Source organism: Scophthalmus maximus, chromosome 17, assembly GCF_022379125.1.
Source record: "Scophthalmus maximus strain ysfricsl-2021 chromosome 17, ASM2237912v1, whole genome shotgun sequence".
Taxonomy (NCBI): Eukaryota; Metazoa; Chordata; class Actinopteri; order Pleuronectiformes; family Scophthalmidae; genus Scophthalmus; species Scophthalmus maximus.
In genome coordinates, this window is record NC_061531.1 from 3,463,865 (window position 1) to 3,589,780 (window position 125,916).

Below are 125,916 nucleotides of genomic sequence, written 5' to 3' on the forward strand. Positions count from 1 at the left end.
TAATAATAATATTAATAATAATAATAATAATAATAATAATAATAATAATAATAATAATAATAATAATAATAATAAAGGCACAAACAGGGAAAGAAATTTGTGTGTATGGCAATGTCATGGTCCACATGTGCCCAAGAAGATCACACATGGAGACAGGAAGAGGACAAGGAAAAAAGGGAAGCAGGAGGAAAAAGAGGGAAAAGATTGAGAGCGATAGAAAAAAATAGGTCAGAAATACAGAAACACAAGTCTGAAAGGCTATTAGAGACTAAATATGTCTAGAACAAGACATAAGCAAAGGAAATGTTTGCATTAACTTTCACGAACTGAATCAAAGGCCAAATTTTTAACTTGTACATGGTAGCTACGCATTAAAGCAGGGGTGGGGACCCTACGGCCTTCACATCCCACCCTCGGTGTGTTTGACGTGGACTTCCTCACGGGTCAACTTTTCAATTTTGGGATCAGTTTTATTTTCCTTGTACAAGCTTCTCCTGAGGAACATCATCGGTGTCACTTTTCATTGTTTTGCTGAAAACACCCAGATGGGCCTCACTGTTCGGCTCTCGGGGAGTATCTGTATTCAGGGTCTGACATAATAAGTTGACACAAATTTTCTTGTATTTTTTGATGTATATTTTCAGTCTTGTTTTACTGTAAAAATTTTTTTATAATTGCTTGATTTTAATTTGCTTTGTCTTAACTTGAGCATTGGAATGATTAAATAAAGCCTGTTTTTAAATTCATGGATCACTGAATACATAAATATATGAAAGCTTACATTAAATATTCATTACCCTATTTGTCCTATAAAAGCCTTATTATCCAGTTCAGAGTTAACCTCTCCTTCTCTGTCTGTGGACCTGATGCTTTATCCAGTACCGTCCACTAGAGGTCATCACAATATAGGTTTTTATTAAATTGCAAAGTCCACCTTACCATACAGTACCTACAGTGCTCCAATAACAGGATGTTTTTTCTCTTCTTTTTTTCCAGGCACAGTGACTGCATCACAAGCAAGTGTTTTCGGGATCAGCTTCAAGTAAAGCAGCATTTACAGTATGTCTGTACAACGTCATGTGCAAGTGTTCCTTCTTGTTATCCAATTTATTTTCTCCCTGATTCAATCAAGCTCGAAATGTTTATAATCTTCTGCGATATTCAACATTCTGCCTGTGCAGCAAAGAAACATGACAAAGCTATCCTGAGATAAATAGAATTTTCTGTCCCTGATAAGTAACAATGTCTTGGGTAAATTCACCTGCTTTGTTTAAACCTTCTACCCGGTTCCATCTCAGAACACAGGCCGGTTTCGAAGCTCCCATGACGCAGACGGAGCACACACTCAAATGTGCACACGGAGCGATAGTGAGCCTCATTGCGTGAGAAGGCTGAGGAAGTGATGGGTGTGAGAACAGTGCCACCGCAGCAGCTCAGCCTGAAGCCTGCGGTATAGTCTCCACTTGCCCTCCGGTCCTGTGAACCTGATTTCAGTTTCCCCTGTGTTTGTTCTCAGACGTTGGTTGAGCTGTCAGCCTCAGAGCACAGAATACAATTCTCTATTATTATTGTTGTAAATGTGAAATCATCATTATAATTACTAGTTCTATCCTACAACTTCGTTATTGACATATTTCATGTTGTTTCTTTTTTTTTTCATGCAACATTCTGGCAAAATTGCCATGATTATATTGTGTCATTTGTATCGTGGGATTCACTGTAATGTTCATGGAGTGTAAATGCGCTAGGGGTGTGTAAGGGAGTGCAATGCTCACTGACCAAGTAGCTGCTGGAGCTCTAAAACACACACACACACACACACACACACACACACACAAAACACATTTTTTCCAGGATTTGATGATATAAAAATGTATTTGTAATGTGGTTTGTCTGTGAAATCTATTTAGTTTCCCCTTGCATGTTGCCATGATCTTTTTCTCAATCTATACATACAAACACACACACACACACACACACACACGGACACAGACACACACACACACACAGAGGCAGACCACAAAGGTTACCAGGGGTCATGTCTGAGCAGCAGAACAGAAAACAGGAAGAGATTTGAGGTGTAAGGGTGGCAGTGAAGTGTGTCCTGTGTGTGCATGTGTGTGTGTTCCTTCAGACTAGTGAGTAGGTGGTTAAATGTATCTTTTGTAATGACGAGAACCCATGAGATACGGATGGTGTGTGTGTGTGTGTGTGTGTGTGTGTGTGTGTGTGTGTGTGTGTGTTTGTGTCTGTTTTAAAGGTGATTAAGAGGCAGCAGCGACAGTAGAAATAGACAGAGATCCCTTCATTTCGTTTTAGAGCGTTGGGGCTGTTTTCCTAGACACACACACACACACACACACACACACACACACACACAGAGTGCCCAACAACTGAATGTAATTCGGACTGACAGCTAGCCTTCACGCTCTGACGCACCTCTCCTCCCAAAATGGACGCAGAAGGGCCGTTACACACTCACAGGCGCACGCACACACACACACACACACACACACACACACACACACACACACACACACACACACACACACAAACACACACACACAAACACACACACACACACACACACACAAACGAACAGTGTCTAAATGGGCTTTCTGTCCTGAGCAGCTGAAAACCCAAAACATTAAGTGGCAGAGGGAGGAGGGGTGGGGATGAATAGTTGGGGGGTGGGGGTGGGTGGCTTGGTGACTACAGTCACAGAGTGTGGAGCATACAGTCCATGGTGTGGAGTTAGCAGTGATCTTGCAAGAGCGCTGAAGCCCACTCCTCATGTCTCGGCTTGAGGCGAGGCTTTGGGCTACATAAACTGTAACATGGAATAATAACATTGTCAGTGGTTGAGTTGCATTGTGGTTAATGTATTTTTTCATTCAAAGAGGAATTTTAGGAACAAAGGTAAACAATATCCCTGCTTCTGTTGCATTAATATTGATCCTTTTTTATAATTTTTACCGTCCATCACAAGTCCAAAGATGTGATAAGAGGGGCAATGCTAAATCTGTGTCGGCCACTCTTTTGTCAGACCCTCCCTGTCAGGCGTGGTGCACAGCCTACTGTGTATTTGTAGCCTACAAGGCCAAGCTGAGATAATCCCGATAGCAGCACCAGGATTACTGTGTCAGGACCTCAGAAAGCTGCCCCACAGCTAGAGGCTGTTCAAGTCTCCCATCCCGATGTAGAGCACCATTTCATCGAATGTCCAGACGATTGGCGAAAGAAAATGCAAATGAATGGGCATTTCCCTTCCACCGCTGTTATAGGAGTAGTGGTAAATCAAGATGAGCAGTCGGTGGTGCAAATTCTGCTCTTGGGGGCCACTAGACCAGTTGCAGGAGATGAGGGTGCAACAAGATGACAACAGTGTCAAAACTGAACAGCAGGAAAACAAAGTGGAAAATTTCATGAAAATATGACATTTTGTTAATGTTTGTTCAGTGTTGTCATCAGACATCAAGTGTTACTTGTCCACACCTAAAAGGGATGCTTTGGTAAATGCACATTCTCCTCCACATTCCGTCCTCTCATCCGCATGCCAACGCCGTCGAACGTGCGCATTTTCTTTTTTTGTGTATATGCATGCAGACATGTATAACCCATACCAGGCTTTTTACAGTTGGTTTGCACTTACAATTACACATTTTTTCCAACGTATCTTGTTATTGCTGCACCACTTCAGTGTGACATAACAGCCTATGGATCAGCTGCACCTATACAGTCATTTTTCTCGGTCCACAGCATCAGCGGCTTCAGTAACGGTGGTTTTGAATCAGGCTACTGGCCCCGTATGCTCGTTTGAGCTCATAAAGATGTTGTTGTGTAGCAGCGTGTGCGTTGGTAGACATATTTTGTTTTTTAAATTAATTTGTCAATGCCCATTATCTTACAACTGCTTCATTACTTTATTATTACAGTCATATTTCCGTGACCCTTGTGACCCTCCATATACCTGAAGATAAAATGGTAAAGTGGGGTTTCATAGTACAGATGAGTGCATCATCCTCACCATCTTCATCATTATCATCATCAGTGTGGTCATCACACTGCAGTATCGGGGAGAAATTGCGATTTGAGCTCAACATTGCATCATACTGTACGTTTATTTTTTCAATTTCAATTTAAAGAGTCAAATAACCAAATACAATAAGGTATTTTTTAATATTTAAAAGGTTTAAGCTGTTTAAAATGTAAGCTAATAACCGTCTTGCCAAAAGGGTAGAGAATGCAATAACAGTATACACATTATTATCCAAGGGAACGTCGTCTGCTCTCAAGTCAAATATTGCCACGAGTGGATTTGGGTCAATGTTTGCTACTGCTCTGTACATACTATTCCTATATTTTATATATTTAATGTTATCATTTAGTTATATTTTCTATATACTATGGCTTTTAAAAATTTCTATATTCTTCTGTCCACTTTGCTGCTGTAATGCCCAAATTTCCCCGTTGTGGTACGAATAAAGCTAAATCTTATGATATCTTATCTTATGCTGAGACTGGAAATTTCATCAGAGGATTTTTAAGATTTCTGGTCCAGTTCCAAATATATTCTAAAACTGGACCAGAGTTCATGGTTAATGTTGGCATCTTCTGCAAGCAGGGTTAACCTCTGCATTCAATTTAGAATTGCCAATGTGGCGTCGGTGAGTGTGTTAAAAATGAATATGCACATGGAGACAATTGTGTGCACTTAAGAATTCCATCCTCTGAGAAGAGTATTGGCGGTTCTCTGGCTTGTGTGACGCAAGACAATGCTCAGAGTCTAAACATGTCGCCGTGGAGCTATTTTTAACAACAGATAACAGATGGAAAGACAATAGACCCGATCGTGAAACAAAGATAATGCGGCAACTGACGGCACTGTTTGAGGGTAAAAATGGAAACACAGCATGATCCTATTCGATTTAAATGTTCAGTCTTCTTATTTCAAACAATGAAAACCTATTTAATCGTTAATCACAACTTGCTATGTGATATACATTTATACGGATGAAGAGGAGAACAATTAGGTACGCTTATCCTCTGACTTCATCGCCCCACGTCTCTGTTGACAACACTGTCACCGAAGCACCTATCTGATCTTCCATACGCTCCCGTTTCAACGACCTTCAGCCTCACGCCGCTGTCATTGTCAAACCACGGCGGCGGCTGACTTTCAAAGTGCCAATGAAGAGGAAAAAAAGTTACCGGGGTGTTTATGATACGCAAGAGAGGAGCGGGACGCCATGATGCAGAGGAGAGGAGAGACGCGGCGGGGAAAGTGATTCAGAGGGCGCTTGACGTGTGTAATAGAGACAGTGAGGTGTGATTTAGGGCCGAGGGGAAAATGGAGAAGTGGGGGCGCGTTCTTGGCAAAGACTGAGTGTCATTTAATACAGGAGGGAGAGGAGAAATTATTGCATGGCTGCTACACTCGCTGACTATAGATGTGACACATCGCTCATAAGGCCGCTATCCCAGCAGAATGGGAATTACCCCATTAACGCAAGCTGAATGCTAACCGCCAGAGCACATATTGGGCCGGCAGCAAAGAGCTGAGCTGGCTAATGACTGCACGTCAATGTAATGGCGCGTCTCTATCAAGCGGCCGGGGCCTCTGCGGGGCGCTCAGATCTTCATCGCTCTCCGCCTGGCCCCCGAGTCTTCCTCATTTTCCGCCGCGGGGTGACCTTCCGACGGCGCGCCTGGGAGGGGGGGTAAAAAGTCCCTTCTGCAGGAGCATCCTCACACATTCATCCGCCGCATCACACGCACGTTTCATAAATCATCATCTCCTGCTTTTAAGTTACCCGTCTTGTGGAGAGATGAGGGGGGGGGGGTTGTTTCAAAACTACAGCAACAGTCGCATCTAAGTAAGGAGAGATTCACTTTGAAGCAATTTGCCGTGATGCCGTGAAGCTGCTTTTTTCTAAGGCAATTCTGTCCGGGCATCCTTCACCGAAGTGGCCTTTAGGGTGTCGCGGTATAGAAAAGCGAACGTGTCAATATTCCGGTGTTCCACAGCCCCGCGAAGCTCCGCACGTGAATTTTTCACGCCATGCTATGGCAGAATTCGATCCAGCCTCTCAGTGCCGATCTTGATTGGGGTCATTTTTGCAGGGTCAGCGTACACAGGGGGGAACGTTCACACTGACGCCTGCCCTCGGATCACTAGCTACTGAATGTGTGAAAAGGGATATTAAACTCAAAATGCGAAATAAACGGCCTCTGATAGCAGTTGCCGGGGGAGGGAGGGCAGAGCCGGATGCTTTTTCCGGCGCGCACACAGAACCGACAGCTGACGGATGGCGAGGAGCTATTCCTACAGTGTATTTTTACAAAACTTGTATTGCGTTAGAATCCCTTACTGCCCCTTTTTAGTTTTGAGGTCTTGAAATGCTGAAATGTACTTGACCACAGGCTGCCTCGAGGTTAGGAAATCAGCCTAAATAATAATATATGGTCAACAGTAATGTTAATGTTATGTAACATATATTTAATAATTCTTTTTTATAAGGTTCGCAACCCCGAGCACTGTGATGGGGTGAACATGTTCTCCAATGCCGTGGCTGGCCGGCGTCTGTGCAAATTCTTGTGGCACCCTCACCGTAAGTGATTTTTTATCTGTCCATTTTACCCAGTTACATTACATCCATCTCTATTCAGGCGGTCTGGCCTACCGAGTTGTTCCTCTGAGACTGTCTATCTATCCTTGATACAGAGTAGGAGTCTGAGAGCACTATAGGCTATCTTTCATTCGTGCTATTAGTTCACGGTTATCATCAGCGGTGGCCAAGGCCATTAGCCCAGATCCATTAGCGGCAGCCATCAGCAAAGCCATTAACTCCTCTCGCTGCTAAAACTCTACTGTCCCTCACAAGGACTCATTAAGGAGAGGCAGGGAGAGATGGGCATGGTGAAAGATGGAGAGACAGAGGGGTGAGGGAGAAGGAAAGAGAGGGATCAAAGGTGCGAGGGGGATAAAAAAGAAATGCAGAAAGGCCGAAAGAGAGGAAGTGCAAAAAAAAAAAAAAAAAAAGGAGGAGAAGGAAAGACTTGGATCATTGAATTTGTTCACCGTGCCATTTTTTCCGCGTGTACACGCTCGGTGTAACTATATATTCCCGATGGCCCGGGCCTGGAGTCGGCATGGTTGGAAAGGCGGAAAAAAAACCTGTTCAGAAATGTATCGATGACTGCCGCCCGACGACTGATGACTATTGATTTGAAAGAGCGCACGGCAAAATTCTCCGCACTGCTCAGTCTGCAACATTTGAAAGCACACTCGCGTGCATTCTCAGATCGCGGCGTGCAGACGCCCCCTCGCCTGTGAGTCGGCTGCCCGCGCTTTCTCCCGCTTTCCCCCCCTGTCCAGGGAGTTTGTGTCAATTAGCGTGCGGTGGAATCATATTCATACACTCCTACTTCCTCTACTTCTACTTCAGATTTAATCGTTTGCGTTCATGCGTGTCACGCCACGTTAAATGTCGCCGCCGCAGTGACTTGTGGGGCGTCTGTTTCTCCTTTCCTTTCGCATAGAAGCTCCAGTGTACCCGGTGCTAAAGGAGATAGGAAAGGAAGCATTGAAGCAACCTTTCCTTAGCAGCTAGAGAATCTGAACAGCTCTCATCATGGCTGCCGATGAAATAGTTCGGGGTCACGTCAAGATTTAGGAAACTTCCTTAGCCACTTTGACAATTCCCCCTGCACCCTTAGAATTGGCTCCGGTCGCCATGCGACCCCCCCCTCACATTTGCCACGTTACTTTTGAACCTCCTGCTCAGAGCCTCATTGTCCCTAAATGCTTTTTTTTTTTTTATAATGACACATTGTGTCTATTCAATTTATTTCAAGAATTCTTAGGTCTAGTTAAAAATTCACACTAAGAATAGAAGTTAACAAGATGTTGACTCGTTCTAAATTTCACAAACCAATTGGCTCCCGTGTTCGCGAGGCAAGAGATGATTTACCAAATGATCCTGGTTCCATCAGCCTCGATCACTGCACGGCTTCTCGGAATCACCAAGCCCGGTAATGCTTGGTGGAGCGCCCGTCTCCCATGCGGAGGTCGGGGGGTTAGAAGCCAACCCGTGACACCTGATAGAGTCACCCCCCCCCCCTCTGCTTTTTTCCCAAATGGCACCCGGCCCATGGCCATTAATCTATTACAGCAGTGGCTGCAGTGAGGATCTCGAGGCACCGACTTGGGCTCAATCCCATTTCACCCCTTGCCCCCAGCCCTTAGCCCTCCCCCCTCGGCTGAAAAAATGTCCAAGGCGACCAAAGAAACTCACAGATTTGTATTTTTTCTCCCTTAATGATTTTCGACAACCTTTTTTCGTCGTTTCAATGTATTATGGTGAAACAACCCCCCCCCCACCCCCACCCCCCCACCCCCCAGTCCCAAAGCTGCATTATGCGTTATGTTATTACCACATATATTACGTCATCAACGAGCGTGATGTGCTGTTTCTGGGTATTTTTCAGTGTGATTCACCTGTCCTGCCACGCCCAACATACTGTAATTAGCCTGTTTGCTATTTGAATATTCTGGTCATGTCACCATAGTAACTGCATCCGCGACTTTGCAATAATATCGCCGTCATTCCAGGCATGTCGAATCTCCGGGTGAAAAACACGTGGCGTCTGCAATGACCTATTTCGTAGGGGGCGATTTTCAACCTGTCCTGGGCAAGAGGTAGGGGAAGGGGTAGGGGTGAAAACGAGAAATGGGACTGGGCCTTCATGTCCCTGCAATCACTTGGTCAACGCTCGGCCAATCACACGAGTCCCAATCAGTTCAGCTCTCGCTCCTTGTTTTTTCACCTGCTTAACGTCCACATATGTCGACGTGAGGGGGGACAAGAGGATGTCACCATCAACACCTATTAACAAAGCTTCACTTAAATATCCGCCGGCACTCTCTCCGACGCGCAGGGTTCGGCAAATTCAGGCTTCGTGTAATTGGTTGATGACGTTTGGATATCCGATGCCGCACGGGCACGGTTCATCATTTGATCTAATTCATATGTTTCTTTTCATTTGGGATCCTGAGCGGGGCAACACAATTTGCGGTGAGCCTGTTTTCCCCATGTGACCAGTGTGTAAGGGCCAAGTCGGCCGTGCATCAAAGAGTGTACCAGGCTGCACACAGCCCCCTTTATCTCCTCCGCGCGTCAGCGAGCACTGGACTTTCATTTGGCGACGGTATTAAAGTGTGTCCTGATGAACAGCTGTCTTCAACACCCCTGGACATGTGACTTGATGTTTTTGTCCAATGCCATGGGGAGGGTCTTATAAAAATGACATACAAGATTCAGTCCTCCTCTCCACCCCAATTTTTGTCTCGTCTACGTCGTCTGGTGGATATATGTAGTCATTTCATTTGGTGGCGTTTTTGGCAGGTTTGATGTACAAACACCTTTTAACGATAACTCATAAGAATATGCCTGATAAAATAAGACTACTCACATTTTGCTCTTGGTGCTACTGTATTTTGCCTCCGCTTTATTTCTCTTGAATCTGGTTCAAATAATGTTCTTTTGACCAATTGTGAAACACAAAAAGAGGCAACGATCCATAGAAGGGAGAGGAGGGGGGGGAAAAAAGGGAGGGCGGAGAAAGAAAGAAAAATGAGGGAGGTGAGCTTACCCTTTGCCCCGACGTTCCATTCCATCCCAGAATACTTTGGGGCCCCCTGACAGACGCCTAATGCCTCACATGGATGCACATGAACGTATATTAGCTTGTGTTCACACACGCGCACGCGCACACACACACACACACGCACACGCACACACACACACACACACACACACAGCACATCGCTGATGTGTTTATGGGGGTGGTTGGTTTCATTAGCAGAAAGATCAGGGCACTAAACCATTAGCACTCATCTCTGCCTCTGTACCTTTTCTTCTTCTGTCTCATTCTGGCTCCTTGTGAGCGTGTTGACACATGTGAATGCATCCTTTCACTTGCACACACACACACACACACACACACACATGCGCGCGTGCGCACACACACACACACACACACACGCACAAGCAGATAGATAGCAGACTTGATGTCAGTACCTTTGTTTTGCAGCCAGGATCGGGTCGTTCTCTATGTAGGTCAGAGAGGGAGAATAAAAGAAGAGAGAAGACATGTGTTGGTATCTTCAATAATTAATCAGTCATCCTCTTTTCTTTTCTTTTTTTTTCTCTGCCTCCCATCTCTCACATGCGTGTGGATGAACGGATAAGCTTGGAGAGAGTCAGGCAGACAAACACTGACAGGAGAAAAGACAGACAAGCTGCAGAGTTGGTTTTGCCCTCCGGCAGCCTTAAATCTCCGATGATCAAAATTCAGACGACACGTTCGTATTTTTCAATAAGAAGAGAACGAAATTCACGACGCCGTTGAGGAGCGATGCCGCGCGCCGGCATTTTAGACGCGCACTGTCTACCCTGGTGATCTCGGAGAGAAAAGGAGGGAGCTGCGAGGTTGGTGGGTTTCAGGCGAGAGGTGGCACCGCCGAGTGACTGACGTCCGCACCCGCAGCACATGACGAGATGACCTCACGCACGCACACACACACACACACACACACACACAGGCTGGTGACACAGGATATCCTGCCGTTGGCTTCAGCCCGAGGAGAGAAGAGGAAGTGCAATCTGCCGAGGCTCATGCGGGAGAGAGGCTCCAGTCTGCACTTCCCCACTTCAGGACAAAAGTATGAATATGGAAGCACCACAAACACAACGACGATGCCGACCTGAGTATTACTCCGCTGTCGCCAAACAACTGTATGAAGAACTTGCACCTTTGGTTATTTGTGTGCTGGGGAACATGACGTTTGTGACGAGCCGATTTCGGCTCATCGCGTAAGAAGAAGAAAAATAGAACCTGCAGTGCTCGGCGCAGTCTGACGCCTGAGCTCTCGTTTCCCAGGGATTTCTTTGAAATGTTGTGTTTCCTTTTATCGTTTCAAACTTTGGTCACATTTATTGTAATGTGGACATTTGACGTACAAGGAGTGTTGATGAACGTAGCTTCGAGCTCAGTTTAACTCTGCCTGAATATGTTGCACAAATTTAAAACCAATGGAAGGAATATTTGACTTTGAAGAAGTATTTTACACTTCTCTATACACGTTAACATAACTATGGAAATGTACGATACTTCAACGGGCAGTAACAATGTCACTGATGGGGACTGATTAATCATTGGATGAATTATTCAAGTATTTCTGATGCTTGTCTTTCTCGAAACCCCCAGGCATTGATGACAGTTGGATCGATCTGATTGATCGGATATCGTCTGGACTGTGTGTGTGTGTGTGTGTGTGTGTGTGTGTGTGTGTGTGTGAAGTGTTGGGTGAGGGAATAGAAGAAAAAGAACAACAAGTCTGCGAGCCCATGACAAAGCAGGTCATGTTTCCTTGCCTTCCAAAACTGTTTCCAGATCTGCCACCAGGTTGAGGTTAGGTCAGGTTCGGGCACACAAGCTGCTTGGTTGAGATCACGGTAGGGTCAGTGTCATTTGTCACGGAAACAGACATTGACTGCCGGTCGGGAGGGGGATTCAAACAGCGATCTCGCACCAAGTCGCACACTTTGTGGACTCGTCCCTCTTTTTGCTTAAGGTAGGAAGCGTTCGAATCGTAACCTTTTTCTTTGATAGTGTTAGATCTGACTTTTGTTTTTTCTCCTCAGGGTTGCGTTGTTTGTTATGTTGGCCTTTGCTCTCTCTGAATTTGAGTTGCTCTTTGTCCTGGCAATGAATATTTGAACTTTCCCACCCACAAAGACTCCTCATATTTGTCACCTTGGATTACGTTCCCTCCCTTTGCCCTAGACCAGCTTGGGGACGTAACAGTCAAGACAAGGGAAACAGAGAAACGTGCGAGTAAGAACAGCTTTGTTGGTTTGGCTCTATTAAAGTACTGTATATGCGAGCCCCAGAGATAAGGACAAAAGCAAACAGATGAAGGACTGGAAACGGCTATCACTAGGCAGAAAGGAAATATGACGCAATTATGTCGTGAATATGCTAAGTTTAAAAAAAATAAATAAACTGAACCCAGCGACATTTTGCAACTTCCGCTACGTTTAATTACTTCCTCAATTTGACCATACACAGTCCAGCCTCATACTAGGTTTTAGAACGTAGAATGTATATAAAGACGGACGAATTGACGGCTGCCAAAAAAGTGATGCCAAAACATCTTGATCGCCACCTGTTGGCTGGCTGCAATAGGGACGTGGACCCAACTAGAAGTTTAAAGCTAGTGTGTAATATTTACAAGAACCTATTCACAGAAATTGAATATTTTGTCCATACTGGTGTGTTCATATATGTATATTCACCTGCAACAAAGAACCGATGTTTTTTCGTAAAATATAGTAACATTAGGGGGACCCGACCCCCCGTGTAAATCGCCATGTTTGCCACGTCGCGTTGTGCTGCGTGCCGGTTCCACTGCGACTCGGGAGGTCGGAAAAAAATGACCACCTCGACCTTCCGTTCTCCGAGTTCCGAGGTATAATGGAGCGCAGCATTAAATACGGTTGCAGAAAACGGTCCGGGATACAGTACGTCGGTTGGAAATGGAATTAGCGGTGCACCACAATAAAGTGTCCCCTGCCGGATGCTCAGTTGGTTGCGGTTTGCGACTTTACCACCAGATACCGCCAGAAAAGTTAAAAAAAATTACACACTGGGGCTTTAAGTACACATTAAATATATTTCGTCTGTCATTTTAGGCAATTCTTATCACACTGGTGTTTGTTCAAGGTTTCATTTCTTCTTCATTTCTGTTTCGTCGTTCATCTTCAATCACAGTCTGTGGTTTGGAAAGAGTCTTGTTCTTTGTGAGTACAGTCTTGCAGAAACAGGTAGGAAGCAAGAAGGGGGGGGGTGGGGGGGGGGGGGGACACAGGAAGTAAAGAGATGAAAGGGAAGCTCGACGCCTGAAGCAAATGGGGAATAAAACAATAGGGGAGCTGTGATGTGATGGGATTCCCCTACATTCCCCTGGTTGTCTGGGGCCAGCAGTGACAACAGCCTGTTTGTCATGTGCAGGGATGGGAACCGAGTGGCACACATGTATGTGCGCGCACACACAGAGCACATTGTCATAGGGCGGCCACGATAATAACAGTGGAGGGGAAAAAAAATCTCCTGTAAAAGGAGGATTAACAGCGCACCGGCCTTTTCTCTGGATTAAAGAAACCGAAGAGAATCTTTGCCTCCGTGGTTCTGAATGGATTGGGAACACTGCTGAGTGCAGAGCAGACTGAACTTACACAACAGACCCAAATCCGCACACACACACACACACACACACACACACAAACACACATGCACACACATGCACACGGGTATGTTTTCACCCATATTACTCCCACTGAAGTAATGGGGTCAAAGAAAGTTAGCCGAGAGCTTTGTCACTCCTTTGTTTGCTTTCAGGCCTGTTGGTCTCTTTACTTTTTATGTTGCCTCAGGCGTCCGGCATATCTGACTACGTTCTTTTCTCCCCCACCTTTTTCAATCTAATATATCTCATCCAGCCATTTTTGAATTCTTATTATTGATCTCACTGGTCAGCTTTTGTTTTTTTTTTATCCTAATCTGAAATGGCTCTCCATCGAAATTCAGGGCGAAGATGTTCCAAACAGACACATGCACACATGCAGCTCGGATGTTTTCATCTGTATCGCCATTGTTTTGTTCTCTTCAGTGGAGTCACATGCTTCACGTACGTCATCATATGTTCCCTTGAGGTCTGTTTCCAGCGCATATTTCCATCGTTTGTCTGCATCGATAAACCAACATTTCACACCTCAGCCAAGTGTCGAGCTGCAATTGGCTTTTCCAACGAGCAACGTTTCCATAAATTCACGCGCAATTGAAAATGCACATACAAACAGGTGGATGGAAATACACTTAGAGGAACACATAACTGCGTCGTACTGGCTTGCACTTGTGCTGCTGGTGCAGAGGGCCGCGCTCTTGTTATCCACAGTGGGACAACAGTTGTGAAGGTGGCGCCCGGCTGAGGTCCAAATGTATCTGCGAGAATTGAAATTGGGCGACTTCAAATTTGACGATACACGATTCCACTGTGTAAAACGCACGGGGAAGAGTGGGGACAAACAAAAAGAACTGATGTCGTCCAGTTGTACAGAGACAGACTCTATTTGCACAGAGTCTGCTGAAATAGCCTGGAGGTCAAAATTTGTTTAAAAAAGCGAGCCAAAGATTTGCATCGTGTGTCTATGTACTGTCTAAAAACAGGAAAGAAAGAAAAGTAATTTCACCCCAAACATTCTTTTCTTTTAATCACTGTAATGAAGAAACATTTTAGTGAACATATCTGCCAAGATGCAAAATGACGATGCTGACCTACAATAGTAGCTCTCACAATACATTATCTGCTTTTAGCGACTAAAGCATGATCCATCTTTCTCAGCACTTGGTCCTGGTTTGACGCTAAAAAAGTGTCTCAAAGGATGAGAAGCAAGGTTCTGACTTTATTCATATATTCAACCGAAAACAAGTCTCTTTCACTTAGGTTGCACGCAGTGCTTTTTAAAACGAACCAAGTGGGGTGCAAACGCACGTCTGCACTGTCCCACGACTTCTGAGGCCACCGACCACCCCCACCAGCGCCCCTGTGACCTCTGTGCCCTCCAACGATTTAACACTTCATCGGCTGGATGAAATGTTGCCACTGAACATGATCCAGGAAAATTTTTACATGGAGGCTGTCTCTCTCTCTCTCTCTCTCTCTCTCTCTGTCTCTCTCTCGCTCTCTCTCTCGCTCTCTGTCTCTCGCATAAACAGCACTGTGTCGCCATTATTTCAGAAGACATTAAACTTGCTTACATTCATTTCCTGGAGAAATTCTGGTGTGTGTGTGTGTGTGTGTGTGTGTGTGTGTGTGTGTGTTTGTGTGTGTGTGAGGGAAAGAGAGGGAAATATCTCATATGCTTGTCATGCTTTATTAATTAATTCAGCTTGATCTGTTATTCTACAGTACTCACGCAAGGGATGAGTGTGTGCACACACACACACATACACACACACACACACACACACAGAAATAAAGAGGAGATCCATGTTTTCTAGATTTACTCCTTACAACATGCGCACACGTGTGTGTGTGTGTGTGTGTGTGAGTGTGTGCGTGCGTGCGTGCGTGTGTGTGTGACAGCGAGAGAGTCAAAAGAATACATTCATGAATAATATGAAAATGGAAGGCAGAGTTTACTGTGACTGGTACAGTTATATACAGCACAGTGTGGGTAGAAAACTCTTGTGTCTTGTGTCAACAGATGCTAACCTTTATTTATCTGTCCAGGTCAATTCAACTTTAAAGCTCAGTTGTAGCCCTGCTGTGTTGAACAATGCACTTTTGGCATCTGGGATCTTTTGCCTCTCCCTGACATGTAAATAATGACAATAAAGTTACATCGTCATGTGCATGGCCAGCAGGGTTTTGAGTATGTATATAAGGTACTGTATAGATATTTGTACACTGTATAGTACATGTGGTGCCGTGCTCTCCTCCGACATGCGCCCTCCTGTTGTTTCCAGCAGCACGGCGACAGAAGAGCCCTTCCTTCAACAACTAATGCACCGCTGAATAGAGCAATGACAGCACACAGCCCTTCAAACACGTGTGATAAGTGTCTTGTACATGTGTTTATGTAATGAAAAAGATATATCAGACACGTTTGCAGTCTGGTGCAGTTCTGTGATGCATTTCTGGGACTGCTTTTCGTAATTTGTTGTTCACTTTCAGGTGACATCGGGGGCAGCTGCCAACTTCTGGCTGTGTGCATGGGCGTAGCACTGGGGGGGCAGGGCCCAAGGGATGGGGGGGGGGGGGGGGGGGGGGGGGGGGGGGGCTGGAAAGCATTGAATTAAAAGTTTTTTTGTTTGGAATTAGTGTTTTCTAAGTAATTAGTGTCATTACATCAATTCAAAATTGGCTGAAAGGTTGAGAGACTGAGCTATGTATTTCAAAAACACGGGGACTGCTTATGTATAGGGCGCAGAATTTGATGCTACACACCTGGCTGTGTGTTAAATGTCAGAGAGGCACCCCAGAGAGTGCTGCTTCGATGGCCGGGGGTGTCTGTGTTTTCTCCAAACAGTGGATTATGGCAGTGCAGAGTTATTCAGTCACTGATTGTGCACGTGTGCACCTATCAGTGGGGTGCACCTGCATCGAGGTGCCCCAAACAAACCGCTCGTGACAGCCGGAGCATCGTCCAACAATCGTACTGCCCTGCTGGCTCTCCTTCAGCCAAGTTGGAAGTACCACCACTGGGAATTCACCACAGTCCACAAAACAACCATAAATTGCGTAGAGGTTATATACATGGTATGAAACATTAATAAAGCAGCAAACAGCAACTTTCTATGTAGAGATATAACGTTCATGCTGGTGCATGTGACTCCTTCCCTGTTAAAGGGCCCATATTGTCGACATGGAGATTTCCTGGCTTTTTTCATCATAAATGAGGTCTAGTACCGTAAAAGTGTCAAAGCGGTCAATAAACAGACACATTTTTATTTTATTTATTTGACCTTTATTTCACCAGGTAAGATCAATTGAGAACAGCTTCTCCTTTACAATGATGACCTGGCAAGTGGCCCCAGCAGAAGTAATACACACAAATACACACAGCCTGCATTCAGCAGCTGCTTTATTTTTACGACGCCCCAGGACTTGCGTAGAAATGTGATGTCGCAGCGCCGCAGTCACTGCCTTCAGCCTTGCCATCAGCGGTCACCCGTCGTTCCATTGCCGAGATACCAAGTACACGAGAAAAATCAGGAAGCTACATCATTGCACGGGCTCCCTAAGGATATTAATACAAAAGACCAGAACTAACTCAGAATTATTATTTCTTTTAATTCATCATGCAGCCCTGCGGGGTGGAACTGCTGCCAGGATACAAACACCGGCCGTTCTGGACGGTGAGGGAGCAGGCGGACCTCCGCTGTGTATATATACACAGAAAAAGAAAACATCCTCACTTTACTACTACCAACTTATTGTTTTTTTTTCTTCTTTTTGCTGGTTTGAATTTATTTGTCCCATTGCGCCCATACAGGAACTTGGTGGGTGGTATCCAGACTCAGATGAAGACAGGACACAGTATAGACAAAGGTTTGATATGAAATCTTTCCTCATAGTCTAGTAAAACATACATGAAAAGTCAGCACTCAATGTATTGATTATTTCTAGTTAATTCTAATTAGAATTATCTTACATTAGCAGAGGCCAGTAACATTAACGTCACCCTATACAAAAGTTGCCCTCCAAATGTCTTAAAAATGTGCATATTTAGATGGAGGACGACAGAGATCTGGAGAAGCTCGTCGCTGGGTATATCGTAGATAAGAGGTTTGAGAAGCTTCTGCTAATGTATCATTGTTTCACTTATGAACATTAGGACCTTGTTTAATATGTCAGGGCAGAAATAACGAAAGACGAAGCTGGACACAATATCAGCTTAAACGTGGTGTTATGCAATGTTTTATGTTCTGTAAAACCATAGTCATTGCTGCTCTAATGACTGAATATGCAGAACCCACAAAAGTAATTTTGTAATATAACGAGTAACGTATCAAATTATTTTAAAAATCAAGTAATGAGTAGTGTGATCAAATTACTTTTTCAAAGAGTAATAAGTAATCAGTAACTTATTACCCTTCCTGAGTTACCTGCCCTACACTGAACATGACTTATAGGGATGTTTGTTAAAACTCAGAGGAGAAATTGATGGGTGTTTGTGGATAGCCGTCCCGCTACATGTGAAAGGATCCTGCGCTTCTCATACACGTGGACCGTTCTCATGATCACACTGACTGGACAGTCACGCTGCTGGCACGATAGCCGGCTGCATTCTGAATTCCAAGGATTTGTGTGTATTGATGGAACAGTATTCATGTGACATGGTGTAACACCATTTCCTCACCGTCCGTTAGCTGTCGCTTTTCTGTGTGGAAAAACCGGCGCGCACACTAAAGCAAAAAGTAGCGCAGGCTCTGTAAATCGGGAAACAAAAAAAATGGTGCGGACCGCACCACACAATAACGCGAGTGCAGTTTGTAAAAATATCACTCGTCGACACCTTACGACACGTGCTAGCGGGTGCCGCTGAAATGCTGCAGTGTTGGCCGAGTGGTTAGTGCGTCAGACTCCCATACCCATTCCAGAAAATTCACAACAACAGCAAAGTGAGAAACAAGCTCTCTCCAGAATCGCTTACTGCCCCTTTAAATCGTTGCCGAGTAAATAATACAGATTGTCGTTTCCAGATTCCCCCCCCCCGTAGCGCTAATGCCGATCTGAACATGACCTTACAGTCACACCCTGTCGGACGGCATCTATAATATAGTACCTCTCCAACCTTTCTGAACCCGCCTCTGGTGCAGCAGGGTTCAGCTAACACCGGACCCCGGGAGACTTTCGAAAACACGAAGAGAACAAAAACCACTGCAAGTGCACAAGCGCCGCGTGTGCATCTGCGTGTGAGCATGTGGGCCATGAACGTCCTGACCCCTTTCCAACCTTGCGTGATTCCTGCCTGTGCAGTGAATTATGTGTGATGACAACCATAAAAGCCCTCTATACATGTGTACATGTGTATGCATACATTATCATTATTTTATTTATACTTTTTTTTTTTACCCCGAGGCACACTGTGTCGCCTAATGGTTTTTGTTTTGCCCTCTCCTCGCCCTGTTTTCCCTCTCCGTCCGTTTCAGCTTCCATCTCTATTTTTACCCTTCTCATCCATCTACACCTCTTTTCCTCTGCCTCTCTCTCTCACTTCATATCTGTCTCTCTGTGCGTCAACTCGCCCCCCCGTTCTCGTCACCGCAGTTTTCTTCTCCTTCAATCCTCACCCGCTTCCTCTCTATTTTTCTCATCATTCCTCTGCTCCAACCTCTGTCTCCTTTACCTCATCCCCCTCTCTCTCTGTCTCTCTGTCTCTCTCCCTGCCTCTCTGAGAAGTTTAACCTACTTACACCACAGCTGTCTGATGAATAATGAAAGAGAGACGGTTACTATCAGTGTCTCCATCAGCAGGATCCTGCCTTTGATCTCCGCTCCTCTCCCCTTCCCTCCTGACTTTTTCCGCCAACTTTCTCTCTTCTCCTCGCCTCCTTTTTTGTTCCGGCTCCTCTCATCTGTTTTACTCTCCTCGTGTCGGGGTTTGTAACAAAAGAATACATTTATCAATAGCACCACTCACGACCACGATTCCTGATATTTGGACTATGGGGAAATAAGAAGTGAAATATACATTTCACCGCATTCATAACAAGCACATACTTACAAAAAGGTATTTCATTTTTCAAACCGCTTGATCTTGACTTCTTTCTTGTTTTGTGTCACTGGAGTCTTTGTTCCTGAGCTAACAGACACCTGTGGCCAAGGCAGGCAGCTCCCAGGAACAGGTTCCATCGGAAGACAATGTCTCAGCTGTAATTCATGGCGGCCCCTCCCTCACTTACAGTATAAGAATCACACACAAAGGATTTGTATTTTTGCTGTAGGGACCTTCGATCTCGTTAGGCTCTGTATGAGTCCCTTTGACAAACGCTCTGGAATAACATTTACGAAACATAGATGTTTTGTCTTATTGATACAGATTTCCACCAGTCATACCACGGATCGACCATTTTATTGGTAGCACCACTCCCACTCTTTCTTCTCTTTCTCTCTGCCCCATTTTTTCCCCTCCCTTACCCAACCGCTCGAGGTTCTGTCGCAGGTTTTGTCCTGTTAAAGGGGTTTTCTCCCCCCCCGGGTTTTCGCACATCCTGGGATCTGTTGGGTTTCTCTCCATGACAACATAAGTGCCGCATGAATAAAAAATATTTTCACCAGTAAGAGAAAGACTGTGTCTTAGTTTCACTCTTAGTTGTGAACTCTATATGATTAAAGCATATTGTAAATTATGAACTAAAAGCTAAATTTGAAAGCGCAGTTTCCATTCTGTTTGGGGTTAGATCAATATTTATTTCTTTATTTATAGAAATGGCATATTTTATCCATAATAGTTTCAAAATATAAAAGATTAGAAGTAAAACGAAACCATGCAAATAAGAAAGTCTTCATCATAAGTATTTTTTTGTGTGTGTCGCTTTCACGACCTCTGAGGGAAGCATCAGCAGGTCAATTCACAGCACCTCGGGAAACATGTCAAATGTGCACGGGGGGGATTTTATATGAACTAGCTCAAATCAATATTTTTATGCTACAGCTGCCTGGGTGGGCCATGGAGGGGGTTGCAAGTCTCTGGCACCATTTTTTTAGGGGTCAGGGGTCAAATTGTTTGAGTATACCGCTGACGCACATTTTACAGCAAAAGCAAGGCCTTTGCCACTGGCTCTTACTGCAGGTCCATCAGCACACCCAAAATGATAAAGCTGGCACTAGTTCTACATTTTGGTTCCAATTTAAAATCTCTGAAATATACCAAAAACAAGTAGCATATTAATGAATCTGTCTTTACTTTCTGACTTCCCTTCCCTGTGGTACCAAGCTCTTTCTCTCTATTTTGACTTTAGTTTTAGTCCATTTATCTAACGTACAACATCACATCTTAGATCCCTGGTGTGGTGTGGCCTGCAAACGTGGTGCTCGTCTGTCCATAAACATTTCTATTTTAAGTATAAGCCTCTTCACAACAACATCCCAACCCCTTTTTCTCCGTTGCGCTAATGCCTGCCAGTCATGGCATTAAGCGGGAGACTGTAATCATTCTTATTCTTTGTTACGAAGAGCAAAATCCTTAATAAGTAGGTCAGACTATTTTCTGGTATATTTTTAGGGAGAATACCCAGAATAAAAAAAGTGCTGGAGAATTTGCGATTTGCATGTAAGCTGCGTTCGAAAAAAAAAAAACGCTTTAGTGAAACAAGGCAAGGGATGGTGTGTACGAGACTGAGTCATATGTGTTCATGAAGGAACATATTATACATCCAGTGAAACATTGTGGCTTACTGATGTGTTTTAATATTTCTGGACAGCAATGAGCATTGAACATCCATTGGTGCTTTTGATAATTTTTTGGGGGTTTGTCTGACAATAAGAAAACTATAACCCATTGCCTATGTAAAAACCAGGTAAGTAGGGACCACGCAAAGATTTTTTTTGTTTGTTCCTCTTTTTTCCCACATACTTAGTGTGTAATGTAGTTGGCGTAAAGGTGGTGACTTAGCTCTGTTATGAAATATGTTTTTTTTCCTGCCAGGCTGTTGACAGCATTGTCAACCTTGTGTTGACTCAGTATAACATCGGCAGTTTCCTCTTCAGCTGTGCGCGGTCCCGCGGTGGGCATGAGGTTCTCAGCAGGCAGGTCCGAGCAAGACGACCTGCACGAGCTGCGTGTCCTGATGACGATCGATGATGCCCCAAAGTCGGGGACTCGGCCGGCGTCGCTGCTAACTGGTAACAACCAAAGCTGGGTTGTGGGAGGCACATGGCTGCATTAAGCTGCTCGGGTGCCCCAGGACAAAAAGGAGCTGCTAAACCCCCACAAACCCCCGTTAGAAACATGCACCGAGCTAGCACAACGTCATCATTATTAATAATGGTCTTCAATTGATATTTTACAGGACCTCAAGATCAGGTGATGAATGGGGGGCTTGTCTTAAGGCTTGCATCGTGTCAGCTGATGATGTGCTTTAGCATATACTCCTACAGTCCGGGGGGAAATTAAATAGCCACAAATAACTGCCAAACAGTACAATGGCAATCTCTCCGATGACCTTTAAAATCAAAAGTCAGACTGAAATCTGAAGTTTCAGGCCTGTGGGTGGTCACTTCCCATTTAAGTGGTTGACTTATATTTGAGGGCCACTGTTACAAGAAAAGGTGCTGCCATTTTTTTTCCCGGTGCTCTGCTGCTTTTATCACATCACAGGCCCACATACAGATGCAATGATGATTCCAGAATTCTTAACATTTGCCGATAGTGCCCGTAATGTGGTGTTAGTGATTCAACATTAGCAGTCAACATTTGGAAGCACTGGCTGTCTTCTTGGGACATGTTGCATCAGCCCCTGCCGAATCTTTGGAGGAGACGGGGGATGGGAGGAGGTTAATCATTATATAAACTAAGCTGACCTATATTTCACTTAACACCACTTGAATGTTGCTATTATTTGATAAAAACCTTTTTTTTCGGATTCTGAGAGGGAACACGCAAGGAAAAGTTTGAGAACCACTGGTTTGGCATGTTTGGATTCTAACATTTCGATGTACACACACTGAACAGATGTTTGTGCAAAGAGCAATTAGTGCTGATGGTTGTTTTTGCATTTTTTTATGCTCAAATTTAAATCTTGACCCGAAGATTGCACTGCACATGAAATGAAAGGATCACCAAAGCTATTGGGATTCATCCTGAGGGGATACGTGCACGTCTCTCGAGATGTTTTACAGATATCAACCTCAGCGTGAGCCTGGGGAACAAAGTCTTTAGAATAAACTGTCTGGAAACCATGAATATCTGGACCACATGTCATGGCATTCCATCGAATAAGTTGTTGTCGTGATATTTTGGTCCAGAGCAAAGAGGTGGACAGACTGATTGAACCACATCCACGTCTTGGAAGGGCACCTGTGCGCTTCCCTGTTCCACCAGCGGGCAGATCGGTGGAGTGGATTAAATTTTAACTACATTAAATACAGCATATGACATGTGTTGTTGGTTACTGCAGAACAGTTTCCAGGTTCTTTAATTTCACCAACTCTCGCCACGGTCTGCTTTCTGCCCCTTGTAAGGAAAGTTCTGCTTTTAATGGAGAATGTGTTGTGTTTCTGCCCTAAATCCCATTGTGTAATTTTTCTTTGTCTTCTCTGTCTACAGTATGTGCAATGCTAATGCTTTCACTGAAAAATAAACTGCCCCCACCCCCAAACCCAGTTTTAACAGTTTTACCTCACCCCTGCCTCTGTGGTTTCCATAGATTTCATGTCTTGTATCAGTTAACTGGTATGAATGTAACATGCTTCCCCTTTTTTGACACTCATATTTTGAGCTGCAGCCAATCAATACAGGGAGGGGTTCAGGGTGTGTGTGTGTGTGTGTGTGTGTTACGAGACATTTCTGGTAGGGGGTAGGACAGGACTACTTGACATGTTAGAATCAATAAATTCATTCCTTCAGCATGTGCAAAAATACATGCAATACCTATTTGGAGTGCACATACGAACACTCTGCAAGCTTCAAGCACTCAAGTTACAGGAAACCAGGCAGATGAGGAAAGATTTTGAAATAATGAAATTTTTTTTAATAAACAAAAAACATTATTTAACATTTTAGTCCAGATTTTCTTATTTAATTCTATGTGGGTTTTTTTCCTTGTAATATGGGCCAATCGTTTTTCAGGGTAGATTGTTTTTGGTGTGAAAAAAAATGGTAAAAGTTTTTTTTGTACACAGGAAGTTATATTTTTAATTAATGTGCAATAATGTGCAGTTCTTTAATAAATATTACATATGTCAAACATCATTCAATATAATGCAGTGTCATGATTATTTCATCAATATGTGTTTATTTTGGATTCAATCTGGGAATATGTATGTATATATATAGATGCATTTATGTATACAAACTTTCACACAAACCCACTTTTACAAAGTTTGTGACCTCAAATAGCTAAACACGGACACGAATGGTTTGTTATTCTTCTAGTCTTTTAAATACATTTTTGCAAAATAGGGACACTTACTTATATTTTGCATTAATTTTTTCCCACCTCCCCAAGAAACAATGGATGCAATACAGTATTTTACTCCCATGCATTTCCACAGCTACCATCCAAACAGTGCCAGCTGTCGAGAAGACGGACTTTCAAAATGAATATATGTCATGAATGACAAAACAACCTGGAAAACACACAAATTTGAAATTAATAACAATCCAGGTATAGTTTAAGGGTATTACAATTCCTCTTTTATCGCCATACTCTTCCCTGGAATAGCATTTTTAACCTTTAGATTCTTCCAAACAGACAAAATGCGAGACATACCACAAAGCAAAAGAAAAAAACATATGGTCACTCAAAGAGATACAGTAGATCATAAAAATGACAATGTAACCAAAAAAAAAGGGAAAACTTAAAGCACAGAAACTGATCTAAACATAAACGCGTGCAAATGATAATGCGACAATTTCCAAACGAATGGTGTGAACATTACAAAATGTATTCAAGTAAAAGCACGAGACGTGTGTTTGAGGTACTCGCCCGAGTAAATGTACGTATAGCTGTATGGTCACATACAGACATGTCTGCATTGGCCACGCAATTTACAGGTTAGGTATACAAGTGTGTAATCGCATGCACTTATACACGCACATACCTACTTTCGTATGCATATACAAGTAAGTGCTAATAAACATTACTACTACTACTACTACTACTAATGGCAGACATTGTGTATAAATAGCAGTAGTTGTTGTCAGTGGTGTGGAGGCACGCGCATGGCAGGTAGGTGGAGCTCGCGCGCAGCTGGTGTCACTCATCAAACCAGAGGGAGGGAGAGAGGGAGAGAGAGAGAGAGAGAGAGAGAGAGAGAGAGAGAGAAAGAGAGAGAAAGGGGGAGGGAGAGAGAGAGAGAGAGGGAGGGAAGGAGGCAGGCCGGCCGTCGGGTACAGAGCGGAGGTTACCACAGGACACTGCTCCTGTGCCGCCGCCGGACCTCGACAACAGCAGCGGGAGCCGCACGAACCTAAACTCGGACCGGCGCCAGTTTTTACCTTCGTTCGGATATTCTTCTTCTACTACTTCTTCTTCTTCTTCTTCTTCTACGTCGTCTTCTTCTTCTTCTTCACCTTCACACGGCGGCAAGTTAAAAAGTCATACACGGCTGCTTTAATCAGTCGCCGCTGTGTTTGTCGTGTACCCCCCCCCCCCCGACCCGGTTCTCTTTCTGTTGTGAACGACCGGGACCGGGACCGGGAGCGAGCCGGAGCAGCGCGTCTCCACCGACCGGACGTTTGTACTTTTTGTATTTTTTCCCTGCCCCCCCCCCCGGCAGTGAGCCTATTATACATTCAACTACCGCACGCGGTTGACCGCCGCTGGTGGCGCTCCGCTCGGCTCGGCTCGGCTCGGCTCCGCTCGGCTCGGCTCGGCTCGGGGCTGCGGGGATCCAGCGAGCGGCGTGACGGTTCCACACGGTATGATTTGAGCTCGTGGAAAAAAAGAAAAAGAAAAGACGCGAGCCAGCGCGCAGCGGAGCGGAGGGGGGGACGGGACACCCGGCCTGAGCCGAGGTCACCGGGAAGTCAAGAGTGCTTGTGACGTTACGCGCTTTCTTTATAACGTCGCCCTATTTTCTTTTCTCCCCCCCCATCTCCTGCGTTAGCGCTCAAGCAACGACGGCTGCGGCTCTGCCGGGTCAACCGGTGAACTCTGTGACACTTGTTTTTTGCAAGGTTAAACAACAACAACAACAACAACATCTACTACAACAACAACAAAAGACGATCGAGAAGAAGAAGACGTCGTCGGGAGGCAAAAGTTTGACAGTAAACTGGTCCTCCGCGGGGCTGAGGGGTCACCGGGACGGGGTCGCCCGCTCCTCTCCGCCCCGCCTCCTCCTCCTCCTCCTCCTCCTCCTGCCGTCAGCCTGATATGAAGATGTGAAACTCCCTCCCTCCCATTCCCCTTCCCCTCGTCTCTCTCTCTCTCTCTCCGCCGCCCAGGACGCTGTGGTATTTGTCTTCTTCTTCTTCCCTCCTTTCTCCTGTTTTGCCGGCTACAAAGGGATCAGACGCGGCCCTCCCCCCCTCCCTCCCTCCCTCCCTCCCCCGGCCCCTGTCTCTCTGGGATGTACGAAAGCGTGGATGTTGTGGGTCTGAGCCCCAGCCCCGGCCGCAGCAGCCCCAGCCCCGGCTCCTTCCTGAGCATGGACTACTACCACAGGCCCCCGGGGCTCGGGCCGGAGAAGGGACTCCTGTCCGGCGTGGGAGGACTCCCGCGTCCGTTCGGCGGCTCCCTGCTGGCCGGCAGGCACTGGAGCGGATCCTGCCACTGTGAGTGCCCATTGAACAACGACCCGCCGTTTTGTTTGCGCACACAATGCAGATGATGAAGTTGGTGTGGAAGGTGACAGGGTGCCTGTGATGGGACGGGGGCGGTCGCCGTGGTCTTTGGGGCCGATCAGGGCTCTTTTCTGGTAGACCCCTTCTTTCTCTCAACTAGAAGACAAAAATCAACCCATCACTGTTCCATATAGCACATCATTGCAGCACGTATGAGCTTCTCTTCCATCTACTGTTGTCTACACCTGTTTTAATCTATTTCGTTATTCCCTCGTGGCGAGTGGTTTCTCTGTCTATGCACATCACGATTGGTTCCTCCATCAGAGGGTTTTGGACATTAATATTGCCAGTCAACTTTGAACCAATCCAGCACAAAGGTAGACATTAGTTAGGTCTCATGCCAGGCGGCTTTAGTGCATTCGTGATGATGTTGAGTCAGTTTGTGTTTCTTTGTAGAATTGTTATGAAGACAAAGTCATTTTGGCCATCAGCTCATTCATGTATTCGCCCTGTCTTGAGTGCAACTTGAGCGTTTGTGGTTATGACATGAGTCCGGCGACTCAAACTTTCCACGCGCGGCCCGACCTGCTCCTCTCTGGGTGGGAACCAGTTCGAAGTGTTTACATGTCCCCACACATGTTTTATTGTATGAACCGCTCGCAGCTGAGACCGTCAGTCCACCAGCCAATCAGCACAACGGCGATAACACATTTTTGGCCCGTTTATCAGTTCGAGTCACTTTTCAAACAACGTTTTCTCAGCATCACCTTGTTTTCAGCTTCTCAAGCTGTTGGGATTTTCTGGCTTTTCTCTGTGTTACGGTAAACTGAAACCATGATGATAATCTCTCTGCTATTGGTTGGACAGAACAAGACATTTGACGGCTTCGGCAAATTTGGATATTGTTTATATACAGTTTACATAGTATTTATCACAGGAATGCCTCTATCAAATATAACAATGTTACCAATAATCACGATTGCTGTGAATTTTGAGATGATTGTAACTCATTTCAGATCATCCTGCTAACATAGCTTCGACACAGTGATTGAAGTGAGTGAATTTGTGCATTTTGTTTACTTTCAGCCAATTTATGTGATTTTATTAATCTTAATATCCTCTACATAGAAACAAGACCATTTAACTGCTGCCTCTGCTGCGGCGGCAGCAGCCACAAGTGGTGATTACATTCATGCTATAGCACTGGTAGTGGTACTGGAGCTTGCTTTACACTGAGTAGTGAGTGAGCCCAACCCAACACGTGAATATGTTCCACTAGTGTGAAGAAAGTGCAGTGTTTGTGTTCTGAATGCGGTCTGAGGGCTTGTAGTCTGGAACTCGTCGCTGTTGGGTATGAGCCAGGTTACAAGGTTGACAAGATAAGCTGACAAGCGACTGTAACAATTCATTATGTAACTGAAGGGGCTGATAGGGCAAAGAAAAACAATTGGGATGCTGTTACTATCAGTGGTAACTTCATGTCAATGATAAACCGGGCCACGCTCCACTACGAGGCAGTTTGTGTTACTCAGTGTTGTGAAGGATTCTGATGAATACAACTAACATTCGTGCTCTTTTTAGCATCAGCCTCCGAACATTAGGATATTGAAGCGTTGCCATACAATACTGCCACCTCAACACAGTGGCCAATGCATAGTCAAGTAAGTGTATGGCATCTCTGAGAAAGAAGCATCATCTGCTTTCTGTTATGTTATCGTTGGACCAAGAGTTTTTCTCAGCTTGCCTCATTGTTCACTTTCTCTTCCGACCATCTGCATTAGGGGGTTTAAAAATGACCCACATCGATAATCATAAAAATGTTGAATATCGTCCGACCCCTAATCTGTATCTGGTCACAGTCAACACTCTGATTGGTGGTGACGCTGTTAATGCTTAATGGCGGCTGGGACACTATGTCGTGAATCAGTTGTGCCACCCACTGCTATGTAGTGTGTCACCAGTGTCTTTGCCTTTACATCAGAGCCTTTGTTAACACTGTGTTGCTCGGTTATAACAGTGTCTCTCCGATTGCACGGCTGGAAAGTAGGATTAAGCAGCAAAAAATAAAAAAGTAGGTGTCGCTGTTGGTAAATTATTTTTCTAGCACTCACATGGCTAGTGCGTTGGCACAGCTTGGAGAGACTGCCCGTCTATCACTGTACTAACATGGCTACATGTGGTATACGTATTTTTCCGGGTCGATACCAGATTTTTTATTAAACTGGTCCTCGAAAAATCACTCACCAATGTCTCCCTTACTTCTGCTAGTGTGCTAAAGGCATACATTTTCAGTGGCGTTCACCTTTAGCCCACCAAAAGAACTGAAACTGGGGATTGTCGACATTGCGTCACTGCATTTGTCTTTTCCACATCTCTCCCTCTTGATTGCTTATTCACATTTGAGTTGGCATCTTACTTGTTTATTTCATTGGTTACCAATCAGACAAAATAACGATTTTGATAATCTGAAAAAATAACAATTATTTGGCCAGCCTTTTAATAAACATGCAAACTTTGGGCCGTCTGTTCAGATCGCCTACGGGTGAGGACACGGTGATGTCACTCTGACACGGCCCTTGCACAACCGAGTTTAAGTCATAAAGACAGAGAGAGAGAGAGAGAGAGAGAGAGAGTGCAAAGTGGACTCTGGTCAGCCGGCGTAAAACAGAAGGGGAGAGGGAGGCACTCTGTGTGTGTGTGTGTGTGTGTGTGTGTGTGTGTGTGTGTGTGTGTGTGTGTGTGTGTGTGTGTGTGTGTGTGTGTGTGTGTGTGTGTGTGTGTGTGTGTGTGTGTGTGTGTGTGTGTGTGTGTGTGTGTGTGTGTGTGTGTGTGTGTGTGTGTGTGAGTGTGAGACTGGAATGAAGAGTGTCAAACGGGTTCAAAGGTCAAAGGCCGTGCACAGACGCAGGCATGCATACACATTCAGCGAGTGCTCCGGCAACATGTTAGCACTGGCCGCGAGATAGTGGCTCCAGCTGTGTGTGTGTGTGTGTGTGTGTGTGTGTGTGTGTGTGTGTGTGTGTGTGTGTGTGTGTGTGTGTGTGTGTGTGTGTGTGTGTGTGTGTGTGTGTGTGTGTGTGTGTGTGTGTGTGTGTGTGTGTGTGTGTGTGTGTGTGTGTGTGTGTGTGTGTGTGATCCAGAGCAATGACTCACTGACAATTGGGAAGTGACCTACATCTCTCCCACTCTTTATTTCTCCTTCTATCTGCCTCTTTCTTTCCTGTGTCAGCTGCCCAGTCATCACTTCTCTGCACTGAATGACCTCTCTTTCAGTCTGTTGGAGACGCACACACACTCACAGTGATACGCACACACACACACACTCACACACACACACACACACACACACACACAGTGACACACATTCTCATTCACTCACACTCACAGTTTGTCTGGGAATGTGAGGATACACTGACCAAGTTAGACCGGAGTGTGAGTGTGTGAAAAGGGGGAGGAGGTGGACGGTTGCGTGTCAGTGTTTGTATCTAACACAGGGGTGGGGAAGCTTCTTCCTATAAGGGGGCCATTTTACTTTTTTTTATAACATCCTCCGCGGGTCATAATAAATTACTGAATGCATATCACAGTGAACTCTCATGGGATTGCTCGATCTGCTTTTCTGATGGTCAGATGGTAGTGATGATGATGATGCTACTAACAGCTGGTTTTATCCAAAACAACTGCTTTAATAAATCCGCCCTCATATCAAACTCGTCAGCCATCCCCCGAACAAAAAAAAATGTTTTCCTGGGTTGGTTCTGTCTGATGTATCATCAGCAGGCCTGAGAGAATAAATGGAAAACTTTACTTCACAGCGTTTACTCAACATCTTGTTCCATATCAGTAATCCGCTCCGCTACCGTTCTTCGAGACAAACTCAGAAAAAAACTTATGAACAATGTCCCTGTGTCAGATGTTTGCAGCTCTGCAGCAGCGACAAGGCTCCCTCATCGATTCTCCTTCCGAATGAGGTTTCAGCTTCTTAGCTATTTGCCCGCTCGTTAAAAAACTAGCCCACGTCATTTCCAGCTCGTCAGACACCCAAACTTATCCAAGCACTTTTGATCTTTGGACTCCCATGTTTAATGCGGTATTGGTGCTCCAGATTGGGCTTTTTCATTACTAGGCACACTGGCTTGTCTTTTACTTCAATAAAAGAAATAATCTTTTGTTTGTTTCTCTTGGAATGCACGGCATTCTGCTTCTACTGTCCTTTTCCTGACAGTGGCCATGGTGCTCGTCACTGACTGATGACATGACGCCGCTGCGTGTCACCTGACAGGCATACAGCCAGAAGAAACCACTGTAAAGGACATGTAGTCTACTATTTTAATCTTCTTTTATCACAGAAAAAAAAATGAACTGCTGCCAAGAGTATTTATGAATTGTCTCTTGTGCTGTGTATGGCCCAGAGGCCGGGCGCTCCACACCTCAGATCTAAGGGACGTCTTTCTCTGAGTGTGTGTGTGTGTGAGAGAGAGATCGCACTGCGGTCAGATAAAAGCCAAAGAGTGAGAAGCGGGGTATTCATGAATTCATCCTAGACAGTCCCCATGCTCATAGTCTTAGTCTGCGTTTTGACTATCAAGGAATTTTTTCACACATATTTCATATTTTTCACATTTTGTATAGAAAGGATATAGGGGAAAGAATAACACCATGAGATCAAAATACTGTACGTCGTGGTGATATATTTTAGGTTATTTGTGTTTATTTAAAAATATATTGACCTATTTAATGATATCTCCACAAAAATCCTCCTCTGGTCGGGATCTAATTACCGGTAGGCCTTCAAAGTAACTACTGATTAGCCCTCGATTAACCTTAAGTTCTATAAAATATCAAAACACTGAAGATGGCAAAATTGCCCATCACACATGGTGATGTCATCAAAGTTCCTGTTCCTGCACACAAAGCAACAACAAGAAAGTGAAAGTTTACCGAAAAAGGTATAGAGTTAAGTGTCACAACCAAAAATGTACAAAATATTTTGACGTACTGATTATAACATGGCATTTAACAACTCTGGATGTATCAGGCCAGTGTGAGCAAATCAGTTGGTTGTCATTGCTTTTGGTCCATAAAATGGTGAAAAAGTGTTGATCGTGTTTCCCAAAACCCTGTGATTAGGTTTTGAATTGTCCACACGCCCAAAAAAATTGGTTTACGGTGATAGAGGAGCAAAGAATCCAGAAAATATTAACATTTCAGAAGATGAAATCATAGAATTTTGACTCTTTTTGTCATAAAACCTACCTGAAACGATTAATTGATTATCAAAATATTTGGCGATTAATTTAGTAGTCGATTACTAACTGTTGCAGCTCTACTGTTAAATATACTGTATTACATAGATTTTCAAGTCCAAGACTTTCCTATCTGGTTATTTTACTTATCAATGGTCTCGTCATTTCCAATTTACCTTCCACTGTAAACATAGTGTTTATATTGACATTGGTCTTGTGCTCTAAATGTACATGTACTGTGATAAAGGATTGTATTCATAGGTGCAGTAGGTGAATGTAGAATGGGCTAAAGTTGTTTGTCCCCTGTGTGTTCGCTTAGTCATTAGCACTGATGGTAGATGTTGGGCTTAACAGTGTGTTTATGAAATGAATGTTTACAAACTTATATCTGGTTAACAGTGCAGAGAGTCCGGCTCGGTATAGTGATTAGACGTCACTAAGCTGACGGGATGTGCTCTCTGTTCAGGAACTGCCCGCTGGCACAAAGCCAGGACCGCCTGCGGAGGCCATTTAATGTATTTTACATTTGGTGCTTGGTAAACAGCTTTAGTCCAGCTGTGGCTGGCTATCGAGTAACATTGTCACCATTGATTTGAACCAAACCGACCTAGACAGGCTTTAACCACACTTCGGCCTAGGTGAAGCCCAAAAGTAGAATAAATGTCGGCTCTACACTTTTATTTTTTATTTTTGCCATGATTCACACTTGACCTTTTTGGAGTTAGTATGTATGAGCAGTTACAGTCACAGTCTTCCTCGGTAGCTGCTGGAGACATACATTTGGTATAAAGTTATACTCTGAACAGTGTTTAGTTTCATTGAAATGCATACGACAATGCGATAGTTGCATTTCATTGTGCACTTCTGTGCTGTACACAATTCTCACAATGCTTGTGCAACACATTATCTTTTTTATTATTGCATGTTTTCTTTTGGGAAAAAAAACACATGATCGTTACTGAAATGTGAGACTCATGTCAGTTTGGCACAGCCAGTGTACCCACTCCTGACAACGTGAACAAAACATTATTATAAATGCTATACTGTGAATGATCTAACATGGCGGTGCGGGACATTTTAAACCTTGATCATGATCCTTTTTTAAGAGGCCAAATGACAAATAACACAACCTTCGGAGCTGAGGCATGATAATTTATTCCTCCTACAGACAACACATACTGAGGTGCAACCAACGACATGCCGGGGACAGTAGAACATGCATGACAAACTGCTTATAAGTTGCACACAGCAGCGGCATTTTATAATCTGCCTGACTCATTTTTATTTCACTCACACACACACACACACACACATTTGAAGTGTAGTCAAATCCTCCATCACAGATCAACAGTTCTGTCATGTGTTGCGACGTAAAAAAAGAGAGAGAGATTGAAGAGGGGCTTGAGTCGATGGCACCGCTTTGATTGTGTGGTGTACGATGAAGCTGGCGTTTCCTTTCACCTTGTAGAGGCTTAGCGAGAGGACCGAGTTTGTAATGGTGACGACAGGCAGAGGAGTGACACGGGCCCTCACAGCCAGCTGGCCCCTGGTGCGACCGCAGCCTCCAATATCTTCTTAGATAATGACGAGCCACGAAACACGATACATTAAATCATTGTTTAATATCTGTAACTTGAACAGTTTGCCTGTAAAGGATGACACATTGTGTTCTAAGAGAAATAATACTGCTTCCCGGTTTACAGCTGAACTGGAAACCCCATCATGAAATACAAAGATATCCTTGCTCTTTACTTTTTTGTTAAGAAGCAGCTTACATCGAAAGACAAACAGCTTAAATTATACAGGAAATAAAAAGGTAGTAGTATCTCTAGAAAAAAATTCCAACCTAAAATGACAGCGGTGCAACAATACACCCATTTGTGAAGGTGTAAAATAACAATGATTAATAAGCATGAGAGGTTTTCATTATAGAGTAAACTACAGTGTTTAAAGGGAGTGGATAAAAAACACAAAAAACAATGGGGCGCAGGGCACTACATACCCATCATGCACATGAATCAAGACTTGATTCATGTGCATGTGAAGAAGACTTGAAATATTCACTGTTGAGACCATAAACTCTTTTCTCATAGACTTCTATAGAAACAGACTTCTTGTTGCAACCAGTGAGTCGCCCCCTGCTGGTGATTCCAGAGAATACAGGCTTTCAGGTACTTCTGGACCCGGTCCCTATGTGCATTTGTATATACAGCCTATGGTCATGGCATGAGAGTGTGCATCTGTTTTCAGCAGTGTCGTTTTAGTGTAAGTCATGCTAACATTTGAGAATAGATCCGACGAATGCCATTAGTTTTGCAGGTTTCTGGTCATAAAGCAAAGTAATGGACAAATTCAAATGTTAAATGTTAGAAGTCAGGGGATCACCACATTCACTGAAGTACATCATATTGGGCTTCCAGCACAAAACTCTTTGAAAATCCATCCAGTAGATGTCGACAAATTCTGTAGCATAAATGGAAACGCTCAAGGTTCAAAGTCTTTATTGGCCGAATGCATGACAATTGTGTGTGTGGCAGTCAGTTTAATTACTTAAAACAAAGTAAGATAATAACAGCTAAAATAACTTATGTTTTTAAAAAATGTGATGAAACTGTGTGCTAGTGTAATTTGATGAAGCCTAGTGTGTAAAATGTTACCTGCGGTTGAGGACGAGCCGGCAGATCTCTGGTTGATTGTCCAGCAGCGGTCCGACGTGGTAAACGCGCCACCAAAGAAGCATTTAATGAGTTCAATCTTCTTACTTTCACTGCCCAGTGTGGTTGTGTAACCTGCAGATACTCCTACAATCACTAAATGTTACAAGAGCCACAGAGAAGTTGCATGGATGAATGGAATTATGCTTTATATCCACAAAATATAGTCAAATGAATGTAGATGTAAAAAAAATTGGCTATGAGATGAAAGTATATAAACATTAATCCAGTTCCTGTCCTAACACACACATTTAATGACGAGTCACCAACAGTCCTCTCTGTTGAAATGTCCCTCGTCTCAACAGTAAGAACATCATGTCTTGCACACTAAAGCAGGAGGGAGAGGCAGTGGGAAGAGATTAACAAACACACACAGAGGAAAGCAAAAATAAGAGAGACTTGGAAATATGAGGTGAGAGCGGGGGCAGGCGAGTTTAGAAGAGGTCAGACGGGGCTTGGAGCTGTTGGCTAGTTAGTCCGTGAGAGGAGAGGAAAGACCCAACAGAGGTGAGATCGGGGGGTGGGGTGGTATGGTGGCTAAGAAAGTATATCTTCTTATACAGCATCTTTATATTGTCAGTAAAGTCAAATTCCTCGTCCCTGACGCTTTGCTATAAGAATGCCAGGATAACATAAGAACATAAGGAGATCAACAGGGCTGTCTCCTTTAAAGTCCCTGATTCAGTGAGTCGACTTTCTCCCCCCCCCCCTCCTTTTTTGCATGGATCAACAGCGTGGCAGGCTGTAAACTTTACAAACTGTTTTACAGTGTCGTTTTAAAACAACTGAACTACAAAATAGCTGTGATGGAGGCAGAGACCGGTAATAGAAATGGAGGCCAGCGCCGCGACAGGCATGCGAGCGCAGCTCCGACACTCAGTCGGCAGCCTGGCGAGAGCAGGCTGCCGACTGAGTGTCAGTAGGATCTCACAACCAAACCAGTATGACTGAAGACGCAGAGTTCCGCTTCCTTCCCAAAGGATGAACTAAGAATACTAAACCATGAGGTAAAACATTAAAGCTCGCTTGCTATTTCCCCTCAGTAGTTTGACTGATGTCACATGTTTGTGTGCACACCACAGATACAGCACCAAAAAGAGCAGACATCTAGTATCTGCTAAAAATCTATGGTGGCCCACACAGCAAAAATAATCAGTCATCCAGTGCCATTCATTTTCCTAGCAACCAGATATATACCTGTTGCCCCTGAATATTATCATTATTTCATGTCAAGTCCAATATTACAACTGCCTTTTTGAAAAAAATGGTTTGACATTTTTGGAAACTTGTACAGTTAGGTTCTTTTTTCTATCAAGATTAAAAAGAGGAGATATAATATGGGAATTAGCAGTGTTGATTTCGTGAAAGAAATATCTGTCAACAGCCTTTTTTCCTCACAACAAAGACAAAAACTACGACGAGACTGAATTAATTTAACAATAACTGTGACTAAATGTCCATATCAAATCAACCAGTTCAAATGCATCTGAAATACGTTTTTAAGTACCTCAGGGTTTCATCATTGGACCCCTGTTGTTTTTTGATTTACCTTTGAAAATAACGGTGGTTAAAACTGTTCATTTAAAAAAAAATGTATTCAAAATAAGAAGCTGGATTTTAGTTACCTAATTTATGACCAACCATTTGTTGACCAGAGTCAACTTCGAAAGTAATCACAATTTCTTAAAAACACACAATTGTGTTTTACAATCTAGTGTGGGATGGTCCACCTGGATACAGAACAGTTCCTTAAAATTCTCCGCTAATTTGGTTTAGGTATTTTACTGCACAAATTTAAACCTTCCAGATTTGATATTTTACTGCTAGTAACGGCACCGGAGCTAACTCTTCTCCAAACTTGTACCATTACCATTTGGCTTTAGGATACCAAAAGAAGGGAGCCCTGTTATTTCCAACTAATAAATACAATATTTCTTTTCAATTCTTAGTACAGCTCAAAATAAATCGTGGAGTGAGAGATAACTTAGCAGGAAGAAAATGCACTTAAATCGCATTATGACCAAATGCAAATCTCTCTGTTTTCCCTCTGCAGCTATTGAGACCGAGAGCACGAGTTCAGGGGAGGACCTGCTTGTCCCCAGCCCCCCCTCGCCCCCGCCGCCACCGCGCATCTACAAGCCCTGCTTTGTATGTCAGGACAAATCTTCAGGATACCACTACGGAGTCAGCGCTTGTGAGGGCTGCAAGGTAGGCAGCCAAACATACAGCACGCATTGGTTTAAAATTCAAAACCAGGAGAACATACACATAAGAACTGCAACACTCGGTCGGGGGTAAATGAACATGAATAGACGCGAGCTATGGCTGGAAAACCTGAACAGAGAATGAAAACAAGGAGCATGAGGCTACAGAGTATTTGCCTAATGTGTCAGTGAAGAGGTCACGACCTTGATCTGTAAGCCTCTTTGCTTCATCTAATTCCCCACACATACGCACGCACACATGCACAAAGAACCAGCGCATGCAGTTTGTTTCTACTCTTGGGTTTTTTCCCGTACAATCATGCACTGACCTGCCACCAGGAGCCCGACAAAACCAAATCAGTCACTCCTTGCGCAATAATAAGAGTATTATTGTTCTGCATACACATTCCACTGTTTGCACCCTTGTGTCTCTGTCAGGGTTTCTTCCGGCGGAGCATCCAGAAGAACATGGTGTACAACTGCCACCGAGACAAAGTGTGTGTCATAAACAAGGTGACGAGAAACCGCTGTCAGTCCTGCAGGCTGCAGAAATGCCTCGACGTCGGCATGTCCAAGGAGTGTGAGTACCAGCAGTTCCATTCTCTCTGAGTGAACTTAAGAAAACATTGTTTTAGAGTCACAAAATATGAGAACAGTGCGCAATGAGTGACTTCTATAATTGTAGCATGGAACGCTTGGGTCTTATCCAGCAATTTAAAAAAAAAGATTGATATGTGTCTCCCCCTGGTGGACGTTCATGTGAGTGACATATCCTCCAAAACCAGCAGCATTGACTTGTTACAACCAACCTCCTGCATCACTCTCCCAGATGCTTTTTCAAATCTTCTCGAGGGATTTACTATTGTGTGTCCCGAAAGCTAGGAGAGGCAGATTACCAAAAACATAACTGTGTCATACAAAGACATATGTCTTACACTGTAGATCCTGCTATGTGTCAAATCTCCATAAATGCTGCATTATTCGATACCCATCATAATTTTCATCAAAACCCTCCCCCGGCCTGCTAAAAGCCTCTGTTGTTGAGAACTGAGAATTTAATTCAGACTGTCTAGTCCTCAAGAAAACGTTTTAAGATATCAAGAGTTCTAAATGTTTGAGTTTGGTGTGATTTTTACAGCAACAGCACTTCAGCAGTTCAGGAAGTCAGAGATCATGAGGAATAAAGACAGTGTGGTCGTGTCTCAGTTCAGTGAGTAGGACACTTCAAATAATGTAACAGGCATTGAGATAGACGCCTTTTTCTTCTCATGCAGTAGAGTCTCTTGAAGTTGTGATATAAGACGTTTGTCTAGAAACGACTCGAAAGAGCAACCCCATTGTCATCTGATTTAAGATCTCAAATGTTAAATTGCAAATTGCTGCTGAAATTTCCTGAGATAAACCCTCCCATCGTTCACCAGTGGTACGAAACGACAGGACGAAGAAGAAGAAGGAGGAGAAGAGGCCGGGGGAGGCAGAGATCTACGTTCTGTCAGCGGACACAGAGCAGATGATCGAACGAGTTCGCCGGGCACATCAGGGAACGTTTCCCTCCCTCTGTCAGCTGGGGAAATACACCACGGTACTCACACGGATACACCACAGTATTTCACTAAGTCAATCGACAAACAAACGTCTATTTTAATCAAAAATACAGAGCAAAAAAACACACACAACAAACAGACTAGTGCTATAAACTTATTTCCTGTCTCTTGCCTTCCATTCCTCGCCAATCCGCAGGGCAACAGCTCAGAGCAACGTGTCGCTCTGGACGTCAGTCTCTGGGACAAGTTCAGTGAACTGTCCACCAAATGCATCATTAAGACGGTGGAGTTCGCCAAGCAGATGCCCGGCTTTACGACGCTCACCATCGCCGATCAGATCACCCTGCTCAAAGCCGCATGCCTCGACATACTGGTGAGTTCGACACTGAATGTAACCGTACCTAAAGAAGACAAATCCCACACGTTGCAAAATGCACAGCAGTGCGTTATTTATTAAAAATGTTTGGTTTTCCAAGATTCTGAGGATCTGCACTCGCTACACTCCGGACCAGGACACAATGACTTTCTCCGACGGTCTGACACTGAACCGCACCCAGATGCACAACGCCGGGTTCGGGCCACTCACGGACCTCGTGTTCACCTTCGCCAACCAGCTGCTCCCGCTGGAGATGGACGACGCAGAGACAGGATTGCTCAGCGCCATCTGCCTGCTCTGTGGAGGTAAATAATAGATAGAAGAAATAGAATAATAGATAGAAGAAAACCACGAAAATAAGAGCTGCTTTAATGTTAGTGCTGTGGCGTTACTCTACATGACCGCCGTGTGTGTGTGTGTGTGTGTGTGTGTGTGTGTGTGTGTGTGTGTGTGTGTGTGTGTGTGTGTGTGTGAGCTGCTCGTTTTCCATCCTCCACTATCTGTACATGTCGCTTATCAGTTGTGGGTGTATTTAATATGTGTGTGTCATGGTGTGTGTTTTCTGTGTGTGTGTGTGTTTGTCTGTGCAGATCGTCAGGATCTGGAGGAACCAGAAAAGGTGGATGTTCTTCAGGAGCCCATGCTAGAAGCCTTGAAGGTTTGACATCTAATTGTTGTTATTATTTTTTGTTACTTGCGGTTTATTATATTCTTGCCTACCTTGTTAATGAATACTACATTTCTCTGACAAATTATGCATCTGATTCAACAAATGCAACTTTTAAAAAAGTGCAGTGTGTAAATGACCTTTGTTAAAGAGTAAAAAGAACTTACAAAATCAGGGATTGAAGTTCTGCTTTCAGAGATGCAGAAGTGAAAGTCAATAGTTTCTAGTAGCGTCAGCTGCAAAATGTGGCTTCGATATGAAAAAAAACAACCGAAAGCGTCTCAACACAGCAAGCGGACCGATATCTGCAACGGGAGGATGTCAAGGGGAAAATGTCTGTCACTGACATGTTCTCCTCTGGTGCATGATCAGTACTCATTCATTTATTCGTGCAATATTATGCAATATGCAGTTCGCTAAAATCATTTCACATGCCCCCTCTGGTGTGTAGAGCAGCTCACCGCCAGCTGTGAGATGTTTGCTCCTCTGGTTGTCATGCAGAGACATTAATCAGGTACATGAGCTCAGGAGGTAGAGACTATCGTCCACTAACCCGAAGGTCGGCGGCTCAATCCCCGCCTTCTCCAGTCCGCATGCTGATGTGTCCTTGGGCAAGACACTTAACCCTTAACTGCCTCTGACGGCTCTTCTGGCCCAAACAGTGTATGATTGAGTATGACTGTGACAGACAAAGTGTATATTTATTCAGCGGTGTTGTGACAACAGTCAGAAGACTAAAAGGAAATTAGATAAGAGTTCATCCTGAAAGCTTGACGTTTATGAAAAACACACGTTAAACCACAAAAGAAGAAAGGCAATCCAGAGCAGGGAGAAAAATGTGCTGTTACTCATACGCATCAATGACATTACAGAGGAAATTTATCTCACACCATTTAGCAAAAATCAAAAATGTCTTATGGAAAAAAGGAATACTTTCCCCCATGTCCTTGTGTTGTGCACAGATCTACGTGAGGAGGAGGAGGCCTGAGAAACCCTGCATGTTCCCAAAAATACTGATGAAGATTACTGACCTTAGGAGCATCAGTGTGAAGGGTGAGACAGAGACACACACACACACACACACACACACACACACACACACACACACACACACACACACACACACACACACCATTATACCTTCAAACCGTGAAGGTATAATCACTTTTCTAACATTTTCTGAGGCTGTTGGGTAATGGTAATAAATAAGTTCCTCTTCCTCATGTCACAAAATATGGTAGGATGGAGGTTTTGAATATATATTAATGCAATTTGGATATTTGATCTTGACAATACATTGCAGAATATTCACTTTATTACGGTTTCAGTTCATGAAGGAATGTTCCCACATAAGGACCTGTTCTGTTTTACCCTGAACTTTCTCTCTCCGTCTCTCTCTCTGGAAGGAGCGGAGCGAGTGATCACGCTGAAGATGGAGATCCCCGGCTCCATGCCGCCTCTCATCCAGGAGATGCTGGAGAACTCGGAGGGTCTGGAGGGACATGGGGGAGCCGGGGGGGAGAAGGGAGGAGGAAAAGGCCGAGCAGAGGGAAGGGAGGAGGACGAAACAGACCCCATGAGCGGCCGTCCGAGTCAGTCGCCCAAATCAGTCTCCTCTCCCAGCCCGAGCCCAGTACCCTGCTCCCCTTCCTCTCCTTCCCCCTCCGCCTGAAGTCCAAGGAGCACCACTGCCCCTCGCAGCAGCACTCCACCGGGGGGAGAACCTGCACTTGGCAGACACACGGAAACAAACTGCACCGAACAACGGAGAAGTCTGGATTTCTGAACCCACAAACTCTCTGGGTTACAATGTAACTTTATACACATGTTGCAGTTGAATGAAAGCAGGTGAACTGTGACGTGAGGACTGATTTTCATCCATTTCATTCTTACAGTGCAAAAATAAATGTGATTTCATTATTTTTTTTTGTAATGCCTAGAATGTTAATTATTTGCCGACTGTGTGGACCTAAACGAAAGCTTGTCTGTGGACTCTATGGACAGACTGATGGAAGATGATTCCTCTTATATCATACATGTTTCTCCCTGATGAAAAGTCACATAAAATATGCAGAATCTACTGTGTGTATATGTGTGTGTGTGTGTGTGTATATATATATACACACATACTTATATATATATATATATACTTTTTATCAAGCTTTCGGTTTTATTGTACAACCATCATCCAGAGCAGGCAGGTGTGACTGGTGAGGAATACCAGGCATGGCAGCGTGTTGTTGTGGTACATCAGTGGGGCACTAGTATGTTTGTATGTATGTCCCAACGTTTGATCAGTTATTTCACTGTTACTGTTTCTTGTCTATGGGTTTCTGTCCTCCATGTCAGTTGCCTCGAGCCACACAGATTCAGGGGAGGCTCAGGCTACGTCCAAACTAAAACGTTTTAGTTTTAAAATGCATCACTTAAAATATTTAGAAGAACTTATTCACAGAAATTGAATATATCATCCATAACTATGTGTTCATATGTGTAATCACCTGCAACACCAGAACTGACGTTTTTTTGTCAACTTTTGAATGAATTAAATATAGTTACATGAGGTGGACCCGACCTCTGTGTGAGTGAGTTTGCTCCGTCGTGTTGACTACGGTTGTTGCACAAAACGTTCCAGAATACGTTGCGTTCGCATTGGATATTTCAGCGCTACCAGAAATGGAATGGCGCCTCCATAAAGTGTCCCCTGTCGGGTGCTCAGTTGGTTGCGATTTTCAACTTAACCACTAGATGCCGCCAAAAACTTACAAAAATGACACTGGGGCTTTAAAGGGGCAGTAAGTGATTTGAAACCAATACACTTTTTGTAAAAAAGTGCTGAATGTTACCTCACGTCTGCTAGCTGCCGGTTCTGTAAATCAGAAACAACCGCTTTTTGAATTCTCTGTGGGCACAAATGGAGACTTTTGGAAACGACGACTTCCACGTTCACTTCCTTTTCGGGTCTCATCAGTCACGACTCGACTACCAGCTGTGAACGCAGCATGTCGCTGAGCCTTTTGGTAACGGATCAATCTCCTCGGTCCAAGCAAAGAAAAATCCCTCATCGTATTTTTTTCCCCCCAATTGCTGTTCCTCATTTGTATTATTTTCTACAAATAAGCAACCAGCTGCATAGTCTACAGTCTGCTTCCTGTTCACACCAGCACGCACGCGCTCAGTGACTGTGACATGCAATTTTCAGGTGTGTTAGGAGCTCGTTTCTGAGTCAAAACGTTCATCTGGACGGAGATCGTTTTTGTTTGTTTTTGAAACAGCCTTTTGAAATGGAAACCTAACATTGAAAATATTGCATTAGGTATTACAGTAGTTATCAAAAAGGAGATCACGTCAAACAGCCTAAATGTGTGTGATCTGGTTTAAGAGAAAGTTCTGTGATATAGGTGACATACTATGCAAAAATATTTTTTTCAGTGTTTGTGTATCTGTGGAGCCTGCCAGCCCACAAACTGAAAAAAAAAACATCCTGTCGTTTTTTTGTGAGCTGGCTAAACCCTACAGCCTGGCTCTCAACCACTGGTTCAGATTTCTCTCCTACTCTGATGTCACAGTTGGACTCTATTGGAGGAAACCCCGCCTGCAATCTGTTTTGAAAGCAGTTGACCAATCAGTGCAGACTGGGGGTTTATCAGGGGGAGGGGCCAAAAGAAATCCAGGCTTTTTAGACTGAGGGTGAAAAGAGGAGCTGCAGGAATGGGCAGTATGAGAACACTGAGACCTTTTCTGAACATTAGACCATGTTAACCTCTTCAAGTGGTAGCCCACATTAAAAGTATGAACCTGAATATGAGCATAATATGTCACCTTTAAAAGTGTCACTTTCCCAGAGTGTTTGGTGTAGTCTTAAGTTATGTCAAATAGCAATATTAGGCCATCATCATCTCGACTGTCAGTGTTTATGGTATCACATAACATAATCACGACCACCACGTAGGCCTGGAGTGAGCCTTGAACTTTGAAAGATCTATACAATCAGCACTACGACCAGAAGCCCTAATGTACAGTACGACACTGTACAGTACCTTAGCCATCGGCTGCTACACTCAGTATCTTTTTTACCTGTTTGCACCCTGTCTCTGTTCTCCTCTGGAGACCATTTCACTATTACATGTTTTGCATAGAAGTGGACCTCCTCGTATACGTAGAATCATTATGTATAATAATATATTGTATATATATATATAAAAAGGCTGTGAAAGAAGTTGTTGAACTGTAAAAGGACTTAGAAGTTATTTTCCTAAATGTACATTTTGTGTATTCTGTATCTCCTCAGTCCGGCCACGGAGACGTCTCCATTCATCATTCCTTTCACTCTCACCACCGTCGCCCACTTGAAATGGCCCCCGCTCCCCTCCCGTCACTTGCTCCTCACAGACGCGCCAGGGGAACAAACAACGGTCCTGGACTTAAATTCCCTTCTCTGGAATCAGAAATGTAAAAGCCACAATCTGTCGCTTCAGGCGAATGATGCTGGTGATGTTGTTGTTGTTGTTGTTTTCCCTCTGTGTTTTACTTTGCATCATCTTGTGTAGCTCAAGTTGTGTTTGGTTGTGTTTTCAGAAGCAGCTCCGGCAGCAACTCGAATGACTTCCAAAAAAATCCCGTCAAACGATCGAGAAATGAAAAACATCTCGATGAAAAGTCATATAATACAGTTTCAGCCAAAGCGAACCAAGACACCGGAGTGTTCCCATCTCACCCCCCCCCCGTTACACAACAGTAATAATGCTCAGACGGTGCCACTGCCGACTGTCAGGTACAAATCTTATTTTAACTCCAATTCCAGCGTGGCCCTTTCTTAATTTAATCCAAGACAAGTGTCAAACAAAAGAAGAATACAGGGAGTGAAATAAAGGTGTGTGATTTTTCCCCTTACAACCTGGCATACGCGTGCTCTTTGGTGTTCACTGTAAAGCGTGCTGAATGTTTTACTATTCGCGGCATCTTATCCAAGTCACAATGTCTCGGAGAGTTCTGCTTTGACATTAGGGAGCCACACTTGATCCCCAATCCTCCACACGTCGTGATGTTTGTTGTCCGCACGTGCCAAGGTCGGTCATGACCTGTTGCAGCATCTGGCATAAGCAAATACTGAGCATAAGGGATAAAAAATGAACGGTAGATGTTTTGGGGGGGGGGGGGGGGGGGGGGGGGGGGGTTTCCCCCAGGGCAAGGCCTCCGCAATGGGTTTTTTAAACTATTTTTAACTTGAGAAGCACTCCAGCCGAGATTTTGGGACACACTTTCCCCTCAAACTAGGATTATAATATTTTGGATTCCCATGAAAAGCCCTTTGTCTTAACTACAGCAACGCTAAACACCACCACAACAAGGGGTTTTGTGATGCTGTTACCACGGCACCGACATAGGTTACGTCACCTTGCAGCTGGAAGCAGCAGTCGGCCGCCTGTTTGCTCTTCCAGCTGGCACCGGGCAGAGCCGCCGCGGCCTCCTGTCAGACGTCTCCGGCCACCTTGGCTGTTTGTTCGTGCACAAGCGCCGCCAACCCTGACCCGCCGCAGGACTTCATGACCTCATTCCCTTCCTAGCCGAGAGCTCTGCACTCGCACACTCCCCAGCCTCCTCCAGGTCAATTCGAGATTCAGTTGCTTCGCTCCGACTTGGTTTCATCAGCCACAGTTTGAAGTGGTAGGTCACGGTCGACCGAGCACTGAAAGACTGTCAAGCTTGTGGAATGTGGTCAGAGCTCAATTCAACACACAACACAATTCGAAAACTCCCGACTTAGCGTTTGCATGTCTTGCTCAGATGAAGAGAGAGCGTTCTGTTCCCAAGAAAGACGAAGTTTAATAAAAAAAACACTCAATATGTCAGTCAAGATCCTCCTTCACACATGCAACACTCCGCCTATATATAATAAAATCATGTTTCCTGTTCCAAAACGTCTCTACACTTACGGTTTCTACTCTTTCCGGCCCTGTAAGTTCACGACATGCATATTTCATACAAGTTGGGTGTTGTTGTGCTGTGTGCAATTGTACTTTTCGTTTAGATTTTGTCAAATCTTAGAATATATTTTTTTTAAAAAAAGACTTTACCTCCTGTCATTGTGTTCTATCTATGTCACTAAAGTTATAATCCCATAATTGCGAATGCCAAGCAGACTGTTACATCGACCTCCCCTCACCTACAGTACGCAGCCGACACTGATATTTACCACTTGAAATGCGTTTTGCCATCCTCCAAACAGCCGATTTCTGTTTGATTTTTGGGGGGGCGGAGGTTGATCGATCGTGACGTCTGGAGTGAACACTACATGAAGGGTTTTCAAGAGGACATGTCAGAGAGGTCAGTGAATCTGCCTGCTATGGCAAAGGCGCGGCCACCTTTAGACTTGTGCCTTAGTTTGGAGAGGTTATAAGAAAGCATCTCTTCAGATGCAGGGGGGCGGAGAGATACAAAGCCATGAGGGCCCGGTCTGGTAATGGTTGCTATAAAGCCAGAGCAGGACACCTGCTCACCTCAAGTGGAACTTCTTACTCTAAAGGTCACTCTCGGCCAACTCAGGCAATCTCCTCCCTGTCTCTGCATGCCCCCACCAAACGGAGCCGATGACGAGACTCGACCGGGTCAAGCGCGAAGGCCGACCAGCGAATGCGGGACGAGTGCCGGTTGAACGGAGCGCAATGACCAGCACCGCATGTCTCATTGGCCCGGGGTAACTTTCCCTCAGTCCCATGAGCCGCGTGCAGAAAAGAATCTAGTTCGTACGACACGTTGCTAGGGGGGGGGAAAAAAATTCCCCAGGCAGAGGGGAAAGCTGTCCGCCAGAGAGATGGGGGAGAGGCAGTGTTGTTTGAATAGAGACGTAACGGTCTCTCCACAAACAGTGATGGCATTACACGCGCGGAAACGGAAGCGCAGGCTTCCACCTGAGCCATTGTCAGAGAACACACACGAGACTCCAAAGAAATAAAAATCCAAATTCAATAGTAATAATTCTGGATCTGCCACCAAATTCAACACATTCTTCCCTGGTCCAGGTATCGTCCCTCCACCAAATGTAATGCAAGTCATCTTCTCCCAAATAAGCAGACCTGGTAAAAAAAAAACTTGGCGTGTGTGCACACGAAAAATGCCGGATGCAGTTTGACAAATGGCAAGTGGCCAATCATCAACACATGAAACGGAACTGGACATTGTCAGTTTTTGGTATAGTCACACAAATGTAAGGACACAGAAACCCACAGATCCTTTTTGATAAAATCCACAGCTGCCAGACGGCAGACACGTGTGGTTAGTTAAAAAGAGATGTCTGCGCCAATGACACCAAGGTTGAGGTGTGAAATGCTCGCCTACAATTTCCTCTTTCTACAGAATATTCACAATTTAAGAGGCCACGCTGCTGTTGAGCCTGTCTGTGTACTGTGCCGGCCCTCGTGAGCCGGGACACTTCACCTGCACTGATCAGGATGCTGCAACTTCCACCTGGACTCTTTATTGGTGAGTATCATTTGTGTGTGTGTGTGTGTGTGTGTGTGTGTGTGTGAGTGTGTGTGTGTGTGTGTGTGTTGCTTTTTCCTACAACATTGCTGAAAGAAATGTTTTACTAAAATGTGAAATGTTGTTCTGACAAGCCAAACTTTCATTGAGACTGAAGATGTGTAAAAAAAAAATATGTATATGAAATTTGTTCCATAAGTGTCATCAGCATCTAAAGATGCTTTTTCATGATCCAAAATTAATATGTTATTTGGATACGCACACAATGTAATCTGAAAAAAAACATATTTATATATTTCGTCTTGATATTCCGTCCCACCACACTCGGTCAATTATTCTCCCCCAACTGAAACAATTGACACAAACATAACCTCTCAGAGTCATATCTAGATCTAAACGAAAATCATACACATCGATGCAGTCAGAAGGAAATCAGTCTTTACAGATCTACAGTGACCATCGAGGCTACATGTTAATGAACTTGTTTAAAAATCATTTTAAAAAAAGGACACGCCTCAGTGTGAACGGCTGCTGGTGCCACGTCAGTATGACTTCTCACGAAACCGGGTTATATGAAGCAAGTGCGTACTATTAAAATACTTAGTGGTTACTACTGGTACTTTTGCGTATGATACAGTGGAACAAAACTAGACTATTGGGAACAAGGTAGTAACAACTGGGCATTATCAGGGGAAGGGAGAAAAATGTACATCTATTTAAAAGAAACATATTTATTTAAAAATTAAATAATGGGTACATTACAGGTACTGAGAAACCAATATATTTTTTGGTAAAATCGTTTTTTCAAACGTATCTAATGTTATATATCATGTGCCTTATGTATGTATTCATATCTGTAACAGATTTGTTATGAAGTGGTTATTGAGGCAACTAATGCAAACTGTAAGAATGCATATGCTTCAACTCTTCACAGTGTCAGGGTTGGGTAATGGGTTAGGGTTAGGTAATGTAATCTGGATTATGTAATCCGATTACAAAATAATCTATCAAACCAGATTACATTTGGAAAAAATGTGTAGTTAGATCATAATGACATTGCCAAGGATTACTTGATTACATAAGGCAATTTTAAAATCAAGATAATATATTTATATATCCCTGTAGATGTTAATACCAGTATCTGTTTAAAAGGCTAAATTGATGTATAAATGCTGAACTGTCTACTGTATGTTCTACAGTATAACAACAATATATTACTGGATAAGTTAGTCAACAACATATTACTGTGTACATTACTCCTCTCAGGTTGCCAGTTTTGTTAATGATTTATTTTATTCTTTTATGATTTATAGATAATGATAACAGAGTCTTCATTCCTTTTTATTTAAAATGGAAGAAAGGTTTCTGAGTAAGCGCTCCTCTTGCACAAGTCTTGTAACAAGAGTTACAAGAAATGCCTTCTTTTGTTTGTCTTGTAAATACTGAATATGCTAAATAGGCAGACACTTGATTTTATTTTGCATTGAAAATGTTTTAGATGTTTAAAGAGATGGTGAATGTGTAATATTTTCAATGCTTAATTTTGAAGCAATCCAAAAGTATTCATTTCAGATAACATTTTTGTAATCCTTTGGATTGCATTACTGATAACAAAATTCCCATGTGCTTTGTAATCAGTAACCGACTACATTTCAAAGTAATCACACCATACTCTGCACATCATAATGAGACATGATATATTTTCTCTCCTAGTCTCTTTTCTCTTGACCTCAGCCCCGCCGGCTGCAGGTCAGTCCCTTTTCCAGCGTCGTTCTCCATGGACAGGTGGGATCAGATTAGCTGAAGGTGGCGTCACCCGTTGCTCTGGAAGAGTGGAAATCTACCACAAATACGCCTGGACAACAGTATGTGGTGACAGCTGGCACCTGAATGACGCCATGGTGGTTTGCAGACAGTTGGACTGTGGTACGGCAGTGAGCACGACTCGGTCGGCCCACTTTGGTTGGGGACCTGGCCCCATTTGGCTCAATGTGGCCTGCTCCGGTTATGAAGGTGTCATAAAAGACTGTCGCCACGGAAGATTTGAGGAACATGCCTGTCCCCACCGTGAGGATGCTAGTGTCATCTGTTCAGGTGAGAAGACATGTTCATTTGAAAGATTTTGATTCGTTGCTGTGGGGTCCCACCCACCGTAAGCAAAGTCTCACAGTGAAGCTAGTATTTTAGAAATGGAGTACTAGTTGGTTTATGGAGCACCTGATTGAAAATAATGAATCCGTCATTGTACAGTTGGACTTGAACACTGTGCTGTAGATGGAGAGAGTCAGTGGGGCCCCACAGTCCATTTGAGCTTTTAGGCTCCTCCAGGGGGTTAAAAAGTCTGTGTGTGGTCAGACATTGTCGTCTTGATGCAGGAGAACGCACCTGCAGGGTTGACTAGGAAGATCCTGCTCTGAAGTCAGAGCCACAGGATTTCACATTTTAACGCTTTAACTTCCACCACTAAGAAAAAAGCAATGAACATTTTCTTTTGCTTTTATTTCTTAGTCTATAGGGGGGAACAGTAACAATGGTAGAGATGTCACGTCATGGTAAAAGTACCGAAATACATACATGTATAGTGAAAAAAACTCTTTTGAAGAAATAAACAGTAAAAAATGTTTTTGGGCATGAATTAAGTCCACTTTGTTGCTGTAGTATTCTACAAAGCATTCCTGTTTTTCACAGGAAAACTTGCATTTCTGGTTTTCATTTCAACAAATGATAATATTGCAAAAACAAGAAAACATTGCATGGCTAACATTTTTGGGAATCAGATTCACCCAATTGTATGCTACAGTATAAAACATTTCAGGTTCTCATAAAAAAAGTTTTATTTTATTTTATTTAGTTTTATTTATATTTTGTGGTTATCAGATTAACTTCTGAATGAATGCAGTAATACAAAGATTGCTGGTTTGCATTAAAAAACTGGAAAATATTGCAAACACAGGACAACAGTACTGTTTGGTGTGGTGGTGCAACAGCACAAAACCTTTTTGGGCAATAGATGCCCCTTTATTGCTGATGGTAAGCTGCAAGGCATTCTTGATTTGTGTTCAAAAGAAGGGAAAAACATAGTAGTTATGTCATTTCCATCTCGGTACGCCTTTTGGACAGAGATTGCACTGCCCCTGGCGGTCACAGTGAAGTGGCCAATGCCAGTGCCCGCTCTACCCCAGGATTCTACTCAGACATAATAAAGACCTTACTGATGTCAAATTTGCATATCAAATTTGGGGGTGGCCATGCCTCTACACACACTCTGTTAGTGTTTCTGTTCTGTTTTGCAAGGCTGACTCTCTAGCTCTGCCAGTTACAGTTGTGTGCATTATACTTGTTAGATTTTTAGTTCATGCCCTTCTTATACACAAAGTGCTTCTTGATTAGTGAGTAACTCTAATATACGTACTAAAAAAGCCTCTTGGAAAGGGTCAAAAATCATACTTATGATGACATACCAATATTTATGAGTTGATATCATAAAATGTATCATATTGGATGCAACTTACTGATCAGAAGTTTTTATTTCATAGCAAATAGTCAATTTTGATCACGTTGGTTTTATTCTGCTACCTTTACCATAAAGTGCCAAATCAACCATTTGGTAGAGCACAACAATTATTCAATGGTCATTAGACTTCTTTTGTTGTAACAAAACACAGTCCAAATGTCTCGGGTTGATGTTCTTGTTTCTGACTTCCTGGTTGGAGGGAAATAAACAGGCATGCCATTTAAAGACAAAGTGTCATATGGTGGATTTCTTCAGCATTACGTACCTCAGCCGAATGGGGAGAGATGGCTCAATCAGGTTGGGTTAACTTCAACACTACTCTCAATAAATATAGTGGCTTAAAATATGCTCTGCCAAACGGTTGACCAGACAGGCACATTATCAAAATGGTTGTATATATATATATATACACAACACACACACACACACACACACACACACACACACACACACACACACACACACACACACACACACACACACACACACACACACACACACACAGTATGCACCAACATAGCTTGTGTATATATATATATATATATATATATATATATATATATATATATATACACACACACATACACAGTATGCGCCAACATAGGCAGGTGCGAATGAGGACACACACTCTGCATGTTACATACACTGATGGTCCCCTCACATGCTTTGAGTTCTTACACAAGCAGATCCATTTGCTCTGCAAATAAGTTATTTTTTAAACTACCTGACAAATTCGCCCTCTTAATAGCAATTCTCAACGGCACAAGCTCACCTGCCTTTTTAAGGGAAAGGGAGATGGTTAATTATTCATTTTCATTATTAATCAAGAGACAAAGTACAACCCTTGAGCCATGCGCCTGGTGCAGTGACCTTTTATTCTGGGATTCTATTGTAAAAGATTTGAATACACCCTAAACGCATTTGCGACATGCCCTTTAGACCATGTGCTTACATTGTTAAACAAGAGCCCTGTGACTTTATATTATATATATAAATATTTCAAAATGTCTATCGTGTTTCCTAGTGACTGCAAAGCTGCATCCTCAATGAGCTCTGAAATAAAAGTCAATAAAATAAGGGTTGTGTTAAAACACTTGGATGAAACTGTCCTGTCAACAGAACTGAGACGATGACGGGACGGGGGGCAAGTGGGTGAGGGAAGGGTAGAGGTATATTGACGAGGGGGGCACACAAGGTTTGGACTCAAATGGACAAGACAGACAACTCTATAAAACTCAGTGTCTTTTTAAAAGGAAAAAAGGCAGGTATGTACAAAAACAGACAGAAAGGGCAAACAAAACCGTGAAGGACTAGGCAAAAGGCGATGTCAAAAGACACGAGCAAACCACTAGAGACACTAGAGAATGAGGGAACGCTTGCACGAGAAGAAGAGCTGGCACAGGGGAGCAGGAAGTCCGTCCCATAGTCGCACTTGGCCCTACCCCTCCGTTTTGCGTGTTCCCGCGTAGGGTAGGGTGCCCCATGTCTTATGAAGATCCAGGGGTTAGGGGTGATCTACCCCTTTAAACCACTTCCAACAGCTCTTCAAACGTAGGGTGGTCGGATGCTGATCTCAGGTGGAGTGGAAGAACGGAGGGATAAGGCCAGAGCCGTTGAGAGAGTAACATAGAGTAACTACATGGGCATGTCCGTCTGCTTTATTGTAAATCCTACATTTATTGCTGACTTATTACCAATAATGGAAGTTCTGTCACTCTGATTAATGGATTCTATATTGCGCGCCAAGAAGTTCTGGGAACTATCTGAGGCCTACATGAGTCACGTGACGTGCAAACATTTTGTACTCTAGTTGTCGCCTCTCTCTCTCTCTCTGAGGTCAAATGGGACGGACCCTGGGGGAGGAGGTAACTGGTGCCCAGTCGGGCAGACAATCACAGGGATGGAAGAAAAACAGAGGTGGTTTGTAAATTTGGAGGGGAGGGAAGCAATATCTTAAATGTCCTAAAAACCTGAATGTGTGCATGTTTAACGCAACAAATGTAAAAATCCTGAAACAAAGAGAAAATATACTTGCTCAAATACTGTAATATTTTGTATCCAACAGCCAGTCTGAAGCCCAGCATCTCCATATATCCTACCAGTGTGGTTACCTGGGGTCGTGGTGTTGCCATCACCTGTTCGATCTCAACTGAGCATCGAGGGGGAACGTTCACTCTGCAGCAGAATTCAGGCTCAGTCAGTACCCAGAGCCAAAGGTCAAGTTCCAGCTCTGCCACCTTCCTCATCCTTCCAGTGAACTTTGAAAACGAAGGACTGTACCAGTGTCAGTATCACCATCAGTCTCAGATCCGGTTTTCGAGTGCAGACTTCAGGACTTCCCTAAGTGACCCTGTCAGACTCTCTGTTACTGGTAAGACAAGTAAATCTACATCTTGCACTTAATATTTGGTGAATGATCAGATGAGATACATTACAAATACAGTAATCAAGCAGGTAGAGAGAGAACATCTTTGTTTTTGGCTGCATTATATATTTGTTATGAAGTAATGCTATTGCAAGAAGCTGGCTGTTGGCATATTTCAAGGTTGCTTTGACGTTTAAAATTGGAATTGAAAATCCTTTCCCCCTTGAAAAGACATGTGTAGTTTTGTCCTGTTATTTTTTTTTTGAAGTAATTTTCCAGATTTTATAGAGCAAGACCCAAATGCAGAGTGCATTGGAACGAGGGCGACTTAATACGAAGAAAACATTAAAATAGACTTACAGTCCTCGGAAGTTGATTAAAAGGCAAAATCCAAAGAAAGTAATCCGCTAGGAGAAAACCAGTGGGCACCACGAAACACAGCGTGGGAGAACAATCATCATAGACTGGTGTGGACGCACGGCGGGAATCACAGAGACTATATAGACAATGTGGGCGGGGCTAATTGAACACAGGTGGAACCCATTGGGAACAGGTGCAGGCAATCACAGGGTCACAGGAGATGCAAGAGAAGTAAAGAGACCAAACACACGAGAGGAGAACAGGAAGTGCTGAGACACAAGGAAGTGGACATCAGAATAAAACAGGAAATAACAAATTTGAGAATATAAAAGAAACACAGGGGATAACAAGGGTAACTTAACTAAAACAGACACAAGAAAGGCAAATCGAATAATAGGGATGCACCGATAAGAGACACACAAACTACAAAAACAGAAAAGCTGGCGCGGATGATCATAATATTTCATGCTACCAGCACAAACTATACAGCAAATTAAAAGCCGTGACTCCACAAATTCCAAAGGTATATTTCTTCTTTTCAAGCAGGGGGGCAACTACTCACATCGGTGCTCGGTATCGGCAAGTAGCTAAATGTATGTGCTTGTACTTGTACTTGGTCTGAGAAAAAGTTGTGTCCCTACTAAAGAACCAAACCAACGTCCAGAAAGAAACAACAAGAGTACAGAGAGTACATGGGTGTCCAATATCTGGTCCAATATTTTTGTCCAGTATTAGGCCAGTCCTAATCCTATGGGCACACCATCTTTTGCTGTTAAATTCTGCCAAAACTGGACATTTAACTTGGATGGAGATGTTTTTTTGTACTCCTTTCCAGACAAGAAAAGCTTTGTATATCTGTAGCATCCATCTTTAGCATTACAAATCGAACAACACTCAATTCTGCCCCTGTGTCGTTCCTTTTGTACCCAGTGCCACTGCAGCAGCCTAACATCTCCCTGACATCTCCCGACGGAGCAGGGCTGCTCTGGAGTGCGGAGGCTGCGGTGGTCACAAGGGGTCACGGCTTTGTCATCACCTGCTCAATTTCCAAACACTACCCCGGAGGTGTTTTCTCTCTCATCTTCTTCGGCTCCAACATCACTGACACCGAGCCTGCCGTCGACCACTCGGCCACCTTTGAGTTCCCCGTAGCTGGGTACCAACACCAGGGCAACTACAGCTGCGTGTACAAAGTCACGTTGTCCTCGAGGACATTCACTTCTATAGAGACAACATCCATTAGTGTCATCATTAAATGTAAGTCGGCAGAATTGAAGCCAACGCCTACCCTATATATATATATATATATATATATATATGTGTGTGTGTGTGTGTGTGTGTGTGTGTATATGACATATGACATGTTATAGAATTACATGGTATGTATCATGTCTCACACAAATGTCACTGCTACCATCTGTATTCTGTGACTGCAGTCAGTGTTACAAATAGGATGATAATGTTTTTTCACTACAAAGGATTTGAATGATGTTTTAGGCAATGGTCGCAAATTACCCAAACACCTTACACTACAAAATGTAATCACTGTATATCAGCTCTTCATAATATGAAATTACAACCAGTGAAGACGTTAATTGTTCCATGTTTGAAAACTGTCAGAAAGACTTCAAAGCGCTCTTCATTCATCACCATTCAGATGCTGTCAGTGGTAGTACAGCAGGTTGCCAGATCCTCAGGTCAAGTCCGCCCCCACCCCATATCAAAATGGCTCATGTTTTGCAATAAAACAACCACATCTGGATGCACTGCAAAAAACCTGCATATAACCTGTGTGTGGACATGACATTGAAATATTGTCTCAGATTGATAAAATATATATATATATATATTGGTTGGGACAATTTGGCAGCATTATTTTGGGCAGAGAGGCAGATTCAGATTTCAAAAGACAATGTTCAGACGTGTTCAAACGACCATGGTCAGTGTGTGTTTTCTCTCTTAGCGCCTCTGCTGCGGCCGCTGCTCTCCTCGTTGGCTCCTGGGGGCCTGGTGCTGCTCCTGTGGGTCCTGGCGCTGATCTGTCTGGTCCACAAGAGACGACGACAAGCGATGTCGCCTGCAGTCGCCCACTTCGCTCAATGTCCGTGCTCTCCAGGACAACACTGTACATTACATGAAACTGCAGCTTGTTTGTTTCAAGACACACTTTAACATAAGTGTTTGGGTTCGACTGTGTGATTTTTCTTGAATTGATTCTCGTGTTCGTGACAGATTTTCTCTTTCCCTGCATGTGTCCAGGTGCTGTCAGGAATCACCGTGTGGCCTGTGAGGAGGAGGAGGAGGAGCACTATGTGAACTTCACGCCAGTGCAGTACAAGGAGAGGCAGAGGAAGCCAACGAGGGCGCTGATGGATGAAGATCGTGATAAAGAAAAGGAGAGAAAAGAAGAGGAGAGTGCTGAGTATGAGGGAGAGCAGAACCACGGAGACCTTCCAGAGATCCATGGAGGACAAGAAGACATTTATGAAACATTTTAGTTTCTCCAGTAGAACAATAGCACAGGGATTAATTGACTCACTGAAAGCATTTCAACACCTGTTTGTTGCCAGATTAACAGCAATATTTGGGAACTTTGCCATATATTTACTTTTCTCATTAAAAAATATATCACAGATAGTGTCACTGTTAACATTTAACACTTAGATTCAACACTGAGCTTTAAATTTGACATATGCTGTAGGTTGGAATTTAATATTTAGATTTGACATTGACATTTTCTTTAATATATATTCTATTTATGGATAAATATGACAAAGTTCATAAATGTCGCTGCAAATCTGGTGAAAGAGTGACTTCAAAATTTCCCACCACTATTTGAGGTAAAATTATGGCAAAATGTTACGGTAATTTTCAGCGCGCGATGCTTTACAATCAATCATATTTTAGTGACATCCCACAATGCACATATGAAATAACTTCCTGTCTGTAAAAATCTATGAGGAAATAAGAAAACATTATGTTAATTCATTTTTCTTTTCATATAGTATCAACTTACTATCATAGTAAAGAAGTCGAGTATTCTTTGTGCATGCCACTTAGAGATACCATGACATAATAAAAAATAAAAGAAACGGTGACCAGTGTTAAAACTATATATATAAACACACTGCATCAGCTTATTTGTTTATAACTGTGGTATACTTAAATCTACAGTGTTCAATACTCAGAAGAACGTATTTACAGATATTAAATATATTGTCCATGATTGTGTGTTCATATATGTATAATCACCCCGAACAAAGAACCAATATTTTTTCGTCAATTTTGAATGAGTTAAATATAGTAACATGAGGTGGACCCGACCTCCGTGTAAATTACCATGTTTGCTTAGTCGTGTTGCCGACTTCAGGGGTCCCAGTTCCGAGGTATAATGAAACGCAGCATTAAATACAGTTGCAGGAAACAGTCCCGAATACGTCGCATTCGTGTTGAATTTCCAGCGCTGCTGGAAACCGGAAATGGAATTAGCGGTGCGCCACCATAAAGTGTCCCCTGTCGGATGCTCACTTAGTTGCTGTTTGCAACTTTACCACCAGATGCCGCCAGAAAAGTGCAAACACGGTGTGTGTACCTGAATAAGTTGTGTGAATGATAGTTCCTCTGCTTATAGGAAGCTGCAACTCCTCGGTTGGTTGTTAAAATGGGAAATCCCTTTGAGGCGTTGACGTAAAGTGTGTCTCATACGTATGCACTATTATGTATAATGTGTTGTATGATGAACAATAAAATATGTTTGCGGTCTGACAGTAAAGTTGTTCCTCATACTACAAGCGCTGCTGGAGTTTTGATCACCACATACCAGAGACGTCCAGTTGCCTTCGTGAAGGCCGAGCACATGTATCATTCATCATGACCTGGATGACATTCTTCACGCCATCTTATCTTTGGATGATTATATCATCTGTATTCAACCTCACACTTTTTTTCTTACATTTTTGATCACATTTGTGTTTATTTTCTCTTTGTAAATAATACAGTGGCTTCACCTGCACACTTGAGCCCTGCTGCGGTGACACTGGTGCAATGCGTCCTTTGACCGCTAGATGTCCTCAGCCTCATCATGACAGCTGCCCGTTCAACCGTTGCCAGGGGTTCTGTTGTTGTCTGTAGCGCGCGCGCGCACGCACACACGCGCGCCTCAGCACACTGAGCGTATTAGCCACGCCCCTCTCGTGAATAATTCATCGGCTCCCGTCCACCGCAGGCGACTCGTGCCGCCGGAGCTCCTCTCGCAGACGTCAGCTCGCGCTCGCCGGGGGACGGGTGATAATGGTCACGTTCAGATCGCCGGCCGTCTGCCGACGCGGAGACACCGACGGCCGGTTATGAATGGGGGACCGGGAAGAGCGGCGACCCGCCTCACGCGCAGCGACTCCGTCGGCTTCGCACCGGAGATTTACGGAGGAGAGTCGGAGGGTGTGATATCTACGCGACCCCCAGTCGCCGACCTATTATCCGCCGGTCTGACGTTATTCTCACCGCCGGCGATCTGCGGGGAAACAAAACACACAAGGTACAGTGGGCTCACCGTGTGTCTCGTGTGTGTGTGTGTGTGTGTGTGTGTGTGTGTTTGTGTGTGTGTGTGTGAGGGAGGTGAAGATAGATACTGTAGTAAGATGGCTGGTGTGTGTGTGTGTGTGTGTGTGTGTGTGTGTGTATGTGTATGTGTGTGTGTGTGTGTGTGAGGGAGGTGAAGATAGATACTGTAGTAAGATGGCTGGTGTGTGTGTGTGTGTGTGTGTGTGTGTGTGTATGTGTATGTGTGTGTGTGTGTGTGTGAGGGAGGTGAAGATAGATACTGTAGTAAGATGGCTGGTGTGTGTGTGTGTGTGTGTGTGTGTGTGTGTGTGAGGGAGGTGAAGATAGATACTGTTGTAAGATGGCTGGTGTGTGTGTGCGTGTGTGTGTGCGTGCGTGTGTGTGGACTCATCTCCAGCCAAGGCATAATAATGACTTAACATGTTAATGATGAAAATAATAATTTCCCCACTAATAATAATAGTAGTTACTGTTGTTGTTTCGTCATCAGTGTGGCCCCTGGTAATGGATTGGAATCTACTAATAATCGCCATGACACTGAATTGACCGGCTCAGAGCTACTGTACCACACAGAGCTTGTGTTGACAGCATTAAAACAATGCTAATAATTGAAAATGTATGAAATCAATGAATCGCACAGGGGGCACAGTTTCCATTGTGTCTGGACGCTGATCACAGGCTGTAGAATACAAACGGACGCCGGGACAACAACGCTGGGGCTGTGGACGAGGAGAAAAGGGAAAGGTGCGAGACACCAAACGCAGACTGAGATAAGAGGAACACAGGTGGCAGATAAACTGTGCGCGTGGTAATGATTTTACTTATCTTATACCCTTAGCTGTACCCCACTGATCAAGGTTACAAATTAAATCAATCTAGGGGCTGCAACTAATGGTTGCTTTCATAGTCGATTATTTTCTCCATTAATCGATAAGTTGTTTGTGTGGTAAAATGTCATCAAATGGTGAAACACGTCGATCGTGTTTCCCCAAACCCCGAGATGACTCCCTGGTGTTTAGTTTACTGTCACAGAGGAGCAAAGAAACATTCACATTTAAGAAGCTGAAATATAGAGAATTTCTTCATTTTTTAAAAGAAAAAGTACCCGAACCGATTAATCGATTATAAAAAAAAAATTGTTGTTTATTCATTTAATAGTTGATTACTCATAAACTGTTGCAGCTCTAAATCAATCCAAATGTAAAAAAAACCAACCACTGTAGGTATGCTTTACCATCCTGTTCCGTAACAGAGGATGAGGTGAGGTGTTGATATCCCTGAGCAGGCAGGCTTGTCAGGGATGGAGTAGCCGACGGGGGCCAGGGGAGGCACCAGAGGGGAAGGAGCGGGCTGAGGCCCCTGCGGTGGACAGACTGGATCTTGTTGCTGGAGCGGCCCAAGGAGCACTCACCCTTTGTGGCTGGGATGGAGGGCGCCAGAGCGGGGGTCAAGCAACTTTGTCTCACGGTTCTGTGCCTCCTCTGCTACATCTCATTTGAGTGAGCAGTCAGTGTCCACGTTGTGGTTATTTCTCCTGGCCTTGCTGGTGTTGGTTGGGGAAAAGCTGATTTCAGCCCAGAGAAAGGTCCAGGCGTCCCGTTACCCAGGCTGATGCCAGGGGCTGGGCGAGGTAGAGAGGCAGAGGGTCTCTGATTCAAGGCAACTGGGGGAGGAACCCAGATGGCACGACCTGTGACCGGTCAATGGCCACTGAGGCTCTCTGACAAATAGCTTGATTTGTTTGTCATCCGTTGGACTCTTCTGTTGTCTCGTGGCTTTTCTTTCTGCCTCCATTGTCTATCTTTTCAGACAGGAACGCCGGAGCACAAAGACGAATGCCAAAATTATTGCAATTTTGTTAACCTTATATATAACCTTGCAGGTCAATAGATACGATCAATATCTGCCTTCACCAGAGCCTTTGCACACATGCACACACCACCAAATATGTTTTTGTTCATGGTGCATGAATATCCCTGATGTGGCTCATCTTATGAACAACAATATATATTGTAATAGCTAGTGTGAGAATTTGTGTGAGTCTATGTGGATGTGTACTGTCACGTTCTTCCCCACGGCGACAAACTTCTTTGTTCCAGACAGCCTTCATCTCTGCCTTCCTCCGACTTGATTACAGATTATGTTGTGTATTATCCCCGCTTCAACATGCGCTCATATAAGTGTAGGGCTTAAGCAGCACATCAAAAATACACACACACACACACCTTTTAGGAGGAGGGGCATTGATGAAGTGCAGCTTATTCTCACTGCTCTCTCTCAAAGCTACTTCCATGTAGTAATTAGACGTGTTAAGGTTCGCAAATGCATATACAATTTGACATGTAGATTCTTGAACATGCATAAATTAATCCTGAGTACATTCTGATGCCGACAACCCCCCAAAAATGTTGAGATAAAAAGATCGGACATCGGACTGGATGTGTCCAATTCTGGACATTAGCAGCAAGCAGTGGGCAACTCCGGAAAGGTAGATACGTAGCTAGCTACTTGTTTAGCTACGTGACTTACCTTGCTAGCTTAATGCATGTCTAGCTATAGTAGCGAGACTGTTGTTTGAAGATGGACGGCACGATTCACCGAGAGTAAAGCCAAAATACACCACTGCGCAGACTCTGTCCCCAGGTGACATCACCAGCACAAAATGGCAGCACCTGTATCCAGTATATTCATTTTATTTTTACAGTGTAAGGAAGCAGAGACGCGTCGTCCATCTCTGGAGCCATTGCTTCAGTTATGGTTTTCTCTTATGTTTTTTTGCAAAATGCAGGAACATTGATCTGACCAAGTGGCATCTCTTCCGAGACACTGATGCTGCAGTTTGGGTGTAATCTCATGTTAATCTGCCTAACCCTGTAGTCCGTAGTCTGGGTTTATCAATGCTCTGATTAAAAGCCCCCCACCACGTCAGTCATTAGTTTAATGAGATCACTCGCACAGCATCATTAGTGCTAATTAAAAAGAACACAAACTATTGCCAGGGCAGTGTATCGTGACAGTGATTTTTGTTTCCCCCATTTTTTTTAAAGCACGCAATATGAAATTGTGACATATTTTAAAATTCACTTACCAAGATCATTTCTTTTCTTGAATACATTTTTTCCAAACCTGCCTGGCAGCTTCTAAACGTGTGCTAAAGAAATGTGTATCAGAAAGGTAATCTATTAAAAAAGTACTGATAACTAATAGAAAATAATAACATTGTGCCAGTGTGCAGTGCCATTTGTATGAGCACAATTCATCACTTGGGCTTCCAGTGGGGAGATTCTGTCTCGGAAATGGGAAGCGCATGATTCAGTGGCCTGGCATCATTTTTCCATATGGCAGGGATGAGTGAGTGTGGAGCACCTGACCTGTGTCCTTGATGTTCTTTTGAGCTTTCTATATTGCCGTGGCTAATGTACCTATCATAGTGTTGAGTGGGCCAATCATTTTTGAACCTGTCCTTTAGCAATTTGCAGTCCCATGCGGTTCAGTTGCCACGCTCCCAATGTGGCAGTGAAGGTTACAAACACAATATAAAGAACCTTTATCTCCCAGCCGAGAGGCGGAGTCAGTTAACTTTGTTGGGCTTCCATGAGGCTAATGAATGTAAAAGATGGAACTGAACAGTGTTTTGTAATGACATATTCAATGATTATCCTTGTGTAACTGTGGAATGTTACAATTGCAGTTTACTTCAGTAATGTTGCTTGTAAAGATATGAGGAAGACAAAATGTCGGGTTGAGTCGAGTACTGACCGATCGCTAACGTTAATAAATGGAAAACAGTAGTCAGATTCTCTTAGTTGTGTTTAAATGAGGGACATTGGACATTCAGAGGTGAGCATCAGCTTGTCCTGTCAATATGCTCAATGATATGACCTATCTCACGTTCCGATTCCACACAGGATCTGTCATCTCAGGACCAAACTAGAGCAGCTACCGCTTGACACCAGGCTTGTCATATCAGATATTATGGTTATTGTTCAAACCAAATGCTCATTTCAATCAAACCATTGGTATCGATCCTCGTAATAGCAGAATATAGTGAAAAATCAAGTGACAACGTATTATCAATCATCCAAATGAACAATTATCGTTTACAACCAAAGATTCACAGATTTCCAGCAATTTTTTAATTCTGTGTGATTGTCAGGGGAAAGGTTAATACGAGTCTGCAGTGGGGAGAATGAATCACATCTTTCCTTTTCTTTTGTAACATAACTACTACATCATGTTCTTGCCCTAAAACACGTCCACTACCAGGTCAAATATAATGTTAGCTAATTTGTGGGAATAATTTGCTTAGCTCCTTTAGCTTAGCAGCTATTTGGAGCTTCAGCTTTAGCAGTTGGATGTGAATTACCAGATGTTTTTCCAGTACAAACACAACTAAGTTCACAACTATATAACACTCACAACCAATGTGATTAATATAGAAATATAATGTATTTCAGTATCACAGAAATTGAGTCACATTCAATATCAAGTTCTTTAAAGGCTCCAAGTTATTTTCCAAATACCAACATCTTACATATAAATCTCCATCTTTTCACTTCCTGTTGAAATGGTTTTAACTGTTTGGTGACTCATCCTACACTCTGGGATGTTAACTCATTTTGCAACAAATGATAATTTGTTAATTAATTTTTGAACTTCCTTCCGTCACTAAATACATTTTGCAGCGCACTGGGACCGACTGTGTCCGATTCATCAGGGTGGTGGCGAAATGCTCTTCACAACAGCAGGCTGTTTTAATGACTTTACATGTTGAGCTGCTAGTTACTGTCAACTCTGTCATGGGGCGTGACACACATTCAGCGCGATTGACTGTTGTAAACGCCAATCATTATTCCCTTCATAGCTTCGTCTTTTTACCAGACACACGTAAATATGCGGAATCTAAGTGCACTCTGACATCCATTTCAGTTTTAAAATGTATTTTGTGTGCCGTCAAATCCCAAAGTGAAACACAGGTTTGTCTGAAATAATATATATTTATAGCAGTCACCAGGTGTACACTTCTGACAGGATTGTTGGATGGAACAAAGTGCTAGTGGGTCCATTTTGTTCACAAAACTGAAAGACAAGTTTCCTCAAATGGACATCACACAGAGTCTCATTAAGTTTGCTTCCACACAGATGCTGTGGAATATTGAAGTCCTCTTATGTATACACACTTGTAGCCACTGAAGCTTTAAATGACTTCAGAGTGTATAAGTGATAATCGTTTACAGCAAGAAGAAAAGGTGAGCATATCAGTTAGCCCTTTGTTTGTTCATCTACAGGAAGCTCTTTTTGAGGCTATGAAAACACACACACACACACACACACACACACACACACATACACTCCCTTCCTGTATGTGAGCAAGCTGAGGGAGACCTGAGCGTTTGCAGGAAGTCAGGATTGGCTTCTCTGGGGAAGAGAGATAAGAGTCGTGTACAGTGTGTGCGTGTGTGTGCGCGCGTGTGTTCAGTTGAAGGCAAGGCCATCTGCACTCGACTATTGCTAATAACTAACACACATACCAACACACAACCAACCCAGCTCTTGGCTTGCTGTGTTCTGAATAAGTTGTGTGAATGATACTGGTGATTTCCTCTGCTCACAGTAAAGGAAGCTGCGACCTGTTGTTAAAAAGGGAAATCCCTTTGAGTTGTTGAAGAAAAAGGGGGCAATCAGTCAGTGCAAACCCCAGGTTGACCTACAGTAGAAGCAGTATGAAGGGCTATGCGAGTGTGGGATCATCAGAGAATCCTCAGGAGAGACTGGTGAAGTTGCTACAGAAAGGGACGTACTGTAGGCTCCACTGCACAAACACACATAGACAAATAAAGATCTTACCCGGGAACAGGTAGAACCTGAAGGATCATTTGCATTGGTTTTGCGTCTGCAACATTTTGTGCTCTGCCTCACAGGTGCGGTAACAAAGTCATTTGCACTCTTGAATAATTTGTCCACTGATGCGAGTACTATACTGAAGATAGTTGTAGACCAACAACACAAAAGCCCTGATTACTGTATAAATGGCATTACAATGCGTCTCAGGTGATTAGATCTCAGGTCAGTTCCCACCTGCCGCTCACCTCCACGCTTTATATGCAAATAAACACAGAGCTGCATCATTGCTGTTTGCAAATAACAAATGCATTGGTGTGCGTGTGTGTGCGCGCGTGTGTGTGTGTGTGTGTCAGAGAGAGAGAGCAGGGAAAGGAGAGGTCGACCGAACGAATGCACTGCGCACAGTTCTACAATGAAATAAGATTTACATATTTTAAATAGAAAATTATTATATGGTGGTCAATGTTGACATTGTAGTGTACCCCTGATGGAAATCAGGTAACCATCAAAGCAATGAGGAATCCTCCCCTCGAAACCATATCTCCACTATATTTCATGGCAAACCATTTAATTCAAACCATTCAAAAAAATGATGTCAGCCTTCAGGAAAAGTCAGCACAAAATTTGGACAATCCCAATTTCCATGATATCTGTGTAGATTCTCATTCATCCCGGTCATTGTTATCCATAAAGCTGTTGCATTAGGAGCAACTTCACTTGATTGTGGATTATTTCCATGATTTCTCTCTACTAGTTTCTTCCTGAATGTTTGAGTTTTTTTTTTTTCCAACTTTCATTCCACAACTTATTACATCGATTAACATTTTTGATAGGATTCTCAAAAATTATTATCTTTTTTAATAGTGTACATGAACTCGTCTCGTACCCGTCTGGTGACCAAACTATAGAGTAGTGACACTTTTTAAAAACATATCTGTAGCATTTCTGTACTCATGTTTCTTATAATTTATCAACTGACATATGCAGATGACAATACACTATATCTCTACAATGATATATCAGCTGATATGTCAACCTGGCTGATTTAGCGGTGGGGCTCTTTATACTATAGTGGTTAACGTGTCCTCGCAAAACCAAACCAATCGTGGTTCGTATATATCATTTTTAGTAACTGAACCACTTTGTTTTCAGGAGTAAAACAGTCAAACATGTGTTTGGTTAATTATGTATATAATGACCATTGTAGCCTCATTGTACAGAATGTCAGTGGGTAATAATAATATAAACAGTGTTGGGCAGAAATCGGGTCGTCCATCTATGCTGTTTCTGTGTGAGCAGTTGTGGAAAACATGATTGTAGCCACGTATAATGATACTTTGAATTCTTCTATGATCTGAAATTAGCAACTTTTAGGCCAACAAAGACCTTCCAGCATGGCTGCTGCCTGTACCTCTATGGCAGTATGGTATCTGGATGGTAGTAGGGATGGTTTCAGGATGTAAAAGGAATACTTTGGTTTTTTTTGTTAATTTGAAGGGCTTATCTGTTAGCGTCATGTAGCTGTGCTAAACATTAGCACTCAGCTAAGCACAGGATGTAGGATTATCCAAACTTGTTGTTCCATGTCTTTTATGTTGCTCTCAAAACCCCTTGTGTTTTTGTGTTTAAGACAGTAAAAAGTTGGAGGAGGTCAGATGGTGCTGTAACTGACAACAGATGGTGTGTGTGTGAGAGAGAGAGAGAGAGAGAGAGTGAGCGATAAAGAAAGACATGCAAACACCACACTTATCTCTCTTTCTCTCCTTCACACATATGGACACACACTCATATGAATGAGCTTCTCACCATGACGCCCCTGAGTCACATTTCCTGGCAGCAGACTGCCAAACATGACTCAGTTCACATTCCCACATCTCGCTTTGATTTTGTATGCGTTTTAAGCTTTTTTCCCCCTATTTTTTCTTCTACTACAAGAGTGCATACAGTAAGTTAAAGTGCTACTGGGGTAACAGCGCTGTTGAAGTTGATATTGAACATTGAGGCAAAATCCATCCCTCCCTCAAAGTGATCAATGCTACTTCACCAATAGACCGTATAAAATACCTAAAATAGACATTTTTAAACTAAGTAAAGCGCTGTAACGGGAAAAGTCTATAGTTCGATAGAACCATAAAATCCCTAATTGGACCACCCATTGTCAGCGCTCGCGATCGTGAGACAATAGATGATTTAACTGAAGATGCTGGTTCCATCAGCCTTGATCCCTGCACAGCTTTTCAGAATGTCACCAAGCACCTATATTTGAAAAGGGGATTCAATTCTTGCATGTTTTTTTTTGTTTTGTTGTGCACGTGTAATGGTGGTCAGCCAGTCGATTGCTGTGCCGTGTGTGTAAACCCCACTCACACCTCACACTGTAAGAGATGTGCTAGCAGCAGATGTTAGCGACTATTATACAGCTCACAGCAGCAGGCAGACCTCAATATGTGCTACTGTCCCCAAGTGGCCAAAAAAGGTACTTTCTCTCTCTCTCAAATTCAAATTCAAATTCAAATTCAAAAAGCTTTATTGGCATGAAAGTTTTAAACAACGATGTTACCATAGCATAAACGTACAATTGTACGAACATTCGGACAGAACAAACAGTAACACAAACATTAACACAACATTAAGATTGATTATATTCATTAAATATATACAGTATAAACAGTGTGTGTGTGTGTGTGTGTGTGTGTGTGTGTGTGTGTGTACACATTTGCTCTGTCTCCTTCTCCCATGAGTTTCTTGAGTTTTGAGACGTCGTTGAGCTCTTTGAAATTTGAAGTCACAGAGTTGAATTTTTTGAAATATGTGTTCCTTGTTTCACTGAATGTTTTACAGTGTAGGAGAAAGTGTATCTCCGTCTCAACCTCACATGTGGAACAGTGACCACGTCCTATTTTCTTTTGGTCGCCATGTTTTTTTGTGTCTTCCTGTTTCGATGGCCAGTTTGCAGTCACAGAGCCTGTACCTGGTCAGGATGTATCTCTGCTTTCTATCTCTAAAAGTAGAGAGATATTCTGCTAATTTATAATCTCTTTTTAGGGCCTGATAACATTCTAATCTACTTTTGGCTTTTAGTTTCTTCTTTCCAATTTTTACAGATAGGTTTCTGTACATTGTGTTATGATTTTGATTGACTCTCTGTCTCTCTCACCAGACACAAAGTATTTTTGCTCCATTTCCTCAGCCTCTGTGTAATTTGTCTTCAGTGCATTTACATAAAAAGCCAACATTTTAATATTTTTTCTGGATACATGTAGCCTACTGTCATTTCAATATATGTGTTGCAGTTGAATCAGGTCTGTGTGTGTGTGTGTGTGTGTGTGTGTGTGTGTCTGTGTGTGTGTGTCTGTGTGTGTGTGTGTGTGTGTGTGTGTGTGTGTGAGACCGTTCAGATAAGCCACTGCTGTCAGCAAACAACACTTAATATTTATGGATAAACAAATTCTTGAGAAAAGCATTGAATCACAATTAAGAGAAAAGCATTAACGCCTCCAACCAGACTCCGCAGCAGATGTCTCCAAACCTGGGCAAGAAAGACGTCAACTATATGCCTGGCTAGTCAAAGAATAAGCCTAATCCTCGTCTGAGAGAGTCCCACAAAAGCCTCTAGTTGCAGCAGCCAGATGTCGTCTTATTCCTTAGATGTGATGTACACACAGCAGTGGCTAGCTTAGATTTGCATGTGTGTAATGTGTGTCAGTGTGCTAATCCCTGATGACAAGCACACACACACACACACACACACACACACACACACACACACACACACACACACACACACACACACACACACACACACGCACGCCTTTCCCCCTGGACAAAATACAGGGAACAATGGAAAGAGAGAGAACCTGAAGAGACTTTAATGGCACGTACACATGCACATAGTACATGCATATAGAAGTCTTATGGCAGTTCTTCAGTCAGGTTAGTGCTGATATACACAGGGAAATTGCTTTATTGCAATTGCTCAACATGCCTTTTGGAAAGAGGAAGTGAACATGTAAAAAAGCAAACACTGCTGTTATATATTAATTAGGATAAATGCACAGCAAGTGAAGGAAAAAAATATGCAAAGGCAAAAAAATTGATGAGTGTAAAGGTAAAACGGAATGAAATGTTTCAATTAAAGTTTCACAGCAGAGCACCTGATGGCGACGTGAGTAATTTACAGTTAAACACAAGTTAGCATTCGTGGCTGTTGATTTTGGAAGTTGTAAAAATGGTTCAAATTGAGAGCAGAGAGGGGAGGAATTTTCTATCTGGATGGTTACGAGAAGTGATGACCTCCTGTGGTGTTCAGTGGTGCACTTCCACTCCCCTGTCATTCCGAGTGTCTGACTGTATATGCTCAACACTGTGTAGACCAGGCTGGGAGACAGTCATTACAGAAGGTCAATTTTGAATCAGTTTGCTGAGTCCGTTGGTGTTGGCCACCCTCTGGCTTCTGCCCCGGCAGACCACGGCATAGAACATTCTGCTGGCAACCACAGAGGTTCCTGCCCCCGCAGAAAACAGTGCAGACTCTGGCCCTTCCTGTAGAGAGCCTCTGGAGTTCCTGGTCCAGTCCAAATGGACGCCCAGGTATTTGTACTCCTGTACCATCTCCAACATCTCTCCTGTGACGGAGAGAGGTACATCCAACAACTGCAGAGCCATTGCGAGACTTGTGTGCTGGTAGGTCTCTGTCTTGTACCTGAAGGCCGTAGGTGTCCAAAGTGTTCAGAAACAGAGAAGGCGATAGGACAGTTGTGTTGCATGATTATGTATGTATGGAGTATTCCTTTTTTTTTCCTTCAGTTTCTGGATGAAATGAAGCTGCTGCTGAGTTATTTGACCGTGGTGGAGGTGGTACTTAACCAGCTCAGGTTGCTGGAGAGGTGTAGGCCCAGAAACTAAAGATCCACTCACCACAACTTACTCTCATTGATGGTTCTGAAGTCCAGTGTGAGCTGCTTAGTTTCATCAGTTCTGCACCAGGTCATTCAGTGTGGAGAATAATGTCATTGTCTGTAGGCGATATGATCTTGCTGTCGGTATGTGGCTTCGTGTTGTCAATAGGTTCCAGGATGGTTGTGTCATTTGCGAACTGGAATATTAGATTGTGGTTCAGGGAGGATATGCAGTGTACACTTGGGGGGGTGGGGGGGGGGGGGTCTTAGCGTGATATCGGCTGACATCCTGTTACTCAGCCTCAACCACCTGTGGTCTGTCCATTAAAAAGCCTATAGTATCCAGTCACGGATCGATGTGGGCAACCCGAGGTCTGACAGTTTCACATTAAGCTTTGTGGGATGGATTGTGTTGAGGACCGACACGTGTGTTGTAAGTGTGTATTGGCGTCCAAATGTTCCACGGCAGAGTGGAGGGGCGAGGGCTCCACTGGCCTGTTCCACCACAAGCTAGTCATTTATCTGAATGCTACAGGGTGGAAGTTCGTCATGCAGGTGGTATTCAGTTTGGCGTGGACCGAGTCGATGGTTCCCTTTATTTGCTCTTCACCCGTATATCTTTTGTTTTGAATTCCCACTTTGGGCATTTACTTCAAGGTTCTTTGGAGGACACGCAGTGTATATTGAGACAGGAGAAGAGTAATAACCCTGCTGCTGTAATCAGCGATGGTCAACAGAGGGCAGCAAAGGTCAGTGGTGACTGTGGCTGCTAAAAATGTGAACACGTGGTGTGATTTCATCCCTTATAGAATGTGTGTGTGTGTGTGTGTGTGTGTGTGTGTGTCATTGTGTGTTTGTGTATATAGTCATATATGTATGTATGTATGTATATATATATACACAAACACAAACACACACACACACACACACACACACACAAATACACATATATGTATATATATGCCAAGGCTTCCATGTATTTTTAACTCACTCTGTTTGTCACAGTAACACAGACACAAAAACGGTTTGTCCCAAGATTTCTCTCAGTGATTTGTGTGTGTATGTAGTACAATAGTAATTTTCTGCTCGGACGGATGTCAGTGAGTAATTGACATAATTAGAGAGAGAGACCGAGAGACAGAGGGAGAGGGAGAGGAAGTTTGTAATTTGGTTTTCAGAGTAAGACGAGGACAAACATGTGGAATCAGAGGACGTCAAACTTACTTGTTTAATGGTTAATTTCTTAAATTATTTTCATATATGCTTCTTTAAAGTGAACAGACAGCATTGTAAAAATGTAGGAGAACGTTTTATTTGTTTGGAAATTCAGACCAACATGAAACCTTTAAACCTTCCTTAATAGATCCCTAAACTTAAACTTAGACCAAAACCAAGTCTTCACTCAAAGAAATTATGGCTTACCTGCATTTATGATCTTCTTAAACACAAATAGATTTCTGTATTACATAACATGAAAAGTTTTTATGCCTCTGCATCAGGAGACATTATATTCTATCGGGTTGTCCATCATCCGTCCATCCCATTGTTGTGAACATCATATCTCAGTAACACACTGAGGGAATTTCTTCACATTTGGCAGATACGGTCACTTGGACTCGAGGATGAACTTGGTGTTCAAAGGTCACTGTGACCTCACCAAACATGCTGGACACAACTCATTTATACTCTACTTATGTTTAAGAATAAAATCATGAAGTTATGACATTTTATATGCAAAAGATGAAGGTAAACGTCGCTGCAACATCATAATTCAGGAACAGATGGGGCGATTGCAACATAAACTGTCCAATTACTTCTTGGCAAATATAACTACAAACTTTCATGAAGATGTTTGTACTGTAACTTTTAAAGCATTGGAACATAAAAAAATCCTAAACACTAGCCAGCTAATGTGTTGGGATGAAGAAGGTAAAATTGTATTTGTCACATTTTGTAGGTAGTGTTTTGTGTTTAGGCAAAATCCAACACTGCCGTTTTATATATATAAATATATATATACACATTTAATACAGTATTCTTATCCATGACGTGGTTTTTTCATCGTAGTTCAGCATGACCAAGTGCTTCATTTTTATCTTTAGTATTTTCGTAATATTATGTAACGGGGATGTTGTTTGGGATTTGTCCATGGCTGTTGGCTTAACAGCATTGCTGACAAAGAAATTCTCTGTGGAAAGTTTAGTCTTGTTAAATGAAGAAGCCTCATCAGTAGGCTGGTGGTGAGAGGTCTGCAGATGTCTTGCTTGGGATTGCAAAATGTTTCAATACTTGCAAGATTCTGCTCTGTGTCTGCATTCGTTTGGATGAGGCACGACTCACTGTCAACTTGGAAACATAAAAAAAAGACAGACAGATTGTGTTATGTTTCATTTCATGCTCTGATAAATAAAAGTATTGAAATATGCATAAATGTGTGTATAGACGTTTCCCTGTGTGAGGAAGTGACTTTCTGCTCTAATTTATTCCGCCATCTGTTCATTGCTGACTGATGGTTTCACATTGTCAGCGTGTGTGTGAGTAATTCATAATTTATTTTCATTAATTTTGACCAGCGCCATGCTGGGGTTTTTTTGCAGCCGGACGTAGGATTTGGGGTGGGTCTGAGCTTGTCCACTGCGCGCCCACCTTCACCTGCAACCATGCACCGATTGGACGAACCAGTTGTCTATCACGCTCCAATGTTTACTCCAAATGATGACCATGATTTACAAAAATGAACATTGCGCGTTTTTATTGTGAAGACGTTTATACTACATGCTAAGTAAAAATGCAACAGAGCTAAAATAAAAAAAGCGAAAACAGCGTCCTCCATTTTGGATCATCTGGCTCTCCTCTCTCTCAATACTCACCGCCGTCAAAACATGTTGCTCTTGGTCCGTCAGCTCAAAATATTTGGGTCACGCTAACTTGAGTTGAACCTTTCGCTGGGGATGTGGCCTTAGGAAGACGCGAACTTAGCTAATAAACTCGCCTGTAGCATCCCATTTAGATCCATACATTTTTCCCTCTTTCTGTTTCATTTTGTCAATACTATCGTTTCCTGTCTTTTCAGTTTTTTTGTTGCAAGTCAACTTACTACTGCACACCTGTTACCTGATTAGTTTCCTGTCCCTGCATTTCCTGCCTAGGGAACCCCTTTATAAAGTCGGCTACATTGCTATTTGCCACTTTGTCTTGTGTACATCTATTTCTGCGCTCTTCTTATCGTGTTGCTTTCCTACGTATTGGCTCTTGCTAGTGTTTTTGGATTGCAGATTTTTGCTTGGCTATCAACTGATTCGGGTTTGTCCTTTGTTGGGCTGACCGGACACTCCAGTGTCACACTGCTGCTCGTCTCTGCTCGAGGCTAGCGGCCTTTGGGCAGCATTAGCTGCCACTAGCATAACACACCCGAAATCTCTGACCAAAACGGCCGCCATTGTGTAGTTTGTGGATAATGTGTGCAGCAGGTTTTGACAAGATAGAATGATAATGAACATATACAATGGCATTTAATCAACAAAACCCACATTTAGTTATTCATAAATTAGAAATACCAAAATCATGGGTCATTAGGAAGGAGGTTCATTTGGTGGAAGACAGCATTAGCACTGCTAATCAACACAGTTATAATGAGTTAATGGCTTTAATGGCTGTGCAATACGCCTGCATTAATACGACAGAAGTTCTAATATTTCACTTTCTCTTATCCCCAGGAAGTGGTGACAGGAAGTCTGTGTGTGACCTGTTGTAGTGAGCAGTCATGTTTCGAAACAGCCTGAAGATGCTGCTGGGAGGCAAAAGTCGCAAGAACAACAACAGTGGTCAGTACCTTCGCGTCATTGCATATTTCCTGTACCGTTGACTTGAAGTCTGCTTGTTCAAACGCAACCATTGTAAAATGTTGATTTTACTGAGGACATTTTTTCTGTTTTGATGCCTCGGTGGCTGGTTGCAGATATGTTTTTTCTGGAGGTTTCCATGATTTCATACATCTGCAAATTATTTTTTTAACAGGTGGCAGTGGCCTTGAGTCAGAGGGATCAGACTTCAGGATGATGGAGGGGTTCACTCGTTCGCTTCCCTCTTCTCCCCTCCTCAACCTTCGGCTGGGCAAAAGAAGTGGTAGGGATTCTCTCTCTACGTCACCTTAAGAAGTTATTTCCGTGCTTCGGTCACACACCGTATTATAACAATCTGTGCTAAGTCAAACACCGCCAACACTGGAATGTGCATTCAAACAACACAAACAAGACAACACACACTCATCGCACAATGGTAAGGGTAACCAAACTGTTGCTACCTACAGCCACAGCTGCAGCGTCTGTTGTCACACATTCAGGCACTCGCAAGATCCGTTCGAAGTCTGTTCACAGCTTTAAAGGCCCTACTGTCACTGATGCATGATTTTATGTCAGGATTTGAGCATTTTCAATGGTGTGAAAACTATGAAACTTCAGTGCGGAAACAAACAACCTCACAGAGACAGCTTGCAGAGGAAACTCTCTGTCCTTTTTTTCAAGCAATTTGAGGAGAGCAAGCAGAACAATGACAGTTTTTTGAAATGGCATTTAACTAAAACCTGATCTACAATTAAACCTGATGTGTTCAAAGGTTCAGGGAGCAATCTGAATGCCATAAGAAACTTATCCAGTATACTTACCATGGTGGCACAAATCCATGTTCGCATATAAATGCTGGGGTTTTTCTTGATCAATCTGTCAAACGCAGTTAAAACTGTGGTGAGTTGTGTTTTTGTTGCGGACTTTGCAGTTTGTGTAAAAGTGCGTGACATGGCGGTCCTTCAGTGATTTCTACACCTGGCTGGATCCATGTAGTAGAGATGAGGGTATATCCAATTTTTGATAGCGTTTAATCTTCTCCATATTTGCCCGCGGTATCCAATATGATCAGCTGATTAAAAATAACCTTGTAGGCTTTTGAGGGGAGCAACCAGTTGCTGCTACACCTTTCCCGCCACAAGGAGGCTGCAGTGCTCTTCAGCTGTGATGTTCTAATGTTACATTAACGTTTTTAACATTCCTTTGTGTTTATTTTGTCAAATTTTGTTTTGTGAAGCACTTAGTAAAGAATATGATGTGTTGACATGTGGTACGAGGGCAAATACCATAGCTCTTGAGCTTGCCATCTGTTTTTTTTCTAAATGTCCCCTCTGAGGAGAAACTTCCTTGTGACATGCGATTATGATCGCTTCTAAGTATTTGTGGGGGGTTTTTTTGGACAGTTCACAAATTACATTGTTTACTAAAAGTGAGGTCATCTCTGTGATCAGTGTGGACACAAACCGGACCAAAGTAACTATGTGTAATTGTTTACCTCAGTTCACACCAATTTACCAACTGTGAGTGTCAAAATGAACAGAATCACTATGCGTCCTTTCACTGGCGAAACCAAACTAACTGTGGAGTCAACAGACCTCAAACACACAAACGTGTAACAAATTGAACCTCAACACGTCAATTTATTTGATATGGTAGTCAGGAAAGGAACATTTTAAGAGATGCAGCATTGTGAGGATTCTTTGGGGCTTAGTCCCCTTTGCGGTGTCACTGTTTATGCCATACGCTACACAGGAATACCCCCCCCCTCCTCCCCGATGGTTCTGGTTGAAAGGGTGGAGGGAACCAAGAAGAAACCACAACTAGCGTTAAAATAGTCCCCCCCCCCACGCACACACACACAGCTGTGACCTGTTACACTGTGTCTGGCAGCGGCGAGGGGGTTGACCTATGACCCTACATTTGATCATCCCTAGGTGCCTGAGAGAGAGAGAAAATGCACAAATGTAACCCAACCTCCCGCAAACCTCACCTCTCCTGGTCCTCCTCTTCCTCCTCCCCGGGGTTGATTTGACACACTTTGTCTAAACATTACCAGGTGGAGTCTCTCTGTGACTCTTTTTTTTCTGTGTGCTTTCTGTCAAAACAAAAATTATCATAAGCCCAGGAGAGTCAGCACTGTAACATACCCATGTATACACAACCAGCTCTGATTTTCAGTTTTTCAGCTGTAACTGAAACTAAAAGTGCAGTAAGCACACACTTTTGGGATCTGGTTATTAATTCTGTGAAAACGGCTTTTAATTGTACTGAAGTAACTGAACAATGAGCTAAAAGCTCAAAACCTCTTTAACTGTTTTGAGCTTGAACTGCAGGCTTCTCACCAGTTACCAGTAAGCTGGCAAGATAGCCTTAGCTAGAATTTAAGCGAAATCTACTAGTCACCGGTTCCAGAAAGTGAAGCTAATGCGGAAGTGCCTGAAACCTATATTCTCTCTAATGACCAGCAGAGGGCGGCTCTACTGGTTGCAAACAAGTGGCAACCCACTGTTATTTCACCCATAGGGTTTTGACCAGCGCCATCTTGTTTATTTGGTAATCAGACCTAGGTGCTGTTTGACTGTGGTCTGACTGTGCACCCACCTACACCTGCAACCACGCAACCGATTGGACTGCACTGGCTGTCAATCACACTGTATCCATGCAACCAATTTACAAAATGAACATCATCCTGTATCGAAGAAGACTTGAAACTGGCGAGACCATAAACTAAAATGTTTACTGATGTTATAAATGAAGTGAGAAGCAGAGTCATTTTCTCATAGATTTGACGTACGATCCCTCTGCAGCCAGTGGAATCGCCCTCTGCTGGTCATTCCAAAGAATACAGGCTTCAGGCACTTCTGCACTGGCTTCACTTTCTGGAACCGGTGACTTTGTCCATTTTCATATACATGTCTATATTTGCTAAAAGAAGTGCGTTTTTATAGAGGTCCGAATTTTCCTGAAGAGTATATGGTCTAAATGGCTAGTTTCAGGTATTTTTAATTATGGTCCCATTTAGATTTTAATAGACGAAGAAGCATTATATGCATTTGGGGCCCATCCTCCGCTACTCCAAAGGCCAAAATGCAAAACTCCAGGCTTCAAAACGCCAGTTCACAAACCACTGGGTGGCGCCACGGTGGGTTGCCACTTGGTTCCACTATAACCTGTAGATTTGAAATATTTATTACAATATACTTATTTCTTGGTCATTCACTTTCTTATCCGACGTTACATAAAATAAGGCAGAAGCTGATTCACGTCACGCGCCGAAAAAAACACAAGTTAACTCTTGCTAAAGTTGGGTAAAACGAGCTTAGCAGGAAGCCGCCATCTCGCTTCCGACTCTATTGGAATTGTTGGAATTTTGTAAACTAAGTTCCCTTTGAATCACCTAATTAAACCACCAGGCAGACATATCATCACCTTTTTGAATTCATGGGGATCTTGCTGGCAAACAATGCTTGCATCTTCATTCACTTGGAGTCGCACTTAGTGAAAGTTAATTCCACATCATCCAACTTAACACTCACTTTCTTTTAGCTGGTGTAATTGCATTGTAAATTAGATGTTATGATATTGATTTAAATATGAGTTTTAATAGTAGTAGACAAACAGGGTGGGGGGTCATGCTAGCTCACTGTTAAGCTGCCGTCTTACAGCCAGAGGGTTCTGTGTTCCTTGCGAAAAATCTGATATATTTAATTCCTCCGATCTCAGAAAGGAATGTGAGAAAGATGAAGGGCATTTGATCACACATCCAGTGGAGAATAACCAGCTCTGGATTTAAACATCAAATACACATCCACACATTCACTGTTTGAGTCAAACTCTTCTATCAAGTACCTTTCTTTCTACATTTTTCACATTTTTGGGGACTAAAGTGGATTACAATCTTCCGTCAATGTTGAGACACTCTTTTGTTCCTGGAAAACTAGGGTTTTACTTAAGTCGCAGCGTTTCTTCGCACCGTCAACCTTCATCTGAGTCCTCCCTCAGTCTTTCTCTTCTCGGCCGTGCTTTTCTTCTGTTACAAGACAGAAGACTGAGCTGTGTTTTTTAACTTAACCCACATTTCTCGACATGCACTCGGCACTCGGCTCCTCCTGCAGCCCTTCTCTTTCACTCCTGTGTGTGTGTGTGCGTGCTTGCGTGTGTGTGTGTGTGTGTGTGTGTGTGTGTGTGTGTGTTGGAGGGAGGAGGTAGGAGGTTCTGATTCGCAAGTGAAGTCAGACGAGGGAGGTCGCCTTTCCGAGCAGATATGGAGGCTCTGCAGTTGAAAGAAAAACTCTTCTGACACTTGGGAACTTTCCTCGTTGCGTTTCTCACCAAAGAGGACATCATATGGGCGAAGATTTACTCTTTCCACTCCATTCTTTAGTTGCTGTTCTGCCTCCCGGCTCTTGTTTTGAGGAGACTCTACCTGTGAATGAAAAAAAGGAGTGTTTTATTGGGGGGGCTGAAAAGGACAACAACCAGTGAAATACATTGTCCAGATGTGTTGCACGAGTTGTGGTTAAGTTTGAGAGCACGTGCTGACCTGTTTTAGTGGAAGGTACAGAAGGACCTTTACTGAACATATGAGGTTTTCCTTTTTTTTTTCTTTCTTTTTTTTACTGCAGTCATTCAGCTTCAGAAGTTTGAGTCGGAGAGTTTTTTTCTTCTTCTTTTTCTGGAGAGTCTCTCCCTCTTCTCATCTCCTCATTACTACCTCCTTCATCGGCCTGTCCCTCTCTCTTTTGTGTACTCTGGAGAAGGAGGAGCTCAGGACCAGAGAGAAGAGGACTGGGAGAGGGAGTGATGTTACAATGTGCACCAAGTGCAAGCAGTGCGACGGCCATTGACTCAGTCGACTCTGCCCTCTGCATGGAAGCACTCTGAACCAATCAGAACCCGGCTGCCGGCTAGCTATGGACTGCACGGCTGCTGTTCTGAAACCATGTGCCTGCTCCCGAACCAAGTGGTGTCGGCACCAGCGGTCCTCCAGCCGTCGCCCATGGAGACTGCTGCGCGGTTGCAGTTGTGGCAGGGGTGTCATGGAAGCGGATGCCGTCAGCCACGCCTCCTCCCTCCTGCGGCGCTTGCTATTTTATATCTGCTGTTGTCTGTCCCGCGAGGACGGCCCTGAGCTGCGTCGCAACTGGGTGGCTCCTCCTGTCAATGGAGCACAGGCAGGGGGAAGAGGAGGAAGAGAGGAGGAAGGTGAGAGTGAAGGACTCGTTCTCCTGTTTCAGCAGGCAGACAACAGGCAGTCTTTGTATCCGTGGTAGGGGTCTAGTGTATTTCAGTAAAATGTCTTACGATGTCACTGGCTAATGCTAACATATTTTCTGGTTTACAAAAGGTGTTCAATAATTTAGCATTGCATTTTTTTTTAATAAAATTAGGGGAGTCCAAAAATACAAATTTAAGAAGAAGAATCGTCAAAATCACTGCAGTAGATGCTAATATACTGCCTTCTAGTCTATAGTACAAGTCAGGCTGAAAATAAACAGGATTTTACATTTCCCATAATGCCCCTGAATAGTATTGTCATTGGACCCCCCTTAAATACCAATCCTTTGAAAAATCACATCCCAAGATACGCATACTTTTTTATTAAAAGCTTAAAGTGGCAATTTAAAACAGTTTTTACAAGCTGTGTAGAACTGGGCATGTAGAGGAAACTGAACTTCATGTGTCAAATTTGGTGGAATGCCACATTAAGAGCACGGTGCCATTATACCCAGGGACAGAATACTGACCTTGGTGAATTAATCCGGGAAAGAACTTTAGTGGTACAACTGTCACATGCATATGAAGGCTGTCTCATATCAATAACAAATTTTGTTGGCAGTAAGTGTAAAATTCTTGACCGCAATGGAATATATGTCATCGTGTCAAGGAAAGGTGAAAAGGAGGATTAATATGACAGCAGAAAAGCCGACAGCAGTGCTCAGAGAATCCGACTCCACTTACACTGTACTACGTCATTGTGACGGCAGATATTATTGACGTGCATCTGCCGTGGTGAAACAACAAATATCCGAAGATGGACTACAAAAAATGCAGCGGCTCCATCCAGCATGATTCAGTGTTTTACCACCGTGTGACATCAGATGTAAATGCTTCATATGTAACAGTAACTTACACGATGACGGGCGTCCCTTCTGGGTCATATATTCATACTCTTCTTCTTCTACTTCAGATTTAATCGTTTACGTTCGTGCATGGCGCGTCACTGTAATTATTGCTGCCGCAATGAATTGTGGGGCGTCTATTTCTCCTTCCCTTTCGCATAGGAAGGTCCAGTGTACCCGATGCTAAAGGAGATAGGAAAGGAAGCATTGAAGCACCTTTCCTATCCAATTAGAGAATAGCTCTAATCATGGCTGCAGATTTAATACTTCCGGGTCATTTCAGAATTTAGCAAATTTGACAATTCAACTGACCCCGAGACTGGCGTTCCTGCAAAGGTTCCTACCTAGTTCCCGAGGAACGTTCCTGTGGTGTCCTCAGGAAAGATGAAGGAAGTAGCTGCGTGAAGAAGGATTGGAAGACATCATGAGAGAGAAGTTTTAACCCCTGTTTTCTTTCTCATCCTCCCACACTTGGCCAGGCCCTGGGCGAGGTTGGCCTGATTGTATGGCTTGGCTTCAAAGATGTACAGACATGTCCATTGTACAGAGATAGTACCTGTACGAAGTCCGGAACATATCACTGATTCAAAATGTGAAGTCGTGATAGCTCCGCTTGTTATTGTGCTGGGTTTTTTTAGCAGTGCAGAGGTTGTGGGTTCAAACACTGTATGCAACTTCATAATTTCTCATGCCACAGTTCACAGTAGAACTGTATCCTCAGAGGAGAGCAGGGATATGAAGGATCAGGACATTGTAATGTAAGGAGGAAAGGAAAAGAAGGAAGACAGTGAAAAGAGGGAGAGAGAAAGATAGGGAGTAAGGAAGCACTCTGTTGTCCGAATGGTTACAGTGCATGCCACACAACCGCAACATCTCTTTGTGGCATGTCATACCCCTTCTCTCGCTCCGCATTTTTCCTGTTTGCTTCACCAATGCTTACTATAGAATGATGGCGAAATGCTCAAACAATCTAAAAGAGAAAGAAGGAAGGAAAACAGAGTGGAAGGGATGAGTGGAAGTACCAAAGTCACAGGGACAGAGAGAATGTTTGGAAGACAAAGAAATGACATAAGAAGGGAAGATGGAGGGACGATGGAGGGGAGGGAGACAGACAGAAAGAAAAGAATTAAGAAACTAAGAAACTAAGTTAGTAGGAAGGAGAAACAGAATGCAAGGGGGAGCTAGAGAAGGAAGTAATGGATAAGGAAGGAATAAAGAGAGGGACGGGGGAACTGACAGAAGCTATAGCAGTTAATGGTACAGAGATGGAAAAGTCTGCTTTCTGTTTCTGATCTCTCCATTTTATTTTTCTTCTGCTAAAAACGACTCGCACACCCTGTCATTGACTGACCACACACACATATGCATGTATGTGGGCACGCACGCACACAGTCTTTCCACTTTGCTTTGTGTTTGCTTGGTCTTATTTTCAGTCTGCGATGCTTCTCTAGTATTCAGTCCACAATTTATAGCCGTAATTACAGACTGTCAGAGAAAGACACATGAGCATGAGCTTTCATGCTGTGGCTTACATTCTTCTCTGTGTGTGTGTGTGTGTGTGTGTGTGTGTGTGTGTGTGTGTGTGTGTGTGTGTGTGTGTGTGTGTGTGTGTGTGTGTGTGTGTGTGTGTGTGTGTGTGTGTGTGTGTGTGTGTGTGTGTGTGTGTGTGTGCGTGTGTGCGCGCGTGTGCGCGTGTGTGTGTGTGCTTTTGTACTCTTGGCATATTGAGGTCATGAATACAGTATAGTGAATATATTAATATGGACATTAATGTTTTACGCATGCACGCACACACACACACACACAAAGTTCCCCCAGTGGGCTTTTGTGTTATTGTGTTCTGTAATGATATACTCTTTTTTCTATTATCTCCTCTGATACGACAGATCTCTTCTCATTTTTCCTCCTGACTGGACTTATCCAGTTTCATAGTGTGTGGTGTGTGTGTGTGTGTGTGTGCGCGTGTGTGTGGAGGAGGGGCTCCAGGTCACCAGGGCAACAGAGCAGACTGAGACTTGGACGACTTCCTAGGTTGTTCCAGTGGTCACTTGTGTGGCTCAGGTTGTATTTGACAGCGAGGCTTTACTGGAGAGTCGTACATTGACGAAGCCGACACTAACAGGGCAGTTTGCGTATTTGCACCTCTGAAGCTCACAGTGAGAAAACAATCCAACATGTAACACCCAATAAAAACCACAAATTGTCGCGCACTGTCCCACCCACGGTGGTGCGCGGGACATCGTCGCGGTGGCGACACAACAAATAGCACAGTGTGAGCTGTAAACCTACACCACAGCTCACCCATATGGGGCTGATAGGAGGTTGTTGTGCCGTGCTGGCGCTACGCAAATCTGAAACTTCTGTTTCAGCATTCCTGAAGACCAACTGCTGGCCCTGTGAGATTATGTGCTCTTTCGTCATGGAGATCATTGTTAGTGCTGGGTTGTTTTTCTACGTTGCGGATATATTTGCAATAAGCACAAAACATTTCCACCTGATGATAGTGAAATGTGGGCATTCAGCAGCTAAAGAGACAGATATATCCCTCGGGTGATGGTGGAGACGAGAACAGAGCTAGATGGAAAGGGAATATTGGACGTCCATCAAGCGGACAGTAAGACGACACGAAGATAACGTAGTTGTTGCTCTTCCACTCCTGGATGTATAAACTGTGAAGGCAACGGTTCGCTATCAAGTTTTCTATATCCTCTTCAAAGGTATTCCGGTCGTGTTGTGATCACAGCTCCTTTTCTGTTTCCCCAAGTGGTTAATACCTCCGTTATTGTATGTTTTACAGACAACTTTTGCAGATTGATATTATACATCATGACCTAGAGAAAAGATTAAAAAAGGTGAAAAGAAAATAATATCTTTAAGGTACATAAGAAATAATGTTTTCTTATGTAACGCTTTTTGCAAAATTTGCTGGTCATAGAGCCCTGACAAATCTATGTTTTCTTCTGTAAAAATGTCGTCAGGCCATAAAATGCGAGTAAGTTTTCATTTTAACTATCGTTGAGGAAAGGAACTTGCATTTTGACGTTATTAAGATTGACAACTTCAAAAAACAATGTTCAGTAATCCTGCTAAGTGTGGTGTCCCCGCCGGCCTTCCTCGCACATTTCATCGGTCAGCTGTTAATCTTGTTTATCTATTTACTTGTGCGCGGGTCAACTTGTTTCGCATTACAAATGCAGCGTCCGTATATGTTTGTTGTATGTGTGGCTCTGTTTAGTGGCAAATGAGTTTCCCCACCTGGGATTTCATAAAGTTTTCTGATCTGATCTGATCTAATCATCAGTGCCATGAAAAGAGATGTTGCTATTTTTAGCTTTATTGGCTTCAAATTTGATAATGCGACGAGTCACACTGGGTTTGTGTTTGTGACTTTTCGTGAACAACCGTTGCTTTTATACTGACTGTGTGTGTGTGTGTGTGTGTGTGTGTGTGTGTGTGTGTGTGTGTGTGTGTGTGTTTGTGTGTATCACATGTCCTGCTGTAGCCACCATGCCACAATCACCTACCAGGGCAGCGTGCTGCTCCAAATGTAGGCCGTGGTTGATTAAGATAACTTTAATTGACACTGCTCAAAAAAATCAAGGGAACACTTACATCACACGAGGACTAATACTCAAATCCTCAAATGAGTATTAGTCCAGGACCTCTCGGTTCATTTTCGACGAATTTGTCAAAAAGACGAATCATGTGACGTCTTTTTGGCGACGTGACAATGTCAACTGACCCTAGTGTACAGATTCCACAGGTTCTGTGAACCAGCGTTGCCGTTCTTGTGGGAGAAATAAGAAAATGTTGGGTTCTTTTAGTCAAATGCTCGTTCATCAGCGGCAGCCTTGGTTTGTTAACGAAAGCCGTCCGCATCGTGGTATAAACCCCGGCCATTATCAGATGACCGGTCGTGATTTGACCCAGAATTCCTCTGGGTCCCAGGCTAACGTCACACATGAGATCTCGAGGAACGACTTATTCAAGTTGACAATCTTTACTGATGTAGATTGTATGATTGAAAATTACGTAACAACAGTCAATGGAAACCAGAATTATTAACCGATTGGAAATCACACCGAAAATCAAAAGAAATCACACGCTGATCCAACCTGCTCAGAAACATGGAGGTGGAGGTCATGCTGTAGGGCTCTGGCAGTTGTCCTCCTCTTCGTCCTCGCACAAAGGAGCAGATGCCGGTCCTGCAGCTTGGTTGATGCCCGTGTCCCGCTCTCCTCGTGTCGCGGCCGGTCTCCAGAGACTGTGCTGTAGACCCAGCAGTCCCTTATTGATTTTGCTTCACCATAACGGACGTCTTTTCACATTTTGCGTCGCTCTCCAGGTGCGGAGGAGGAGCTGGGCCCTCCCCCCTCGGTGGACGAGGCGGCCGATGCTCTGATGACCAGGTTGGGCTTCCTGCTGGGGGACAAGGTGATCAGTGGCGAGCCGGGGTCGCCTTACCACGGCCAGGATGACGCACAGGTGAACAACACGCTCACAGACACGCACTCACACACACACGTCTAGGCTGTGCTTTTCTGTCTGACACTTTGAAGTTTAATCAACCATAAGTAGCACTGTTAAATTTTGTATCGTTATATGTATAAGTAAAGTACTCCTGTTAATTTGTCTCCCTCCTTTACATATTATAACACCTTATAAATATACAGTATGCATGGTGTACATTTTTGGATCTGAATCAACATTTGGCAAAACACAATCAAGAACAATAACGTGTCTTTATTATTTGTAATTAAATATTTAACATTTTTGGGTTTTACCTGCTCCGGAATATATCATTGAAAAATGGGTTGGGAGAACCAACTTAAAGAAATAAAATAATAACAATAATGGTGATAATAAAAATTAAAGAGCCCTTTGTTTTTGGGGTAGAATTTCTATTACCTGGCATAATGTGGACAGAAACCATATCTACCAATGATATTTATTTAATGAATATCTTAAGAATAACAAGTTATAACTAAATTGCGATGAAAATCATGTCCTTGCGTACAATTTCCAACCATATAATAAATAACTGTTGAATAAAGGGGATTTTTAGCTGCATGAGAGAAGATGGAGAAAATTGTATCATTAAAAGTTATAAATTAATATGTTAAGGTATATTTTTATGTCACCTATTGTATCTGGTATTTGATTTATGTCACCCCCATTGAATTGTTTTATTTTAATTTAGATTGTGTTTAAAGAATCTCTTTAATTTGTTCGTCCTACTTTCACTCTGTCATTTTCGTCTTCTACATCTTCATATACACGTTGCTTCTTCCACAGAGGATCTCTCCCTCGTCCAGTCTGGCCAGTAGCAGCACCTCCCCCTGCTCCACACTGCAGCCTGCTGCTGGAGGAGAGGGCAGCAGCGACAACAAGCAGGCCTCCTCCAACCACGCCTCCGTCACCTCCCCCACCTCCACACTGGAAAGCAGAGACAGCGGCATCATAGGTGAAATACTTTAGATACACTTTTTTTTTTTTAAAGAGAGTCGATAGATTACACTGCTTAACTATCACCTTTGTTTTCTGTCTTCTAGCGACGTTGACTAGCTACTCTGCAGAGTCGGCAGCAGAGCAGGACAGCAGCGGCAAGTACCCCGGCGACAGTTATCGCGGGAGCAGCCTCCACCTCTGGCAGCAGGGGGGCCGGCCAGTGGTGGCTTCCTCCTCCTCTTCCTGTATGGCGGCGGCGGGAAGCAGGAATGACGGCTTTCTGTACAGGGCGGATGGCAACATGGCCGCCTCCACGTTCAGCCTCAACAAACTCCACCCAGACCGAGGCCCGTTCGCTGCACGCTCGTCAGGCTCCACCCACTCCATACCTCTCTACCTCATGCCCCGCCCCAATTCAGTTGCTGGTAAAATGACAAATGTGTTTGGCTGAATGTGTGTGCACATACATGTGCGTGTGAATCAAGTGGTTTCCAGCCCTGCAGTGCGCTCCCACTCACTTGCTCGGAAAGAAACACATCATTCTTCCTCATCTGTAGTGATAGTCAGCACACAAAGACTTAGTGATGGCTTCCCTGATGATATTGTTTTCACTCCGACTTCTGACATAGTAGTTACTGTACACACTCACTGCGCTCAAGTTTCATTTCATCTTCATGCTCAGCGATAAACCTCATAATTATTGCCTCAGTGTCTTGTTGGCCTTGATGTTGACGGTTAAATCTTTTTTGACTCTGCATGAGATTATGATTTCAAATGGAAAGTATGCCCATGCCATACATGGCGATAATAACACACCGTGTGTGTTTGTGTTCAGAGCTCGCTTCCGCTGCCACCAAAGTGGCAACGCTATTGCTTAGTTTAGGGGATGATATTAGCTTATCACAGATAAGTTAGTATCATCAGACACTAAATAACAAAATCTTTAATAAGTTCCGATAAAGTATTAAATGCATTGTGGCATTGATTTCTTTTCTCCAATACCCTTGACACACTTATACGATCTGTTGTTTTCCTTTCTTTTTGCTGTAACAACACAAAAGGCTTGACATGCTTTTACATACTAGGTCACTCTTCCCGAAACAAATGATCCCAGATGTCGATTAAAAAGTTTATTTTTTATATTCACCTGTAAACTTGAAGGAATAATAATAATAACACTTTGGAAAGATAAAGTTAAGTAGTCAGGACGTGGTTAGCATAGCTTGGCTCTGAGAATGGAAGCAGGGGCAAATAAAAAGACACGCTGCACGCAAACGGAAAAAAAGACCAAGGCAGACGAGAGCTACGTGTCTGTCGTTTGACATGTGTCGATACAAAACAACGCGTTCACGTCTCATCCTCCCTTTCTTTGTTCCCTCGTCTCTGCGCCTCATAAAAAGCGAAAACCATGAGCACTTCTCGGGAGAGGAAGGAAGTGACATTTCTCAAAACACACACGCATGCAGAACACACACACAGGATATGAGGCACAGCCAGCACTGACATGTTCCGTGGCGGTAGAGGCGTGAAAATGGATTTGACCGGATCGAGCTCTCGGTAGGTGTGGGTCTCGTTTTGTGCCGAGTCGGGCACCGTTCCATTCATCTGCGCTTTGTTGGCTTTCCAATCAGCTTCACAGCAGCTGTACTGGAAGTCGGACACTGTAATTTCTGACATTATCCTGGAAACAATGACAGACAAGGAACATAATGGTTTATTTTCTTAACCACAAGTCTACGTGAGCTTTTTCTCTTTCAGTGTTCGTTTTAAATACCGGGTTATTCAATTTTTCTTTGTTGTCGTATTGTCATTGTTATTGCCTTGTTGTTAAAGCCTCTTAAAGGGTGTGGATGTAGTTCAACCCTTGGACACCGCTGAGCACTAAGATCGGATACAAAACACCACTGAATTGTCACTGCAAGGTTGCCAGGCAGGCAGCGGGAACAACAGGAAGTCATTGCTCAAAAGTCGGGAAACTGTCCCGGCACGTCATTTAGCTTCCACTCAGCGTTAGCAGCACAGGGAACAGATTTTCAAGAACTTTGATTGGACGATTCATGGCAAAATGCATCTTGGGAGTCGTAGTTAAACGTCTTCCCTGACATCTTTTTATGTTCACACCTCTGTTCCCTGGACCTTTTTCGGGTCAAACATGCCGATGCTTCCTAGTGAAGTTGTTCATCTTGTCCTACCGATGAGTTTCATGCCCACCGAGGATGAAGGTTTAGTGCTGGGAATTGAGATTCCAGGATTTGTCACTTGCTCACATTTCCTTGGAAAAATATGTTTGTTTAGTTTTCTTATTCATAACGTGGGAGCCATCCTCATGATTCAGTCTACCTAAAGAGCCATCTGAGAAATCAGATGATTGGCAGCGTTCGTTTACCTTTTTCATAAAGAAATTGTTGTTCTACTACCACAAAAACTAATGACCATGGAAGTATAATAAACATCATTATATCATACATTTTCTACAATTCTCTGGTTGAAATCAAGTTTCATGACGTATGATGAGAAATCAGGAAAGGATTTGTTTCTTGTGAACAATGTTTAAATGAAGGGGAAAACTTTCAACCTTTGCTCAACAGGACTCTTTTATTTAATCCTCTCTCTTTAGCCACAAGCTCTGCCCATCTTGAAGATCTAGCCTATCTGGATGAGCAGCAGAGGCACATCCCTTCAAGGACGTCCCTCAGAATGCCCAGACAGAATTCTGGGAGTCGTATTCAACAGGACCACAGAGGTAAACACAAACACACTCTCAAACACACACACAAATACACGCTTGTTATTTCAATAAGCAGTATTACAATACTCCGCTCATAACGTCTTTCCCCTTGCAGTTCGTTTCACTCCCTCTCTCAACCTGAAGCCCCTCCACTTTGAGGTTCCCGGTCTCTCGCCTGATTGGCTGTTCACCGGCAGGGAGTGGCTCTTTCAGGAAGTGGACGCCTGCCTCTGCAGCGATGACCCATCTTCCAGTCGGGGCGTGGTGATCGTCGGCAACATGGGCTTCGGCAAAACGGCCATCATTGCCCGCCTGGTGGCGCTCAGTTGTCATGGAAACCGAATGAGGCCAACCGCTGCCGAAAGCCAGGGCACTCCAAAGCGTAAGTGGAGACAGGCGGAGAAAAAAAACGACAGCATCTGTCTATGCAGTGCAGCGTTATGTCCCTCAAGTTATCAATGTTGTGAGTGAGAAAATAACTGAAAATTAAAAAACACCAGCCTACCAAGGAAATTCATGCAATATGAGGCCAGATGCAGTTGGTCAATTCCTTTTTGGGGGTTGTCCGTCTGTGAAAGCGATATCTCAGGAATTTCTTCAAATTTGGTACAAAGGTTTACTTGAACTCAAGAATGAACTGAGAAGATTTTGGTGGTCAAAGGTCAAGCATAGTGGGATGCCACAAAAATGACTTGAACTAATCAGAATTTGGTGATCTAAGGTCAAAGTCACTCTGATCTCACAACACACTTTTTGGCCCTAAGACAATAATTCATACACTTATTATGACAAATATACTGCTGGCTTAATATAATACCGTATTCCCTCCCTATATTTGATTGGCACTTGATAGGGTTTATAGTAGATTTTTGGCAGGAGCTCATGTAACAATGCTTCCCAGAGGACTCCCAGGGAGTTGTTCCATGAAGACAACCTAATTCACTCCATAAGAAACCGCTGAGTCATCATGCAGAACCCAACCAGACACATGGCTTTGAGAAAACAGCAGCCACAGAGAGAGAGAGATGGTTTGTGTGTTTACATCTTTACTGACATTTAAAATGAAGAAAAACTGGTTTCCCTGCTCCCTCAATCCAGATGTAGCACCCGTTTCTCTCTCCAACGAATCCCTTGGAAGGGGAGGAGGAGGAGGAGGAGGAGGAAGAGGAGATGAAGGAGGAGGAGGAGGAAGCTGTCCAGGAACTCCAGAGATGAAGAGAAAACAGGAGGAGGCGCTGAGGAAAATTGCAGGACAGGTCACAGTCTGACTTAACTCACTGTATATCAATGGAACAACACAATAGATCACCAGAAAGTAGTCAGAGTAGGGAAAAAAAGCACATTTACTTTAGTACAGTGCTTGAGCTCAGTCCCTTCACTTTTTCATGATGTTGTGACAAACTAATCAAATCTGTAAACTACTACGATCATAGTTACTGACAGAATGTTTTTCCTGCTTTGGAATTGCTGGAAGGTGTCACGGATTAATTTTTTCAGTGAACGCTGAGATTCATATCAATCCGACTGATTCTAGCAAAAACCCTGACAACCAGGCGACACACCAGGAAGTTTCTGTCAGTGAATAGTCAATAAAGGCATATTAGCCAATAAATTGTCCAGTGCATGAATCCTGGCAAAAGCACAACTTGTCCTTTTTAAACGTTGTTTTTTGTACAAATGAATTACTGAGCTTTAGAGTGGCTGATTTTGTCACCTCGGGAAAGGCTAGCTCTTTCCCCATCTCCAGTCGTTATGCTAAGCTAACCTGTGGCAGGCACCAGGTACATGTTTACTGTGCAGACTTCAGAGCGGATGTTCCAAAATGAAATGCTTAGACGGACACATTTTATCAGAAAACCAGACAAATTCAAGGTCTTTCTAAAATCCACACACCATCTAAACATTCCTTCCGGTCTGTCATCGCAGGTAGTCTCCTATCATTTCTGTCAGGCTGACAACTGTTACACCTGTCTGGTGCCGGAGTTCGTCCACAACATGGCTGCGATGCTGAGCGACGCCCCCCAGCTGCGAGCCTATCGGGAGCTGCTGCATCACTCGCCGCAGCTGCAGAGCACGCTCAGTCTGCGCTCCTGCATCCAGGATCCGAACTCTGCCCTGCAGAGGGGGATCCTGGAGCCGCTGGACGCTCTCTACAGAGGTACATGCGCATTCTACGGTATTCTGCCAGCTTCCATTCCTGTCAAGAGCAGGGACGGCGTTTGATTTGTGCTGGTCCACATTTTTGTTTTCCAGAGAGGAAGTTACATGTGGAAGGGGCGGGGCTTATCATACTGATTGATGGGTTGAACGAGGCGGAGTTCCACCGGCCAGACTACGGCGACACACTGACTTCCTTCCTGTCGGAAAACGTCCAGAAGTTTCCTTCCTGGTTGAAGATCATCACCACTGTGAGGACCAGTCAGCAGGTATACACACACACAGATCAGATTTCAGGAATCATATTTCTTTTTATTCAGCTGTTGAATGTCATGTATGTTTGTTTGTTTTTTATCTCAGCAGCATTCATAATTTCATTCATAGTCTCTTCCAAAACCTTACAATTTATTGCTGCTTTTCTCAACAACAAAATATATTCCTTTGGAGTAGACTCTCAAACAGTTGTTTATAATCAAATGATTCACATTTCTGTTCTTTTTGTTTTAAGAAAGGTCCCCTTTTTTGTGCTGTCATGCTTTGTATATCACAAAGAGCAAAAAAAACACAAATCAATCAGTAAAAGTGTAAAAAAAAAAAAATAGTTTGGTCTTATACTTTCCTTGTCATCTGATATGACCCTGCATTAAGTACATATTTAACAACCCTTCCCAAGGGTTCTTGCTTTAAGATGAGCCAGATGGAAACATTAAAAAGTTCACCAGGCACAGCTTTTTTCCTTCTTGCTATCAGCTGTAGCTAGAAGATAAATCTGTCAGCAACAGCTGTTATCTCAACTCACAAAATTCATGGTTGCTGGCATGAAACAAGATGCTCTCTGTCTGGATTGTTTAAAAAAATAAAAACTAGAACTGCATATGTACATACCAAGCAGAGAAGATCCAAGATGTTTTTTGCTGGAAACTGACATTAAACTTACTAACGAACTAACTCAATCTGTTTCTGTGTTTATTGATTTGATCAGGACACCACACGTTCTTTACCTTTTCACCGCATCTCTCTGGACAAGATGGAGGAGAACAACGCCATAGATCAGGATCTGCAGGTAAAAGGCACAAAGACTGCCTGCCTGCCTGCCTGCCTGTCTGTGTATCTGTCTGTCTTTCTATCCATCTATCTGGCTGTCCATATACCTTTTGGTTTTCCCTCAGGGTTATCTGATGCAGCGTATCCACAGCAGCGGCGAGATCCAGAGCAACGTGTCGCTGAGCAATGGTCGCCTTGACAACGCGGCACTCACCAAATTGATCAGCCACCTGAAGAGCCTGAGCAGAGGCTCATACCTATACCTGAAACTGACCCTGGACCTGATAGAGAGAGGATACCTGGTCCTGAAGAGCTCCAGCTTCAAGGTAATAGAGTGAAGTGAAGGCAAAATGAAAGAGGGAAAATAAAATTGTTATTGTTATTGTTATAAAAAAATAACCTCTTATCTATTTTGTTGTTGTTTTGGTTATGTTACTTACCTTTTACCTGTTACTTAACATTGTGCAATTAATAAACTAGAAATTTTGTGTGCCAGCTGGTGCAAGCACAAGTTAAGGTAAAAATGTGATGAAATGAATCTCAACAGAAATTTACATTTAGCACTCATGTGGTGATACAGCAACATTGTCCCAGAATTATTTGTTTGCTTGGTTAGGCCTGATTTAGTTGGATATACAGTTTACACAATTTCTGTCCTCTGAAGGTGGTTCCTGTGAGCCTAGCGGAGGTCTACCTGCTGCAGCTCAACATGCGCTTCCCCACCCAGTCGTCTTTTCAGAGAGTTCTGCCACTGCTCAACATCACTGTGGCATCACTGCATCCGCTCACCGACCAGCAGGTACACCCATTTGTGACAACCTCAACTCCTCATGCAGCGCTGTCATCGTTTGAGTCTGTTCAATTGTGTATCATCCACATACACTGTACTGCGTAGGCACAGGCACAGGCACCAGCCAATCAAAACGTGTTTAGCTAATATTCAAGTTCAGGCACCAGCTGATCAAATCACATTATCCAGGTTCTCCCTGACATTAAAGGGTCAGTAAGCGATTTTGGAGAAAGATTGTTTGTTGTTGTTTTTTTGACTGCACTGGTCAGGGCCCGAAACCTGCAGCCCGTAGGGTATGGGAGACGGACGCACTAACTACGAGGCCAAAACCCCTGAGTCTTAGCCCCTGTCGCAAGCACATCTCTTAAGGTGTCGGGGAGTGATGCATACAAACTGCAAACAAAATAATGGTGCGGTCCGCACCACACAACACTGTGTTTTCAGTTTACAGAGCCGATTAAAGCGGATTAAAATCGCTGAGTGCCCCTTTAAATGAGCCTGGAGAGAGGAGGCATAGGCAACTAGTGGTAGTAGTGCAAAAGCCCGAAACTGTGATTTGACTGTTGATATTATAACACCAGCACCAGGCATCCAGCACGCCCACCGTCTAGCGTTAAATCAAAGCGTACATGTGAGTGCTGCATGGGTCTGTTTCATACTGTTGATGAAAACATTAAACCTGAAACGTCACTGTTCCTCTCCTGTTCCCCTTTTAGTTATTTGAGGTGGTGAATTCGAGCACTGTGACCGGAGGAACGCTGCAGTGGGACGAGTTTTCGCAGCGGCTGGAGCAACTCTCGTCGTTCCTGCTGAGGCGGAGCGACGGCAGCTGGATGCTGAGCCACGCCTCCTTCAGGGAGTGGCTGGTCTGGAGGGAGGAGGGCCAGGATGACCGGTTCCTCTGTGACCCCAGGAGTGGCCACACTCTGCTGGCCTTCTGGCTCTGCAGACAGGAGGGGAAGTTGAATCGACAGCAGACACTGGAGCTGGGACATCATATCCTGAAGGCTCACATCTATAAGGTTAGCTCCCACAAATGTATTTTTGTTGTTGTTTGTTTTCCTTTTCTTTTTTTTGCATTATGTCAAGATGCTTCGTAGATTTTGTACCAGAGTCCCTGTCATACAGTATGAATGATCGGTTGACAGCAGATAATACAAGTAGTCAAGTCTTGAAGTTTGTTTCTGTGGCACCTTTTCTGTCTCCAGGGTCTGAGTAAGAAGCTTGGGGTTTCCTCCTCAGTTCTGCAGGGGCTGTGGCTGTCCTACAGCACGGAGAACCTGAGCCCTGCTCTCTCATCTCTGCGCAACCTCTACACCCCCAACATCAAGGTAACCTACTGCACACACATACTGTATGTGTACTTGCTAATGGACTTGTATAACCTTCCTCTCTACATGTGCAGGTCAGCAGGTTGTTAATACTGGGTGGGGCTGATGTGGATCACCGCAGTGACGTCCTCAACAACGCGCCCCTGCTGTGTGTCCACTCCCACCTGGGCCACGCAGATGCCGTGGCGCTGCTTCTCGACCACGGAGCTCAGGTATAAAAGTGTCGTTATCTCTGAGGGTTTCGAGGTTTGTGGTTTCATAGAACCAACTAGATATTTGATTAACATGATACTTGAATAATTTGCCGTTGGCTCATTGTGCTGGGTTTTGACTGGAAGACGCTGCCAATTTACTGTGACCAATCTCGAGGCTTCTGCCATGTATTTCTAGGTGGATGCTAAGTCGCATGACGGTTTGACTGCACTGGGATTTGCTGCTGCGGCCGGACACATGGACATCGTCATCATGCTGAGTCAGAACAGAGCTAAGGTATTCTCTACCTGTGGGCCTGCTACATGTTCTGTCTCTCAAACAGAATTACAACATGCAAATGGGCTTTGGTGTCACCCAGTGGTGACAGTAAGAAGGGCGCGAATGACTGAGGGCAACACGCATCAATAAACTCCAGGATTTTCCTGTTTTTCTTCAAAACAAAAATGAAAACCATCAAACACATATGAAAGATGCTATGGTCACATTCTACAAATGGATGTATCAACTCAGACTGTCATTTTTCCAACTCTTCATAAGAGTTCACATTTTGTTTCCTTTCCTTTCGTGAAAGGTTGGTTCAGTGATCCCTATGCCAAAGGAGATAAGAAAGACAGCATTCAAACACCTTTCCTCAGCATTTAGAGAATTTGACCAGCTCTTATCATGGCTTCTACTTAGATACCGTGGGTGTTTTCTCTCACTTGGAACCTGGTTGGAACCTTCCTAAGCGAAAAACACAAACTGTTGTACATGAATCTTTGTCTCCCTTTGTACTCAGGTGGGTCATGTGGACAGCTCGGGTCAGTGTGTGTTGGTGCACGCTGCCCAGCGAGGCCATCTCAAGGTGCTGCACTTCCTGTTGAAGCGTGCAGACTGGAGCTGCACTCCCTGCTGTGGCCAGAGGTGGGCGAGCAAGAGCCAGGCGGTGCAGCAAGCTCTGATTGCAGCAGCCAGCATGGGCCACGCAGAGGTCAACACCACACACACACAAACACACAAATGCACACACACGTACACGCACACTTACTTCTCTTGTCAGAAAGTGAGTAGCAGCCCAAATGTGATGACTTTCTCACTGCTGATAGTTATAGGTCTGATAGTTAGACTGGTCCTCACAAAGATATTAAATTCCCCCATATCCAAAAAGTATTTTTCTTCTGTTTCTGTCCTCTAAAATGTCTGACATTGACTATAGGGACTTACTCTTGTCACTATAGAGGTGTTTTCACATTCCTCTCCTGGAGTAGGAGATTTCTCTGCACTTCTCTGAAATTCAACTGAATCCTGAGCAAGCTAGATTTGTCAAATCACAAATACAGAAAACCAATCGCTGTTGAATATGCAAATGTAGGCAAAGAAACCGGAAACTTCCAGTGCAGCAGAGGCAGCGCAGCCACGAGAGGACGGCAGGTGTCAGCAGACAGTTAGCGTTAGCATTAGCAACTCGTGAAAGTTTTATGACTGAATCTCGCCGATGTTGCCGCTAGACATCTTGTAGCGCACATTCGTCCACCGGTCAACCTAGCAGCTGTGGTGGGCGGGGCCTGTGTTATTTGCATTTCATGAATATTCAGTCTCAGAATTCCTCAATGAGGGAGAGACAGTGGATGGTTTCCAGCCCCGCAGCAGCACTGTATTAATGTGTGTGTGTGAATGGGTGAGTGTGACTTGTACTGTAAAGCTTACAAGTTGATAAGACAAAAGAAAAAGCTGTATGAATACAACCCATCCATTGACATTTTAATGCGGTGTGTGTGTGTGTGTGTGTGTGTGTGTGTGTGTGTGTGCGTGTGCGTGTGTAGCTGGTGTCATACTTACTGGATCTACCAGAGGAAGATGAGGAAGAGGAGGAGAGACCTGAGATCAACACATCTGACAGTCTCTGGGGAGAGACAGGTACAATGCTACAAAACTACACAACAAATACTAACACTGCATGTTGTTTCACTGCTGCCATCCTGCATTGGCTTTTACCTGTTTGTAAACTTCCACTGAACCGAATATAATCATTAATAGTAGACAGATGGATCAATAATATAAATTATGGTTGAAGATAGTGTAAAACAATATGTTTACATTTAGTACAAACGCTGCGGTTAGAATGAGTAGTGGTTTCCCTTCTCTTTCTCTAATTGCCAACATACGCACTGTGCTCTCTGCAGGGAGACATTGGTTATTGTAAACTATGCTGAAAAGTGTCCTGTGAAAGAAACACAACTGATTCCTTTTAAAATCTGCCAATTTATTTGCAAAAAAAAATGCAGGTACTTCTGCAGCACTGTTATGCTTCCACTATTAAGATACTGCTGCCCGTGCTGATACAGTACCACTTCTAACAGTCCTACATGACATCAGTGTTAAAGTCAGACTCATTACTAACACTGTAGTACTGCTACACTGACCACATGTAGGCTGTCTCACCTTTGTCATTTCGGCAGCATCAGTACTACTTCAGAGGTACAACCACAAAGTACCACCAAATAGTAAATAAGAAATAGGAATTGGCTGCTGCGTTACACATCACTGACCTCTAGTGGAGGATATTGTGCACTACAGTACAAATCACCTCAACACAACCTCAGTTTTACAAAGTGAGATTAGTGTGTTATCCACCTATTTTAGGCTTAAACTCAGGTTTTTCTGGTCTCACCAAGCTGCCGTACTTTTAACGGCGATATATCACCCCTGTAACCTCTGCTCCCAACTACTGACCAGTCAGCTCCCTGGAAAAGAAGAGTAATCATTGCCACAGGATCTAAACAAGCACAAAAGCGAACCAAACTCTCTATTCTCAGTTCTCAGACAAACTTTTCAGTCAGGTTCAGGGCCACTGATTTATTGAAGTCTTCCCCTAATTTGGTTTTAAATCTTTTTGAGTCATAGAGAAAAAAAGTCTGTTTTACCTACCTTTCATTGTTAATTATCTATATGTATTTATATTAAAAAGTCATCGGGTTGTAGCTTTCACCTAGTCCATGATTGAAGCTTATTTCCACCCGCCTGTGTTTTCAGCTCTAACAGCAGCAGCAGGAAGTGGCAGGCTGCCTGTATGCAGGCTGTTGTTGGATCAGGGGGCTGCTGCTGAGCAAGGCAACAGGCGGGGCGTGGCTCCGCTCTTCAGCGCTGTGAGACGGGGCCACTGGCAGGTATTGTAACACACACACACACTAACACATACGAACACAGTAAACAGGTCTGTTTTGATTGCTGCAGTAGAAATGCTGATTGTCTCTCTCCCTCTGTCACTCGTGGTCAGGTGGTGGAGTTGCTGCTGAATCACGGGGTGGAGGTGAACATGGTCGACCAGCAGGGTCGAACAGCTCTAATGGCGGCGGCCTCAGAGGGACATATGCCCACCGCCCAGCTGCTGCTGGAACATGGTAACCCACCTCACCATACAGTGACAACAACAGCGGTTGCAACAGTAAAAATTATAAACCATGAACCTTTTTTTTTTTCCACCCAAGAAATCTAAAGCCACTACCTGTTGTGACCCCAATGTTATGTCTGAGCATACTGTTCGTAATGAGGCGAATCTCTGTCTCTCTCTGTTTCCAGGAGCCTGTCTGGATCAGACCGACAGGGAGGGGTTAACGGCGCTGAGCTGGGCGTGTCTGAAAGGCCAGCTCCCGTTGGTCAGAGAGCTGGTGGAGAGAGGTGCGGCCACAACTCATGCTGACCGCAATGGACGGACACCTCTGGACCTGGCTGCCTTTCGTGGTGACCCAGAAGTGGTGTGTAACACAGATCCCGATGTCATTAGACCTGCAGTACTCAAAGAATGTGTGCGTCTGTCCTGTGTGCAGTCTGCAAAAAGACAGTGTAGCTAAGCCAAACCTGTATGTGTCCCTTCCTGTGTTAGGTGCAGTACTTGGTGGATCATGGTGCGTCGGTGGAGCATGTGGATTGCAGTGGGATGCGCCCGCTGGACCGAGCGGTCGGCTGCAGAAACACTTCGGCAGTCATCGCTCTGCTCAAAAAGGGAGCCAAGATAGGTAAAACGTGACTCAGTAATGGTATCCCCATGATTCTTATCGTTCTGCTTTATTTATTCATTTACACTGAAACACCCCCTGATGTGTGGACGGCAGCATCTACACTTTATTTTCACCTGAAACCAGTTCCTGCACCATATGTACATTAAATGCCATTTAAAATGAGTAAGAGAGGCAGCAGACAGCTTTCGTGCCCCTAGTGGTTCCAGGTGGTATTACTGTTTTGGTCACTGTTGTACACTGCAGAGGTAATTTCCCTCAGAGCTGGAGATAACAGGATTAGAAAAACATACGTAAGATACTTGCTAGTATTACAGTGTGTGTGTATGTGTGTGTGTGTGTGTGTGTGTGTGTGTGTGTGTGTGTGTGTGTGTGTGAAGGACCAGCAACCTGGGCCATGGCAACCTCTAAACCAGACATCCTACTGGTCCTGCTCAGTAAACTGATCCAGGAGGGAGACACACTGTACAAGGTGAAACACAACCACATGCAAATGTATTCACAAACCAGACACACAAAGGTTTATTGGAATTTACTGTGTACTTCATCTGCGTGTACAAACATGTGTGTGTGTGTGTGTGTGTGTGTGTGTGTGTGTGTCTCTGTGTGTGTGTGTGTGTGTGTGTGTGCATGGGAATTTATAGCAAGGTAAAGTGGGAGAGGCTGCTCACTCCTATCAGTCAGCTCTCCAGAAGTTTCCAGGAGATGAGCTAAAGACATTTAGACAGCTGAGAGTGTGTGTGCTGCTCAACCTATCACGCTGCCACCGCAAGATGAATGTGAGTCTCTTTATATCTCTACTCTCTCTCTCTCTACACACACACACACACACACACACACACACACACACACACACACACACACTAGAGCACATCGGAGAAAAACACATCACATGATTTGTAACATGGTACCAATAAATTCTTAATATAATTCCACCCCATGACGTCTTTTAGTTTGATGCCAAGAAAGTTTTGTTTTGAAATTAATCACATCTCATGAGTCTTTTTTTTTTCATTTCAGGATTTTGGCCTTGCCGAAGATTTTGCTACCAAAGCACTAGAACAAAAAGCGAAATCGTACGAGGCCTTTTATGCGAGAGCCCGGGCCAAACGCGGCCGCAGGTAATTATAGAAACATAAGAGCAAATGGTTGAACAGAATAAACTGACCCTAACCTAATCATTACTATATGTATTACTTTTAGGTTAGAAATTAATCATCTTATTTTGAAGTGCCAAATAATCACATAAAGAACGAATTTAATACAAAAACATTTAAATGTTACACTCATATAATTATCTAATTGGTGAGTCAGTGTCCTGCCAAAAGTAATTCAGATAAATACATACTCCTCTAGCTGGAGAGTAGAAGAAGGTCTAAAGGTTTCAGGATTCTCTGCTTTGTGTCAACCAGCCTTGTTAAATAAGGAGATGGACACGTGTACTGTGAAAGGTGTAAAGTATGAGCCACCCATGTTTAGGGCCATTGACATATTTTCAGTCTTTGGGAGCCTCCAGAGAGAAAATAGTCCTTGTTGGTGATGGAATTGGTGTTTGTTGTGAACAATGAAGACCATAAGCATCCAGGCATTTTGTACACGACTAATACTGTGTGACAAAATTGTGATTAAAACGAGGAAGAATTGCACACACTTAGGGTTACTCCAGTGTCAAGTAAACTGGACTTGAGCCAGGAGGCAGGAACTGCCAGAAGTTAAACTTTGACAACTTGTGAGGTCCCACTTCCAGATATCTGACAGAGCCTTTCATCTCCCCTGAGCTAAGCACGAGCTAAGCACCTTCCCAATTCTAAATCCCTTGTATTTTAGCTTGACTTGGCTTTGCTCAGCGTAGTCATTTTCAAGGTGTTGGCATGGCTAGGCTGAAGCGTTTAGCTTTCCTCTGCAATTCTCTGAGCCGGCAGTGAAACACAATTGGTCTAGGTGGTTGTTCAGGGTCTGGGATAAGCACCATGCACTAAGCACCTGCAGTCAGCAAGAAAATAATAGAACAGAAAAGAATAGAACTTGATTGTCCACCAGAGTGGAAAATTGTCTTAGGCTCACCAGTGAACGAACAGAAGCATGAAGACTGACAGTTGTAAAATACAAACATCAATGACAGACATGGTTTGCATATAAGCACCTTAAAAACAACATAAAAACAACATAAAAGCACCTTAAAAACAACATAGAAGTAACATAAAAGCAACTAAGAAGTAACATAAAAGCACCATAAAAACAACATAAAACTAACATGGAAACAACATAGAAACAACATAAAAGCATCATAAAAGCAACATAGAAGTAACATAAAAGCTATATAAAAACAGTTTCATTTCTGTGGATTAGGTGTCACTTTGTGGAGTTTAGGACACTTATGGCACTAGGAAGAAAAGAATTTACGAAGACGTTTTTAGTTTCACAGCCTCTATAGTTTTACAGCTCTAACCAGAAGTTTCTCTTTGCATTAAATTACATTACATTCATTTAGCAGACGCTTTTGTCCAAAGCGACTTACAATAAGTGCATTCAACCATGCATCTATTCCCCATAGAGTGCAAGAATCAAGAGAGTTGCGTTCTTCTGCAGCACCCTACTCCTATGAGTCCATATCTTTCCTCTCCTCCCTGGTGTCACCTCTAAGGTAGTGTCAGGTCAAGTAAGACCTGCGGTCTTGACCCTTGGCAACCAATCAGAATTGACAACCCTTAATAACCTGTACTGTACTGCACAAGGTATGGACTCGTAGATGCAGCTTGTGGTCAGATCAAGCAGAATTTAAGTCTGGGTCTAGTTAGTCTTTTAATTCAACACTTCTTGATTCAACACTTCAGTTAACAATTTGGTAGAAGGACTCTGGGACTGAAGATTGAGTTGGGATCAGAAGTTCTTTCAGAAACATGATGACTCCTTTCATTACTTTTTGTTATCAAGAGCTGCGACCACAAGTTTGAACTCCTCATCTTCTGAACTGACAAGTGCAGCTCTCTCTCTCTCTCTGCTTCTACTCTGTCACCATGCAGACAATTCCATGCAGCCCTGGAGGACCTGATTGAGGCCAGCCACCTGTGTCCATCTAACCGGGAGATCCAGCGTTTGCTGTCCCGGGTCAAGGAAGAGTGTCGGCAGGTTGCTCAACAACAAGAGTCTCCCCCTCCCTCATCACACCATATTTATCTACAGAATATGTCCATCAACGAGGCCAGGTGCAGAGATTCCGGATGTCTGCAGGTGCACGACAAGGAAGGGCTTACCGAGGAAGAGGAGGAAGAAGAGAAGGAAGAGGAGTGTTACAGGCAAGGAGATCCTGCTCCACACTCCTCCCCCTTCCACCCTCCACCTGTGGTTCAGGCTCTTGACACCCACTGCCGGCCTGGGGTGCCATCGTCCTCCTCCCTCTCCCCGACACACATGTATCATCGCAGTCCCATCCACTCCCCTTCTTCCTCCTCACCCTGTCATTCTGCTCCTCCTCCTTCATCTTCCTATCACCATTTCAGCCCTCCTTCCTCCCCAATGCAGCATCAAGCTAACCCAATGTCAGAAGGTTTCCCTGCAGTGTCCGGAACTGGAGGTCTGCACCACTATCCACAGTCCGTCTCAGCCCACCACCACTCAGACCAGAAACAGGGAGTGCAGCAGCAGCAGCACCACTATCTGTCTGATCAGAGATCCTTCCCAAAGCAGAACCCTGTCCAAGGCCAATGGCTTCAACAAGCCAAAGCCCAGGTTGTTAGAGCCAGTCAGCCTAGTTCCTCATCCCACAGCATGGTTTTGGGAGGTTCAGCTTACTCACAGTTTGCCAATCTACCCCAAGAACTGGCTGAACTGGGAGAAGGAATTTGCTCCAGTCACCTAAATGTCAGGCCTAGTATGCAGGTCCAGGCTGGTCTGAATTCTGGAGCCTCATATCCACTCGATGATGTGGATGTTGACTTGGTTTGCCAGTCCAGAGCTGCATCAGGTTTTGGGAGAGGAGCGGGAGGGGAGAGGGCGGGGATAAGCCGATTTGCCCAGGCCCCTCAGTTCAGCCGGAACCAATCCAAAGCAGCATACTACCCCATGGAAGTTACAGAAGCTACAATGGCACCCCCTGATAGCCTCCCATCATTGCATGATTATCAATACCACAACCAGGGTGGGCTGCGGCATCCGCTTAGTGCCCATCCAACCTCCTCAACCAGGCCTCTCAACCAGAGTGTCAGTGTCTGTTTCCCCACCAGCAGCGGCAGCCTCGCGGGTGGTCAGCCAGCTCATCATGGATCGGGCTTCAGGACATCAGCCTCCACCCAGCACATGGATTTCCCCTCAGATCTGGCTTCTGTGGCAGGGGTCACTGGCTACCATGATGATCTCTTTCTGATCTCCTCTCCCCAGGCTGAAATATGCATGGTAGGAGGTGGGACTTATCCTGGAGAGGCAGGCCGGTCGTCTAGGAGCACTCCTTTCATGGGTGTTATTGACAAGACAGTGAGGGTGCACCAGCAGTATGAGCAAAAAGTTCCCTCTAGTTCCTCGTCCTGTCTCAGCCCCTCCCGCTCCTGGGCTGTGTCTTCAGTGGACACGGTGGTCACCACACCTGGAAAAACCCCTGCCAGTAAAGGAGGCTTCAGTCAACTGCAGCCATCCTCCATTGCCTACCACAACCGTAGCAACAACAACGCCCACAATGGTCACCTCCTCCACGACAACCAGCTCAACTACTACGAGGTGCTGCCCGGCAGCGTTGTCCAGAGTGAGGGCTCGGTGCAGGTTGCCAGTCACAATCCCTCTTACCTGGACGGGAAGCTGGCCCGCACACTGCCAGTGATTCACAGCTGCTCAGACAGACCACCTGAGAGAAAGACAGGACCCACCTCTCCTGTCAAACCAAAAAGACCCTTTGTTGAGTCCAATGTATAGACAAAAAGTTGAAATGTTAAGTCAGACACAAGGGAGGAGGGTTAATGGGGTCAGTGTACATGTATATACCAAGATTCATCGAGAGGATGGAATATTTAAGGCTGGGCTCTGCTTGACACGCATAAAGTAGTTTGGTGTATAGTTCATTCAACGTGTTGTTGGAAAGATTGGGGAAATAATGAACACAAAAAAGACAGGAAGAATCCCTCCTTCCTTCCCAGGTCTCCGGCTTAGAGAACATTTCAAAACGAATGTCTCCGGATGATTGCGACAGTCAGACAGAAGAGACTCACCAGTTTGACTGCTGTTGACGCCTTTTAATGAAAATATCCATCTCAATTTTGAAGCGCTTAATGACACAGTGACTGGAAACCTGGATACTTCCAGGTTCTATACCTTGTGCCAGGCCGATGCTGGTCAGTGATCCCGGCCCTAAGCCATAGTTTGAGAAACTAGGATGATGCTGTCATTGAATGAGCACTGACTTACTGTTTATAAAGCAAAAGTAAGTGATATTTATCTTTTTTTAAGTTATGTCTGTGTTAACCTGTATAAATATTGTTTTTTTGGAGGATTTTTTCGCTCAAAACATTGAAATGTTTCTCAGCAGAGAAAACAAACAAATAAGAGCAACATTAAAGTGCAGTTTTGCTTAGTTTAAGAACTATCCCTGCTTATGTACAATTACATTACTTTACGATGAAAACCCTTAAACAATGCCTTTTAAGATTTTTGGATGTTATTACTTCAGGTCTGTTTTTTAATTTTTGGTTTTATCATGAAGACTTTTTGTATTCCGTGGCCACACAGATCCCAACTGACATACAGTACCAGGGCCTTTTCCACTCGTTGCCATGGAAACGTAGCGCTGACATGTCCCATGAGGTGCTCATTTGCTCCTCCTACTGTCGGTAATTCAGAAAAAAAGCATTATGGCAAATTGGCCTTTTACTGAAGCCCTTCGCTAAACAGTGACTTGTCACAGCTTAGCAATGGAGGCACGGTACGGCCCGTCGAGGTCTGGTTTTCTCTGTACGTGTTGAAAGCGCTGTGCACGGAGCTGTCATGAAATCAATCTTCTGCATTTAAAATCTGTTGATGTCTCTTTGTTGTAAGCCTTTATAATAAAAAAAAGAATAGCACGAGAGCAAGAAAGTAAGGAATGACGATGATGTGCAATGTCCTGATTTGCTTTAGCGTTAGCTGCTATCTAGCTAGCTGGTCTACAAACTACAGCAATAAGCGAGTATTGCTTTTAAAGACGAGGATCATTTGCTGACTATATTAGTCTATTGGGCCGTTGAATATGTTAAAAAAAAAGGAATAAAAAAAAACCACTTCCCCCTATTAGCTGGTCCTGGATGCTATCAGAGTTTAGGCTATCACTTCTTCTACTCCATATTGTATTTCATGAAGCTCCAGTCAAACTTGCCAGCTGAGGTCGCATTATTTGCCAGATTTCATAATTTTTGTCCGCGCTCCTGTAACGCTAAAAATGAACACGTGGTTTGAAAGACAAAAAAAATGAACAGTCAAAAGCTAATTAGCTAAGCTAAGCATCACGGAGTAACAGTATGATGTTATTTTTTTTTGTTGCCGTCGTGTTCAAATATGTTTAACAGTAACGGCTGTCATTTCACGTGGCGGAAGAAACAGTTGACGGCTGAAACTAAAAAAGCTCGATTGAGTTCACCTCCGTCTGAAAGCTCGACAGGAACAGGAGGAGGGACCACGATGAAATCAGAAATGGGACCAAACTTAAATTGTTTTTATTTTTATGGTATTTTATGCACACAAATGCGTTTTTATTTGTTGTTGTTTTTTTGTGTACATTGCTTTTAATGTTTCTAATGAATCCGCAATTTGGTGTCAGAGTTGCTGGTGCTGTAACCCGTGACCTTTAACCTCTCTCGTCAGTCTCTCCGGCCACTGCCCCTTTCTCTCTTAGTGCTCAGGAGTCTCCAGCCGTGACGAGATGTTGTACTACTCAATCGCGCTGGTTCACGGGGCATTTTCACAGTCTTGACCGCTGGAGAACGTCTGCGGTTCTTGACAGTTGGATTCCATGAAGGACATTATTAGCAATTCGATCGGACGTCCGAGACTATCCTCGGCGTTGCCGCCATCCCTCGATGAGCCGCGGCGACAGATGTGAAGTCTGTCGATAAATCAGTGTGTTGTGTCGTATATACGTAGGGTTTAACCCCCGGACTTTAGGGGGCCCCAGGTTTTAAACGCCATGTTGGAGCGGAGCGGGGGTTCAGTGGGGTCCCCGGAAGTGGGGTTACGTGTCTGCTTTTTCACTGTGTGTAAGATAGGTTGATATTTAAAAAACCCAGGATTGTTACACCCATACCTGCGTCAATAATAAACATTTAAAATGTGTTACTTTCTTTATTTTTATCAGTCAGCATTACGACGAGGAATGAAGCGGAGTGAAAGGAGGATGTGTGAGTGTATCCCTTGGTGATGGGAGGGGGGGGTTAGAATAAGTGAGTGGGACTCGACACACAATGACCGATGACTAACGCTGGTGAAAAAAAAAATCGAATACAGCATTACATTCCCATTCAATCAAATCAATTTAATGGGATTTAAAAAGTCACGCCGCTCCCCCCGCGCCCTGCACTGGGCCCCGGGTGGCGGCTCGAATCGGATTCAGGCCACCGGTACTCGCCTACTGTGCTGCGAATGGCTCGGGCCCGTCCTACATCCAGAACACGGTCACCCCAGCCCGTCCACTGCGCTCTGCCACCGCCCATTGACACCAGGACGGCAGAAACTCGCCTGTTCCGACTGCACCTCACTCCTTGAATCATTACAACAACAACAACAACAACAACAACAAATCTAAAAAGGAGCACTTTTTTAAGGCTGCTTTTGCCTGTTTTATAAATGTTTATTTATTTACTCATAATTCTTGCACACGTGAAAAAGCCGAATGAAGAGTAAAAATGAACGGAATTGAACGAGTAAAAGCAAACAATGAAAAGTGAGTTGGATAGGGGAAAAAAAGAAGCCTCTGCTGGGTCAGTTCACGCGTCTCTCTCCAGCCCCCGGCTCCTCCTCTTCTCCACAAAGCCCGAAGCCTCGTCGTCGGGCCTCCTCCTCCTCCCGAGGTGGCCGACTTGGGTCCAGCGGGACCGTGCCAATTTGGAGTCTTTTAATATGACTGCGTTGGAGAAAGACAAGCTGTTTGTTCACCGAGCTCATGCTGGTTCCAGGACCTCATCATGCGCGATTGACTCATTGCATGATATTCAAGTTCGACTTACTTTTGGCGCTGCGTGCCATCGCTTTTTCGAGGTTGATCTTTGCCCTCGTCGACTTGTCGTCCGAAGTGGTGCTCGGGTCGGCGCCCGCCCTCTTTTGTTTGTGCTGCCGAGACGCTGCCGGCCTCGCCCGGCCTCCCGCCTCGGCTGACATGGCAGCCAGGCGTTCACTCCTCCTCCCCTTGGCCCGGGACGTGTCCGGGCTATGATGTCGATCAGAACAATTGTTTCAATCTCTTGGAATCTTAGAGGTCATTCTGCAAAGAGCAACCGTTCCCAATACGTGGAACTTGTATGTGAAGTAATCGCGACATGGAGATGTTTCGAACCCTTACTTTGTGTCGGCCTCAGTATCCCATTGTCTCTTCTTTCGCTGACCCGTGTCCTTGCTGATGGTGCTGCTCAGGCAGGAGAGACGGTCCACGGCGCTGCGCCGGTCGGAGATGCTGCGGTCGGCATCGATGTCGGACGCCTCATCTGTCGGGCTCGTGCGCAGCGTCGCCGGCTCTTCCGCATTATCGGAGCGCCGACCCCGACAGGAGTTCGCCTGCCCCGCGCGCGATGGCACGCTGGAAGACAACCGATACCACATAGCTGAACGACTTCATCGGCATCTGTGTCTACGTCGGCCTGTGTGAGCGCGCACTTACTGAGGGCCGCTGCCGAACGTGTCCGCGGAATGGCCCATGGTGACAAACGGGTGCTGGAGAATTTCGCTCGCCGTGATTCTCTCCGCGGGATCGGTTTTCAGCATCTGCGTGACCAGGTGGACGAAGGTCTTCCTGTCAAACGCCTCGGCGCCAGCGCCTCCTCCGGACGTTCCGTAAGACGCCTTGTCGCGACAGAACAGAACGGTGAGAAGATCTGAAAATCGCGGGTTTGAGCTACAGAAACTGATGTTGTTTGTCTGGAAGAGCTGTCCCACCATCTGAAGATCACTCAGCTCGTTGATGGTGAGTGGGCTGTAGCGGTCGGCAAACAATCGCGTCTCAAATTTTGACTAAGAGAGGAAAGGAGTTCGTTAGCCCGGTTGCTCCCAATGCAGTGAGTGGCGCACGGCAAAGGCCAAAGTAACGTCACCTTTAATATCCACTGGCGGGGCTGCAGGTATGGCGTTTCGCTGAAAAACACCGCTGTCCACATTCCATCTCTGAGCAAATGGGCCGGCGGCATATTTACGACGGAGACAATGTGTCTCATCTGTGAACAGAAGACAAACGTTGTGAGCAAATACCCGCACAGAGACGTCAAGGCCGAAATTGACCTGTTTGTTGCGCGTTGAAGTGAAACGCTGTGGGCCACTGACCATGTCGTGGTTATTAGAGCCAGGGAAAAGTGGGTCCCCCAACAGCATTTCAGCAGCAATGCAGCCCAGAGACCAGATATCGATGGCCCGGTTGATGCGCGCCCCCAGCAGGACCTCAGGGGCTCTTGGAGGAAGAAGAGGAGACGCACCAACATACTACTGAGCTCATACAGAAATGTTGACGTTTATTAAACATATGACGGCTTGGTGAGACGTGAGCTAGACAGATGTGCTGTCGGTGACTCACCTGTACCACATGGACTGCAGCGCTGAGCCCCGACAGCTCTCAGGATCGACAAAGGCCAATCCGAAGTCGATGACCTTGACTCGCAGAGGCTTCTGCAAGCGGTCCACCAGCATGATGTTTTCAGGTTTTAGATCGGCGTGAACGATCCCAACCTTCTCCAGGAAGAGTGCGGCCGTGGCCAGCTGAAACGAAGACATCGCCAGCGGGTCAGACCGACTGTATATTTCCAACATTGATATTTCATCCTGGAAATGAAAACGACCTCCGTCCCGACGAGCGATTTCAGCTCCGCATGTAAAATGATCTCCGTTCACACTAACACACCTGAAAACACGTGATGATTCACGCACACTGGTCATGTGTAAAACAGGAATCAGACTAAAGAGAGGCCCGCAGCCTTAATTTCAATAACAGATGTTTGCCGATGGATGTTTTGCCAGAATGAGAATACAGCGATAACAAATCTGTCATTCTGCACACAACTGCAAAAAAAACATGTTACAAGTTTGGTCAAATGATCCAAACTTGTACAGTGGAACGTACGAACAGCGTTGGCCAGTGATAGTACACACGAAAGATGATGACTGGAGGTTTGACAAAAACTGTAATGTGTAGTGTTTTGGAGATTTCAGCAGACAATGTAATTCATGTTACAACTTAAAGGTGACATATAATGCTCATATTCAGGTTCATGCTTTTAATGTGGGCTACCACTTGAATAGTTTTACATGCTCTAATGTTCAGAAAAGGCATCAGTGTTCTCATGCTGTCCGTTCCTGCAGCTCCTCTTTTCACCCTCTGTCTAAAACTCCTGGATTTCTGTTAGCCCCTCCCCCCGATAAACCCCAGTCTGCTCTGATTGGCCAGCTGGCCCTGTCTGTTGTGATTGGTCAACCGATTTCAAAACGTGCGGGAAATGTTGGCCCCTTTACCAGAACAGTGGAGACTCTCAGATTGCAGGCCGGGTTCCCCCAAAAGAGTCCAACTGGGACATCACAGTGGGAGAGACATCTGAGCCAGTTGTTCAGAGGCAGGCTGTAGGGATTAGCCAGCTCACAAATAAAAACAGGGCGGCGTTTTTCACAAATACGCACATTGCATAATATGTCACCTTTAAAGTTTCACACAAATAAAAAGAAAAAAACCTGCTGCACGATGGGGCAGATCTCCTCCAGTTCCAGAGGGGCAAACAGGCTCTTCGTGAACGCGTACAAGCTCAAGTCCAGTTTCTCGAACTCCAGACAGTAATGTCCATTAAAGATGAAGGAGTCCATAAAAGCGATGATATTCCACCTGTTCAAGTTGTACTCGTTCATCTTTCGGTGGATGGTCACCTGCAATCAAAGGACATGTCAGAGGGAGAGAGGGATCTGATGTCAACGCGACGTGTTTGTGAATCATTACAGTTGGGGTCAAATGTTGACAGGGGGGAAAATTGCGTTGCACCTCCTCCTTTGCGTCCTCGTTGCATTTCTGGTATCGGAACATTTTTACAGCCACCATTTGATTGGTCTCCATTTTCAAGCACTCGGTGACCACGGCGAAGCTGCCGCTGCCCAGGGACCTCTGCACCATGTAGTCCGAGGTGCCGGAGGAGATGACGTCGCCGATGGGGATGGCCAAACTTTGCATTTCGGCCATGGTGAACGCTGATACCTCACACCTGAGAGCAGAAGGGAAGGACTTAAGACACACAAAGTCACATACAGCGTGGCCTCCCACCGGTACACATCGGGGCCCCGATCAATCAATCAATCATCTGAAATCCACCAAAACACCAAGGACACAACCAAATAAAGCTTAATCTCACACCTGTTAATTTGACCCTGATATTCATCGTAGATTTATTGTAAATATTATTATTTATTTATTTTTATTTTTTATTTTTTTTTTTTTTTATTTTATTTTATTTAATTTTTATTTTATTTTATTTTATTTTATTTTATTTTATTTTATTTTATTTTATTTTATTTTATATTCTTTTTCTAATTCTGTGTATATACGTTGACTGCTACATGCACCTTAATACCACCACCAAAAATTCCTCGCATGTAACCTGATACCTACCTGGCAATAAAACTGATTCTGATTCTGATTCTGATTGAATTACTAAAATTGACTCTTGAATTATTCCTATACAGTAGATTAACATGATAAACATTAGCAAAGATGATCTAAACTGTGAACTAGTAAAAATACACACCAAAAACTATTGATAACTAACAATATATCTGTGCTCAGTATATTGTGTCTGCGTTCACGTCGGTTCTCACCATCACGTCTAAAGGACAATCTGCTGTGAATTAGCTGTGAAATCGGTGGAGTTGAATACTGATTGTCTGTAAGCCGGTCTTCAAGAGGAGACTTATGTGATCAAGAGTAAGCAATTTACCAGGTCAACCTGATGCCAGTGATGGTTTGTACTGAAGGGCTGTGACAAGGTTTCTCCAGGCGAACACGCCGACATTCGAGGACAAACTGACTGAAATGCTGATTGACTGTGATCTACGAACTTTGATGTTCATGCTGCTGCAACATTCCATCGCGATGACATCGTTCTGACCGTTGACATGGCATCATAATATTACGGGAATGAAGCTTCATTTGATGAGAATGAGGTCTTAATATTTCAAGGAAAGCACGTTTTATTATAATGAAGTCGCCATTGAGAAAAATGGCATAATATTGCAAGAATGCAGCCGTAATTAACTTAAGGAAAAAGGCAAAGGGGCATCATATTGATAGACACTGTTTCTTGCACCAACTTTTCAAAGTCTGATACTTGTGGCAATGTGCAACTGATGTGCCATCAGTATCTTATTTGTGAAACCTATACTTGAGTATAACTTCTCAAGGTGCCCCACATTCCTTGTTTTTTCTGTGTGTGTGTGTGTGTGTGTGTAGCAGTGGGCGCGACTAGATAGTATTACGTTTTTATTACTATTTATCGTCTCACACACAGTCTCCTTGTGTTGTTCCGAGCAGCAGTGACAGAATAAGAAGAGTGAAACACTGTCCCCGGCTCTGTCGGGAATCAAATCATCTTTATTGAATTCAAATGACGCCCTGACATTAATTATAACTCTCCCTCCGTTTATCAGAAACTGTTTAAAGTGAAAATTCCATTCATATTCAAATCGACATTTTTGATCATTGGCCATAATGTCGTAACCATCCAAGGTCGACACGAGCTATGAGCTTGTGAGACGATGATATGTACACCCGTAAAAGCCACAAGTCCGTAAGATCAACCTTGTTGTTGCATATCTGATTTGTTGGAAGTCGTTGGAAAGTCATTCGTAATGGTTTAAGGGATGAAAAGTTCCTTCACTCTTAAAATAATTATGTAATAATTATGTCTTGTACCTTTGCCTTTTTTCCGTTTTGCAATGATTATTTTTTTTTTAAATAAAATGTTTAAATACATTTTGTGGTTTATTGGCTTGGTTCCAGGCTTAAAACTCTTTACATAAGGATTTTATGAAACATTAATGGAGTGGGAAATTGATTTTCCTTTTGTCTGGCCTGTGTGAGCTCAATATCTGCTGCGCTTTATTATTTGTCATATTAACTCTAAACACTTTTGTCCAAGACAAGGATCCTGTAGAATGATGACTCTGGTTTTCCAGTCATCTAATTGGTCAGTAGTTGAACTGGAGACTGGGTTTGATCTCTTATCTGGAACTTAGCCTGCTGTTCAGCATAGGTTACCGTGGTGATTTACCCAGAGTTAAACCTGAAGTGACGTCCATAACCGCAAATCCTGCTTTCATAGTACAGGCCTCTGGAGCCTGCCTCAGCCGAGTTGGAGATTTTTCTATGTCTATCTCATGAAATAAAAATCACACCTACTTCATTTTTGACCAGGGTGAAGTCATTTTCATATCTGACATTCGTCAGTTTTCGCGGCTGTTATCTTCATTAGAGCGTCTAAGCCTCGATCTGTCTCAGTTTTGGGATATGCTGCAGAGTTCATTTAGGAAGATGTTTCAAAGATTTGATCAAATCAAAATGACCAAAGACGACGACGCAGTGGAGAGCGCAAGGCATTGAATGTCTGCCTAGTGCGCATGTCATTATAGAAGTCAGCATTAAAAAATATATTTAAAAGTGAAAAGTTTTCTTTTTCAATATCTCACTCATTTATGAATTTATTGATATCAAACCACCTCTTGTGTGTCTGTGACATCCTCTCACAACTTTCACAGCTGTTAGTTTGTGAAAAAGGCCTTAGCAAAGCCCTTAGCATCCATATTGATGAGCATTTTGCTTTAATATGCATATTTCAGGGTTATCTTTTTCAATAGCGCACTCATTTATGAATTTATTGACACCAAACCACTTCTCATGTGTCTTTGACATTATTATTCTGAAGGTACATTCAAATAAAGCAATTAGCTGCGTGAAAATGCTTTAGGCACCACACAACACCTCGACTTTAACATCCAGAATTACAGTAAAAAACATTCAGCCATTTCACAAACACTGGTTTGTTTATTTCAGCTTGTCTCAGTGAAATTCTAAATTCCTATTGCAACATTGAAATATCAAGAAATACACGAGGACAAACAACACCCACTATTGGAAACGGGCCAGTTTTCTGTAAAAGCTTTGCATTAGGCACTGGGGCTGATTCCTGAATTCAAGTCAAAAAGCCAAAAAACCCGTTGCTACACTTAAAGTTTGCTTAAACACATTCAAGGCTATGAATTTAACATCTTTAGGTAAATGTTTAACAAGTATCCAAACTCTATACAACTGAATACACACTGAACAGATTTTTTTTTTTCCCCATTATTATTAGTCAATTTAAATACAAACAGTTTAATAGTGGACATGGACATTTTGTTAATACAGCATGTATTGTGGACAAGCTGTGGTGGTGACTTGGCTTCCCTCAACTTGGACCCGGGACAAGTAGAGACCACACTGGATAATATATATATATATATATATATAGCAGCAGAACATGTGCAATGTGATTAAATTGTATCTAGCACATTGAAATAGCAGGTGGAGGCGACTAAATTTGGTACACTGAGCTCCCTCGCTCAAGACGATTACAATTATAAGCTCAAACTATTGATCGGATATGAATGGAAATTAAAGTGAGTACAGACACACGTATGATGCTGACATGGCGCCGAGCTCCCAACAGAAATAACATTCATGAACGGCGGCTTACATGACCTGCCGCCGTGATCAACGCCTGTCCTTTCATACCTAGAGAGTGGCAGTCAGCAGCAGCAAAAAATTAGAGCGCTTCATCCAGTCCTAATGATACAGCAAGAGGAAGGATGAGAGATTTGATAACAGATTCGCTGCCATCGGGACATAAGGAATGTGTGTATTTTGCCAATGCAGGTTTTTTACGCCTTGGGAGTCACTCCCACTGGTGAGACCGGATCATTTTTCACTGTCGCACACTTTGTAAAACTAGCATGCTGAGGTGGCCAAAACACAAAAGAGTACAGTAAAGACAGGATCAGAATTTTTATTTGTAAGTTTATATAGATCCAATTAAAAAATGGCTAGATCAACCCTGCCTATCAGGGAATCTATAGCGCCAGCATCGGGTCAGGAGGGAGGACTACATTGCCAGAGTGGTGGGAGATGGATGCTCTGCCTCCCGAGCTGATCGCTCCGGTGTATCAGGTTCTGGACTGGGGTTGACCCTTTTCGTCGGTCCCCATTCTGGGTAGGGTTTGGTTCTTTTTTGAAGTGTAACTCAATTTTCTCCCAGTGCCCAGTGGGCAGAGAGATTGACCGTGGCCACTGGCTGCATTCGTCTGGGGAGCGGTCAGAGATTGGTGAAAAATAAAGCGACAGGTCTAGTTGGGGCCTCGCGTTGGTCAAGTGTCATGGGCTGGGTTTGGCCCTCGGTTTTTATGACGGGGCAGTGCAAAACTGTAGCGTTGTCACTCCAGGACAAATGGTTCCTGCGCTGATTGGGATGTACTATGAGCATTTGCATTAGTAAGTTACGCTTTACTCGCAACGCTGCTGGAGCTACACCGCGAGTGACGTCTGCCCCTTCACAAATGCATCCGCGCGTCGAGACCAAAGCGGCTACCGTATGGTGACGCCACGCGAACGCGACACGAACTGGGATCGGTCAGTTCGGGCGGCTCGCGCCTGCTACACTTTACGAGGCTTTTTCTTCCACTTATCCAAATAAAAGAAATCAATCATTTTGGCGGGGCGCTGACTCATCGGTTCAGTAATCTGAGATTAGATGGGGCTAGGTTGTTGAGATAAGTGGAGAAAAAGACAATCATCAAATCTCCCTGTCCATTATCTTCATTGACTTCCCAGAACATGTACTTTTGGACATTTATATTTTCTGATCACGGTCAGGGCAATTGGTGTTGAGACTTATGACTTTGTATTAACAGCACAGCTGCCCAGTCTGAAGGCAGGACGCAGTCCGTGTCCACGTGAAGCAGAGGCGTCAGAGGTCAGGCGAGAGGTCAGGGCGTGGTGGGTGACCCCCCCTCTGTTAGAGTCTTGAAGTGGACAGACAGTGACTCCTCCTCTGGGTTGGGTGGGCGTCTGTACTCTTCCTTGGTGACCAGGTAGCCCAGCAGCACGCCAAAACACACCAGCATGATCCCCAAGACGTTGGCCAGCACGCCTTCCGGGGCAAACTGGGAGTACGTTGGCCTGGGCCCAAAGAGACAGAGACAGATTCAGGAGACACAGGGAGAGACGGACATACAAGACAGATAAAAACATAAAAACATGGATGAGATGGGAAAAGCTAACATACAGATCATAAGACAGTAAATCTGTTTACAGTGGGTAGGGCAGAGCGAGATTGTGGACCTAGAATTTCATCACACAGGCGGAGAGACACACATACATGATGCTGAAGAGGAGTTTCTCCGTGATGCCGAGCAGGCTGCTTCCTATGGCCATAACCAGCAGAACCAGACCACAGAACATGTGGATTGGGAGGTACATGGCTCGTAACCAGGACGACGCGACCGGAAGCAGGAAGAACATCAAACCCATCACCCACTAGGAGAAACGGGGGGTTTCGAACAAAATAGTGTCACTGTTTTAATCCCATTCATGATTGAGTTATACAATCAGCGGGCACTTTATCAGGAACATTTGTCGACCTGCTTATTCATGCAGTTAACCAATCAGCCAATGACCATTCGGCTTTTTCTGAAACTGCTGATCTCAAAACGGTCTCTAGACATTACTTTCAATGTTGCCAGAATTAAAGACCACCCAGTGAGCCTCAGTTCTGCGGATAAGAGACGTCTTGTTCATAAGAGAGGTCAGAGGGGAGTGACCAGGCTGCTTACAGCGGACAGAAAGGCTGCTGTAACTCAGACAACCACTGTTTCCGACTTCTGAACCACGAGGTGGAGGGTCTAGAACAGCAGAAGACCACTTCAGGTTCCTCGCCTGAAGGCTGCAGTGGACACTGATGAGCGGTCTGATGACTCTGTTTTTCTGCTGAGGCTGCAGATGTTAGGGGCCACAATTTGGCATTGTGTGTGTGTGTGTGCTTGGGCGTGTGCGTGGGCGTGTGTGTGTGTGTGTGTGTGTGTGTGTGTGTGTGGGCGCGCGCGTGTGTGTGTGTGTGTGTGTGTGTGTGTGTGTGTGTGTGTGTGTGTGTGTGTGTGTGTGTGTGTGTACCTGCAAGCAGAACAGGACTAAGGTGATCATACCACACCAGCTGTGCAGAGAGTACATGTCTGGAATCTTTGCTGCTCTGTGGAAATCAAAAACAGCGACAACACCTGCACACACACACACACACACACACACACACACACACACACACAGAAGGTTACAAACAGGCATAGAGAAAAGCTAAATAAAAGACTAAAATAATTTAGTTCTCATCTCCATTTTTCTAACTCTCTCTCACACACACAGACACACACTCAGGGGTAAAAAAGTCTTTGCTTTCAGACATGTGCATGTCTGTTTCTCACCTATGATGCTCAGGATGAGAGCGAGCAGGTGAATGATGCCGTGAAGCATCTTCACGTTTCTCTTCGGCTCGTTACGAAACACTCTGTATACGAGGATGGCTGGAGAGAGGGAGGGACAGAGAGAGAGGGGCGTTATAATTTGAAGTGGAGTGAAATATTCTTTCATTGATAGTTCCTCCTCAGAAAACGCATACTGACTGCACTGAGTTTGTGAACACCGTGTGCAATGAAAAAACGATTAATTAAACAACTAAAAATCGAATAATTCATCCTTGAAATGGGACAAATGAGGTGAAAACATGCCAGAACCTGTAATACAAATCAATATTTAAAAAATAATATTTGTTTCTATATTTTTAAGACAAAATATGGATAAAGCTAAATAAGTGCAAAAGAGGTTGCATACAGTCTATATACATTATATACAGTCAATGGATATACATTCATAGACTGTATATGAAAAAGGACGTAGTCAGCGTGTCTGTAAAATGAATTCAATGCGGAAGTGCCTGAAGCCTGTTTTCTCTGGAATCACCAGCAGAGGGCGACTCCACTGGTTGCAAAAGGTAGTCAGTTTTTATTTCTGTGTTTCTATTTCTATGTCAATTTCAGTTTCTATGTTTGTGTAATCTATTCACAAACCAATGGATGCCGTCATGGTGGGTTGACACTTGGGCTAATCACACAATAACCAGTCCAAGTCTTATAGCCAGACTAATAAATACATCTCACCTTTTAAATAAATACTACTAAATATACTAATATTATAGAAAATATCAGGTCAGTGAGTCAAAACTTTAAGTTAAGATGAAATAATATAATGTTCCACAACATTATGCACAAATGCACTTACTGTATTTCAACTCACTAATAGTGAAAGGAAACGTATTTTCTTTCAAGAAATCAGAAGTCAATGAATAAATAGAAATCTTTTATTAGACTGAAAATGGTGAACATTCTAGCAAGACATTTTAGCATCTTACACATTTTTACCCATCACTTACTCATTGCCATCATCCCCAGTCCCCTTCTAATGTCCAGTTCACTTTTAATTAAAAATCAAATTATGAAATTTAAAAATATATGTATATAACAATGTCTATAACTTAGATACCTTCTATAACAATGAGTAAGAGACACTTTTGAGTAGTACAGAAGTTGAAGTTGTCCAACAGGCCTACAGAGAGCATATCAATTGCAAATTGTGTGCCTTCTTTAGGCCACCAGAGCCAGCAGCTTTGTACCATTTTCACTAAGTAGCTAAGTTCACATGTTTTTTTTTCAAAGTATAATTCGCTGTTTACAGAGTGATCAAGAAGGATACAGAAAGCGGATGTGGTGGTGAATGTATCCACCTGAGGCCACAACAGCAGATATCACAGTGAATCAGCATTGAGGGAAGCGTGTGTCTCTCAGTGAAGACCCCTGCCTCCAGGGTATTTCCATCTCTCGTTTGCCGTCCTTCCCAGTCCCCTTCTAATGTCCAGCTGACCTTTGCTTTTATTGCTCTAATGTAATCTAGTGCTGTAACAGACAGCTGCCCTGTTGAACCAGTTGAACTAATGTGGTTACTCTTATTAGCCAAAGTACCCAGGGCTGCAGGCACAAAACAAAAGAGGAGAAGGACAGCTACATCTCACTTTGTCTATATTTCAGACGTCGTCGGGATTTGCTGCAGTGTGAGCGGGCAGCGTGAATGTATACTGGACATCTTGGGCAGCAACATTTTTTTAATATTATTGTGATGAAAACTGGGACAATTTGGTTGTGTTTGTTGACAGCTCTTAGTGTTTTACAGATATTTGTCATTTCTAAGGATACTCACGCTCGATGTGTTCCCTTACTTTAGGCTGCGTTCCAAATTATTTCCCTCGGCCCATTTCTAAGCTCCCATTCATTTTCACAGTTCTTGAAAAAGTGGTGCAAAGTCAATTCCCATCTGTATTGGACGATAACATTTTTTGATAAGTTCCAGTCTTGTTTTCTGCAAGCAACAGGTTACAAATGATTTACTGATGAGATCTGACACTGGTGATTGCTCTCTTTCACTGTGGCTCAGTGCAGGCTTTGACACTGTCGATATTAACATCCTTCTAGATCATAAACTATAGATTAAATGACTGTATTGGCAAACCCACTTTCTTATCTGCCCTTAAATACTTTAAGTCATATCTAAATAGAGAATTTTCTGATGATATTGGTGTGTGGGGTACCACGGGGTTCTAGTCTTGGTCCAATTTAGTTTTTTCCTTTATACACTTCCATTGGGAAAAATGATCAGTCATTTTAATGGATCTTCATATCACTGCTACGCAGATGATACTCAAATTTACTTACCAGATAATGTTATTCATCTGAAGAGTTTAATGGAGTGTGTAACGGCTAATGAGAAATGGATGTCTTGTAAATTTGTGCAGCAAAAATTAGAAATGCAGTATAGTATAATTCAGAAATTCAGAAGTAATAATCTCTGGCCCTGACCAGCAGGGAAACAACAACAATTTATTGGTCCGCTGGCAAGCAACTTTAAATCCACAGCCAGAAACCTTGGTATTGCATTTGATTAACAACTAAAATATGAAGCTCAACAACCGTATTAAATCCTGTTGCTTTCATCGACAAAATATCACCAAAATCAAATCAGCTCCGTGTTTTCCTGACCTTGATAAGCTAATTTACCTTTTTGTCTTTTCACGCTTGGACTACTGCAGTGCACTATTTACATGTATCAGTAAATCCTTATAGTGCCTGTGCAGAATTAGTACAGAATTCTGCTGCTTGCATTTTACCCAAACCCGTGGGACAAACTACACGGGTGTCCCCCAATTATTGTCTACAGTCAATGGCTGCCAGTTAAATTTAAGATTGATTTTAAGATAATTTTATATTTTATTAACTTTTAAAGATCAGCATGGTCTGGCCCCCATATATATAACTCTAGCTCTTAACTCCATATGCTCTATGCAAGCAATAACCTATCTTCTAATCAACACTTTCTTGTGCACTTATTTTGCTTTGTCCATCTTTTCTATTCAAAATGTAGAAGAAGAAAAAAATATTAAAATGTCCTATTACCGTTTCTGGCATAAATGGTTTGTGATGAAAGCAGTATTACATGGGCACTTAAGACTGTTCCGTTAATAAAAGAGTTTAATCTAAGCATTCTACTGTAAAATAGCTGAATGTACCACTTGTTAGATACGCTGCTCAGTAAATTGCTGACTGGAGTTTTTTCGTGTCTGCGTTATAGTTCCCTGATGGACCTCTCACTGTCAAAGCTTCACTGGAAATGTCACCAAATATGAACTGGCACGTCAAGGGATCACAACCATTTTCCTTTCTGTGCAAGTCTGATTTTCTGGGTGGGGCTGATGGCTGTCTGGGTAGTGTTTGCTTAATGCATCAGGTCAGCAACACAGAGCTACACAAAACACACACTAACAGGCTGACGTAGCGTCCAGCATTTGCTGCCATGCTTCCTATTTCACCCAGAATATTATCTAAAAATGACTTATCGTGACCAGGACTACAAGGTTGATGTAAGACCATCAAGGATTTACTGAAGATATTAGTGGTGTCTGAAATGGAATAATTGACGGAGTGGATGTTGATTCAGGAAGACGGAAACCGTGGATGTCTCAAGCAGAAGTATTTATTATAAGAGCTCAATATTGAGGAGACTTCCGGTTTGCTACACAGATCAACAGGTTCACAGTGTTCGGCGTCCCAACATAGTCTGCCCATCCCCGGTCTCTGTAGTGTATTCAGCTTTGAGTAATGTTGTAGTCTCCCCGCGACTATGACACCTCGAGAGAGAGACTTCAGCTGCTCAATGATTGTTTCGGCTAACCATAGATAAGATGACCTTGCTTGGTGACTGAGAAGACTCATCTTAAGAGTGATGCCAGGTATAAACCGTCCGTTTGTGTGTTCTTCTGGTTGCAGTTTGAGGTAAAAGGAGAAGTGAATGTGCTGGTTTGCTACAGTTCAGCTTAGTTGAACGTAGTTTTACTGCAACCCCCTTTTTTTCACTCCAGAGAAGGCAACCAAGTACAGTTGGTTGGTTGTTCCACACTTTGGTCTAAAGTGAACTATCCAGTAGATAGATTTTAATGATATTTTGGTACAGACAATTCATGGTACAGAGGTTAGGAATCATTAAAACTTTGGTTATTCTCTGACTTTTCAAGCAGAACCATAAACGTGCCAAGACTTATCCAGAAAAAACGCTAATGATGAAGACCCCACTCAAGGCTTACAATTTGTTTGTGTCAGTGCTGACAAGCAAAACGGAGCCGGCTGACCGAAAATGCATTTGATAAAAACAGCCCACTTAAGTTTTTCAGTAAATCAGCGCTACCATGGCTTAGAAATCCCGACCTGCTCAGTCTTGCGCGTGGACTCACCGTCACCATGCAGGAAGACCAGCCCCAGCACCATGCACAGAGGGTGCAGGTTGAACTCCTGCGCTGAGCCATCCCAGGCGAAGCCCCCGCGGTAGTGACCCATCCACACACCGGTCAGCACCACCGACGCCAGACCGAGCACCTGCGACGCGCCCACCAGCCACGCAAACACAGAGCGACCAGAACATGGAACAGAATCCTCCATGATCTGAGAGAGAGAGGGAGAGAGGAACGGAAAGAGTAATGAGTACAACTGATGCCTGTAGGCTGTATCATTTGTTGAACTGAATTCAATTAGAAGGCTGAGATAGAGAAATATAGATATGGTGAGTGGGTACTTTCATCCCTTCTGTACGGAAGAGTATTAGGGCCAGGGATAAGAAGAAGAAAAATGAAAAAAAATATTTTTTATTAATGAGGGGGAACATTTTTTTTTATTTGTTTAACATTTCAACAATAAAGTCGAAATGTCGAGAATAAAGTCCAAATGTCAAGATTAAAGTCGAAATAGCCCTCAACGGCCATGTTGTGGTACCAGTTCAGCTAACTGTCACACATCCACGTCAACTAAGGTCAGCGAAGCTACGCTAGCTTGGGTAAACTGCACACCTCTCATTCATTAACGGTTGTTTGCAATTGACCGTTATATCGCGTCAGGACACACGCTGAGGTTCGTGTGCAAACACCCGTTGTCATCGCATCCTTTCTTCCAGATTCAGCCTGTCGACAATAATATCGCAACTTTACAACTTGGTGAGCAGCTAGCGTTAGCTCAGCAAACTGGCTAACAAAACATCAACATCCGTTTGTTTGGTGCTGCTGAAATGTGCTTCCGGGTCACAATTTATGACTTTATTCTCGACCTTTCAACTTTATTCCTCGACATTTCAACTATATTCCTCGACATTTCAACTATATTCTCGACATTTGACTTTATTCTCGACATTTTGCTTCATTCTCAAAATGTAAAAAAAAAATATATATATATATCCTCCCCCTCCTTTTTTCCTTTATGACTGGCTCTAATACTCTTCTGTACTTCTTTTGTGTTGAAGACAAGTTTGATTCATTTCCGTGTCAATTGGTCTCTGGCCATGCTGAAGCTAAAAAGGCTAATGGATATCTAAAGCCACAACCGCAGGAAAGCTAAGGAAGGTGATTAGTTTCTACTGTCAGTAGATGGTAGCTGCTTAGGTTGGCCAGCAAGTGACCCCATGACATGACAGAAAATTCAAACGGATTTGAAGCTTTCATACACAAACCCATAACAACAACAAAAAAGTTAACATTTCTGAGATACTCAGTCAAATCCAGCTGCAATTACTGTACATGACGGCTCCTTTAACCTACTGCACAACTGCTCCATGCACTTCTTTAATGCCTTTTCATCTCTATATTCACACGCAGCTTTTTATCTATTTTTATTATGCTTGAAGACTTCATTACACCATATTAGTGGAATCATTATTGTAGATGCATTAACATATAAGGAGCATTTTAATATCGGTACTGCCTAAGCTGGAGCTATTTTTGTGAATTATATTCATTTTACTGGACAATTTCTTATATTTTATAATTTGATCAAAAATTTGAAATTTTAAAAGTAACCAGTAAATAGTGTAGCGAGAAGTGCGCTATACTGGAATTGAGTGAAATGTAAGTATAATCCACCACTTAGCCTTCATGGTTGCTTACAATATGAACTTTACACTGGCGGATTGATAAATACAGTGTGAAATGGCTGAATTTGAAAAAAAATCTAATAAACAATTGGAAATGTTACCCAGTTAATTTCACAATAAAAGACCGCTGGGCAGCACAGTGCTCCTTCAGAATAAAACGCGCCTCTTTTACTCACTCGCTTCTCTTTTTTCCCCCAAACGATGAACCCGTTCACTGACTCGTTAAGGAAGACGTAGCAGGAAGTGCGGCCACACTATCGCAGCTGAAAGCCATTATTATAACCGCACCGAAGTTAATTATCACTCCCGTCGTCAGCACTCACTCACACACACACACACACACACACACACCGTGATGTGGCCACCCTGCCACGACTGGACAGTAAAATGACTACTGTAAGAACGGAGCGCCTTAGAGGCAGATGCCACCTGTTACCTGGCTCCGTGTTCGGACCTGACCGTGACTCTACACTCTGAGGACAAAGACACCTAACTTGTGCTCCGATGATGATGATGATGATGACAGTAACATTAAAAACACAGTAATTATTTAGTGCGCATGGTGGGGAAATGAGATGGAATAGAAAAGACTTACTGCGCTGTGGGCTCCGCTCTGCCGAAGAAGTCCTGGAGTCTAGACTCGATCCGCCTTCTTCCTCCCTCTGGCTGAGTGTGTGTGCGTGTGAGTGTGTGCGTGTGTGTGAGTGTGTGTGTGTTTTGGATACCCTTCTGAACAAGCCCAACCCATGTGGCAGAGGAGAAAAAACCCGAAACAACTAAACTACAACAACCACCATCATCATCGTCATGATTATTATTATGACAATGATTGTTGTTGTCATTATTATTTAGCCCCCACTTGTGTTGCTACACTTCATTTAATATAATAATAATAATATTCTCGCAGCAAAATAGATGATGATAATAATAATAATAAGACGAAGAAGAAGAAGAAGAAGAAGAACTCTATGATAATAGTTATCCAACGATAAACAGGAATTGAATTGAAATGAAGCAGAGTCGTGGTGTGGGCTAACGTCACAATAACATGATAATATCAAGGGAGGGGGGAAGTGCTGCATAGATTGATGACTAACAGCTCCAGTTTAAAGGTTTGTTGCCTTGACAACAGTGGAGAAAGGGGGGGGGGGGGGGGGGGGGGGTGTTTGGGGAGGTGGGTGGCCAGGGGAGGAGAGGAGATGTGAAGAGATAAAGGAGGAGGAGAAGGAGGATTGCGGTGCCTGTCGGTGAATCATGGCTGCTCATTAGAAGAGAGGCAGGCAACGTGGAGCAGTTAGCACCTGAGTTAATGCACCTTCAGTATAACACTCATACCATTATCATATCTACAGTACAGAACCGCTGCCGGAACTACCACTGCTTCTGCTGCTGCCACTAGTAGGTGACCGGTGAGGTATACGTGTGAGTTTGGAGGCAGAAGCAGCCCCATGTTGTTATCTCATTACGGGGTCAGCCCTATGTTCCCACAGGCCAATGTTCCCACATTTCTAAGACATTTTCAAAATTAGGGTTAGGGTTAGGGCTACTGGATAATAGGTTGGGTGTAATTGGCTACCAAATTGGGAGAAAGGGGGATAAAATCTGATACAAATTTATGAAAAAGGAAATGTGGGAACATAGGGCCTAATTTTGAAAAAAATCTTAGAAATAAGGGAACATAGGGCTGCGGGAACACAATTATGGACAATATATTCAATTTCTGTGAATATATTCTTCAAAATAATATTACACACTTTAAGCTTTAAGTGAATTAAATTTAGGGCTGCTGTGGCCACTAGAAGGCCCCCAAGAGCACTTGAAATGTCCCACAAGAAAGCTTAATAAGAAATGTTTTCTATATATATATATATATTATGTCAAGTTAATCAATTCCTGCTGCTGTGGGTGTGTAAATGATCAAGCATTGAAAATAGTATTGACAGCACCAAGGGGCCCTCCAAATCAAATCTTGCTCAGGGCCTCATGACCGGTTGGGCCGTCCCCAATTGAATCTGCAGCCTCCAGGCTTTTTTTTTTTTTTTTAACGTTGTGCACAGATCATGCAGTCAGCACCTTAATTTATTATTTAGCCTAAATGTATCCATAACTGACTATCGGCTGTTACACTTTCAAGCTGTTAGACACATTTGAACAAATTCAAAGTGAGATTTGTAGCCTAACTGACGACTATTTCCCTTAAAGCAAATCTTCAAACTCAGTTTCTTCTGGATAATTCAAAACCAAAACGTTGGCTCATCAGCAGAATCGTTCATGGGAGTTCTGGGTTTATTTAAGTGGCAAGCTGCTACAGTATTCTCATAGTATTTACAGAGGAGGCATCAGTTGCACATGAACAGTATAACACCTAAGACTAATGCAGCCTTTTTGATTTAGTAAGTGAAATTCATGGTGCAATATTGTGCAAATTCAACACCACATCCATAAAAGGATATTTTGAGCATTCTATAAAAAAAATTGAGAAGCTATATATTAATATGTGAATATCAGTATATCAATATCATCAATACACTGGAACAATAAACTGCTAATAAAGACTAAAACTGAATATTAGTCCAAGGGGTATCTGAGGTAAGTAAAATGTAAAGACTCATAACATGGATGCACTGACAGTACAAGTTAAATATAAATCTTCTTTATGAGGGGTAGTTGAGAAAAACTATACGGCAATGAACATCCGTGCTCTGCCCGTCCTCTCCCCTGGAGGGCACTGCAGTCTCGGACAACTCAGTCAGTGGCTCACACTGGTGTGCAGCATTTGGTAGAGCAGCAGGATCCAGTATGTTCACCCGGGGGGTCCGTGGGGCCTGCTGAGGGATCTGGGGTCTCAGAGGGCAACACGGGAAGACGCAGGATGATGCATGGCTATCCAAAAACTGAGCAGGTAAAATGGCAGTTGCTGCCTTTCATTAATAAATTGTGTTTAACTCTGCTGTTTAAAAATGAGACAGAATGGGAGCTGTGTGCATGTGTGTGTGTGTGTGTGGGTGTGTGTGTGCGTGTGTGTGTGTGTGTGTGTGTGTGTGTGTGTGTGTGTGTGTGTGTGTGTGTGTGTGTGTGTGTGCCTTAGAACTGGCTACAGCTGTATGTGTGCGTTCTCTTTTTCTGTCTGACATTTCTGATTTCTCCTGTGACTCACCAGAGGCTGACTCACCACTGCTCATTTTTCTGTTTGTGTGTGTGTGTGTGTGTGTGTGTGTGTGTGTTAGTGTGCGTGCGTGTGTGTGCCTTTATATACATATTGACATGTCATTTGTTCATTGTTTCTCAATCGTTATCTCTCATTTTCTCTCTTCGTCTTTCATTGTCTAATAAAGTTAAGTGACACGTGGGCCTGTTCTCCACCGTCACTCCAGTTAATAATGAACTCTTTGTCCCTCCTTCAGTGAGGCTGGACACATTTCTACCTGTTTCAATGAGTGACACTTCTATTTGTCTGAGATTTTACATCCACCCACTGGTGCAGCATAAGGTCAAACTTAGAGAAGCACTGTATTCAAGCCAGAACATGTTATTTTGAAGGGAGTCTGGTGATGAATTGTCTCAAATGTCTATATATTTCTTCATATGATTTGAGTCTATACCCAAAATACCTTGTTACCTCTGGTCACCAACAGTCAAGAAACAAATTTCCCATTTTAAGATAAACCTGTGGGCAACACACACTCAGGAGTTGGAGTGCTCGACTGCTGACCAGAAGGTCGGCAGTTCGATGCCCAGCTCTGTGTAAATGAGGCCTGATAGGAAGAGTGCTGTGTATAGAAGAGCTGTATGAATGTGTGTGTGTGAATGGGTGAGTGTGACTTGAGCTGTAAAGCGATTTGAGTGGTCGATAATTTCTAAATAAATACACTCAATTCACTTACGTGCTTTTGGAGACACCACATTTATGTCTGTACACTAGATAAGCTTCTGGTTATATAGCTAAGAATAAAGATTGGAGACACGTGGGGGGTAATCAACATGCTATATCTTGCTAAATCTATATTTCGTTGCCTAATTTGTACATAGAAACCTTGTGGAAAAACAAGTGGTGGTTTTAAAGTGGGTTATGCACTTCCTGGAGCCTCGGAAACTGTACAGTATGACGTTAATACGATAATTTGATATGCTAAAGACAATTAATTCAGGTTCAATAGCAAAACATTCAGTTGTTTCAGATTATTCATTTTCAATGGTAGAAAAACGTGTGGGGAAAACTGGTCGTGTACATACACATACTGTTATATGGCCATTTGGTGGCAGGTGAAACAGCACTGGTGTATATTTACCTTTGAAATTCATACAATGAACTTGTTAGCAAACATTTAAGTCTATAAACAGCTGATATGGAACCACACTAACTTTCATTAGAAGTTTAGTTTCCGGTGACCTGAAGAACGGAAGCCGGGTATTCGCTCTTCGCTCCATTCGGGGTCTCCACCAAACGGCTCTTCGCCCGCCCGGCGCTCCACAACCTTCGCCAGCCAGTTGCGAATTTTGCCCGTCGGCCGTTTGTCGACTGGGTAGCGTATACAGCGAGTTCTTACAGCTTCATGGCTGAGATCAGCAGCCTGCTGTGTCTGTAAATAAAGCTGACGAAGCCAAGCGGTAGAGAAAAATTCGAAACACAGAGCTGAAAGAGCTAAAATGCTCTGCAGAGCTGAGGGGAGGCGCACTTAGTGACACTTCTCTGTCGGTTTGTCACTGAACAGGCCGCCTGTCGCGTACAGCACACGTGATCAAGTGATCCGTAAAAAATATTGATTGCAGCCACTTTAATGTATCTGTTGAAAACAAAAGGGTCTTTTGCTCTTTGAATAGAACACACTGTGTAAGTGCAGCGTTATCAATATCATGATTATTGAGGGATTGATAAGCACAACAAGGAAGAAGTAGAACGGGACACGACGGGACGACCTTTCACTTTCACCTTTCCAACCTGTCAATGGCGCTCTGTTCCTGTGACCTCTACCAATCAGTGACGTCCTTAAAAAATACCCACAAGGCACCTGTGGAGTAGTCTGACTGAGGCAGCGTCTCCATGGCAACAACATCATTACCAGAATAGCTCTTTCTTTCTCTATTTCTGTCTCTCACTCTTTCTGTCCTTCATATCCCACCTCCTGCTTTCTGTTTTCCAGTTTCTGTTCCTCCGCTCATGCATCATATTTCTGCTCTCCTCTCTTCCTGTTTCTCTGTTCTGTCTTCTCCTTCCCTCCGTCTGTCCTCTCCCCCATCCTTCAACCCCCTTACTTCCTTTCCTTCCTTTATTTCTGTCCCTGTTTATCTCCCTCTTTCCTTTATCCCTGCAGTCACGTTCCTACCGTCTCTCTCTTTTTTTCATCCAATCTCCTTCTTCTCCTCTCCCTCCACCTCCCCTCCTCTATCTATTTTCTATCTATTTTGCAGTCACATTGCACGAAGAGTGAATATATTTAAAGCCTCAACTGTGATTCCTCCTCTCCTCTCTTTTTCACTCCTCTCCTTTTTCCTTATGTGGTAAACGATAAAAAAAATGAAAGGGACATTTAGCATTTCTTCCATTTTAGATCTTGTAAATTCTGATTATTATTTAATTCTGTTGTGCTAGGCTCTGTTGCTAAATGTATTTGTGAAACCATTTTCCTGATTAGTTTGACACAACAGGGGTAAGATTCATGCCCATGCACCTTAAAGTTGTAATGCTAATATGATAAAACAGAAAAATGATCGTTGAGACATGGAAAACTAACATCCACTATGATGTCCTCGCATATTTTTGACTTCAATTGTCTAATCAGTCCCCAGGTTAATGAGCCTGTGAAGAAGAGGAGAGGCCCAGAAAGAGAAGAGCAGCGGCAAACTGCATTTCAGTTGATGTATGTTTTGAGTTTTGTTCTCAATAAAAGAGTTACCGGCGACCGGCTGTTGTAACTGGTGTAGGCCCAGGGTGGCAAGGATATTTGCCACAGACAATAATTGTAAAGGAATGATGGAGGGAACCAGACCGTTTCCATCTAAGCCAACAATCGTCAAATCATTGTAGCTCAAACTACAACTAGCATTTTTCTTTTTTAGCTCGAGCTAGCAGGTATAAGCCAGTGCTAACACTGAAAGTCTCCGAGGTTGATTGAAAACGCGGTCTCTGACTGATGTTTCGGTAGCCAGGCTAATACTCAAATGCCTATTAGTCTGGAACCTCTCGGTTCATTTTCGATTTCCAAGAGGCCTAACCAACGGACGCAGAGCAAAATGCCTCAGGACTCAATTGGATGGCAACGAATCACGTGACGTCTGTTGAGCGACGTGAAAATGTCAACATACTAGAGGGTACCTTTGAAGATGATTCCACAATGTGAGTTTTGCCATTTTTGCGGGAGAAATGTGAAAATATTGGGTACTTTGTCATTGCTCGTCCATCAGCGGCAGCCTTGGTTGTTTACACAAGTCCCTTCTGTCCGTGTCGTGTTATAAACCCCGCCCATAATCAGATAATCGCTTGCGATTGGAGAGGCGAGTTTTCTGCCGGGCAGAAATCTCTTCCCAAAGGAGGGAATCCAGGCTGGATTCTGGCAGAGCCAAATTAAATGAGCTTGCAGAATTCGTATGGGTCCCAGGCTAATGTTTCGGGCCAGAACA

At 43.6% G+C, this 125,916-nt stretch overlaps 5 protein-coding genes across 10 annotated transcripts; 3 read left to right on the forward strand and 2 right to left on the reverse strand.

Moving 5' to 3' along the window:
• The first annotated feature begins 24,653 nt into the window (after positions 1–24,653).
• On the forward strand, positions 24,654–40,915 carry rarab (retinoic acid receptor, alpha b). 2 transcript variants are annotated; one of them, XM_035615553.2, is made up of 10 exons: positions 24,654–26,075; positions 36,098–36,252; positions 36,687–36,828; positions 37,387–37,458; positions 37,670–37,830; positions 37,989–38,165; positions 38,269–38,473; positions 38,759–38,826; positions 39,798–39,888; positions 40,242–40,915. In XM_035615553.2, the coding sequence occupies exons 1-10, from the start codon at positions 25,871–25,873 to the stop codon at positions 40,505–40,507; spliced, it is 1,542 nt and encodes a 513-aa protein (XP_035471446.1). In that variant the 5' UTR covers positions 24,654–25,870; the 3' UTR covers positions 40,508–40,915. The 2 variants fall into 2 exon arrangements, with proteins under 2 accessions (XP_035471446.1, XP_035471447.1); XM_035615554.2 differs by lacking the exon at positions 37,387–37,458 and having other exon boundaries at positions 24,655–26,075.
• A 5,285-nt stretch (positions 40,916–46,200) lies between these two features.
• LOC118288946 (lysyl oxidase homolog 3B-like) lies at positions 46,201–56,321 on the forward strand. Its single transcript, XM_047328393.1, has 6 exons — positions 46,201–46,317; positions 48,031–48,411; positions 51,897–52,202; positions 53,487–53,813; positions 54,520–54,657; positions 54,816–56,321. Exons 1-6 carry the CDS (start codon positions 46,287–46,289, stop codon positions 55,052–55,054), a joined length of 1,422 nt encoding a protein of 473 aa, XP_047184349.1. The 5' UTR covers positions 46,201–46,286; the 3' UTR covers positions 55,055–56,321.
• A 434-nt stretch (positions 56,322–56,755) lies between these two features.
• On the forward strand, positions 56,756–102,815 carry tanc2a (tetratricopeptide repeat, ankyrin repeat and coiled-coil containing 2a). Of its 4 annotated transcripts, none has more exons than XM_035615211.2 (28): positions 56,756–57,090; positions 71,575–71,682; positions 71,876–71,983; positions 82,168–82,307; positions 83,118–83,286; positions 83,375–83,695; positions 85,888–86,013; positions 86,114–86,380; positions 87,097–87,254; positions 87,925–88,156; positions 88,252–88,424; positions 89,138–89,218; positions 89,325–89,525; positions 89,864–89,998; positions 90,706–91,011; positions 91,198–91,320; positions 91,395–91,532; positions 91,711–91,809; positions 92,312–92,503; positions 93,336–93,429; positions 94,546–94,679; positions 94,790–94,913; positions 95,092–95,267; positions 95,396–95,528; positions 95,909–96,000; positions 96,173–96,307; positions 96,549–96,649; positions 98,552–102,815. In XM_035615211.2, exons 2-28 carry the CDS (start codon positions 71,622–71,624, stop codon positions 100,428–100,430), a joined length of 5,898 nt encoding a protein of 1,965 aa, XP_035471104.2. In that variant the 5' UTR covers positions 56,756–57,090; positions 71,575–71,621; the 3' UTR covers positions 100,431–102,815. The 4 variants fall into 4 exon arrangements, with proteins under 4 accessions (XP_035471104.2, XP_035471105.2, XP_035471103.2 ...); XM_035615212.2 differs by having other exon boundaries at positions 71,579–71,682; XM_035615210.2 differs by lacking the exons at positions 56,756–57,090; positions 71,575–71,682; positions 71,876–71,983 and adding an exon at positions 75,938–76,905.
• Positions 102,816–102,993: 178 nt separating this feature from the next.
• Positions 102,994–107,797, reverse strand: LOC118288751 (homeodomain-interacting protein kinase 1-like). Of its 2 annotated transcripts, none has more exons than XM_035615214.2 (11): positions 107,648–107,797; positions 106,702–106,918; positions 106,401–106,589; positions 105,256–105,437; positions 105,009–105,132; positions 104,783–104,902; positions 104,628–104,702; positions 104,353–104,534; positions 104,038–104,271; positions 103,706–103,905; positions 102,994–103,602 (listed from the first exon to the last, which is right to left on the reverse strand). In XM_035615214.2, exons 2-11 carry the CDS (start codon positions 106,894–106,896, stop codon positions 103,466–103,468), a joined length of 1,638 nt encoding a protein of 545 aa, XP_035471107.1. In that variant the 5' UTR covers positions 106,897–106,918; positions 107,648–107,797; the 3' UTR covers positions 102,994–103,465. The 2 variants fall into 2 exon arrangements, with proteins under 2 accessions (XP_035471107.1, XP_035471109.1); XM_035615216.2 differs by having other exon boundaries at positions 107,529–107,662.
• A 2,959-nt stretch (positions 107,798–110,756) lies between these two features.
• LOC118289285 (transmembrane ascorbate-dependent reductase CYB561) lies at positions 110,757–119,981 on the reverse strand. The gene is made up of 6 exons (XM_035616184.2): positions 119,894–119,981; positions 117,617–117,824; positions 113,211–113,309; positions 112,909–113,012; positions 112,118–112,275; positions 110,757–111,918 (listed from the first exon to the last, which is right to left on the reverse strand). Exons 2-6 carry the CDS (start codon positions 117,819–117,821, stop codon positions 111,726–111,728), a joined length of 759 nt encoding a protein of 252 aa, XP_035472077.1. The 5' UTR covers positions 117,822–117,824; positions 119,894–119,981; the 3' UTR covers positions 110,757–111,725.
• Between the last annotated feature and the right edge of the window lie 5,935 nt (positions 119,982–125,916).

Coding starts and splice junctions, on each gene's coding strand:
- LOC118288946 (XM_047328393.1), top strand. CDS start 46,287: ATGCTGCAACTTCCACCTGGACTCTTTATTG. Junction 46,318..48,030: donor TCCACCTGGACTCTTTATTG/GTGAGTATCATT, acceptor TTTCTCTCCTAG/TCTCTTTTCTCTTGACCTCA. Junction 52,203..53,486: donor TGTCAGACTCTCTGTTACTG/GTAAGACAAGTA, acceptor TTTTGTACCCAG/TGCCACTGCAGCAGCCTAAC.
- tanc2a (XM_035615210.2), top strand. CDS start 76,614: ATGGACTGCACGGCTGCTGTTCTGAAACCATGTGCCTGCTCCCGAACC. Junction 94,914..95,091: donor CCAGCTGCTGCTGGAACATG/GTAACCCACCTC, acceptor CTCTGTTTCCAG/GAGCCTGTCTGGATCAGACC. Junction 95,268..95,395: donor TTCGTGGTGACCCAGAAGTG/GTGTGTAACACA, acceptor TTCCTGTGTTAG/GTGCAGTACTTGGTGGATCA.
- LOC118289285 (XM_035616184.2), bottom strand. CDS start 117,821: ATGGAGGATTCTGTTCCATGTTCTGGTCGCTCTGTGTTTGCGTGGCTG. Junction 113,013..113,210: donor TCTCATCCTGAGCATCATAG/GTGAGAAACAGA, acceptor GTGTGTGTGCAG/GTGTTGTCGCTGTTTTTGAT. Junction 111,919..112,117: donor AAACTCCTCTTCAGCATCAT/GTATGTGTGTCT, acceptor CTTTGGGCCCAG/GCCAACGTACTCCCAGTTTG.
- rarab (XM_035615553.2), top strand. CDS start 25,871: ATGTACGAAAGCGTGGATGTTGTGGGTCTGAGCCCCAGCCCCGGCCGC. Junction 37,459..37,669: donor TGTGGTCGTGTCTCAGTTCA/GTGAGTAGGACA, acceptor ATCGTTCACCAG/TGGTACGAAACGACAGGACG. Junction 38,827..39,797: donor CCATGCTAGAAGCCTTGAAG/GTTTGACATCTA, acceptor TGTTGTGCACAG/ATCTACGTGAGGAGGAGGAG.
- LOC118288751 (XM_035615214.2), bottom strand. CDS start 106,896: ATGGCCGAAATGCAAAGTTTGGCCATCCCCATCGGCGACGTCATCTCC. Junction 104,272..104,352: donor ACGTTCGGCAGCGGCCCTCA/GTAAGTGCGCGC, acceptor GTTGTCTTCCAG/CGTGCCATCGCGCGCGGGGC. Junction 103,906..104,037: donor GATACTGAGGCCGACACAAA/GTAAGGGTTCGA, acceptor TCGACATCATAG/CCCGGACACGTCCCGGGCCA.